The sequence below is a fragment of the Schistocerca serialis genome, chromosome 1 (genome assembly GCF_023864345.2).
Source record: "Schistocerca serialis cubense isolate TAMUIC-IGC-003099 chromosome 1, iqSchSeri2.2, whole genome shotgun sequence".
Taxonomy (NCBI): domain Eukaryota; kingdom Metazoa; phylum Arthropoda; class Insecta; order Orthoptera; family Acrididae; genus Schistocerca; species Schistocerca serialis.
The window spans coordinates 464,952,236-465,096,414 of NC_064638.1; the positions used below are offsets into that span (position 1 = coordinate 464,952,236).

The 144,179-nt window shown below is 42.3% G+C and overlaps 1 protein-coding gene across 1 annotated transcript; it reads left to right on the forward strand.

Moving 5' to 3' along the window:
• Positions 1 to 26,422: 26,422 nt before the first annotated feature.
• LOC126473361 (platelet glycoprotein V-like) lies at positions 26,423 to 88,421 on the forward strand. Its single transcript, XM_050100371.1, has 4 exons — positions 26,423 to 26,675; positions 61,023 to 61,394; positions 79,835 to 80,191; positions 87,453 to 88,421. Exons 1-4 carry the CDS (start codon positions 26,664 to 26,666, stop codon positions 87,765 to 87,767), a joined length of 1,056 nt encoding a protein of 351 aa, XP_049956328.1. The 5' UTR covers positions 26,423 to 26,663; the 3' UTR covers positions 87,768 to 88,421.
• The last annotated feature ends 55,758 nt before the right edge of the window (positions 88,422 to 144,179 follow it).

Below are 144,179 nucleotides of genomic sequence, written 5' to 3' on the forward strand. Positions count from 1 at the left end.
TCTACCTGTAAATGTCTTAGAGTCTAAAATCTACCTCCGGAATCTCTGTCGTTCCATTACACACTCAAACTGAGGTCACCCAGCACCTCCAGGTCTCTCCCACGTGTACAAACTACTTTCATGTTTCTTAAACCTGATGATAGCGATAATTAAATAATGCTCAGTCCAAAATTTTACCAGGTGATTTCCTCTTTTCCTTTCCCCCAGTCCATATTCACCTACAATTTTTGCTTCTCTTCCTTTCCTGCTGTCGAATTACATTCACCTATCACTATTAAATTTTCATCTCCCTTAACCATCTGAATAATTTCTCTTATCTGATCGTACGTTTCTTCAATCGTTTTATCATTTGTGGAGCTAGGTAGCATTTAAACTTGTTCAACTGTGGTGGGCGTAGGCTTCATGCCTATCTTGGCTGTGCCGGCCGGTGTGGCCGTGCGGTTAAAGGCGCGTCAGTCTGGAACCGCGTGACCGCTCCGGTCGCAGGTTCGAATCCTGCCTTGGGCATGGATGTGTGTGATGTCCTTAGGTTAGTTAGGTTTAATTAGTTCTAAGTTCTAGGCGACTGATGACCACAGCAGTTAAGTCGCATAGTGCTCAGAGCCATTTGAACCATTTGAACCTATCTTGGCTACAATAATGCGTTCACTATGATACGCATAGTAGCTTACTCTTTCCCCCTATCTACTTTTGTATTTATGGCTCTGTATTAACGTTATCGGAAGTCCGATCCTCCTGCCACCGAACTTCATTAATTCCCACTATATCTAAGAGTAACCTGTCTATGTCCATCTTAAAATTTTCTAACATAACTGTCAGATTATAAAACTTATCAGAGTCGTACATTTCCGCAATTTGTCATCACATTTTGTGACCCTTGAGAAGGAAAGCTAAATTCAGATTTTCACAGAATTTTTTTCAGTTGACGTTCTATCTTTAGGGATACATTTTCGTTAGTCTATGTTGGCTGATGGCTTGAGAAAGGCTAAAAAAATTCTATGCTGTTTTTCCTTGTTGTTTTTCCTCTTTACATCCAAGCTTTGTGATATTTAAAAATTTTGCGTTCTGATTACGGTTTTCCGTTTCTTCATAACTTCTGTGCTCAACTCCATTCATTTCAAGTGACAGGCGCGATTCTGACATTTCAAATTAACGCTGCGAAAGCTATGCTACCATTGTGTCAAAAGCCGATTTAAGATTAGAACTCTCATATACGACGAGACGATCAAAGGCATTGTAAAAGCTCCCAGTTGTGAAGGTTGCGGCAGGAATATGGTGTGTTCTGCTCAAAGGAACAAATCTGGTATTTATCTTACGTGACCCAGGGAGGTGAGGCGTAGCTTCATTCGCCGTCCTTCCGAATGTGTGTCCATGAATAATTTCTACGCCACCCCGCTCATATCATGTGCCGAAGCTCTTATTACATATAGAATTATATCACATTATGAATGTGGGCATGTAAGTGCGACAACTAACGCTGTCAGCTTTACAGCTGGTGGATCCAAATAGCTGAAAAGAATAATATAGAGAAGGATGGAAAAGCAAGTTGATGCTCTATTAGCTACCAATTATTTTATCTTCCGAAAGGTAGAGGCGCCACAGACGCAGCTTTGACGTTGCGCTTGGTGATCAAAGCAGGACTAAAGAAAAATCAAGACTCGTTTGTAGGATACTTCGGTCCTTAAAAAGATTTCGAGGATGTAAACTGGTGGAAGATGTTCGAAATTCTCAGAAAGAAACATATGATATACACAGAATGAAATACTCCAATTACATAGGGTACAGAACAAGAGTTTAGTCTTTAGTTTCTACCGTTCAATCAGTACATCGAGGAAGGAAAGATGAAAATAAAAGGAAGATTCAGGAGTGGAAGGATATCAGTGATAGGGTTCGCTGAAGACATCGCCATCCAAAGTTAATGTAAGGAAGAATTGCAGAACTTGTTCAATGGAATGGAAAATCTAATCAGTACAGTATATGACTTGAGAATGGCCTGAAGGAGGACAGAAGTAGAGTAGCAGAAATGAGATAGCGATAAACTAAATATAAAAATTTTGGACCAGGAAATAGACGATTTGAAGGATTTCTTCCTGGAATCAAAATAAGAGATGACAGACGAAGTAAGGACGACATAAAAAGCAGACCAGCACAGGCATGAGGGCATTCCTGGCCGTGAGAAGTATATTAGTACCAAGCATCGACATTAGTTTGACGAAGAAATTTCTCAGACTGTTCTTTAGGAGCACAACATTCTATGGAAGAGGACCATGGGCTGTGGTAAAAACGGAAAAGAAGAGAATCTAAGCGTTTGAGATGTTTTATTATCGAAGGAGATTGAAAACTGGGTGGGAGGATAAGAAGTTCTCCGCAGAATTGGCGATGGAAGTGAGATGTGTAAAATACTGTAAAGAAGAGGGGACAAGATGATAAGACGTGTGTTACGATATCAAGAAACACCCTCCATGGTACATGAAGGAGCTGTAGGTGGTAAAAGTTGTTGGGAAAGATAGGGACTGGAATGTATACAACAAACAAGTCATAACGTTTAACTGAAGTGCAACTCTGAGACGAAGAGGCTGACACAGAAAGGAGGTGGAGGATGGATGCCGGATAAAACCAGTCAGAATACCGATGGAAATAAAAAAAAGAAAAAAAAAAGAAATTGAAGAAAAGAATGGGGCTATTGTCATTCTCTGTTCTATTATCATCAGTCAGGAGCCTCCGTTGAATCAGGTCGTCATTGCTAAATGCTCTTCCCTCTCTCACCAGTACCACCGCTTAACCCGTTGTAAACGAATTTTCTACTTTAAGCAGTATTTTCTGATCCACTTGGCATAGAGATACACTGATTAAAGGAATAAGCAGCAGGTGTATGTGACCTACGTGGACAAAACAGTTGAGAAAATCGAAATGTAATCCAGGCAACTATGAAATAGTGAACGACTCGATAGCCACTTCGTGAACTGTGTAAGAGTTCAGTTAGCTTAGAGCCCGAACAATGTGCAGCGTTCGAGTCGTATGTTGTACATTTTGGATGAACGTACTGAAACCATGAATAAAGAAATTTTACGGAATTTTTATTGTTGACGCGCTGTTCAAATAACAAATAACAAAGCATATTAGAGAGTATAAATACTGTTTTATTACTGTATTACACGTCTGACACAGCGCTTAGAAGGTGCGCTGCATTCAAGAACGATTCCAGTTTACAAGTTCTGCAACTGTTTCACAATGTAGGCTGCATTAATTCAGACACTTCTCAGTCACCAGTTTGTAAACTAGGAGGTTCTTTATTCGTAGCAGAAGCAAACACAATACATGGTAATTAGCATTAAAACGGAAGAGAGGAGGAACTATTTACCTACATTTCTGTTTCCCAAAATCTTACAACATCAGTTGCGCTCGGAGTCGCGAGCAGATCATATTTTGTACAAGATTCAGGACATAGCTCACAGACCGGTAAGGTTTCCATAATGTGTTCTTCTCCGCAGTCATAGTTGGTGGTATCCACAGGGAAGTGCCATTTCTGGAGGTTACTCCTGGATCTTTCATCTACAAATAGAAAGCGATTTAGTGACTTCCACACGATCGAACCCCGCTCACGACGAGATGGGAGGGTTTCCGAAGGGGATGGTCAGGTCTACTTATCCTCAAGTAGTGAAATCCACAGAAGCCGCTGCTGTTAACAACAATTAAGTAGTCTTGGTGAAACTTCTTCTGTACCTCAACATTAGGGCCGCTGGAGTGTGCCCATATAATGGATGGTTTTCCTGATAAGTCTATCCACATTGGCAGTACTTCACGATGTATCTGGTGGCCCTATGTCTGCGAGTTGATAGTTTTACAAGTGGCGTAGGTTTCAGACACACTGTAATCATTTTATACATTTAGTTTCGTGCCTTGTCAACTTTATTTGCGTGGATAGATTAGTATCGCCCTGGGAACACACTCCGCAGCACTGTATATGTTGCTACTGCCTTCGTTCTGAGAGTTAGTGGTCGAGAGACCCGCATACTACCAGTGATGTGGAGGATATTATTTCTGACCTCCACCTTCATTCTCGTTTTCCCCCAGTGCTGCTTGCACGTCAGAGTACCACCAGGAAGATATTCAGGATTGGCTATATTTACTGATTATATTTCTTGCCACATAAATTTGCGACATGCTTGATTGTGCTTAAGATGGAACGTACACACTTGGGTTTTTGCTAGTTGTTAGAGTAATTTACACTCAACTCTCCCAAGGTGCACGTCAGGCTGGTGTTAACATCTTCAAAGGATTTATCTTCATTTGCTGATGAGGAGGTACTGAATCGAATTGGAGAAGAAGAAGTTTGTGGGGCAAACTGAAGTAAAGGAAGGTATCGCTAGACAGGGCACAACCTGTAGTATTAAAGCAAGTCAGTTTGGTGTTTGAGGTAAGTGTGTGTATGTGGTTTGGTTGGGATTTTAGAGGAAGCTCGGGACGCTGTGCAAGTTCAGAATCATTTAGGTTGCAAAGATGAAGAGGCTTACACAGTATAGAGTATCCTCAAGAAATGCATCAAACCAATCTTCGGACTCAGGACCGCAACAACTCCTTCTCTTGCTTGGAATAGATTCTACAACATGTGTGACAGCATTTACCCATAGCTTCAGGCAAAGTAGTGTTTCGTCTAGAAATGTGATGAGTTAAACTGTTTTTACAGATTGATTTTATATCTTCTTGGCTTTTCTGTGGAAGTATTTTCGTTTCTACATATCTACTATGCAAACTTTTTTAATAATACGTTTCGTACACCAGTAATCATTATTCCAGTTAGTAACGTTTTCCTAATGCTGCTCCATAAAACGCAGGTTTAAGGGAGTGTTGACGCACTAGCATATGTTGAAAATGCTCTTATTCGTCAATAGTGCTTCACTGTGCACCACTAGTGTAGTACGAGCTACATAGCCTGCAGCTAGATGGAAACGCTCTATATGTGGATTCGATGTATTCTTTGTACGATATGTAAACAGTAAACGGGTAACATAATACGTAGAGACAAAGATTAGAGTTCTGTAAACGGAGAGGTATTGTAAACAACAGACCAAAGATTGATTAGAAACGAGGGAACTGGATGACGCTGTCACGGAAGAACTACGATGTTCTGTGGCACATGTAGTCGACCGCATACCTGCTGACTATATTAAGTGTACATTTAGAGAGAATGTAAATAAACTCATACTTTTAGTATAATAGCTCTTCAGATTACAAGCCAAACCTGTTACAGAAGAGCTATGTTCAAGTGAAATATTAAAAAAGTCGCATACTTATAAATGATGGAGTGGTATAAATATCGATCCTCTCACAACATACCCTGTAGGATAAAGTATCATAAATTTTACCGCCTTTTAAATGTATCACTAAGATATGTAGCAAAATATCTGCATAGTGACGCCACATGTTGCACAGAATGTGTATGACGTTGTTTGTAACTGGTACATGTCCAGTTCCACAGAGTATTGATAATTTTGGTGTGGTTTATTTTGTGCCCTATTAAATAATATTTGTTTGTGGAAATTAGCGTGTTGATAATTTTGGTGTGGTTTATTTTGTGACCTATTAAATAATATTTGTTCGTGGAAATTAGGGTATGTACTCTTACATATATCAAAAGTTTCTCTATAACTTACGTTGCAAACCGCTATACTTATCTGTGATACTGTAGTTTAGAAATATTTTAAATTATCACGTCTCTGTGCAGCAATAGGTAAGTTTCAAAATGTTTATAAATCACGCCACCACTTTTGCTATATATTGTACTGTAATTTCTCAAATAATGTTTAGTATTCATATTTTAATAAACCATTTCTTCTAATAATTTATGTAACAACTGTACTACTGTATTTCCTGCCTGCTAAAGCTTTAGGAAACGGTAATGGCGCAATTATGCTTCGCCTGCTTGCATACAACACACACCACTCATAGAGTAGAGCTACTGAGCGCTACATCTTAAGCCACTTCCACCTTATTGAAACCGACAGCTGAAAAATGACCTCGTGCAAGCCTTGACTACAATACTGGTCTGAAAAACATTGCTTAGGCGTTAGTTGGTTCCAATGGCAGGGCTGCGACCGTAAAAAGTCCATTAGGTCTTCTCCAAAACTGGAGCCGCGCGGGGTAGACGTGCGGTCTCAGGCATCTTGCGACAGTTTACCCGGCTTCCCCCGTCGGAGGTTCCTTGGGCACGGGTATGTGTTTTGTCCTTAGCTTAAGTTAGTTTAAGTTAGATTAAGTAGTGTGTAAGTCTAGGGATCGATGACCTCAGCATTTGGGTCCCATAGAACTTACCTCCACCACCACCACCAAAACTAGAATCTGTACATTGGATCCACGCAGTTTTCCGGCACTCACACTAAATCCAAGACTTAATCAGAAGCTAGAAAAGGCATAGAAAATAATAAGTGGACAGCCAAATCAAGAACTCCCCATAAACTGAAGAATAATGGAAATGTAGCACTTCTGAATCTTTCAACTCCCACTATCCTAATGGGTAGCGGGAGAGTGTCAATAGGTCCTATCACATAACACTAATTCTGGGCAGGGCCCAACCAGCTAAGTTAAGATCTAAGGTTTTGACAGCACGATTGTAGTTTTCAGCCGCAGCAGCGACGTTCGAGCGAACCAACTTGAGCCGCACAGGGGAATTACTAACCCAGCGGCTGCTAGCGAGTTGATACAAACGACTGGTCAGCGCAGGTACAAGGCGGGAATTCCATGATCGTAAGGGAACAGCGGCAGACAGGATGCTTGGCTAGCGCTAAGAACTGAGACGTCTGTTACTTTTAAGATTGAAGAAGTCTCCAGACCCAGTACTAATTCAACCGCTCATCGTAGAGCTAATCTCAATACACCAAAATCATCAAGCAGTCACAATGCTTCTCTTGGCATACTGCTATGTGCGATATCTCTAATACTACAGAAGTTATCCTTTGAAAGCAAGCAAACCAGTTGAAAATTATGTAGGGTTAAATCATGAGACAGTGCTGTTCTCTAGCTCGGCAGACGTTGTTGCATCAGACGTAGCAACGCACTCTAGCTGTCTGTCATGAATGCTACACAGCGAGGAAAAATCTAGTATTAAGTTGTAAGATACACGGCGACAGTTATTGAACTATATGACATACAATCGTCATATCTTTTGAAAGGTTGGCTTTAGGACGTTCAAACTGCACGGTACTCTTCGGGGCATGATGAAAGTTAGTATGCGCATTGTGGTTTGGTTTAGCGACAAAGCCCGCTTTCATTTGGATGGGTTCGTCAGTAAGCAAAAATGGCTGTGGGACGGAAAATCCGCGTTTCGCAATCGAGAAGTCTCTTCACCCTCAGCAGGTGACTGAGTGGCGAGCAATGTCCATTCACGGAATAATCGGTGCGATATTCCTTGATGGCACGGTGACTACCGAACGCTACGTAACGGCTCTGGAAGATGACTTCATCCCCTGTATCCAAAGTGACCTTGATTACAACAATATGTGGTTCATGCAAGAAGGAGCTCGACCCGATCGAAACAGGAGAGCGTTTGATGTCCAGGAGTAGCACTCTGGGAGCGCATTCGGGCTCTGGGGTACCCAGAGGCCACTGACACGGGCCTCGATTGGCCGCCACATTCACTGGGTCTCAAGACATGCGATGGTGAGCTGAAAACACCCATTCAGGAGATCATCGGCAGCGTCGGTGTTCCGACACTTCAGCGGGTCATCCAGAATTTCGCTGCTCGTCTGCGCCACATATCATCGCCAATGATGACAGGCATATCGGACATGTCATAACCTATATCCGAATATCTGTTGTCGAGAAAGTGTGTGACCGCAGTAGTTTGTAACTAATTTAAATGGTTCAAATGGCTCTGAGCACTATGGGACTTAACATCTATGGTCATCAGTCCCCTAGAACTTAGAACTACTTAAACCTAACTAACCTATGGACGTCACACAACACCCAGCCATCACGAGGCAGAGAAAATCCCTGACCCCGCCGGGAATCGAACCCGGGAATCCGGGCGTGGGAAGCGAGAACGCTACCGCACGACCACGAGATGCGGGCTGTAACTAATTTACGTTAATGTTACTGATAATCCGCCTTGATTGCAGATTTTTTTTATTCATATGACCGGTTTCGGTTCATCCAGAACCATCTTCAGATCTGATATTTCAGTTAGAGGAGTAACCATCTGAAGATGGTTTTCGATGAACCGAAACCGGTGATATGAATAAAAAATTTTTGCATTCAAGACGGATTATAAGTAACATTATACAATCACTGATTGCTGCTATCCCATCAGACATTATGTCTGTTTTTGCATAATTTACGTTATTTTTCATATAGTTCAATGATTGTCACCTTGTAGATTCAGCGCATATCAGGCTCGAATTGTCATGTCCTCCACATGAACACAGTCAGTGAATCCTTCCTCACACTTTCGTCAGCAGTCATTCTTGAATTCTAGCTACTGATTATTTCTTTAATACCACTCTACGAGGAAGTACTTTATTAATTACTTACATGAAATTACGAATGTAATATTTTTTGTCTGGTACCGTTCGAACTAGTAGGAACAAAACTTTTATGTAATGTAAATACTCTCATTACAATAGTATAACACGAAGTACGGTAGAAAAATTGAAATTTGTATTTGTTCCTATGGGTCCAAACTGCTGAGGCCATCGGTCCCTAGGCTTACACCCTACTTAATATAACTTAAACTAAGATACGATAAGGACAGCACACGCACACACACACACACACACACACACACACACACACGCACGCCCGAGAGAGAACTCAAACCTCGGGCGGGGGGAGGGGAAGGGGAGCAGCACTAACCGTGCAAGGCGCCCCAGACCGCGTGGCTACCTCGCACGACCAAAGTGTGGTGGTTCATCTCATTAAGTCATCCCTTTTTATTAAGCGTTCCGTTTTATTGAGCTTTAAATTTCAAAACGACTGTAAGGTGAGAGAGGCAGACTATAGTTCATTTTCGGTCGTGTGTCTTATTGGAGCAGAGCAGTGCTGGTGGATTGTCAGGAGACCAGCGGCTAGCCAGCTGAAAATTTGAAACTCGGAGTACATTTCACGACAGCGAAGATCCACTTACATTTGGGGAGTCGTAAGAACAGTTTCAGGTGACGATTTAACTTGCACAAAATACATCAACAGCTGTTTGGACTCTGAAAATATTCGTGTGATGTGGGGATTCGTCAAAATTCGGCAGCTGAGAGCGTTGTTGATGTCCATGAACATTAGTACTGGGAAATCTGAAGTTGTTGTGTTGTTGTTGTGGTCTCCAGTCGGAAGACTAGTTCGATGCAGCTCTCCATGCTGCTCTGTCCTGTGCAAGCCTCTACATCTCCGACTAATATGGCTACTTAATCCTTTTGAAAATGCTTACCATATACATGTCTTGGTCTCCCTCTAACCTTTTTTACTCCCGACATTCCCCTCCAATACTAAGTTGGTGATCCATTGAGGTATCAGTACGTGTCGTATCAACCGATCTCTTCTTCCAGTCAGGCTCTGTCACAGATTTCTTTTGCCTCTAGTTCTATTCATTAACCCTTCATTAGTTAGGTAACCTAACCATCTAATCTTCAGCATTCTTCTGTATCACACATTTACAAAACTTCTGTTTTCTTCTTATCTAAACTATTTATAGTTCATGTTTCTCTCCATACATCGGTACAGTCCATACAAATACTTTGAGAAAATACTGCCTAACACCTAAATCTATATTGGATGTTAAAAATTTATCCTTTCCAGAAACATTTTTGTTGTCTTTGGCAGTCTACTTTTAATATCCTCTCCACTTCAGTCATCAACTGTTATTTCACTGCCAAAATAGGGAAACACATCTACTGCCTTAAGAGTCTCGTTTCCTAATCTAATTCCCTGGGATTCACTTGATTTAATTCGACCACATTCAATAATCCTTATTTTGCCTTTGTCGATGTTCATCCTCCATCCACCTATCAAGACACTATCCATTCCGTTCAGCTGCTGTTTTCAGTCTTTTGGTGTCTCTGACAGAAAAACAACGTCATTGGCCAACCTCAAGGATTTTATTTCTTGCCGTTGATCTTTAATTTCTTCTGCAAATTTGTCTTTTGTTTCCTTTACCGCTTATTCAATGTACTGTTCAAATAACATCATCGATAGGCTACAGCCTTGTGTCACTCCCATCTGAACGGCTGCTTCCCTTTCATTTCCCTCGACTGGTTTCTCTACACGTTGTAAACGGCCCTTCGCTCCCTGTACTTTACCCCTGCAGTCTTACAGTCTTAAATAGCGTCATTGTTGATTTTCTAAAAGGCTTTCTCTAACAATACAAATACTTTATACGTAGGTCTGCCTTTCCTTAACTTATCTCCTGTGGTAGGTACTCCCTAGAGTCAGTAATGATCCGTGTGTTCCTACATTTCTCTGGAAGCTTGCCCGGAGTCGGCTTGAACCAGTTTTTCCAGTCTTCTGACAGACAGAACGGTAATATTCAAACCTTTCAGCATCTGCTATTTTTAGAATTGGAATTATCGTATTCTTCTTGTGGCATGAGGGTCTTTCGGGTGTATCATATATCATACACACCAGAGGGAAGAGTTTTGTCATGACAGGCTCTCCCAAGGCTACCCGTAGATCTTCATGGAATGTCGTCTACCACTGGGGCCTTGCTTCGACTTGGTCTGTCAAATTCCTGTCGCAATATCTTGCCTCCTATTCCATCTGCATTTACGTCCTCTTCCATTTCTATAATTTCCTGCAGTTCATCTTCTTTGTATAGATCAACTACACTGAAGAGCCAAGGAAACTGGTATAGGTATGCGTATTCAAATACAGAGATATGTATACGGGCAGAATACGGCACTGCTACCGGCAACGCCTCTATAAGACAACGTGAGTCTGGCGCAGTTTTTATATTGGTTAATACTGCTACAATGGTAGGTTACCAAGATTTAAAGACTCTGAACGTGGTGTTATAGTGGGCGCAAGAGCGGTGGGACACAGCATCTCCGAGGTAGCGATGAAGTGGGGATTTTCCCATACGATCAGTTCACGATTCTACCCCGAATATCAGGAATCCGGTAAAGCATAAAATCTCCGACATCGTTGCGGTAGGAAAATGATCTTGCAAGAACGGGACCAAAGACGACTGAAGGAAACCGTTGAACATGACAGAAGTGCAACCCTTCCCCAAACTGCTGCAGATTTCAGTGGTTGGCCATCAACAAGAGTCAGCGTGCGAATCATTCAAAGAAACATCGTCGAAATGGGCTTTCGGGGACGGAGGCCCACTCGTGTACCCTGGATGACCGCACGAGACAAAGCTCTACTCCTCACCTGGGCCCACCAACACAAACATTGGACTGTGGATGACAGGAAACATGTTGCCCTGTCGAACGAGTCTCGTCTCAAATTTTATCGAGTGGATGATCATGTACAGGTATGGAGACAGCCTCTGCATGTCATCAGGGGACTGTTCAGGCTGGTAAATTTTCTGTGATTATGTAGAAGGTGTGCAGTTGGAGTGACATTGGACCTCTGTTAAGTCTAGATTAGACTCTGACAGACGACACATACGTAGCATCCTGTCTGATAACGTACATCCATTCATGTCCATTGTGTATTCTGACGGTCTTGGGCAGGACAATGCGACACCCCACACTTCCAAAACTGCTACAAAGTGGCTCAAGGAACACTGTTTTGAGTTTAAATACTTCCGCTGACCACCAAACTCCCCAGACGAACATTATTGAGCATATCTGAGATATCTTCCAAAGTTATGTTCAAAGAGATCTTCACTTTCTCGTACTCTTACGGATGTATGGACAGTCCTGCAGGATTCAAGGTGTCATTTCCCTCCAGCACTACTTCAGACATTAGTCGAATTCATGCCACGTCGTGTTGCGTGTATGCCACGTCGTGTTGCGTGTTTGCGGGGGCCCTATACGTTATTAGGCAGGTGTACGAGTTTCTTTGCCTCTTCAATGTATATACTCCTTCCACCTTTCAGCATTCCCTTCTTTGCTTAGGACTGATTTTCCATCTCAGCTTTTGATTTTCGTACTACTGTTTCTCTTTTTTTCCAAAAGCCTCTTTTATTTCGCTGTAGGCATTACATATCTTCTTCCTAGTGATACGTGCTTCTAAATCCTTAGATTTCTTCTCTAGCCATTGTTGCTTAGCCATTTTGTGCTGCCTGCCAGTCTCCGTTTTTAGACGTTTGCAGCCGCCTCCTTCATTCGCTGCTTTTTTATACTTTCTTCGTCATCAATTAATTTCATTATCCCCTGTATCTCTCAAGGATTTCTACTTGACCTTCTCGTTTTACCTATTTGGTTCTAAGTTGCCTTCATTACTTCTTCTCTCAAAGCTACACATTCGTCTCCCACTGTATTCCTTTCCCGTGCTCTAGTCAATAGTTACCTAATGATCTCTCTGAAACTCCCAAAAATCTCTGGTTCTTCCTATTTATCAAGGTTTCATCTCCTTAATTTCTTTTTCTTGTCATTTATTTAGCTTCAATCTGCAGCTCATAACCAAAAATTGTGCTCAGAGCATTTTCACCTACTATTATTCCTTTTCTTCCTTTTCCTGCTATCGAAATCCCGTTCCCCATCACAATTAAATTTTCGTCTCCGTTGACTACCTTATGAATTTCACTTATCTGATCATAAATTCCTCTAATCATCTACGAAGCTAGTTGGCATATGAACTAGAAATACTGTGTTTGGTGTGTGCTTTGTGTCTGTCTTCGCTGCGATAATGCATTCACTACGTTGTTCATAGTAGCTTACCCGAATTTCTATTTTCATACTCAACAATGAACATAGTCCTGCATTGTCCCAATATGTTCTTGTATTTGTAACTCTGTATCACCTGACCAAACGTCCTGTTCCTGCTGCCGCGAGTTTTTAGTAATTCTCACTCTATCTAACTTCAACCTATCTAATTCCCTTCTTAAATATTCTTATGTACCTATACATAGAATGTCAATTTTGTTTTTCCTGATGCCGATATTCTGCTGAGTAGTTCCCTCCCGGAGATCTGAATGACGAATTATTTTACCTCCCGAATGTTTTCCCCAAGAGGATTCCATAATCATTTAACCATGTAGTAGAGCTGCATTATGGCCGCAGTTTCCCTTTGCTTTCAGCCGTTTTCAGTATCACCACAGCAAGTCCGTTTTGGTTGGCGTTACAAGACCATATCAGTCAATGACGCAGCCTATTACCTTGCAACTACCGAAAAGGCTGCTGCACGTCTTCAGGAACCACACGGTCGTCTGACCTCTGAACAGATACGTCTCCAATGTGGGTTCACTTACGGTACGGCTACACACACCGCTGAGGCACACTAGGGACCCCACCAACGGCAACGTGAATGGTTGGCCAGGGGAGGGGGGCGGAGGGAGGAGTCTCGTACAGTTAGATATTACTGAACTACAGAGGGCTTCATTGTTTCAAAGAGTTACTGAATGAATAAACCAATAATTTCAGTGAAGGGTGCATAGGACTTCAAACGGGCCGACTTGCAGCAGGAGAGGCACCACAGGACATTTCAATTTCCACTGTCTGAACTTTTACAAATATATTCGTAAAACTTTGTCATCGTGACCAGGAAGGATTCAGGATCTACACTCACAGCTGAGGCAGTTCAAAACTATAATAAAATAAACTTTTTTTACATGTGAAATTTCATAATTTATTTCACTTACTATTGGCTGCATTTTTTCATAAGTAAGAGAGATTCATCGATGAATTTTGCACAGCACAGAAATCATATTTACTGGTGTATGAAACTCTAGAATGTTCCATATCTATTGAAAACTGTGGTAAAAACTGAGATAATTAACTATAAAATTTGAGTTTTTTCTAAACATGAAGTTTAAAATGAAACGTCTCATTCATTTTTTCATTAATTAAATCGTAGAGTTTTATACACGTGCAAGTATGGTTTGTATGCTGTGGAAAATTAATCGAAGAATCTCTCATACTTATGATGAACAGTATATCTATAGCAACAAATGTAGCCAATTATAAGTGAAAAAATGATGAAATTTCACACGTAAAAATTGTTTTTCTTGATTTTTGAACTTCCGCTGCAACGAGTGTGAATTCAGAATTCTTCGTGGCCATACCGACAAATTCTTATCAATTTATTCGTAAAAACATGGACAGGGGAAATTTAAATGTCCTGTGGTGCCTCTCCTGCTCCAAGTCGACCCGATTGACATCCAACCGCTCCCCCCCCCCCCCCCCTCCTAAAAAAAGTCCTCTTTATCTACTACATCATTTAGTTGTGACGTCATCTGAGATCACTTATTTTGTTTAAGGTAACCAGTTCCACTTTATATAATTTATTACTGGCACTGGGTTTCCTGTTTCTGCTAATTAGGGCTGTAATATCACCAGGGCTAGTTCCCCTTATTCTGCCTCAGTCACACTGTGTCGGCGTTTGGTGCGCAAACACCGTTTCCATGTACGCGTACACAGTAATTATCCTACCACCCAACATTTGGGGTTGCACTCTTCTTCTATGAGAATTTCCCAGGGGGGTCCACAGGGAGCCGAACAGCACAATAACCTTGCGTTCGGTGCGGGGCGGTGGTGGTGTGAGTGGACTGCTGTGGCCTGTTGTGGGGCTGTGAACCACTAAGGGCTACGGCAGGACGAACCATCTCCGTCATCCCTAGGTCCGCGGTTTAATACATAATTAAAAAATTTCACTAGCTATTGATGTATATTACGCTATCAAGCTACTGCAGGGAGTTAAAGATTATATGGGGGCTGGTTAAGCATCTACGACAGTTGGTAAAAAACAAACATCTAATCTGAATCACACATTGTCCAGTACAGATCTTCATCATGTTATTTCCCGGAAAGTCGCAGACCTGGAATAACCAAATGCGATCATAACCTACCTCATTCATTACTCTCTTTTTCACCGGTAGGTCGCAGGTAGTGTTTTTTCGTCCAATTTTGTCGGAATGATTTTGACTCAATATTCCGTCGTCAATAGTGTTTTCTCCGCTTGCAACGTCAAATAAGATTGACTTTGCAGTGATGGAGGTGTAGAAACCAGTACTTGATAGCCACTATTGCTTGGGCGCTAAGAGCAGAAGATTCACAACAACTTGAGTGCATATGAAGCGTGTCAGGAATTAGAAAGTGGAAAGAGAAGCAAGGGGGTTCTGGTATGCAAGAGTCGTCGGCAGCCAGCAGCGAGTACACAGGTACCAGCGCAGACATCGCCATCAGCTCCTGCATCTGAGTCAACAGCAGCAAGTTCAGCGCTTCTACCTACGGCTGCACCAGTCTCGCAACAACAAGTAGAATGACGGACAAGCTATGTACTGACGCCGATAGTGTTACGGTATGTCACTTTACACGGAGGACGTCAGAAGCACAGCGTACAGTGATTAAGCAATTAATCACGGATCGGAGAACACACGCGCATCAGGAAGTTCGAAATCTGACGATGAAAGTGTAATTGGGGAAAACACAACCTCTTCGTTGAAGTAAGCACTCATGCATTTAAACTCTAGCCTTTCAGTTATAAAATATATAATATGAATGCTAGTATTTCAAATTTTAGAACAGATACGAATGCTTGCATCAACAATGTCAACGAGGAGGTAGGGAAAGGACAGACTGAATTAAAAGACGAGCTAGCAGAAACTTATATCGGAGATCGAGAAGGGCAATACGAAAACATGGGGATGAAACGGGTGCCATATAAAGCAAAATGGAATCAATAGATAGTTCAGTAGACACGAGAAAAGGAAAATTGCGGATTGAATTATTCGGCAGTGTTGGGGACTACGTACTAGCGCAAAACAAAGTTGAGGTCCCGACTGGCAAAGCGTTCAACACTTTATCCTGGAATGTTAATGAATGTCGCTCCAGTGCCAGAGTACAGCAGTATGAACAACAGATTAAAGAGAAGTGTGGGAAACTGAATGCTGTGGCAACACGTCAAGTTGCAGTTATAGGAAATGTACTATGGGTGGAGTAACTGATGGTAAGTGTTTTAGTAACGATTGGAAACATCATTGGGTGAATTTTATTTCTGCATGCAGGTTTAGATTCGTGCTGGATATGTTGGATGATTCAAAGATGAAAACTGTGAAAAGGCTTTTAGAAGGGGAATCATACGAGTGGTACTTCCACTGATTATGAGGCATTTGGAAAGGTGTTCTTGAATGAATTTGGGTGTGAGGCCACACAAACCTGACAAATGAAGGAGCTCTTGAATGGACCGAGTTATCGAAGTGGAGGTTTATCCATACTGGAATTTTGCGTGCAGGAACTGGTAAAATTCGTTCACATAAGTAGGCGATTGGGTAGCTTAATGGAGATAACTACTCTTAACAAATGTTTATAAGAATACGATGTGGTACATAATCTGATACAATCAATTGATGAGTATTTAGATTTTGTTGAAAAACTGCACAAGGCATTAAATTACAAGCCGCAACCGAATTCCAATAACAGGCAGGTAGGTGCACACCAACAGGTCAGAGTGGTGATTTTCAGGGACAGAACGCGAATAATAATAATGATTTTAATAGATAAACTGGTAAAAATTTTAAAACGAGAAACCTCATACGTGGGAACATGTGAAATCACGAAAGACAGCGAAAATTTGAGGGGGGAAATCAGAGCGGACCGCTAATTCAGGAGACAAATAAGGAATAAATAAGGAATAATGAGGAATAAATAAGGAATGGAATAATGGCAAGCAACGCAGGAGGACGGGTTGGAAGTAACACGATGATTGACGTAGGTGACATGCGGCTAAATAAGGGGTAATTTTAAGTGAAATAATGTAGAAAAGCAGGGAGTGTGAAAAGCGGAGTCAGAGGTAAATTCATTCTTTCTTGGAAGTGAATTTGTAGAGAAGTAAAGAAGGACGGGTTAGAAGTAACAAGGTGGACGGAAATAGAGAATTTTAAGGTAAATGTTTGTATCTGTGAAGGTTACATTGCGATGACTGGTCAGCTGGAGATCGATGTGTTAGAGTGATGGAGGTTGATGTCTCCATCAGGTTGATGTCTCGGTTGTAAGTGGAAATGTTGATAGTCGTCTGAGACCTGTTTTCTTAATGGAAGGTTGATTAATGATAAATGATGAGGATGAGAATTTAATGAATGTCTTGGAGGCAAATGATGAAAACAGCATTGGGAAGCCATCAAGTGAGGATAAGGATATGGATACGGAATGGTGCATCAGAAGACGATTATTTAAACACGGGTGGACATATATCATAGTGACAAAAAACCTTGTTACCTCATATATGAAAGCAATAGAAACTCAGTTGGCGAGAGGAAAGAAAAGCAAAACACCAAGAGGAACACCATCTGATGTCGAGATGACCGATAGAGCTTACAGGTGGTTTCTCTTTGCGAAAGAATCTGAGAAAGAGAAATGTTGTTGTTGTTCTGGTCTTCAGACCGGAGACTCAGGTGGCGAGAGGAAAGAAAAGCAAAACACCAAGAGGAACACCATCCGATGTCGAGATGACCGATAGAGCTTACAGGTGGTTTCTCTTTGCGAAAGAATCTGAGAAAGAGAAATGTTGTTGTGGTTGTTGATGCTGTTCTGGTCTTCAGTCCTGAGACTGGTTTGATGCAGCTCTCCATGCTACTCTATCTTGTGCAAGCTCCTTCTTCTCCCAATACCTACCGCAACCTACATCCTTCTGAATCGGCTTAGTGTATTCATCTCTTGTTCTCCCTCTACGATTTTTACCCTCCACGATGCCCTCCAATGCTAAATTTGTGAACCCTTGATGCCTCAGAACATGTCCTACCAACCGATCCCTTCTTCTAGTCAAGTTGTGCCACAAACTTCCCTTCTCCCCAATCCTATTCAATACCTCCTCGTTAGTTACGTGATCTACCCACCTACTCTTCAACATTCTTCTGTAGCACCACATTTCGAAAGCTTCTGTTCTCTTTTAGTCCAAACTATTTATTGTCCATGTTTCACTTACATACATGGCTACACTCCATACAAATACTTTCAGAAACGAATTCCTAACACTTAAATCTATAGTCGATGTTAACAAATTTCTCTTCTTCAGAAACGCTTTCCTTGCCATTGCCAGTCTACATTTTATATCCTCTCTACTTCGACCATCATCAGTTATTTTACTCCCCAAATAGCAAAACTCCTTTACTACTTTAAGTGTCTCATTTCCTAATCTAATCCGCTCAGCATCACCCGACTTAATTCGGCTACATTCCATTACCCTCGTTTTGCTTTTGTTGATGTTCATCTTATATCCTCCTTTCAAAACACTGTCCATTCCCTTCAACTGCTCTTCCATGTCCTTTGCTGTCTCTGACAGAATTACAATGTCAGCGGCGAACCTCAAAGTTTTTATTTGTTCTCCCAGGATTTTAATACCAAATCCGAATTTTTCTTTTGTTTCCTTTACTGCTTGCTCAACATACAGATTGAATAACACCGGGGAGGGGCTACAACCCTGTCTCATTCCCTTCCCAACCACTGCTTCCCTTTCATGCCCCTCGACTCTTGTAACTGCCATCTGCTTTCTGTACAAATTGTAAATAGCCTTTCGCTCCCTGTGTTTTACCCCTGCCACCTTTAGAATTTGAAAGAGAGTATTCCAGCCAACATTATCAAAAGCCTTCTCTAAGTCTACAAACGCTAGAAACGTAGGTTTTCCTTTCCTTAATCTTTCTTCTAAGATAAGTCGTAAGGTCAGAATTGCCTCATGTGTTCCAACATTTCTACGGAATCCAAACAGGTCTTCCCCGAGGTCCGCTTCTACCAGTTTTTCCATTCGTCTGTCAATAATTCGCGTTAGTATTTTGCAGCTGTGACTTATTAAGCTGATAGTTCGGTAATTTTCACATCTGTCAACACCTGCTTTCTTTGGGATTGGAACTATGATATTCTTCTTAAAGTCTGAGGGTAATTCGCCTATCTCGTACATCTTGCTCACCAGATGGTAGTTTTGTCAGGACTGGCTCTCCCAAGGCAGTCAGTAGTTGTAATGGAATGTTGTCTACTCCCGGGGCCTTGTTTCGACTGAGGTCTTTCAGTGCTCTGTCAAACTCTTCACACAGTATCGTATCTCCCATTTCATCTTCATCTACATCCTCTTCCATTTCCATAATATTGTCCTCAAGTACATCGTCCTTGTATAGATTCTCTATATACTCCTTCCACCTTTCTGATTTCCCTTCTTTACTTAGAACTGGGTTTCCATCTGAGCTCTTGATATTCATACAAGTGGCTCTCTTTCCTCCAAAAGTCTCCTTAATTTTCCTGTAGGCAGTATTTCTCTTACCCCTAATGAGATAAGCCTCTACATCCTTAGATTTGTCCTCTAGCCGTCCCTGCTTAGCCATTTTGCACTTCCTCTCGATCTTATTTTTGAGACGTTTGTATTTCTTTTTGCCTGCTTCATTTACTGCATTTTTATATTTTCTCCTTTTATCAAATAAATTCAATATTTCTTCTGTTACCCAAGGATTTCTACTAGCCCTTGTCTTTTTACCTACTTGATCCTCTGCTGCCTTCACTACTTCATCTCTCAGAGCTACCCATTCTTCTTCTACTGTATTTCTTTCCCCCATTCCTGTCAATTGTTCCCTTATCCTCTCCTTGAAACTCTGTACAACCTCTGGTTTAGTCAGTTTATCCAGGTCCCATCACCTTAAATTCACACCTTTTTGCAATTTCTTCAGTTTTAATCCACAGTTCATAACCAATAGATTGTGGTCAGAGTCCACATCTGCCCCTGGAAATGTCTTACAATTTCAAATCTGGTTACTAAATCTCAGTCTTACCATTATATAATCTATCTGATACTTTTAGTGTCTCCAGGATTCTTCCATGTATACAACCTTCTTTTATGATTCTTGCACCAAGTGTTAGCTATGATTAAGATATACTCTGTGCAAAATTCTACCAGACGGCTTCCTCTTTCTATTTTTACCCCCAATCCAAATTCACCTACCATGTTTCCTTCTCTCCCTTTTCCTACTCTTGAATTCCAGTCACCTATGACTATTAAATTTTCGTCTCCCTTCACTACCTGATGTAGTCCTAACAAAACTAAAACTGACGGAACCAAAAGTGGCACCTTCAAACTGGTTCTGCAACATCTCAGAAGGTGGGTAGGAAGGAGAATTACATTCCTTAAATGTAGTGTATGTTTCCATACCCGGTGTGCGTAAGCGCGATGGAAAAAGAATATCATTGTGATAGCAGCAAATCTCTATGATCAACTAATGTTGGAACTGTTCAGTGTAAGTCCAAATGTTGCCTAATGTTTTACATAAAGAACATGTTAATGTCTTAAAAGCTAAAATAAATATTAGTCCGATCAAATTTCTGTATTTCTTGGTGTACTTGAGAAAGAAGTTATTAGTACAATTTATAATCCCAGTGGTAGAATTTAGGATACCTGATTGTAACATGTACCACTTTGCACCTCTCCAACTATAGTATCATAGCATTTAAACTGCAGAAAATTTATTTTCAAAACTTTCGGCATATATATCTGAGATAATGGGGTACACATTATTACTATTTATTCTAGACAGTATCTATTAGATTAAGGTAAAATCGTAAAGATGCAGAAAATGGTGCAATAAACCTGACATTACCCTACTAGTGTTCTGTCCGATCATAGTGCCACATCTCTCGTCACATTGTAATATATCCTATAACTATTATTCGGATTTATAGAGTCGACTTTGAGTGCTTTCTACTACTTCGACTTTGTACTGGTGACCGTCTGTATAATTCTAAATCATTGTTGGGTTATCGTCACTCTGATTTCTTCCTTTTCGTCGTGACAGATTAACACACAGATCAAATGGTTCAAATGGCTGTAAGCACTATGGGGCTTAGCATCTGGGGTCATCAGTCCCCTAGACTTAGAACTAATTAAACCTAACTTACCTGAGGACATGACACACATCCATGCCCGAGGCAGGATTCGAACCTGCGACCGTAGCAGCATCGCGGTCCCAGACTGAAGCGCCTATAACCGCTCGGCCACTGCGGCCGGCCACAGCTAGAACATTATTACTACTGACCTAGTGTCGATATAAGAAAAAACCGTCCAGGTGATTGCAGCGTCACCTGGTGAGGAATGACTGTTAGACAAACGCATAGTCCATGTAGTATCAGAGAGCGTCCTGTCCGTGTAGAGATTTTCACCGAGGGCCGATTGTGATGGGCTCGAGACTCGGCATGAGCGTTTCAAAAACTGCACTACTTGCCGGGTGCCCAGGGAGTGCTGTGGTGAGTTCCTCAACACGTAACGAGACCAAAGGGAGACCACGTCCTGACGACTTTAGGTCGGGCGGCCACCCCCTACTACAGATGTCGGAAGTCGTAGGCTGAGCAAACTGGTAAAACAGGATAGATGGCGAACTGTGGTGGAACTAACATCAGATTTTAATGCTGGGCAGAATACAACTGTGTCCGAATAGACAGTGCAACGAACACTCCTAGCGATGGGCTTCTGGAACCGACGACCCATGCATGTGCAAATGTTAACACCACAACAGCGGTAACTACAGCTGAAATGGCACGTGGCCATCGACAAACGTAGTTAGCGCGTGGCAGAGCGTAGTATGGTCTGATGAATTCTGAAACCTTCATCCTCATGCCGATGGGAGGGCTCGAATCTGTCGTCTTCCTTGAAACCCCTGCTGTAGGACGGGGACAAGCTGGCGGTGGTTCCATTATGCTCTGCGGAACATTCAAGTGAACGACCACTGGCCCAGTGTTAGATCGTGCAAGGCAGCAGAACGGCCAAGGAGCATCGTACACTAGCTGCACATGACGTACACCTCTTCTTGATGATCATGTTTCCCGACGGCATGGCATTTCTCAACAAGATAATTCGCCACAAAGCCACGAGTGTGATGGAGTCGTTCGAGGAACGCAGTGGCGAGTCCCAATTGATGTGCTGGTTTCCGAACTCACCAGATTTGAACCCAGTTCAACACGTTTGGAATGTGACTGAACGTGGCGTCAGAGCTTATCGCAACCCTCCCCGGAATTAGGTGACTTGAGTCTGCAGATGTGGTGCCAACTCTCTCCAGCGCCCTACCAAGGCCTTACTGTTTCCATGTCGCGGCGCGTCGCCGCTGTTATCTGTGCCAAATGTGGACACGTCAGCTATCAGGTAGGTGGTCATAATGTTCTGGCTGATCAGTATCAGTGAACATGTATGTATGTATGTGCGTATGTAACGACAGAGAGGTTTTGTCCCGCCGTAGCCCTCAGTGGTTCACGACCCCACAACAGGCCACAGCAGTCCAACCTCCCCACCGCTGCCCCACATCGAACCCAGGGTTATTGTGCGGTTCGGCACCCAGAATGTCTCATACCAGACGAGTGTAGCCCCAAATGTTTGCACAGTAGAATAATTATGGAGTACGCGTGAGTGGTAACGGTGTTTCGGAGCAAACACCGACACAGTGGGAACCAACACGCATACGCCGAGGTAGATGGAAAACTACCTTAAAAACCATCCACACCCTGCCTGGCACACCGGACCTCGGCACTAATCCACTGGGTAGGTTCGTACCGGTGACTGGCACACCTTCGCGCTCGGGAAGCAGCGCGTTAGACCGCGAGGGTAGCTGGGCGGTCTATGAGTAAACATGGTTCATAAAAGTTTGTGCTTGATAAAAGTACAGTTATCGTTTAATGAGAGATCGTTTATTCCAACAAGGAAGGTTGTATTAAACTCATGCCAAGTAACGATGCACTATGTGCCACGTTTATTATCTGAACTTTATATTTAACCACAATAAATAAATTCACTTTCTTCCACTCTACCGGCATCGTTCAGGTTTTATGCCTCTCTGTCGCCAATATGAGCCACAGAAAACATTGTGTACGAAGACTGTGCAGAGTACCGTCCATGCATTTCTAAACCCAGCCAGCGACGTCCTTCCCGCCACAATAAAAACTGCTCTGAACTTAAAAGTCATAAGAGCACGCTCTGGAGAGGTGTACCGCTTCTTCCATTGCTTTAGAGGTCGATATTCACTGGCCACGACTTGAAGGATTCAGTAGACGAATATAAAGCAATTACTTTTGTATTTTTGTATGTTTTATATGTTATGATCCGTACGACAAAATTTAGGAGAATGTCTCCACATTCAAAAAATGGTTCAAATGGCTCTGAGCACTATGGGACTCAATATCTTAGGTCATAAGTCCCTTAGAACTACTTAAACCTAACTAACCTAAGGACATCACACACACCCATGCCGGAGGCAGGATTCGAACCTGCGTCCGTAGCAGTCCCGCGGTTCCGGACTGCAGCGCCAGAACCGCACGGCCACCGCGGCCGGCGCCACATTCATAGAACGAGTCAGTACGTGAAGTTGTATTAGAAGAGTAATAACGGATAAAATTACACGTATGTGAATTCATGCAGACGACAAGCTGTAAGTCTGAATAAACATAGTCAAGAACGTAACACAGGAATTAGCTTAATTTTTTAATTTTTTGCAGAAGTTCCTCGACAGAACAGAAGTAGTAAGCGATGAGCAAAACCTTTCAGTTTGGACGTGAAATATGTATATAACATGAAGATTTTTGAATTCTTGTGGCAGCTTAATGAAAAGGGATCCAGCAGAATACTGCACGCCTTTCTGCACAAGAGGCAAGGATGTGCGTTCCAAATGCAGGTGGGATTTGTGCCTAGTACTAACTGAGTGAAAACTACTAAATGTTGGGAATATGTAGATACCGAACCGACATAAAAGAAAATATGTACTGAGAGGCCAGTGTCAGAATTCCCACACCGTTGAACAGCGGTCAACAAGAGATTCGGGAACTTGAATCACATATTGCTCGAACCGCCCGTTTCTGAGTCAAAAATATCCTTTTTGAATCAGGAGAGTTACCCCAAAAAAATAATACCATACGTTATAAGTGAGCCGTGACTTCCTGCGATGCTGTTGGAAGGATAGTTTCATCGTCAAAGTTACGCACATTGCGGCGTCCTGGTTGGCTAGCGCCATCTATTTGTACGGCCGCGGCTCGCGAGCTGAGACTCGGCCGGGGGCAGTGACAGAGACTCGCAGTGACGGAGACTCGGTCGGGTCAGAGACGGAGGCAAGACAGCGAACGGAGCATCGCGAGTAGTCAGTCAGCGCTTAGCGCCTGGGTCTGAGGCGAGCGGAACTTGAGTGCGGAAGCGGTCACCGGTCAACATAGGCTCTGTTTAAGAGTTGTCTCTATCTCGAATTCTGAGGACACCGCGGCAGTTTACCCTGACGTATATAACAGCAAACTCCCACTCTAACTTTCAATGATGAGCCACTTAGTGGTGGAACTTATGGATGTGATTGCTCCTGTAGCCACTTTGATTTTCGCTAGTCATTCCTTAAACCACTTGGGCGTGGGTCCGGGATATTTGGTTTCAAAATGGTTCAAATGTCTCTGAGCACTATGTGACTTAACATCTGGGGTCATCAGTCCCCTAGAACTTAGAACTACTTAAACATAACTAACCTAAGGACAGCAGACCCATCCATGCCCGAGGCAGGATTCGAACCTGCGACCGTACTGGACGCGTGGTTCCAGACTAAAGCGCCAGCCGGCCTTGGTTTTCGTATTTTAGTGAATTGTGTATTAATACTGGGTTTTTGTGTTCCAGAAACAGTTATTGGTATGGGCAGGCCCTCTTGCCTGTTGTTGTCACTCGAGCACTCATGCACGGAGTTCAGACGCGCGGCCGATGTGAACACTAAACGTCGAGAATGTGCTGATTGCTGTGTAGATCTTTCCGGCTATCATAATATCATATTGCCGAATGTTTTCCACAATAGTTAATTCACGTATGTGTGAGAACTTGCTGTTTGAGTATTTTTGAAACCTACTTGACAGCTTTTACAAATTGTTATGTTTCATGTTCACAGGTCCTGATAATTGACTTAATTTCACGACTAGTGAGCTCAGATCTGCGGTTATGTTAAAATTATATTTGTGTAGAGTAATATTTAATTAATTTAAAGTTGGGGCCATAAGGTTGTTTCCCTTTCAAAATTTCTGAATTATTCTCATTACTTTTAGACAATTGAATAATCGGTGTAGATCATTGCAATTTATCAGCGTGTTGTTACCACTGCTGTGTTTTAATTAACGTGATGCAAATAGATTTTGGCATCCTCAAATGGTGTCAGCATTCCGCTCCAGCAGCCCATGTTCCCTGCTTACCAATCCTAAACTTAACAAATAAGTCAACGAAAATATACGAAGTAGACTACTTTTCGTGTTGATCTACCACTTATTTCAGACTCTGGTCTAATCTTAAAGAAAGCATATCCTGATTATAGGGCCGACCGGATTGGCCTAGCGGTTCTAGGCGCTGCAGTCTGGAACCGCGCGACCGCTACGGCCGCAGGCTCGAGTCCTCCCTCGTGTGTAATGTGTGTAATGTCCTTAAGTTAGTTAGGTTTAAGTAGTTCTAAGTTCTAGGGGACTGATGACCTCAGAACGTAAGTGCCATTGTGCTCAGAGCCATTTGAACCATTTTGAACCTGATTATAGGCTTTCCACGACAGCTTACTATCTTATCCCCTGGGAATTTAAACTTTTCAGTCTCACTAATCATACGCAATTCTGTGTAATCGAAAGGTCAGTTTTTGTTGAACTGTGCGTTATAAACTGTACAAGCTGAGTCTTACTCTGATTTACCAGTAATTTTTTTTTTCCACAAGCTATGAGTATATGTCTTGGAATGCATTAGTGATACTGCGCAAATACTGCACACAACATTCTTCACTATCAAGCCCCTGGATCACCCTCCTGTTAAATGTGCCAACCGGTACTGTACGTCGTAGCCGTTTGCAGTACCGCGGAGAATAATCTTCTCTATATGTATGTAAACTATTTCCCAGGTGGGCATACCGAGCGAGGTGGCGCAGTGGTTAGACACTGGACTCGCATTCGGGAGGACGACGGTTCGATCCCGCGTCCGGCCATCCTGATTTAGGTTTTCCGCCGGGATGGTTCCTTTCAAAGGGCACGGCCGACTTCCTTCCCTGTCCTTCCCTAATCCGATGAGACCGATGACCTCGCTGTCTGGTCTCCTTCCCGAAACATCCAACCAATCATGTGGGCATACAGTTTCCTCAAAATGGTGTTTGGTTCAAACGATCGTGTCATGCCCTGGTATATTGTTCAGTACCTGGGCCACTTTTTTGGGTTATGAAATCATCTACAAAAGCTGTAACCACTCTGAAAAGCGGACAAACACGTAATCTGTCCATAATTCGGGACTCAAGGCGTCTGTTGCAAGACTCTGAACTGACCGCGCTGCTTCCTGCGCAGGAAGTTTCGTCCACACCAGGAAGCCGCAGCTTCCGCGAGCCCAGACAGCCACCGCCAGTGTTCGAGGAACACACAGTGTGTTGTGTACTGTGTACAGTGGACCTTCCTTGGTGACCGACCGCCTCACTGGGTGTACCAACACAGCGTACAGCAGAGCTGTAGCACTTTTGTCTTGCTTTTGCGTTAACGTACTACGCTTCGTATACCGTAATTACTTATTTAGTTACCGTGTCAATATTAAGAAATATAGGACGTGGAAAGTGTGTCACTGTCAATAGGAAACTAACAGCAGTTTCTACAATGAATTTACAAGTAAGTACCTAACTATTCTCTCTCATTTTTTAAAACCATTTGTGCCTTTTTGGGAGCTTGGATATCCGTTCTTTAGTCTGTACTCTACTGTGACACTGTCCAGCTTCACACGTTCCGCTACAGAGCCGCACACGATATCTCATGGCCATAAGGCACTAGACCAATTCATACTGAAGCCGGTTAAAATTAAAATTAAGACCAAAACAGGTTAGCGACCCGAGTAACACTGTTCAAGCAGAATCTAAATAGAGCAAAAATACGTGTCGTTCGTAACAGTGGGCGTCTCCAGAAGTCACGATAGCGTTCCGCGTACTTCGAGGTATACACACAATACACAATGTGAACCAGAAACCCATCGACAAAATTTCCTGGTTTCTGTTTAGTATTTTCTAAGAATTTCGGTTGAGGGTGCAGTGGACTGCGACGGCTAGTTACAGAGTAATAATGTGATTCTGATTTATTCAGGTTGTTACCCCTAAGGTTGGGATCCGAATAATATTACTTTTATGACAGTGTGTCTCCAACCGAGCTGGTGCTTAGACACAGCAATGGTTGTCATATTTGTTCTAAAGACGGCTTGCTGTTTTAGCCGAAACTACTTACGAATGATTATAAATAGTTCTGCGATCTTGACTAATATAGTTAATTCAAATGAACAGGAAAAGCAACATCCAAACGTTATACAGTATTATTAATGTGCCGCTTGACACATTGAGGTGCATTAAATACCTAGGCGTAACGTAGAAAAGCGATGGGAAATTAAACGAGCATGTAGCGTCTGTAGTAGACAAAGCTAATGGTCGACTTCGGTTTATTGGGAGACTTTTTGAAAAGTGTGGTTCATCTGTAAGTGATAACCGGTGTAGAACAATAGTGTGACACATTCTGTTAGTGTTTCGGATCCGCACCAGGTCGGATTAAAGAAACACAACGAAGCATTGCAGAGGCAGGCTAATAGATTTGTTACCGGTTGGTTCGATCAACACGTGAGTGCTACAGAGATGCTTCGGGGCTCAAATGCGAATCCCAGGAGGGAAAGCGTCGTTCTTTTCGAGGAAATCTACTGAGAAAATTTACAGAACCGGCATTTGCAGCAGACTGCAGAACGATTGTATTGCTGTCAACGTGTCTTTCGTGTATGAACCACGGGGATAAAAGGAATTATGCTACGTACGGAATCACATAGACGGTCGCTTTTCCTCCCTCTGTTTTAGAATGGAACAGGAAAGGTAAAAATTAATAGTGGTAGAGGGTACCCTCCGCCACGGACTATAAGGTGGCTTGCGGAGTATGTTGTTGTTGATGTGGTCTTCAGTCCTGAGACTGGTTTGATGCAGCTCTCCAGGCTACTTTATTCTGTGCAAGCTTCATCTCCCAGTACTTACTGCAACCTACATCCTACTGAAACTGCTTAGTGTATTCACCTATTGGTCTCCCTCTACGATTTTTACTCTCCACGCTGCCCTCCAATACTAAATTGGTGAGCCCTTGATGCCTCAGAACATGTCCTACCAACCGATCCCTTCTTCTAGTCAAGTTGTGCCACAAACTTCTCCCCAGTCCTATTCAATACCTCCTCATTAGTTATATGATGTCTGTATGTAGATGTATACCTTGATACCAACTAGGGGTAACGGAACGGATAGGAAAGCTGCAATGAAGATCCTTGAGATTCGTCGCGGATTTGTTTAATCAGCATGAGTGACCCTGGTTGCATTACACGTTCCCACCTCTCACCGTATGACGGTATGTCAAATCTGGACTAACATGATCGTTTTAGTGTTGGAGGTATAATGTTATGTGAGCGTACTGACCTCCAAATCTTTGAACACGTAACACTCACCGGTCAATGACCCTGTACCCTTCCGCATTTGCGTCTTTTGAGGGGTTGAATAGACCCTGATTTCATTTTTTGTGGATGACAATGCGCGACCGTATCGAGTAGCACAGGTGGAGGAGCTCTCGTGACGAGAGCATATTTTGGAAATGGACTAGCCTGGTCGCTTCCCCGACTCAAATCCTATCGGCAACGTGTAGGGTGCGCTGGGGAGACTTGCTGCAGGATGTCCGCTCGCACTATCGATCATCAAGCATTTGTCAGCCGCAGTGTTTTGTGGAGTAATGGAACAACATAACACAAGAACTTACCAACAGCGTGGCTAGCATGGGGACACTTTGCAGAATATGTATTACCGACCGTGGTGACCAAGCACTCTGGTAAGTAACAATCACCGCTTTTTGTGGCATCCACAGTACGTCATGAATCTCATTAACGTGAATGTAATAATTTATTTGAGGATAGGTGCCATTTCTGTTCACGTGATTGCACATTTCTTTTAGTTACTTTCTATATTATACTGTACCTTTCTGCGTATGGTCTAACTTTCATCGCGCTTTGTTACTTCGCAGCGACACGCCATGCGAAAATTACTTTAATCCTTACATTTTACTCATCCGAGTCTATTGACTGTAAATATCACTTTACACGTGTGTCGGCAATTTAATTTCGAACACCCACTCTAGTGTATCAAATACGATAAACGCCACTTTTAGGTTTCTACGTTCTACTCTTCCTTGTCATCCACTAACTTTCCTTAACTGCCTTAAATGCTAAGCCTCTATAGCTAGATCTTCCAGTTTTCTCAGTTTAGTACTATTTTGTTTTAGATTTATTCATTGACCGCTATTTTTGTCGCGTTATTATTAATGCTTGTTGTGCTACGTTGTACCATTAGTTTCTAAGGTTTATGTCCACTGGATAAAAGGAAAACTTACCAGCCAAGCGACAGTTGTCCCGTGAACGCGAATTACTTCTTCGTTTCCCCTGTTTCAGTGTCTGATAACAACCAGCAGGACTGCTGAGAATAGTGTCGCTGATGTGGGGTGACCTTTCCTGGTCCTCTATCGACTTTAAATTTCTCGCTGCCCTGATGAATTCTAATGGAATCAGTATATGATGATAATTTCATTAAATGTTAAAGGGCTGTTATTATAGATTTTAATGTAACATTTTAGATTCACACAAAGCAGGAGGACTTTTGTGAAGTTTGTATGATAGGAGATGAGGTATTGACGGAAATACAGTTTTGAGGATGGGTTCGTGAGTCGTTTTTGGGTAGCTCAGGCGGTCAGCACTGGCCCGCGAAATGCAAAGGTCCCAGGATCGAGTCCCTGTCCGAAAAACAGTTTTCATCCCTAAGGAAGTTTCACAGCAGTGCACACGGCACTGCAGATGGAAAAGTTCACTATGGTAAAAATATTTTCAACGTCTATGAAACCCAGACAAAACGATACTTTATCTTGACTACTCAGTTCTGTAATTATAGGCGTTGTCTTCTTCCACAGAAATTCCGCAAGCAATTGTGCAGCTTGCTTTTGTCTTATTTTGCCTCCGGCTTCAACCATTTGTATTGAATCAATTACGAATGCATCTTCTATCGTCTTTCTTTTGTGAACACCTCCTAAGGCTTCATACACATAATGTGCTATTAATACCGTTGTTTTTCAGTTTAATGTTACTACAAGAATTTCTTTCGCCTACGAGGTCTGGGCGGTTAGATGTCACGATACTGTTTACCAAATTTAATTTTTCAGATTTGATTCTAACTATAAGGTCGCTTCGGGTGTCTTTATGATTTTCTTTCCTGTGTATGATAATTCCCTAAGTTCTTCATTCTTAATTTAGGTAGCCTTCACATCGGTACCACAAAGAAGATGCGTCCCTGTGTTGCAGTACTTTAGACCGTACATTCAACTCGACCATTATGATGATATTTTTCTCTCCTGAATAAAAATAGATTCACAAACACGGTACCGAGCAAATAATATATGCTAGTGCGTATTAGATTTCAGTAAACTCTAACAGGTAGTCTACTGATAACTGAGATACGATTATACGGTACATATACGCCAATACGTAATTATCTCAGTGACATAGACTGTTACAGCCCAGAAGGTTGTACTGGCAGATGCGATATAGTTATGTAAATGGAAACTTCTGGGTTTGAGTTACATTTCTTGCGTATTACCTTTCATTTATCCACATTTTGAGATTTCTTCCATTCATAAACAGCAATGGGTTCAAATGGCTCTGAGCACTATGGGTCTAACCATCTGAGGCCATCAGTCCCCTATAACTCAGAATTACTTAAACCTAATTAACCTAGGGACATCACACACAGTCATGCCCGAGGCAGGATTCGAACCTGTGACCGTAGCGGTTTTCGCGGTTCCTGGTTGAAGCGTCTAGAACGGCTCGGCCACACCGGCCGGCTCCAAAATGCTCAGAAAAGTTCCTAAACATCCACCAATCTTTAGTCGAAGTGGTTCTGCTGTATGGCACATATATATAAATATTAGTTATTTATTCACCCTCTGTTCTCCCCGAGTGGTCAGCGCGGCGGTCTGTCTCACCGAGGTGCTCGGGTTCGATTCCCGGCTGGGTCGGAGATTTTCTCCGCTCAGGGACTGGGTGTTGTGTTGTCCTCATTATCATTTCATCATCACCAGTAGAAGGAGACGGTAAACCACCACTGGAATCACTTCCCTAGATGCTCATGCGGTGGACCACTCTGACGAGGCTTTCCCCATGACAAGACCTGCCGTAAAGCAGAGCACAAAGTTTGTTGTTGTATTTACCCTCTGGATTTTCCTCAGTCACAATTCGTTAGTGACATACCAGTGAACTCCCGACCCTGAATTGTTCAAAGAATTGAAATCCATGTATATAACAGCTTCAAAAGTGTGGTTACTTTACAGATGAAAAAGTTTGAATATTGATCGTGGGTCTGCTTTCCAGGTAGGACTTATAAAGGAAAGATACGAAGAAAAGCAGCACGTTCCTTCATAGTTTCACTTAGTATCCACAAAAGGGTCATGGAGGTGATCAGTCAGCACAAGTGAGAGACAGAGAGGAATTCCGCATTACTGAACGGTATACTGTTACAATTCCGAGAGCGTATGTTCCCTGAACAGTCAACCAGTGTAGTGCTTCAACCTACGTGTACCTCATGGAAAGACCGTAAAGATAAAATTGGAGAGATTCAAACCCACAGAGTGGCTTAGCAGCAATCGCTATTCCCGTGAACCATACGCGACTGGAACAGGAAAACGGGACGTGACAGTAGTACACAATGTAACCTCCACCAGACACCGTAATGTGGCTCATAGTGTAAATGTAGATGTGAATGAGTTATAAAATCAGAAAAGGGTGTAGAAAAGGTTTGAAAATAAGTTTAAAGTTCTTTCGAAGTCGCTGAGTGCTCTCGTTATCAAACACTGGAAGACTATAGCTTGGATAATTTCAGTTCAATTTTAATCGGGATTTTTTCGCGCATCTCAATGTTTGTTGTCGTTTCTCCTGTACTACAAGTCGCACAGAGACATAATTTTGCTGGCACTTACATTGGTACATTTGGATGCTGTCTTCGAAGTGTTTTGCGAATAGAGTTAGTAGTGAAGAAGCAATAAATTAAAACCCCATGCCTGATACCTCTGTTTTACTGCATTAACAGCGAAAATATAATCTTTTTTTTTTCATTTCATAATATTGCTGGAGGTATCAGTAAGAAAAAGTTTCGTAGAGGTTTGAAACTTGTGTAAAGTTTGTTGCAAGTTGCCAACTGCTCATGTTCGCAGATACTGCCTGATAGTAACTAGGGTAATTTACATGCTGTGTTTTATGCTGCCTAAAGATATATTTGCACATTCCACCTATATTACTTGACTTCTTGTGTTAAACATTTAATATAGGATACAGCTCTTAATGAGTTGATTATAACAGCATTTTAAATTTCTAAATTAGGACAATATCTGCATGAAATACTGGGAACGAAATTTTTGGTTCCCCTGAAAATCGTTAGGCAACCGGCAACTGGGACAATGCCCTGACTTAACCTTTCACACCACCATGAAACACCACACACAAGATTTTCATATTCTCTCGCATCCAATGTACAGACTACTACCCCTACAGAAAAAGACCCGTAAGATATTTCTGTAGGAAATGTAATGGAACGATATTTTGTAGTGGGATAGGTCTCCGCTGGAAGCGACGATTTTTGAGTTATTCAGAAAAAACGTGTTAGAAAGTCAGTTTCGAACTTTTTTTAAGTACTTCTAAAAGTGCAATCTCTAGCAATAAAGCTTTCCAGTACAAAATTTAACTGTACTAAATTACCTAAAAAAGACCATGTCAGCTTTTTCTGTATTTCTAATAGTTTGCAAGTGGCGAGCTAGAGACGGTGAAAATCCTGTGTGTGGTATTTAAGCATCTTGCTGGTTGCGTGAAACCCAGGGCTAGGGGCAGCTGAATCACCCTGTATTGATACTGCTGTACCTTACGCAATAACAAGTCTCTGGCGCTATCAAACTATCAGGTAAAAAATTACCTACAAAAGTTACAATGTGTTTAAAACGCAAGTCTACGTAGTCGCTATAGCTAAAAGGAATACTGGATGTACTAATCCATGAAAACTGGTGTGTGGAGTGAGTTTGGCGGCTGTACTTCAGTGTAACGGTAATTAACTAGCAGCGCATCGCCGTCAAAGCTTATTAAATTTCGCCCGTGGCTACAATAGTGGCGAGAGAGAAACGCGAGCTTGCCGCAGCAGCAGCAGCAGCAGCAGCAGCAGCGGCAGCAGCGGCGCCGCTCGGCTACCCTGTGGTGCAGCGCCGCGGCCCGCCCGTTTCCCCAGCCGCTCGCCAACGCGCGCGCCGCCCGTGTGTACCCAACTGCGCTCGTCATTAACGGCCGCATTGTTACTGGCGGTGGTTACCGAACGCAAAGCCATCACACAGAGTTATTGAGTTAATAAGCAGCCACCTCTAGATTATTAACACGGTCTAATGTATACCGCGCCACCGGAGTTGCGCGGGATGCCTCGTGTTCCATTAGTGCTTGCGATTCCCGGATGGCTATTTTCGGTTTATTTGAAATAATCGGTGAGATTCCCTTCCAGGGATGTGAGCTAGATCAGATCTGAAGAGCTGGGTGAGTAGCAATCTGCAACTGCATTAATGGAGCTTAGCTTGACACAGCCACTATTTCGCCAGCAATATTTGGACATACAGGGTGGTCCATTGATAGTAAGCATCAAACGAAGAAACTACAAAGAACGAAACTTGAAGGGGGAAACCAGATGGCGCTATAGTTGGCCCGCTATATGGCGCTGCCATAGGTCAAACGGATATCAACTGCATTTTTTAAAATAGGAACCCACGTTTTTATTACATATTCGTGTAGTAAGTAAAGAAATATGAATGATTTAGTTTGTGATAGATGGCGCTGTAATAGTCACAAACGTATAAGTACGTGGTATCTCGTAACATTCTGCCAGTGCGGACGGTATTTGCTTCGTGATATATTACCCCTGTTAAAATGGACCGTTTACCAATTGCGTAAAAGGTCGATATCGTGTTTATGTATGGATATTGTGATCAAAATGCACAACGGTCGTGTGCCATGTATACTGCTCGGTATCCTGGACGGCATTATCCAAGTGTCCTGACCGTCCGCCGGATAGTTCCGTTATTTAAGGAAACAGGAAGTGTTTAGCCACATGTGAAACGTCAACCACTACCTGCAACAAATGATGCCCACATCAGTAGCAGACAAACTTGGCAAGAATCTGGAATCTCAAAAACGTCGGTGTAGAGAATGCTACATCAACATAGATTGCACCCGTTCTCTATTTCTATGCACCAGGAATTGCATGGCGACGAATTTGAACGTCGTGTACAGTTCTGCCACTGGGAATAAGAAAAATTACGGGACGATGATAGATTTTTTGCACGCGTTCTATTTAGCGACGAAGCGTCATTCACCAAGAGTGGTAACGTAAATCGGCATAATATACACTATTGGGCAACGGAAAATCCACGATGGCTGCGACAAGTGGAACATCAGCGAATTTGGCGGGTTAATGTATGGTGCGGCAATATGGGAGGAAGGATAATTGGCCCCCATTTTATCTAAGGCAATCTAAATGGTGCAATGTATGCTGATTACCTACGTAGGAGAACCAAGCATCCAGGGTGCAGGATTTGCCGTAAAAACGAAAATAGTGAAAGATCTTCGACTTACACCTGTCTCAATTAATGAAAGATTAATGAAAGACTGATGACTCTTAGAGTACCCATTGGTTCAGACAGATTCGTCACCTTCGTCTCTGCATATGCTCCTGCTTTAGACAGTGATGAAGACACAAGGAATCAGTTCTACCACCAACTGAACAGTACTCTCTCTAAAATACCCATTCAAGATAAATTAATTTTACTTGGTGATTTCAATGCCAGAGTGGGAAGGGACAACCGTTTTTGGAGAGACGTCTTGAGTAAACAAGGGGTGGGAAATTGCAATGCAAATGGGTTGTTACTTCTTGGTCTATGTGCTGAGCACGAGCTTTTCATCTCCAAAACCCAATTCCGTTTGCGTAACCGCTATAAGACCACAGGGATGCACCCACGCTCCAAACATTGGCATCTTATAGACTACGTTATTGCGCGACAGCATCTCATCACAAAAGCAGCACTAAACATTGATGAGTGCTGGACTGACCATAGACTTTTAGTCAGCCGTTTGAGAGTACCAAAGTATCGCAAGCCACGATCCCACTTTTCAAACCCATCACGCAGAAAATTCAACATAAGCAATCTGAACAACAAAAACCCACCACGCAGAAAATTCAACATAAGCAACCTGAACAACAAAAACGTTCGCTCACACTTCCAAGACATACTGTGAAACAACTTAACAAAGCTCCAGGAACCACAGATGACGTCGAACAAGAATGGACCACATTAAAGAACATCGTCAAAGAAACTGCTGAGAATGTTGTTGGTTTTAGTCCACGGAAAAGAAGTGACTGGTTTGATAACAACCATGGAGAAATCCAAGCCATCATCAATGCAAAGCGGGATGCTTACCTATCCCTTGATCAAGATCCGTCCTGCGCAGAAAAGAAAGCACACTTTCAAGAACTCGAGCAGAAATGTCAAAGTGAAATACGGGTAATCAAGAACAAATGGTGGCAACAGAGTGCCACAGAACTCCAAAATCTTTCCGATGCAAGGAACCTGCGTGGCTTCTACGCTGGTATTAAAGAGCTGTATGGACCTATCCGCTCCTCATCAGGAACACTGAAAGCTGCTGACAACTTCACCATTCTTACTGAAAGTCAGAACATCTTAAATCGTTGGAAAGAGCACTTCAGCTCACTGTTAAACCGCCCTTCTACTGCCGCTGGAGATTTTCTCAAAAATGTCCCACAGCACCCTCCAAAGCCCTGGACGGCTGATCCTCCAACTTTTCAAGAATTTTGCAAAGCACTCAAGAGTGTGAAACCTGGGAAGGCTCCTGGACCTGACAGCATCCCGATGGAGCTTATTGAGGGTGGCGGCTTGCCTCTAAAAACTAGACTCTTCTCACTCATTCTACTAATGTGGGAAACCCGCAAGGTACCAGCTGACTTGAACAACTCCACAATTGTCACCATCTTCAAGAAGGGCGGCAGAAGCGTCTGTGGTAACTACGGGGAATATCTCTACTCTCTGTCACTGGCAAAATTTTTGCAAGAATCCTTTTAAATCGCCTCCAGACACTTTTAGAGACTATACTACCTGAGTCTCAATACGGGTTTCGACCTTCAAGAGGGACAATTGACATGATTTTCTGTGCACGACAACTACAGCAGAAGTGCAGAGAACAGCAAAAGCCTTTACTACTTGTTTTCTACGATCTAGAAAAGGTCTTTGATACAGTTCCCAGAGAAGCCATGTGGATGGTCTTAAAACGCTTCGGCTGCCCTGAACATTTTGTTGACCTGTTTGAAGCTCTCCACGATGATATGACTGGACAGGTCCCGTACCAGAATGAAACGACTGATGAATTACCAATAACAAGTGGGCTTAGACAAGGATGCGTTCTTGCACCAACATTATTTGCATTGTATCTGGCAGCTATGCTTTACGAGACAACCTTAAACAATGCAGGAATAGAACTAAAGTACAGGTTTGATGGAAGATTATTCAACCAGTCAAGACTCCATTCAAATAGGTTCACCAGTACCACTCGTGTGACAGAGCTGCAGTATGCTGATGACAATGCTTCTCCAGCTCATTCACCTGCAGAGTTGCAGCTGTCAGTTGATTCCTTCAGCAGGGCGTACGAACGATTTGGTCTATCCATCAATAATCCAAAGACAAATGTGATGGCGCAGCCAACTCCTGGCTCCTTCGTTCCTGACTTCAGCATATCCATTTATGATACACCCTTGGAACAAGTGGACCATTTCCTCTACCTGGGAAGCAAACTGTCATCTAACTGCTCATCTGGAAAAGATGTGGAGAATAGATTACGTGCTGCCCGTGTAGCATTTTGACGTCTTACAAAGCGTGTCTTCCTGAATAAAGACCTAACACTGTACACCAAACTGATGGTGTACAAAGCTGTAGTCATTTCCACCCTGCTATGTGGTTGCGAAACCTGGACGTTATATCGCTGCGATCTGAAGAAACTAGAACGCTTCAACCAACAGAAGCTAAGATATATCATGAACCTGAAATGGAATGACTTCATATCCAACACGGCTGTTCCTGAGAAAGCAAACATGCATATCATGGAAGCTCTTATCATTGGGCATCAACTCAGATGGGTCGTACATGTGCAGTGGATGAAAAATAACACACGCCAAATGCTGTACAGCGAAGTGAGCACAGGTAAAACGCCACGATGTGCCCCTCTCAAACGTTATAAGGATCAGTACAAGTAAAATCTGAAAAACTTGAACACCGATCCGAGTAACTGGTCCACAATAGCAGATGACCGAAGTCGCTGGCGCTCAGTTACTCAAATGCTCTTCAAAACTTTGAGCTGGAACGCCGAAGAATGGAGACGTAAACTCCTCCAGGCTCAGCCACGTCCTCCACCTTCCATCAGCTGTAATGTCTGTGGCCGCCTGTTCCACGCTAGGATTGGATTGCTAAACCATCAACGACACTTCCACGCCTGAACTGTGACAAAGGAAATCTCAGGAGAGAAATGAAAACTCGGATACGAGTATCAGCCGACGACCTACTTAATTCTCTACCGATGTTACTACAAGATGTTTCACTGCATGACAAAATGGCTATGTACTTCCAACATGATGGATGTCCGGCACATAGCTCGCGTGCGGTTGAAGCGTTGTTGACAAGTATATTTCATGACAGGTGGATTGGCCAGCACATTCACCGGATCTGACGTCCCCGGATTTCTTTCCGGGGGGGGGGGGAAGTTGAAGGATGTTTGCTATCGTGATGCACCGACAACATCTGACAAAATGCGTCAGCGCATTGTCAATGTATGTGCGAACAGCACGGAAGGCGAACTACTCGCAGCTGAGAGGAATGTCGTTACACATATTGTCAAATGCATTGAGGTTGGCGGACATCATTTTGAACATTTATTGCGTTAATGTGGTATTTACAGGTAATCACGCTGTAACAGCATGCGTTCTCAGAAATGATAAGTTCACAAAGTTACATGTTTCACATTGTAACAACCGAAATAAAATGTTCAAACGTACCTATGTTCTGTATTTTAATTTAAAAAACCTACCTGTTACCAACTGTTCGTTTAAATTGTGAGCCATATGTTTGTGACTATTACAGCGGCATCTTTCAAAAAGCCAAAAATGTGGTACAATTAAAACGTTTATATTTCTTTACGTACCACACGAATATGTAATAAAAATGGGGTTCCTATTTAAAACAACGCAGTTGATAACCGTTTTACCTATGGCAGCGCCATCTAGCGAACCAACCATAGCGCCATCTGGTTTTCCCTTTCATGCTGTACAAGTTTCGTTCATTGTAGTTTTTTCATTTTACGCTTATTTCGTGAGATATTTGGCCCGTTCACGATCAATGGACCACCCTTTATATCTGGGAACATTAATATGGGGTGTGTCAACACATCGCATTCATCACGGCTTGAATTCTTTTCTGTAATCTTTGAATGAGATATCTGAACGCCTGTGGAGGAATGGCAGCCGAATCTTCAAGAGCCGAAACCGGAGAAAAGGTTCAAATGGCTCTGAGCACTATGGGACTCAACTGCTGTGGTCATCAGTCCTCTAGAACTTAGAACTACTTAAACCTAACTAACCTAAGGACATCACACACACCCATGCCCGAGGCAGGATTTGAACCTGCGACCGTATCAGCAGCGCGGCTCCGGACTGGAGCGCCTAGAACCGCACGGACACCGCGGCCAGCAAACCGGAGAATGTAGTCATATTGAACGCTGGGGTCTGGAAGGCAGTCGCCTTTTTAACTCATCCTACATGTATGTAGTTATGCAATTGAAGCGATGAATGAAAATTTGTATCAAGGCTGGTGTTGTGGCATGATGGCAATTTGTACTGAGGAGGAAGGCGCGCTAAGCTATTCCGTGCAGTTTTGCAAACCCGCTGCGCCAGGGTGGTGTAATGCCTACTGAGCAGGAGACCTGGGTTCGAATCAATGCCTTTGTAGAAATTTTCGTTTGACGGTTTAGTCCGCATATATACTTCATTGACGTTTCAGACTTGGAATGGTCTCTTGTACTATACTGTTTCATTTGGTTACAACACCTATGCCCGTGTTTCATCAAGTATCCGCTGTTGTACTTGATGCTGGGGTGCTGTTCCAGTGCTGTTCGAGGTTAGGGGGAATGACCGGTAGGCTGAAGAAGGAATAGGAATTTTGACTGAGGAGGGATGCATGCTGGGGTAGTCCGCGCAGTTGTGCAAAACCAATGTGCCCGCGTGTCGTAGTTGTTTGGGCATAACCTAGGCGAGCAGGAAACCTGGGTTCAATTCCCAGCATAAAGTTTTGAGATTCGGAAAGGTCTCTGATAGCATATAATTTCAACGCAAAATATATTCCATTTGGTACAATAAGGGAGTGTGGCGAGGCCAGTCCGTTTCGGGAATGTTACTGTTCACATACAATTGCCCCAAATATGGTGCTTTGAGACAGAGTAAGTTGTTACGCAGATATTATCACCGTCTTCAAACTGTTCCTCCAAAGTACGCGTTTCACAATGCCGTAAAATGTGTTCATATGCTTCTGCACTTAGCATTTTCTGAAGCGCGATAAGTGTACCGCAGACTAAGCACGAAACACACCCTCAAATCGTAGCACCACCTCCTCTTTGCAAGTACTTGACTGTTGGCGTTACACATGACGACAGGTAACGACCCTCCAGGCGTTCGACGAACGGAAACCCTTTAGACAGATTGGCACCCCATAACGTGCCTTCTCTCCAAATCACACGTTTCCAGACATCCACTGAGTACTGGCGTCGCTTGTTACACCACCGCCGGCCGAAGTGGCCGTGTGGTTAAAGGCGCTGCAGTCTGGAACCGCAAGACCGCTACGGTCGCAGGTTCGAATCCTGCCTCGGGCATGAATGTTTGTGATGTCTTTAGGTTAGATAGGTTTAACTAGTTCTAAGTTCTAGGGGACTAATGACCTCAGCAGTTGAGTCCCATAGTGCTCAGAGCCATTTGAACCATTTTTGTTACACCACCTCAAGCGTCACTTATTATTGACTACAAGGAAAGATCTCTGGCTTATGAGGCGCTGCTAGATCGTTATACTACATTCCTTATAACACTCAACACAAAGTTATTGTGCTAGCTGTACTATCGGTAGCACTTTGGAAATGACGGGTGATTCTTTCCGTAAATTTCATACGATTTCTTACAATAACCATTCACAATGTCCGACGGTCCCTGATGTCCTTTAAATGAGGTCTACTTGGTCTTTAAGTACTGTTGTTCCTTCGCGCTTGCACTTCACAATCGCATCATCAACAGTCGAGTTGGACAGCTTTGGAGGGGGCATCTTTAGAGGAGTTGAAATTTTCCTGATGCGCTTGGTACCCAGGTGCCATGGAATAATTATTCTGTGTTCGAGGTCACTGAGGAGCTCTGACCTGGAGGTTCCGCCATTACCGTGTCTCTACTGACAACGCAATGAATTTATACTGGCGCGTCGGCCTCTCGTGATACCTAGTGTTAGTTCAGCGTTAAGCAGGCGCGTCTGATTACAGTACTGGCCATTAAAATTGCGGCACCAACAAGAAATGCAGATGATAAATAGGTATTCATTGGACAAATATATTATACTAGAACTGACGTGTGATTACATTTTCACGCAATTTGGGTGCACACATCCTGAGAAATCAGTACCCAAAACAACCTCCTCTGGCAGTAATAACGGCCTTCATACGCCTGGGCATTGAGTCAAACAGAGCTTGGATGGCGTGTACAGGTCCAGTTTCCCATACAACACGATACCACAGTTCATCAAGAGTAGTGACTGGCGTATTGTGACGAGCCAGATGCTCGGCCACCATTGACCAGACATATTCAGTTGGTGAGAGATCTGAAGAAAGTGCTGGCCAGGGCAGCACTCGAACATTTTCTGTATCCAGAAAGGCCCGTACAGGACCTACAACCTGTGGTCATGCATTATCCTGCTGAAATGTAGGGTTTCGCAGGGATCGAATGAAGGGTAGAGCCACGGGTCATAACACATCTGAAATGTAACGTCCACTGATTAAAGTGCAGTCAATGAGAACAGGAGGTGACAAACGAGTAACCAATGGCACCCCATACCATCACGCCGGGTGATACGCCAGTATGGCAATGGCGAATACACGCTTCCAATTTGTGTTCACCGCGATGTCGCCGAACACGGATGCGACCATTATGATGCTGTAAACAGAACCTGGATACATCCGAAAAAATTACGTTTTGCCATTCGTGCAACTAGGTTTGTTGTTGAGTACACCATCGCAGGCGCTCCTGTGTGTGATGCAGCGTCAAGGGTAACCGCAACCATGGTCTCCGAGCTGACAGTCCATGCTGCTGCAAACGTCGTCGAACTGTTCGTGCAGATGTTTGTTGTCTAGCAAACGACCCCATCTGTTGACTCGGGGATCGAGACGTGGCTGCACGATCCGTTACAGCCATGGGGATAAGATGCCTGTCATCTCGACTGCTAGTGATACGAGGCCGTTGGGATCCAGCACAGCGTTCCGTATTACCCTCCTGAACCCACCAATTCCATAGTCTGCTAACAGTCATTGGATCTCGACCAACACGAGCAGCAATGTCACGATACGTTAAACCGCAATCGCGATAGGCTACAATCCGACCTTTATCGAAGTCGGGAACGGGATGGTATGCATTTCTCCTCCTTACACGAGGCATCACAACAACGTTTCACCAGGCAAAGCCGGTCAACTGCTGTTCGTGTATGAGTAATCGTTTGGAAACTTTCCTCATGTCAGCACGTTGTAGGTGTCGCCACCGGCGCCAACCTTGTGTGAATTCTCTGAAAAGCTAATAATTTGCATATCACAGCATCTTCTTCCTGTCGTTTAAATTTCGCGTCAGTAGCACCTCATCTTCGTAGTGTAGCAATTTAAATGGCCAGTAGTGTACTTTTGATCAGGTTGTGTATCTATGCGTAATGTCGCAAAGCGAATAGAATGGGACCAGCACGTAAGGTCCGTTGTACGGAAGGCGAATGGTTGAATTCGGTTAATCCACATAACTTCTGTGTTCTGCTCCCACAAATTTTGATTTAAAGAGGACATCAAAGTAATTTAAAGCGTGCTGCTAGAGTCGTTACCTGTAGGTTCGACCAAGACGCCAGTATTACGAAAATTTTCTATGAACTCTAATGTGATTCCATAGGTGGAAGAAGATGTTCTTTTGAGGAAACTTTTCCCAATAACTTTGGAGAACCGGTATTTATGGCAGCCTTCAGAACAATGCTACTTCCATCAACGTACAACTAGCGTAACGTCCGCGAAGAAATCACGGCCAGTATCGACGCATGTAGACAGTTACATTTCCCTCACTGGATTTGCGAGTAGTGGTAGAACGGAGTACACTATGGCATGAATCATACGGGGGCCTCTGAGCTAAATAGAATTTGTCCAAGTGACTGTGAAGCATGTTTCAGAACGGTTCGTGTTGCAGGACCCTGAAAGGTTTGAGAGTAGCAGAGATGCCGTAGTAGGCTGTTCAGTAAACTCGCTGTTACTGAAGTGATATTCATATTCTCACTCACTGGGGTGGGCCTCTGCAACTGACTTCATTCCCAATGAACGCAAAACCGAATATGGGCCTCTCTGTGGTTGACACGACAGAATCTTCTTAGTGAGTGTATTCGATATATGAAACGAGTAATTCGCTCCTGATACTACCGAACGCGTCCCTCCAAGAACGCAATATAGCGAATAAATTTCAAAACGGCGTAAATAGCCCACGTATGTTACTAAAAGGAACGGAAACTTTAAGAATTTTCCTCTTTCCCTATGGTTGATCTTGGAGATGTATTTCAGATGTTTCTTCCTTGCTCAATCCACTTGATCTTACGGTACTGACCTGAGAGGAAATTGTTTTAAACCTCATTAATGCTGTTTTTCGAAATGTTCACTAGCTTTAAACATTTTGATGTTCCACAATTGCCGGCCGGTGTGGCCGAGCGGCTCTAGGCGCTTCAGTCTGGCACCGCGCGACCGCTACGTTCGCAGGTTCGAATCCTGCCTCGGGCATGGATGTGTGTGATGCCCTTAGTTTAGTTAGGTTTAAGTAGTTCTAAGTTCTAGTAGAAGAAGAATGGGTAGCTTTGAGGGATGAAATAGTGAAGGCAGCAGAGGATCAAGTAGGTAAAAAGACGAGGGCTAGTAGAAATCCTTGGGTAACAGAAGAAATATTGAATTTAATTGATGAAAGGAGAAAATATAAAAATGCAGTAAGTGAAACAGGCAAAAAGGAATACAAACGTCTCAAAAATGAGATCGACAGGAAATGCAAAATGGCTAAGCAGGGATGGCTAGAGGACAAATGTAAGGATGTAGAGGCCTATCTCACTAGGGGTAAGATAGATACCGCCTACAAGAAAATTAAAGAGTCCTTTGGAGATAAGAGAACGACTTGTATGAATATCAAGAGCTCAGATGGAAACCCAGTTCTAAGCAAAGAAGGGAAAGCAGAAAGGTGGAAGGAGTATATAGAGGGTCTAGACAAGGGCGATGTACTTGAGGACAATATTATGGAAATGGAAGAGGATGTAGATGAAGATGAAATGGGAGATATGATACTGCGTGAAGAGTTTGACAGAGCACTGAAAGACCTGAGTCGAAACAAGGCCCCCGGAGTAGACAATATTCCATTGGAACTACTGACGGCCGTGGGAGAGCCAGTCCTGACAAAACTCTACCATCTGGTGAGCAAGATGTATGAAACAGGCGAAATACCCTCAGACTTCAAGAAGAATATAATAATTCCAATCCCAAAGAAAGCAGGTGTTGACAGATGTGAAAATTACCGAACTATCAGCTTAATAAGTCACAGCTGCAAAATACTAACACGAATTCTTTACAGACGAATGGAAAAACTAGTAGAAGCCAACCCCGGGGAAGATCAGTTTGGATTCCGTAAAAACACTGGAACACGTGAGGCAATACTGACCTTACGACTTATCTTAGAAGAAAGATTAAGGAAAGGCAAACCTACGTTTCTAGCATTTGTAGACTTAGAGAAAGCTTTTGACAATGTTGACTGGAATACTCTCTTTCAAATTCTAAAGGTGGCAGGGGTAAAATACAGGGAGCGAAAGGCTATTTACAATTTGTACAGAAACCAGATGGCAGTTATAAGAGTTGAGGGACATGAAAGGGAAGCAGTGGTTGGGAAGGGAGTAAGACAGGGTTGTAGCCTCTCCCCGATGTTGTTCAATCTGTATATTGAGCAAGCAGTAAAGGAAACAAAAGAAAAATTCGGAGTAGGTATTAAAATTCATGGAGAAGAAATAAAAACTTTGAGGTTCGCCGATGACATTGTAATTCTGTCAGAGACAGCAAAGGAGTTGGAAGAGCAGTTGAATGGAATGGACAGTGTCTTGAAAGGAGGATATAAGATGAACATCAACAAAAGCAAAACAAGGATAATGGAATGTAGTCTAATTAAGTCGGGTGATGCTGAGGGAATTAGATTAGGAAAGTAGTAAAGGAGTTTTGCTATTTGGGGAGCAAAATAACTGATGATGGTCGAAGTAGAGAGGATATAAAATGTAGGCTGGCAATGGCAAGGAAAGCGTTTCTGAAGAAGAGAAATTTGTTAACATCCAGTATTGATTTAAGTGTCAGGAAGTCATTTCTGAAAGTATTCGTATGGAGTGTAGCCATGTATGGAAGTGAAACATGGACGATAAATAGTTTGGACAAGAAGAGGATAGAAGCTTTCGAAATGTGGTGCTACAGAAGAATGCTGAAGATTAGATGGGTAGATCACATAACTAATGAGGAAGTATTGAATAGGATTGGGGAGAAGAGAAGTTTGTGGCACAACTTTACCAGAAGAAGGGATCGGTTGGTGGGACATGTTCTGAGGCATCAAGGGATCACCAATTTATTATTGGAGGGCAGCGTGGAGGGTAAGAATCGTAGAGGGAGACCAAGAGATGAATACACTAAGCAGATTCAGAAAGATGTAGGTTGCAGTAGGTACTGGGAGATGAAAAAGCTTGCACAGGATAGAGTAGCATGGAGAGCTGCATCAAACCAGTCTCAGGACTGAAGACCACAACAACAACAAGTTCTAGGGGACTGATGACCTCAGATGTTAAGTCCCATAGTGCTCAGAGCCATTTTGTTTCACAATTTTGCAGAGCTGCATTCGTGGCAATAGACTTCTTCTAGCAGATTTCAATTCCAACAGTGGCAATATCAAAGCGACATGATGATGATATCAGTCCCTAGTAAATTTTTTCCAAATGTTGTGAGGTTATTAAGATGTGTTCCCCTTACTCCTCCCCTTTGCCCACCATGTCTCTCAACGAATTCCTCTTCTATATTCATCAGCTGCTTATCACATTTCCGAAATGAAGCTGACTTCACCGTACGGTAGTGACAGTATATGTTCTCCTCACCGCGGAATGTTTGGCGGGACTGCTTTATCACAGTGTTCTCCAAATATGTTAATTGGATCTGCTCGAGGCACTGCCTAATGTTACGATATAGCTTTAAGTATTAGGACCGAACACTATATTTGAGGTCTGTACATGTTCGTGGAGTGATGGGTTTCATATTATAGTGAGTTCGTCACGTTTATCTCCATCGATTTATTGTTGATTCACGTATTTTCATTTATATTAGACCATAGGTGAGAGGTCTACCTAAAAACCGCGCACTTTACTTGGATCCTCTCTGATCATTTAAAATCGAATGACTTCGTGCAGCATCTGAAAGGTTACGCTCGTTCCTAACCTTAGCTAACGTAACAGCTCTGTGCGATGTTCCAGCAAGCAGCCATTGTGAGCGCAGTACTGAGTCGTCTGCGGCCTTACGCCTAGTGATTTTACAAAAGTGAGCGAAGAGGCTGTACCTGGTCCTTCTACAGACACGTTAAAATATTACACCTTCGCAGTTAAGTTGGCTGGCGTTGTAGAGGGAAGCAGGGCTTGCTGTAGCAGGTACTAGCCAGTTGCGAGTTTACGCTCCCAGCGTCCTCTGCATAGCTGCCAACTTGAAGTGTGTTATTAGTAAACTTCGTTGGTTTTTTTTTATTAAAGGCGAGCCCTCATCACAACATTCTCAGATCCACAACTCCCGAGGATATACTTGTGGTAACTAGTTTGTTTAAGATTGTAGGTCCACGTCTTAACTCTATATTCACAAGCAACAAACAGAAACTTAGCGCAGTGTTTGTTTTTTATCGTTCCTTAAAACATAATCATGTTAGTCCACTTTCACCTGGCATAGTCGGTGTTACTACTACGTATTTTATAGAACCGAATCATCAAAATCGTTCTGCAACTTAAATGGTCTTCTACATCTACATTTACATGATTAATCTACAATTCACAATAATGAACTTGGCAGAGGGTTATTCGAACTACCTTTATACTATTTCTCAATCGTTCCATTCTCTAAAAGTACATGGGAAAAATGAACACTTCTTTCTGTACGAGTTTCAGTTTATCTTATTTCTTTACGTTGATGTTTTCCCCCTAAGTATGCTAGAAATTGCACTAGAAGATCTCGCCACAAAGGAAATCGCCTTTGCTTCAATGATTGTCTTCCTAACTCGCTTATTACATGCACGACGCTCTCCCCTTTCGCCATGATACAAAACGAGCTGTCCTCCTTTGGACTTTTTCTGACAATGCCTGCGTTTAGCTCGGAGAGTTTCTCTTATTATGGTGCCACTCCCAGCCGCCTCCCATCATTCCTGAGGCATTACACTCTCTACGTCAAGATTAATATCTCATGAACCAATGAATATTTCTGCTGCTGCCGATGGCGCTGAGGATAAATTTTCCTATGATTTATTGGATCAAACGAGTGTTGAGACTCTTAGATTTCCCTTTTGTTTGCAGTCAGACGATGTTTGTAGTATGTTGATTGAAATGTGTTGACGTTGGCATACAACACGTAAAAACATACAAAATCGAAATTCACTACAAAAATGTCGAAGATAAAACTACACAGAATTTTTTAAATTTATTGTACAAAATAATGCATTTTAATCAGATAAGATATCTATACTTGGATTGTCCCAGGACGAAGTATTCGTAAGGTATCGCTGCATTTATGAGTGTCTCAATTAATTGATTTTAATTACGACGTTGTCATTTGGATGAAACAAATTACCTGTAACGAAGTAATTCCACAACGACTGTGATACTTCAGTTACGTGTTAATATATACATATACGTGGGCCGTTCAGAAAGTAACCTCCGGTTGATTTAAAAAAATACACCAAGTTAAATAAAAATATTTTAATATATACATCTTACAACTACATCTTTGCACTATTTTTCTACATAGTCCCCATAGCGATTGAGGCACTTATCGTATCTCTTCACAAGCTTTGAAATTCCTTCTGCACAAAAATCACCCGCTTGTGCCTGGAGCCAGCCTGTGACCGCATCTTTGAGCTCTTCGTCGTCATCAAACCGCTGTGACCCGAGCCATTTCTTCAAATGCATGAAGAGGTGATAATCACTTGGCGCCAGGTCTGGGCTGTAAGGTGGATGGTTGATAACGTCCCACTTGAAGGACTCAAGAAGGGCCGTTGTTCTGTGAGCAGAGTGAGGACGGGCGTTATCGTGCAAAAAAACGATACCAAAAGTCAGCATACCACGGCGTTTGTTCTGTATAGCCCGTCGTAACTTTTTTATTGTTTCACAGTACACGTCTTGATTAATGGTCGTACCACATTCCATGAATTCAACCAACAACACCCCTTTGGCATCCCAAAACATCGTTGCCATCAGTTTTCTGGCAGAAAAATCTTGCGAGGCTTTTCTTGGTTTGGTAGGCGAATTGGAATGTGCCCACATCTTTGATTGTTCTTTTGTCTCAGGGTTCACGTACTTAATCCAGGTTTCGTCATCGATCACTATTCTGTTTAACAATGGTTCTCCTTCGTCCTCATAACGTGACAGAAAGTCCAATGCAGAGGCCATTCTTTGAGTTTTGTGGTGGTCGGTAAGAATTTTGGGCACCCATCGTGCACAGAACTTATGGTAACCCAATCTTGCTGTCACTATCTCGTACAAGAGAGTCTTAGAAATCTGTGGAAAACCAGTAGACAACTCCGACATTGAGAAACGTCGATTTTCACGAACTTTTGCATCATCAACTGTCTGAACGAGTTCGTCAGTCACCAATGATGGTCTACCACTCCTCTCTTCATCATGAACGTTTTCTCGTCCACTTTTAAATAAACGTACCCATTCACAGACAACTCCTTCACTCATAACTCTTGTTCCGTACACGGCACAAAGCTCACGATGAATAGCTGCTGCAGAATATCCTTTGGCTGTAAAAAACCTTATGACAGCACGCACTTCACATTTGGCGGGGTTTTCTATTGCAGCACACATTTCAAACTGCCACAAAAACTAAACTAGAGCAGGTACGACGTTCACTCGACCACGGCTTGATGCCGACTGACCTGTTGAGTGCGTGAACGCACAGATGGCGTCGCTACTCCCCCCACAACCCGCACTGTGACCAATCGGAGGTTACTTTCTGAACCGCCCTCGTATAAAAAAAACTGAATAATTAGTTGAGCAGTTCTCTCAAATGAGGCCTTGTATGGTTAATTCATGGAAGATATACCCCAAAAAATCTATTACCTCATAGTGGATAAGAGTTGTTCTCATTTGCAATACGTTCTGGTACAGCTATGGATCATTTCTGAAAGATAAACCAGCTGTAAGACTTCAATAACCCTTATAAAACAAGTACAGGTAACAAGACCAACACGGAGTGAGACGTCTCTAAAGAGTGTAATCACAGAATTGGGGAAAACTGAGATAAATGCAGGGAAAATAACTGCAAAGAAACCTTTGCTAACAGAAGAAATACTTAAATTAATAGACAAAATAAGGAACTAAAAAAATGCACAGGGAAAGAAAGGAATACAGCAATATAACTCACTTGGGAATGAAAGCAACCGTAAATGCAGGGAAGCTAAGGCCAAATAGCAGTGGGAGAAAATTAAAATAACAGAAAGAAACGATCGTCTGAAAGAACTAATTCAGCATTTTATTAAGTAAAAAGATCCTTCGAAAAATCAAAAGCAAGAAGATCAACGTTAATAGTGCAAGAGGAATTGTGTTACTAAACGCAGAGGAGAGATGGGATACGTGAATACGTCTATGAGGGAGAGCTCTTACGTGCCGACGTGATGAAAGAAGAAGTTGCAGTCAATATGGCAGACCTAGAGACTACAGTATCAAAGTTAAACCGACCTTTAAAAACTTGTGATCAAATAAGGCGGAAAGCATAGAAGTCGATTACATTCCTTCGCAATTTCAGAAACCATGCGGGAAGTGTGAACCAAATGACAATTCAAGTTGGTTTGTAGTATAAATGAGGGTGGAGACGTACTACCCGACTCTCAGAAAAATAATCCCGAAGAAAATAACGGCAGATAAATGCGAAAACTACCGGACAGTCAGCACAACAACAGAAGCATCATAGTTAATGACAAGAGTAATGTATAGAAGCATGGAACAGAAAATTGAGGTTCGAAGCCATTTCTCGACGTAGACAAAGCGTTTGACAATGTAAAATGATTCAAGGTATTCGAAAGTCAGAGAAAAATATGAGAAACCTATACGGAAAGACTGGTAGTATGCAGCATGTAAAAGAAATAAGGAGGCACAGCAAGCGCTCCGACTAGAAAACGTACCAGCAGGACTGCATTCTTTATCCCCTAGTCATCAGTCTGTACCTCGAGGAAGCAATGACGAAAATAAAAGATTGGTCGTGTAGGGAGATTAAAATTCAGGGTGCAAGAATGCCAACGCTAAGATTCGCTGTTAATATTACTACCTTCATCGAGAAAGAATTACATGACGTACTGAACGTGGACAACGGTCTACTGACTACAGAATATGCTGTGACAATAAACATAACAACGACAAAACTAATAAGGAGTAGCAGAAACAAGTTTAGCGATAAAATTAACATCAAAACTAGGAATCTGATGTAGACCTTCGAAAGGAAATAATGTACGACGGACGAAGCAAGCAGGGCATAAAAGCAGACTAACACGGACAGACAGTAACCCTGGCCTTAATTTCAGGAACATTTCTTTGAGGATGTAACTCTGTAGTACAGCACTGTATGGCATTGAATCAGGGAATGTGGGGGGACTCTGAGGAGAATCGAAGCGTTTGAAATGCGACATCAAGGAATATTTTCTATTGGATCGGGGGAGCTGTGAAGGGAAGACCGAGATTGGAATACGCCCAAAAAGTAATCGAAGACGTTGGGTCTAAGGGCTACTCTCAGATGAACAGTTTGGGACTGGAGTGGAATAGGCAGGTCCATCAAACCAGGCAGAGGAATGATGGTGGTCCAGAAGGAAAAGTGATTGAGAAATATAGCTTCAAGCAATAACATTAGTCACCATCAGTCACTGTTATGTCACTCCAGAACCAAACTTCGTTACACGGAAATATAGGTTATGTTGAACAAAAATAGGCCCTTCGTCTGAAGCATTCGATTAGGAATAGATGTATAAATTGAGATTCGATTTTGGAAAAGAGCAGAGAATTCTGAAGAATTTAGAGGTTGGTGATAAAATGTCTGAGTAATTTGTAAAGGTGTTGCAGGATAAGGTGCGCTGAGAAGTAATTTTGAAGGAAAAAGATTCGATAAGTTGCGCCATTTCAGATTAAATTAGCATTGATGGTAGCCGATCAGATCGTTGCACGTGCGAATTCAGTCACTTGAACGCGCTAACATGTGGTAATGCACAGACGTCTGTGGTTTCGTGAGTTACCTCCTGTAGGACCGCTCCTGGGCTCGTGACCATATCGGCTGGACCCGTGACGCTTGGGAAACCGTGACCTGGTCAGGTAAGTCCCGATTTCAGTTGGTAACAGCTGGTGGTAATGTTCGACTGTGGCGCATACGTCACAGTCATGGACCAAAGTTGTAAATTAAGGCACTGTTCAAGTTGATGGTGGATCCAACTGTGTGGACTATGTACGCATGGAATGCACTGGGTCCTTTGATCCAACTGAACAAATCATTATGTCGAAATAGTTAAATTCGGCTACTCGGAGACATAAGCAGCGATTCACGGATTTCATGTTCCCAAAATACAATGGAATTTTTTTGGATGACAATGCACCGGTCCCCCGTCACAATTGTTCCCGGTTTTGTTTGAGGAACATTCTGGACAATTCGGGCGATATATCTGACCACAGACCTCCCGACATGAATCCAATCGATCATTTATGAGACGTAATCGAGAGAGCAGCTCATTCACAGAATCCTACACCGGCAACACTGTCACAGCTATGGATGGCCACAGGGACAACATGGCTCAATATTTTTGCAGGGGACTTCGAACGACTTGTTGAGGCTATACTAAGTCGAGTTTCTGCACTACGCCGGGGGAAAGGAGTGTTAACGCCGTATTGCGAGGTATCTCAATACTTTTGTCACCTCATTCTATATCCCAAGTGATAGGGCGGCAGGTTTTCTGGCCATAAAGGTTCTGGAATAGTTAGTGAGAAGTCAGTGTAAGTCACCCTCTTCACTGTCCAGTCTCCTTTGCGTCCCTCGATCCTCGCCCCTCCCCACCCCCGTCCATTTCCTCTCCTGTCACACCACATTCTCCACAGGAGAAAGAAATACGTAGCTAGTGCTCTCATTTTAAGAAATACTGATGGACTGATCATTATGTTGTGAACCTGCACCTAGTAGATCCCGTGACAAATCCCAGGTAGCAACAATTTTCAAGAAATTTTGTGTTCCATCTGCTGTGTGCCATTTGGGTATTAGTCACAACTCGCAATACACTTGGTTCCTAGGTGGTGCACACCAATCTTTCGTTTCGCTGTCGAAGAGACAGCATTTTTCTTCTTTCATGTTAGCGACAATGGTGTGCTTCCGGGTGTTCAGCAGAGCTGTTGTTTGCATTTTATGCACAATATTTCTCCAACCTACCCAGTCGTCATCTACAAGTGCCACAAGTACTGGACTCCGAGTGGAGTATGAAGTTTCCCATCTCTGGTGGATGTGGTGGCTGGCAAGAACGTAATACGTTAACTGAATGCCGGACCCAAGCCCCGTTTAAAGTGAAACCTTATCTCTTAAATCCACTCTCACGGTTGATCTGATATTCTTCACGCTAGTATTTTGTTCGTTAGGTTGCTGTGTGGAACTGTGTTGAAAGTCTTCCGGCGTTAAAGAACACGGTATCTACCTAGGTGTTGCAAATGCGTCTAGTGGACGAACAGAGCGATTGTGGTTTCAACGATCGTTGTTTTCGGTGGATCCAGAGGAAATTTTCGGACTACAGGAAAGTCACAATAAGCGAGCTTACAACATATTCCATAATTCTACAACAGACCTGTCAGATACAGAGGCCTACAGCTGTGTGCGACTATTCGACGTCCCTTCTTCAAAACGGGAAAGAAGTGTGGTTTTTAGCAATCCTTAGGAGCGTATCACTCCTCTGGAGACCTACGGTACATTGCCACTAGAAAAGGGGCAAGTTATTCCGTGTACTCTGTATAGAATCGAGCGGGTATCTCGTCATATCCAGTGGCCTTTACATTATTTGAATGATTACAGTTGCTTCTCTATCCTTTTGTCGCGTATTTCGTATCTGAGCTTTCGTCATTGGTGAGACGATTTAAAAGGGGCACTTCAGTGCGGTCTTCCTCTGCGAAACAGCTTTTCTATGCCATTCTTTGTTTTAATGCCATTACGCCCATAGAGTACCTGGACAAATGGCTCATATCCGTTCTCTGATTGAGCTTGAGACCAGAACTTGTAATGTTTTTTTTGTCGAGTAGGTCGATAAAGTTTTACTTTCACATTCACTGAACGGTTCACGCATAGCCCTTCTCACGACAATTTTGACTTCTATAAGTATTCGTTTGCCTGTGAGTCGGTAGAAATTGTCATTAATTAAAAGTCTTCGGTCAGGTAGCACATCAGTTTCAGCATCGATTATAAGTGTCTATGGTGCCTTGGCGAACCAGCAGCAAGAACATAACTGTTGAACAGGAGCGAGGTGGGAGCTGTGTGTGAACGACGCTCACCGTTTACGCACAAATCGTGTTAGCGATAGGCGTATGTTGGACGATACCCGTTTCTTTATGATGCTGCTTGGAGGAAATCACTTCGTAGAAATGATACTGGGATGGGGATTTACAGCTGCGGGCTGAGAGAAAGGTTTCTACTCATAATTAGGAGATAGGGAACACAACGTGTAGAAGAACTTGCTTACCTCTCCCAAGTTAAATCTTAGTTCTGTTTCTTTCTTCTTTCCTTTTAGTATCTACTCTGTGCCTGCTCCTTCAGTGCGAGCTGCTGTTCGAGGTGCAATATCATTTTGTGAACTGACAGTTGGACTGCAGCTATCATCAGGAACTATGACTTTCCTTCCATGATACCCCTCGGGCTGGGATACAGTGTCTCTAGAAATGAGGAAGTTGCAGCTGTGTAACTGCCTGACCCAGTGTTGCCGAACAATGGAACAGATTATATCCTTATCTCACATCCGTTTCCCGAGTATAAATCACACAGTGTCCAATATGTCATCTCGGAAAATAAAATGCTGCATATAACGATGTGCTCCGTGAGACTACATTTATGATGTTTCTCCATCGCAGTGTTACAATGCAGGAATTATTTGCCTGGCGTACGTAATTTTATATTTTGCGATATTATTTACAATCCGTCAACGAAAGATTTAGAAAATTGTAGATACAGTCACCCACTAAGAATTTTCTAAATGACAACATGGTTTCACAGCTTGCTCAACTTGTATCATTTTTTGTGTTACTGCAGTTTCAGTTCTCCGGTCTGTTTTAAACATTTAAACTCGAACAAACTACGTCAAAACACATTTTTATATACATTACACGGCATAGAAAGTTTAAGAAAACTGTGTAGCCGTTTTAGCGACCATGACCAATATGAATAATATACAGTTCATTTTTCTAAGTAGTCACAATTCCAGAAACTGATTTGATATAAGTTGTTCATTTTTAACATGAAAGATTTCTGTAAATTTATTTTGGTTAAAAGCCTGTACAAATTTCTGGAAACTGTGTTAACTGTTGATGATCCTTTACTCTAAGATTACACAGTACCGTTTTACGATACTGTAGTCGCAGTTTTAGATGAAAAAATATATCTAATTCAACATTAGACCCCCGTACTGTCTCAGTGATCTAAACGAGCTACATTTTTTCACAGAGTTTGAAAATACAGCTGCAGTTGTAAAGTTCCTTATATTTAAAATAAGACCGATTTCGAGCTCTTATCTGACCATCATCAGGTGTTATATCTCTGTGCTGTGACCAAAAGCGCCGCATGGGACCAGTACAGGACTCGGAGTTCGTGCTTTGCTCTCGCTGGTGAGGCGCCGCATCTTGTAGAGTTGCACTGCGGCGCTTTCGGTAGCAGCACAAAGCTATTACATTTGATGATCGACATGTAAGAGACCGAAACCGACCATGTTTCAAATGAAAAAGAACCTTATAACTGAAGCGGTAACTCCGATATAATGCTCAGTTGCGGAAGTCCCTCCGAGACATTTGTTTCTATATTTTTTCACTAGAAGATACAAGTGCAGTACCACGAAAACTCGTCCTACATGATCATGAAATAAAGTATTATCAACAGCTAAAGCGGCTTGCAGAAGCTTTTTTAGAAGATTTAAAAAAATAATATTTATAGGTATCTTTAAAATGTATCAGTTAAGATGTGGCTGCACACACCGTAAAATCACGTTTTTATTTTTGGCCCCAAAGAACTTCGGTGAGCACCATGCGTCGTGTCATATGTGCTTTTGAAGTTACCTCCAGCCTTGACAGCAGCCTGCCGTTACGATGCTGTAGTTCTCTCAGAACGATCCAGTACCATAATACACTACTGGCCATTAAAATTACTACACCAAGAACAAATGCAGATGACAAACGGGTATTCATTGGACAAATATATTATACTAGAATTGACATGTGATTACATTTTCACGCAATTTGGGTGCATAGATCCTGAGATCTCAGTACCTAGAACAACCACCTCTGGCCGTAATAACGGCCTTGATAGGCCTGTGCATTGAGTCAAACAGACCTTGGATGGAGTGTACAGGTACAGCTGCCCATGCAACTTCAACACGATACCATAGTTCATCAGGAGTAGTGACTGGCGTATTGTGACGAGCCAGTTGCTCGGCCACCATTGACCAGACGTTTTCAGTTGGTGAGAGATCTGGACAATGTTCTGGCCACGGCAGCAGTCGAACAGTTTCTGTATCCAGAAAGACCCGTACAGGACCTGCAGGTCGTGCATTATGCTGCTGAAATGTAAGGTTTCGCAGGGATCGAATGAAGAGTAGAGCCACGGGTCGTAACACATCTGAAATGTAACGTCCACTGTTCAAAGTGCTGTCACTGCGAACAAGAGGTGACCGAGACGTGTAACGAATGGCACCCCATACCTGCTCGCCGGGTGATACGTCAGTATGGCGATGACGAAATATGCTTCCAATGGGCGTTCACCGCGATGTCGCCAAAGACGGATGCGACCATCATGATGCTGTAAACAGAACGTGGCTTCATCCGAAAAATGACTTTTTGCCAGTCATGCTCCCAGGTTCGTCGTTGAGTACACCATCGCAGGCGCTCCTGTCTGTGGTGCAGCTTCAAGGGTAACCGCAGTCATGATCTCCGAGCTGATAGTCCATGCTGCTGCAACTGTTCGTGCAGATGGTTGTTGTCTTGCAACGTCCCCATCGGTTGACTCAGGGATCTAGACGTGGCTGAACGATCCGTTACAGCCATGCCGATAAGATGCCTGTCATCTCGACTGCTAGTGATACCAGGCCGTTGGGATCCAGCACGTCGTTCCGTATTACCTTCCTGAACCCTCCGATTCTGCTAACAGTCATTGGATTTCTACCAACGCGAGCAACAATGTCGCTATACGATAAACCACAATCGCGATAGGCTACAATCCGACCTTTATCAAAGTCGGAACCGTGAAGGTACGCAGTTCTCCTCCTTACACGAGGCATCACAACAACGTTTCACCAGGCAACGCCGGTCAACTGCTGTTTGTGTATGAGAAATCGTTTGGAAACTTTCCTCATGACAGCACGCTGTACTTGTCGCCACCGGCGCCAACCCTGTGTGAATGCTCTGAAAAGCTAATCATTTGAATATCACAGCATCTTCTTCCTGTCGGTGAAATTTCGCGTCTGTAGCACGTCATCTTCGTGGTGTAGCAGTTTTAATGGCCAGTAGTGTACATGCGCGGTAGTAATAATTGCAAATTCTAATTAAAAATTAAAGTGTAGTGATTGTGAAAAGGGAAGTCATAGAGACCATTTTTTTTCTACATCTTCATGATAAGTATACTGTAACACGTCCGTCTCGTCTTCCAAGTTGGTAACAACCAAATACGTTCCTGATTTCACAATCACTCGGTCACTCCATAGCAGATCGACTGGCCTGCTAAATCATCCGATCCTTTGAATGTTTCTGCGGTCATGTGGAACAGCGGATGAGTCGTGGAACTCAACACGTTTCGCTTAACGGAACAAGATCGATAGATGTGTAGGTAATTTCCAGTGTACCCCAAAGAAGTGTGATAGGACCATTACTGTTTTCAGTGTGTATGAATGATCTAGTAGAAAGCGTCGGATGCTCTTTCACCCTTTGCTTACCAGAAAATACGAGGGCTGTTCGGAAAGTAAGGAACGATAGATCGCAAAATGGAAACCACAGTGAAAATCAAATGGTTTAAATGGCTTTGAGCACTATGGGACTTAACAGCTATGGTCATCAGTCCCCTTGACCTTAGGACTACTTCAACCTACCTAACCTAAGGACATCACAGTGAAAATCAAAACTGTTTTATTAGCAACGGTGAGCTACGCCTTCCAACTACTTCTCTATACAGTCACCACTCAGACTTAGACGTACGTCGTACCGTTGTGCTAACTTTTCAATTCCGTCGTTATAAGAGACAGCCACCAGTGCTTGTTGAAAACTTTCTACTCTGGACTACAGCTCGTTGTCTGTGTCAAAATATTGCCTTCATAGCCAGCAGTTCATTTGAGCAGAGATGAATCTCAGGGGTACCCAATTACAGGTTGTGTTGTGGGTGATCAGACACTTCCCATCGGAAACGCTGCAGGTGCATCTTCATTTCCCCTTCAGAGTTCGGCCGAGAATTGTCGCATAAAACGAACTGCATGACAGTTATGTTATGTGGATTGCATAGCTTCAGGCGAAATCTTTCGCCAGGCCCTCATACTTGGCGGGAGACGCAAATTTATAGCCATCTTTACGTGCTCACTGTGATCTCAGAACTGAAAAGAGCGACATGATGCGATCGACATGCATACTAGACACAGTGCCCAACGCATCTGTGCAATGCTTCATCAAACTTTCACTGTATTTTCCATTTACAGACCGATCGTTCGTTACTTTCCGAATAACCCTCGTATGTACAGCGTGGACTACAAGTCGGGACTCCCAGGCCCGTTACGTTTACATTGACGTTAATTGCCTCTTTTTTGACTACTTATGGCGCAAACGATTTTAAAGGTGGAAATACTTGTACAATAATTTTATTTGTTTGAAGTTTACACTGTAAAATACTTTGCCAATCTGTGCTGGATCTACAACAATAGCAGACTGTACTTAGTGTACAGGTTTCGTGCAGTTACAGCACGTAATATGACTTTTTCTAACTTTCTTCTCTATACAATATGCATATGCTCTCCTTCTCTTAGATAGTGATTTCATTGTCCTCTCTGGATTCGGTGCCACTAGTGAAATCATTGATTCATTCACACCTCCTAGCTGCTTTCCCAAACTAATGATGAAAGCCTGACGCCTCATTTACTTATTGGTTGCCAGCATCCAACAAATTACGTATGCATTCATTACAATTGCATCGATCATGTTGAAGAAAATCAACAATGGGCACCGCCTTGATTTTATCGTCACACTGTAGCGTCGCGTCGTCCGGTCCATGGTGTCATTGCCGCCCTTTGCTGGATCGTAAGTTCTTTATTTGTACTGATGACACCATTGGTTAATCATGAAAAGAGCTAAGGACGGTAACAACTATGTTTTTCTTAGGAACATAAGAGGTTATCACCAAAAATAGCTGAAAATCAAATAACGAAGAGCATACGTCATACCCTTGTAGTATAAAAATAAGCATTTCACCCTTATTGCCCGGATATTGCCTTCTAGTATAAGATCTTTTGAAAACAAACAACGAGCTTAAACGAGACATGGAAAAAGAAATGAATTACAGGAGATATTAAATCCCGACTTTTCTGGTTCAGTCGCCAGGGTTTTCCCATCATTCTCTCCAAGTCGCACGGTTCTGGTTTCTTCTGCAGTCCCCAAATACACTTCTCATCTTTCAGCCATAGCCTGTTGCACTGCCGCAAACTGCACAGCTTTATTCCGTATCTACCGTTTTGATGGGCTGTATTGTCGAAATGGACAGCGACCTCAAAATGTGATCAACGTTCATCCACAGTCATGCACCGCCCTAGAATATAGTCATGCCTAAGAGCAATATCCCACATCTGAAACTCTTCTACGATTGGTTTTAATCTGTCACTTGACCTGTGTTCATGTCGGGCTGCTGCGCTGTCAATCGCAGCACTCTCAGAATAGCATGGAAACGATTCCGAGACATAATTTCAGTGAACAGTGGTCGGCCATTCCTATCACTCCAAAGCTGACCAATATCTTCATTTCTTCACTTGTAAACCCCTTCAGGATGACAACACTAAGAAACATTTTTATTTCTTGCATATGTATATGCACCCAGTCCTCGTAAACGATCGACCTTCCTTGATGGTCCACATATTCATTTGGTCAATGAGGGATACACTACCGAACAATGTAAAACAAGGTTCTTCATTATTACCGTTCCTTATCTAATAATTTGAAGGTCTCTGCTCTTCTTTCAATACATCATTTTTGCTCAGCCTACCAGAAATTATAGCTTCAGGACGTCTAGCCCGTATTTCATTCCCATCACGAGGAAACAATAAGCCCCAGTCAACGGAATTTGCACTAGCTACTATTCTACACCTTCGTAAAGTAATTGTTCATGATCATCATCTTCCCGTAGTTCTGAGTTTTCAGCGACATCTATCTCATTATCATCACTGGAAGATTCACATTCACTATGTGGGTTTTCGGAATCAAAAGACTGCTGCAACAATTCCCCTATCTCCTCTTCTGATAGTTCTCTTCTCAGTAACATTTTCAGCTTTCAGTACAGACAACTCTTATGAAATAATGCACCAAAATAAACTTTTGCTATCACAAGGAAAACTGTTGAACGCTGAAAGAATAACTGCGCAAGTCTCAACGGCAAAGACGAACACACACTCCGTACATAGACATTTAGTTGTTGAAAAATTGCTTTTAATCGGTTGGGACTGCGAGGCTCACACAAGCACTTTAATACAAATGCATAAGTAAATTCTTATAATTTTGTTTTCGAAATTATGACTAACGTGACATTTTAAGGGAAGTCATACGATTTCATTAAAACGAAATGTAGTTACTAACACAGAAAATATTAAACATCACGGACAGGCCCCTGAGGCCTAATGGTGGGTAAAGGGTTAAACTGCTCGCAGATGATTCGGTAGTAGCAATGAGACAAGACAGTATCGGTTAGCAGAATGATCTACTGCGGACTGATCAATGGCCCGGGCTTTGGCAGTTGGTCCTGAACGTAAATAAATGTAACTTATTGTGCGCACACAGGAAAAGAAAGCCATTATCGTACAGTTACACTACTGATAAGAAACTGCTGGAATCTGCACCTACTGTAAAATATCTAGGAGTAACTATCTTCAGCGACCTTAAGCAGAACGACCACATAAAAAACATTAGGGAAAGCAGACCTCAGACTGAGATTCAAAGGAAGAATTTGAAGGAAATGTAAGTCCTCCACGAAAGACATCTACTGCATTTCTACAGTGAAAAGACCTGGTTTCCACAACGATATGTAGGCCTATAGATGTTGGAGGATTTTAAAATCTGACATGTGCTGAAGAAAAATCTTGTGCAGCACCACTTGAAAATTGCACAAAGGCCGAAAATTGCAATAGTGATACAAATAGTTCTTACAGTAACGGCGAACATGATGTCGCTTAAGAACGATTCTTGAGTAGTGCCCGCCAATATCGGATTCTTAATAGGTAATACTATAGAAGAGACAGAAGATTTATCGAAGAGCCGCGCGTTTCATTACTGCATCGTTTAGTCGGCGCGACAGCGTTATCAAGTTACTTCACAAACTGCATTAGCAGACGTTATAAGACAGGTGCTGTGCATCACTGAGAGGTTTACTATTGGAATTTTCCGGGAAGAGTCGGAAACGATACTACTTCCTCCCACATGCGTCTCACGTAACAACCACGACGAGAAAATTCCAGAAATTACAGCAAATACACAAGCTTAGCGACAATCATTTTTCCCACGCTCCATGCGGAGTATGATGTAGATGTATGTGAGTCAACATCCCCGCGATCTGATATCTCCACGGGATCTAATCAAAAGTTGGTGCTTTAAGATATATACGTCATACTTTTAGGAACTTTGGTCTTCCTTCCCAAACTGAAGCCATTATCAAGGACAGGAGTGTAGTTACACGACACGTCCGGTGACAGATTTTTTGTCCATTCCGCCTACGTTGACCTGTCATGATCATTTTGCGCATTCTGTACAATAAATTTTCATGTTATTTGTTGGTTGCAGAAGGCGCTCGTCTGCCTAGTGCTGATGATGACGACAGCTATGTCAGCAACACTGACGTGCCCGTGCAAGTTAAGTGCGGTCGATGATCGGACCATTGCAGACTGTGCCAACTGGGACCTATTGGAAGTTCCATCGTGCGTGCCGAATGATACGACAATCTTGGAATTTTCCGGTAACAACCTACCCGAACTGGATACCAACCTCGTGGTGCACATGCCGCAGTTGCGGCACCTGGATGCCGACCGCAGCCACATCACCAGCGTTTCGGTCACTGCTTTCACTGCGACGCCGGAGCTGCGTAAGGTTCAACTCTCCCACAACAACATACGTCAAATACCAGCCGGCCTCTTCGATGCAACACCACTCCTCGAGGTTAGTTGGTAACTCTCCTATCTCATTAACGAAATATCTTCGTTGAACAATTAGGGAATTATGAACAAGACTGTGAAACTCCATGGTCAGGCAACAATTGCTTCTCATTGCCACACATAGTAATCACCTTTGGAAAGCCATCTAACTCAATACGAGTGTTGCAGAGTTAAATGTATCTTTGATATTATGATTAAATTATTTAAATACGATGGGGAGACACACCAAAATACGTTCGAAATAAGCAGTCAATGAATGCAGGCGTAACGCACAGAAATAGGTTACAGGTATGGTAGTTACAAGCTGAAAATATCATGAAGTTTTAATATTAACATATCACTTAATGTTAAAACTTCATGTCATTTTCAGATATGTTAGCTTACAAGATATTGTCGGGAAAGCGAAGAATGTGATTAACTGACAGAACACTTAGAAGATGGAACGGATCTATTAAAAATACGCCCTACAATATGCTTGTCCGTCCTCTTCTGAAGTGCTGCTGCGCGTTTTACATCGAGAGTTCAAAGAAGAGCCACACGTTTTGTATTATTGAGAAATGGGTGAGGGAGTGGCACGGACATGGTATAGAATTTTGGGTGGACATTTCTCGTTTCTCGTTTCGGCAGGCTCTTCTCACGAAATTTCACCCACCAACTTCCTCCTCCGGATGCGAAAATTTTTTGCTGAACCCGAACTACATAGGTAGAAACGATCAAATCAGAGCTTGCACGGAAAGATATAGGTATATTAAAAAACTAAAAACCCGCCTCGATTGCCAAAAAAGCACCTAGTGTTAAGTGTTAACCCAGGTTTCGGCGTAGATAACTACACCCTCTTCAGAACAACAAGTGCCTAAGAAGACCTTTGTCAATGATTAAAAAACACCATAGCTATAAATTTATGGATTTTATTGTTGTTCTGAAGAAGGTGTAGCTATCTACGCCGAAACCTGGGTTAACACTTAACACTAGGTGCTTTTTTCGCAATCGAGGCGGGTTTTTAGTTTTTTAATATATTAACCAACGATTGCTGACGCGCTGCGATGTTAAAGGTTCTTAAAGATATAGGTATTTGACGGGGGAATAATAGGAAATTATCGTGAAGGTGTTCCGATGAACCCTCTGCCAGGCACTTAAGCATGAACTGCGGAGTGTCCATGTAGATCTAGATGTAGTTGTAGAATATGGTGAGTGAAAGACATGTCTACGAGTTCATAACAAATTTCGTGGCATCCATATTGTAGCAAAAAAGAAAACCAAAGGCGCATTCTGCTCACATTTTCATTAGTAAACTGACTTTTAAAATTCATTGAATCCTACGTACAATGTGGTTCCTTTTATGGACCTGTCAAATTCCGCCTAAAATGTTCCACATTCAAAACTGTTTAATTGTAATGTATTCTACTGTGACTGCCCTTTTAGGTATATTCAGTACTAGATTTTATCGTTTCCTAGCATATACATTCTTACTACAGAGCACAACTTTTGCCTGAGCCCCGTTGTGTTACGATGTTGGCCTTTAAATTTAAACACAAAGAAGGACAGCAATTAATTTTACTTACTATGCATAAATAGCGCAGCAGTAAATATACATAATTATATTTGTAGTTGCTTTGGGAGTACACAGCGCACAAAATGTACTAGGCAGATTTGTCTCCTCTGGCAGCAAGCAAGGCTCTAACCCGTCTGGGCGTCGAGGGGACCTGAGTTTGGACAACAGATCAGGGTAGGCGATTCCATGCTCTTCCAGCTCGGTACCGAAGTTCAACAGGCATAATGGCTACTGAATGGTGGCATGCCAGTCTCTTGGCAACACTTGAGTAGTGACCAACAGTTTTTAATGGATATCTCGAGAACATGCTATCTTGTCATTAGTTTTCTGACTGGTGTAATACGGCCCGTCTCCCGTGCTATAATCTCTTCGTCTCAGAGTAGCACTTACAAACCTACGTCCTCAATCATCTGCTTGATGTATTCCAATCTCTGTCTTCCTTTAAAGATTTTAAGCTCTAGAGCTCCCTCTGGTACATGGAAGTTATTCCCTGATAGCTTAACAGGTCTCCTATCATCCTGTCCCATCTCATTGTCAGTATTTTCCAAACGTTTCTTTTCTCACATATTCCGTGCAGAACCTCCTTATTCCTTACCTTCTCAGTCCACCTACTTTTTAACATTCGTCTGTAGTGCCACATCTCGAATGCTTCGACTCTCTTCTGTTACGGTTTTCCCACAGTCCATGTTTCACTAACATACATTTCTGCGCTCCAAACGTACATTGACAGAAATTTCTTCCTCAGAGTTAAGCTAAAGTTTGGTACCAGTGGGCTTCTCTCGGCAAGGAATGCTCTCTTTGCCAGTACTAGCCTACTTTTGATGTCCTCCTTGCTCCGTCCATCATGGATTATTTGGCTTCCATGATAACAGAATTCCTTAATTTCGTCCACTTTGTAACCACCAAATTTGATGTGAATTTTTTCGCTGTTCACATTTCTGCGACTGCTCATTACCTTTCTGCTTTTCCGAGTTAGAATCATTTGATATTCTGCACTCCTTGCTGTGTTCGTTTCATTCAACACATCCTGTAATACTTCTACACTTTCACCGAGGATAGCTGTGTCATCAGAAAATCTCAGTACTGACGTTCTCTTATCTTGAATTTTAATCGTATAGACTGAACAGTAGGAGCTAAAGGCAACATCTGTCTTAAACTTGTTTTATTCGGAGCAATTCGTTCTTGTGCTCCAGCATTATTTTGCCCTCTTCGGTGTTGTGCATGTTGTATGTCAGAATGAAAAATTCTCCCGACATACGACAAGAAAGGCGAATATGACCTGCACAGAGTTAGCGATGTAAAAGAAAAGAACTAGCTTCTAGACATCTGGTAACTTCAAAGACAGTTAAATTAGAACAATTTTTCATCTTCGTGCTATTTTACGTGTTGGGATGTAATATAATGCTTCGCGCTGAGTAACATGGTACACAATATCATGTTGTATAACATCACACATCCATAATCTCATCCAACATGACACTTCCTATGTTGTGCAATATGACACAAAAGCATGCATCCCTATCCTTGGATACTTATTATACAGGGTGGTCCATTGATCGTGACCGGGAAAAATAGCTCACGGAATAAGCGTCAAACGAAAAAACTACATACAACGAAACTTGTCTAGCTTGAAGGGGGAAACTAGATGGCGCTATGGTTGGCCCGCTAGATGGCGCTGCCATAAGTCAAACGGATATGAACTGCATTTTTAAAATAGGAACCCCCAATTTTTATTACATATTCGTGTAGTACGTAAACGAATATGAATGTTTTAGTTTGACCACTTTTACTGCTTTGTGATAGATGGCGCTGTAATAGTCACAAACATATGGCTAACAATTGTAGACGAACAGTTGGAAACAGGTAGGTTTTTTAAGTTAAAATACAGAAGTAGGTACGTTTGAACATTTTATTTCGGTTGTTCCAATGCGATACATGTACCTTTGTAAACGTATCATTTCTGAGAACGCATGCTGTTACAGCGTGATTACCTGTAAATAATACACTAATGCAATAAATGCCCAAGATGATGTCCGTCAACCTCGATGCATTTGGCAATACGTCTATCGACATTCCTTTCAACAGGGAGTAGTTCGCCTTCCGTAATGTTCCCACATGCATTGACAATGCGCTGACGCATGTTGTCAGGCGTTGTCGGTGGATCACGATAGCAAATATCCTTCAACTTTCACCACAGAAAGAAATCCGGGGACGTCAGATCCGGTGACGTGTTGGCCATGATATGGTGCTTCGTCGACCAATCCACCTGTCATGAAAAATGCACTTCAATACCGCTTCAACTGCACGCGAGCTATGTGCCGGATATCCAGCATGTTGGAAGTACATCGCCATTCTGTCATGCAGTGAAACATCTTGTAGTAACATCGGTAAAACATTACATAGGCCGAGAGGTTCTAGGCGCTTCAATCCGGAACCGTGCTGCTGCTGCGGTCGTTCGAATCCTGCCTCGGGCATGGATGTGTGTGATGTCCTTAGGTTAGCTAGGTTTAGATAGTTCTAAGTCTAGGGGACTGATGACCTCAGATGTTAAGTCCCATACTGCTTAGAGCCATTTGAACCATTACGTAGGCAATCAACACACATTGCAGAATTTAGATTGCCATCTATAAAATGGGGGCCAATTATCCTTCCTCCCATGATGCGGCACCATACATTTATCGGCCAAGGTCGCTGATGTTCCACTTGTCGCAGCCTTCGTGGATTTTCCGTTGCCCAATAGTGCATATTATGCCCGTTTACGTTAGCGCTGTTGGCGAATGACGCTTCGTCGCTGAATAGAACGCGTGCAAAATTGTGTCATCGTCCCGTATTTTCTCTTGTGCCCGCTGGCAGAACAGTACACGACGTTCAAAGTCGTCGCCATGCAATGCCTGGTGCACAGAAATATGGTACGGGTGCAATCTATGTTGATGTAGCATTCTCAACACCGACGTTGTGGCTAAGCACTTCCTGTTTCCTTAAATAACGTAACTATCCGGCGAACGGGGGGACACTTGAATGATTTCGTCCAGGATACAGAGCAGCATACATAGCACACGCCCGTTGGACATTTTGATCACAATAGCACCACATCAACACGATATCGACCTTTCCCGCAATTGGTAAACGGTCCACATTAACACGGGAATGTATCACGAAGCAAATACCGTCCGCACTGGCGGAATGTTACGTGATATCACGTACTTATACGTTTGTGACTATTACAGCGCCATCTACCACAAAGCAAAAAAGTTATCCAGCTAAAACATTCATATTTCTTTACGTACTGCAAGAATATGTAACAAATATGAGGGTTCCTATTTAAAGAAACGCAGACGATATCCGTTTGACCTATGGCAGCACCATCTAGCTAGCCAACCATAGCGCCACCTGGTTTTCCCCTTCAAGCTAGACGAGTTTCGTTCTTTGTAGTTTTTTTGTTTGGCTCTTATTTCGAGACATTTTGGCCCGGTCACTATCAATGGACCACCCTGTATATGCACAACCACTCTCGGGCACTTACTGTTATAGTAACATCCCACTTTCTATAAGCGCTTAGATTTGCTTGTTTATTCTTACATTCCCCACAACACATGAAACAGTGTAGGTTTGGGGAAGTAAATGTACTCCCCCCCCCCTCCCCCCCAAGTACCAAACAATAAAAAAGAGTTTTATCATCCTCCCAGGAACAAATCACCCCCTGAACTTTTATATTCCCCGAAAAACGATTTTTTGCTATTAGATGTATTTTCTTCAGGCATACGTTATTGTATGTCGTCCATTATGTCTGGTGAATATTCTGGAGTTTGGCCACAGGATCAGGGACTTAAGTCCATGAATTACAACACGCAGGACTGCCTACTTTCCGCGTGGGAAGTAGGGTTAAACCGTAAAACATCGCGAATATGTCAAGATGTTTTGATTTAAATGTCTTCAAAGCTGCCAGATAGTTCACCCTTTCACGTGCCTAACTCTGCCCAGGACATATTCGTCTCTTTCTGTTATGAGAGGAGTTTTCTTATTGTCTGTCGAAACAATGAATAAAGTTTTTACAAAACAGGACGACCGTTAATTACATGTTTTTGTGTAACTTCTTTCACAATTTCAACCGATTGGTACTAGTTTGAAACGGAAATTATGCGCGTAAGAAAACTGGAAGAAAACGCATTTTTTGCAAGTAACACCTTAACGAACCCAGATTTTATGAGAGCGAGTTTTCAATTATGTTGCAAGAATGCATTTCTTACTTTTTTTTTACTTTATTGTTATTTTAACACCTGAACAATCAGGTAGGCTGGCAGCGGCATGCTACGCCGCTCTTCAGCCATAGAGTTGACAAACACAGTACAATAATGGAGAATTAAAATGAACATAGTGACGGGCAAAAAATAGTGGTCACAGACACACAAAAAACACGGAGCCGTTCACATTCGACGAGAAAGACACAGAAAACACGTTGACACGGCGCACATAACACTGATGAATCCGATGGCACAAGTGAACGGAGAAGCGTGACGGTGGACACTAAAAACACAAAACGACGTCACACACACGATACACAGATGGCGATGATCTCTGGCGCGCGAAAGTCCACGTAGCGTGTGCGAGTCTGGGGACCTGCCAAAAGGGAAGAAGGGTGAGGGCGGGTGGAGAGGGAGAACAGAGGTGCCAATGGCTGAGGAGAGGGGAGAAGGAGTAGAAGGACAGGAGTGGGGTGGCCCGGGGGAGGAGTGGGGAGAAGGGGGGGAGGGATGGAGGGTGCCCAAAGGAACAGATACAGGAAGAGGGAGGGACGATCAAAGTTGGTAGGAGGGGTAGATGATGGGGAGGAGGACATCATCAGGGAGAGGGAGCTGGCGGAAGCCACCTTGGGAGAGGGTAAGGAGGGTGGAGAGATGGAGACTGGGTGGGACGTGCGAATACAGGCACGGCAGCGGGCAGGAGTGGGAGAGGATCGGGGAGACGAGCAGGTGAGGAGGATCGAGTTTACGGGAGGTGTACAGGATCCGTATCCTTTCAAGGAAAAGGAGGAGGTGGGGGAAGGGGATGAGATCGTACAGGATCCGCATAGAGGAGGGGAAACGGATTTGATAGGCGAGGCGGAGAGCATGGCGTTCAAGGATTTGGAGGGATTTATAAAAGGTAGGGGGGCGGAGATCCAAGCCGGATGGGCATAACAAAGGATAGGGCAGATGAGGAATTGATAGGTGTGGAGGATGGTGGAGGGCTCCAGACCCCACGTACGGCTGGAGAGGAGCTTGAGGAGACTGAGTCGGGAGCGTGCCTTGGCTTGGATTGTCCGGAGGTGGGGAGTCCAGGAGAGGCGACGGTGGAGGGTGACGCCAAGGTACTTAAGGGTGGGAGTGAGGGCGATAGGACGGCCATAGATGGTGAGATAGAAATCAAGGAGGCGGAAGGAAGGGCTGGTTTTGCCTACAATGATCGCCTGGGTTTTGGAGGGATTGACCTTCAGCAACCACTGGTTGCACCAAGCGGTGAACTGGTCAAGATGGGATTGGAGAAGGTGTTGGGAGCGCTGTAGGGTGGGGGCAAGGGCAAGGAAGGCGGTGTCATCGGCAAACTGGAGAAGGTGGACGGGGGCTGACGGCGGCGGCATGTCCGCCGTGTACAAAAGGTACAGAAGGGGGGAGAGGACGGAGCCTTGGGGCACACCAGCAGAGGGGAAAAAGGTGTAGGAATCTGTGTTATGGGTGGTGACAGAGGAAGGACGGCGGGAGAGAAAGGAGCCGATCAGACGGTCGTAGTTAATGGGAAGGGCGAAGGTTTGGTGCTTGAAGAGGAGACCGGAATGCCATACGCGGTCATAAGCACGTTCAAGGTCCAGGGAGAGGAAGATTGCGGAGCGACGGGAATTAAGCTGTTCGGAAAGGAGATGAGTGAGGTGAAGGAGAAGGTCGTTGGAAGAGAAGGACGGCCGAAAGCCACACTGGGTAACGGGAAGGAGGCGGTGCTGGCGGAGATGCTGGTAGATGCGTCGGTTGAGGATAGATTCCAGGACCTTGCTGAAGACCAAGGTAAGGCTGTTGGGATGGTAGGAGGAGACGGCGGATGGTGGTTTGCCAGGTTTAAGGAACATGAGGATACGGGAGGTTTTCCACAGGTCGGGGTTGTAACTGGTGGACAGGACTACATTGTAGAGCCTGGCCAGGGTGGAGAGGAAAGAGACAGGAGCTTCACGAATGTGACGGTAGGTGACATGATCGTGACCAGGAGAGGTGTTGCGTTTTGTGCGGCGTGTATCAATGAAATCCTGTGTAGTGATAGGGGCATTGAGATCCGTGTGTGCAATGTTGTCCAAGTACTGGAAACCAGAAGCGAGGGTAGGGACAGAGGTGTCAGTTCGATCGCGGATATCCGGGAAGAGTGCGTAATCGAACTGGGGATCATCGGGGATGGAAAATACATCGGAGAGGTAGGAGGCAAAGTGATTGTCCTTACTAAGGGCGTCAGGGAAAGGGCGATCATCATGGAGAAGAGGATAATAGGGGGAGGGTGTAGTTCCGGTAAGGCGACAGAAGGCCGACCAAAACTTGGACGAGTTGATTGGTAGGGTAGCATTGAAACGGGTGCATGTCTGTCGCCAGTCCCGGCGTTTCTTAGCCGCGAGCAAAATACGAATGTGTCGCTGGAGTTGCCGGTGGCGTCGTAGTGTGTCCGGGTCACGCGTGCGGAGGAAGGCACGGTAGAGACGACGGGATTCACGGAGGAGGAGGATGGCCTGTGGGGGTAAGGTAGGATGGTGGGGGTGGACGGCGACAGTAGGGACGTGGGCCTCCACAGCCTCAGACAAGGTCTGCTGGAGAAAGGAGGCGGCCTGGGTGACATCGTCAGGGTGGTGGTAGGTGAAGGGGTGGCTATCGACATGGGTGGAAAGGGTATCCCGGTAGGCATTCCAGTCGGCATGGGAGTAGTCATGGACGTACTTAGGGGGAGGGTCATTACGAGGGTCGGGGTGGGGGCGACGACCGTCTGAAACGGTGAGGAGGACAGGGAGATGGTCGCTACCAATAGGCTCCAGGACATCCAGCGTTACGTGGCCAAGGAAGTTGGGGGAGGAGAGGATAACATCAGGAGTGGAGTTGGATTCAGGACGGGTGTACTGGGGGATGGGGATGAGGTCGCCTTGAAGGGAGGAGAGGAACCGATGCCACCGCCGTAACTGGGCAGCGGAACGACTATGGATGTTGAGGTCGGCGGCGATCACGTAGGAGGAGAAGGTACGGTCGATGTGGGAGAGGAATTCGAAAGGAATAGGGGCGTTGGGGCGGACATAGATGGTGGCTCAGGTAATGGTAAGGCCAGGGAAGAAGAGACTAAGGATCAGGTGTTCAGTGTGGTCGGAAAGGGGATTATCGGAGCGGTGGAGGACATAGGGTGAGGTGTGGATGGAGTGGTGGGGTTGGAGGAAGGTTTCATTGAGGAGGAAGGCATCCACGTGGTGGGTGGAAAGGGTGTGCAGGAAGAGGTTCTTGTTGGCGGGAAGGGAGCGGATATTGTTGAAAAGGATACGTTGCTGTCGCGCCTGCATTTCTTACTGAGCTCATCCAGTTTAAACTGTTTCTGTTCATTAAGTTCAAGTAAGAACGAATTTTAAGTGCTGCATTTACCCGGAATTTAGACATTGTACATCGGCAACGGATAAAGATTTACGAATGAAAAAAATTCTGTTTTACTTTATGCTTTTATCTACCTTCGCGCTAAGTTTGAATCGATTCATATGAGTTTAAGGCATAGACGTGAGGCGCTTCATAAACCTCCGAGAAAAATGTGTTTTGTTCTCGGAAAATCCAGACGATGCAAGATTTTTTCAAACGGTTGAAATTGTTCTTAGCGCAAGGTCAGATACATCCGTGGACCAATATTAAACCATCAGTATCGCTCCAGTTCTGAGTTATTTAGGGTTGGTTCTTTTTGCACGTAAAATCGGAACAGTGCACGTACAATTGAAGTCATAAGATGAGTATTAATTTCAGCCCAATTAAAATCTTTCGCAAAAGGAACAAATCGAACAGCACAGTTTGCCAGGGCCCAAGTTTTCTTTCAAACCCTCCTTAAAATACAGTTACATAGCTATAGTAAGAGTAAGACAAATGTTCGAATGGCTATACAAATGGCTGCTGGTCCAAGCTAAACCAAAACCTTTTTACCCGTTGTTCTTAGCTCAAGTAGGAAACGAGCACCAAGAACCCCCATGGCCATGTCATTTCTCCCCACCACCCCTCCCCCTCCTGCCCCGCCAACGAACAGTGTTTTTATGCGTGTCCTTTTCATGCTTCCGTGCTATGAGGATTACCCGTCTTTTCCTATAGCTTACTACTACTTTTCTCAGAATTTCAAATATATAGAAAATTTTACTTTGAGAACGCTTTTCCTACGTCAGAAAATCCTGTCAAAGTGTCCCGATTTCTCTAGTATTCCCTCCAGTATCAACCGCGACGTCATAATTGTCTCTCTGGCACCCTTACCTTCCCTAAATGTAATCCCTTGCCTAACAGGTTCTCGGTTTTTCTTCCATTTCTGTTTGTTATTCTTGTCAGCAACTTGGATAAATGAGTTTTTAACCTGGCAATGCGACATTTCTCGTACTTGCACGTATCGCGACTCGAGACTCGTCTGTACACGGGCCAACGTGCCGTCTTGAGTCACCTCGTTGAAAGAGTCATCGGTGTCTCAAAGACAGGCGGTATCGACCATTTTAACACTTCAAAATTGTGTGTACGAGCGGGAGGTAATCGTGTTGTGTGTCAAATGGTACCTTACCGCGGCACCAGGTCCTCGGTCTGAATGAGGATGGAGGTTGCAGTCTGGAACATTCGTTCGCCTCGGAGCTTCCACACACTATTATGGACGTCCAATGTGGTGCTGTACGATGAATCGGGACAAATCTGATGAAGAAATCTTGGTATTACTCGTGCGTCCACTTTCGCACTCTTGTCGGCGCACTTGTTTTGCCTACCACGTCAAAAAACACCAGCAACAACTGTTGCTGAGTTGAGTGACCGGGTCTTAAAGAAGTCATCGCACTGTCCTTGTCGATAACTGGCTTGTTGATAATAAACCCCACTCCTGACTGAAGGAAGGCGACGTGGCTGAACGAATAACATCTGTGCTCTCGGGGCCAGTGTCGTTGAGTATGGCATTCCATAATCGAATTACAGTCGCTCCATCTCGACCAACACGAGCAGCAATATCTCTAAACGTTATACTGCTGTCTCCATATCCTATCGCTGTGTAATTCCGACATGTGCTGGTAGACGTTCCCTCAACCCGCAACCGATGAATAACGCATGACCCTTATTGGCAACCGTCCACGTTTATTAAGAATTTTAAAAATGCACCAACACTGAGATGCCATTGCGTAATGTTGCCTTACAAGTAGAATACAGATAATGTTAACTTATACATACACTGAATAACAGAATCAAAGGATCACTATTTCGAAACCGCTCAATTGTCACCCATTCCAACGCACTCGGGCTCGATGACGCTTCAAGTAGCGAGGTGTCCAGGAAACAGAACAGAGCTCAGAACGTGTTACGTGTAAAATATGCTAGTGATGTCACATTGGCACAAAATGTCTCCACAAGTCCACCCAACGCCACCGTGGACGCGTCAAACTTTAGGAAGGTCGCCACAACCCGTCTTACACAAGTTTCACCCCTTCTTTTGGCGCCTCTGCCGTGGAGCTCAGAACCACGACGCCGAGCGTTGAAATAACACGGTTTTCTCATGAGTTACCTCGGCAATAATCTACAGAGTCTAAAGGACTCATGGTGGGATTAAGGGTGTCAGTGAAACCACCATTTACATTGGGACGTTGATTTCCACACATTTCGCTATCGAAAACAACAGTTCGCAGTGCGATGAGCAAAGGAACGACGTACTGGGCGATTCAACCCTTCTCGATGCCCGTCTTGGGACTACAACCTCATTGAATGTGAACTTAGCTCTTTGGATCTCAGTTGAATCGCAGTTTTTGCTCTGGTATAGTTGGACCCGCTAGGGACAGCTCAAAACCATGCAACGAAATTTGAACCTGATGTGAAGCAGCAAAAGGTACTTATGAATTTTCGGTGCCCCAGTTTCTTGCCCTCCTGCGATGTGATCACACAGCGGTGAATAAAACGGCAAAGTGTCCACCTGTGAACGCCCCCCCCTCTCTTTCACCACTATTTCGGCAAGACCCTCACTGGCACCCGCCCACGTTTATTAAGACTTTTAAAAGTGCACCTTTACAGAGGAAACCTGAAAAATACTTCTAGGTGACTGCAAGCGGGCTATTAGCATCAGAGGTGTGTCAAGTGGTTGTCTACCTGCTGGCATCTTGAGCTACTTCCCAGGTTTTCTCTTGAAGGCACATTTTTAAAATACCCAATAAATGTGGATGTGTGGCACCAGAGGTTTTCCGAACTACATAGTCTCAGACTCTTTGCCACTTTATTCACATATGTGTCAATATTGCACCCTCTGCGATCACACCACAGGAGGTCATGTAACAGACGCAGTGAAGCAGCATAAGGAATGTTTTTCGTCGGTCCCTAGTGGTTCCGCCCTATACACCAGCTCAATAATTGCGATTGCACTGCACACCAAAGCGGAGAGATCACGTCCAATGGGGATGCTGCCCCGTAATGTCCGTTGACGAAGCTTGAATCTCCGAAGAGGTGTCAACAGTTCTAAAGGTTATGAAGAGCGTTGCCCTTTTGCTCATAGAATTGCGAAATGTCGTCTTCGATCGTGAAACGTGTGCTAATCAACGTTCCGTTCGCTCCTGGTAGCTGAATGCGCGACGGGATGTGGTACCTAAGGGCCCGGATTCCATTCCCGGCTGGGTCGGAGACTTTTCCGCTCAGGGCCTGGGTGTTGTGTTGTCCTTATTGTCATCCTTTCATCCTCATAGAAACGTAAGTCGCAGAAGTGGCGTCAACTCGAAAGGCTTGTACCAGGCGAACGGTCTACCCGACGGGAGGCCCTAGCCACACGGCATTTTATCAACGTTTCAAGGAACTGGGTGGTTTCGTTGATGCCCTGTATGACACTCCCTGAAGCCATTTCATTCTGGTTCTGAGCGGCGGTGTGCTTGAAATGTTTACATCAGCCACTCATAGGAAACCGGCGTGATTTCAGCGCTGGGCGTCGCGGTTACGACTTCCATCGCAGATGCATCAAAGGAAGGTGTGAAATATGGGTAAGATGGGCTGTTCCTGTCATGTGACACATTCACGGTGGCGTTGGGAACTGTTGTGGTGAAATAGGATGCCAATTTGAAATCCTTAACCTGCTTTTACGTCACATGAAGTTCTGAGTTCTGGCCTTTCTACCGCATGTGCCGACACCGAGCTGTTAGAAGCACTGTCGAGCCCGAGGGTGGCCTTTGAGGCCAATTTCAGTCTTATGTTTCGGAGTGGGAGAAAATTTCGGGGTTCCCAAAAAGTCATCGTCATTAAAAATCAGTTTAATGAAACAGTTCTGCATCAATATCATCTACAATGCAACTTGATGAAAAGGTGAAAAACAGGAGTACAACTATTACATTTACTTTAGGCAGGTGGTATAGACAAGTAAATATATTACATGACGGATAAAGTATTGAATTTTAGTTTATAATTAGATGAACAAAAAATTTACAATTCGAAAAGAATTGTAGGTCTACAAATATTATTACTGTTGGAAGGATATAAACAGAGATTTGTAATTTGATTTTTTTAATATCTCAGTACATGTATTTTTTTTAGTTATATGAAGTGAATGATAGTAATCAATCAATAATAACTGATAAATCAAATTTTGTATCAGTAAGACACAGTTAAAACTGTTCCAGTAGATGTAAACTTAATCATATTTATGAAATGATTTAGTTTTTATAAATATAAATTGACTGTTACTGGGTCGTTCACGATTATCACATATACTGTTTGAAGTATAAAAGGTACTGATACAAATAATCTCCAAACAGTAACAACGAAAAAATTTAAGGTCTTTGTTCAATTTGAAAAAGTTAAATAGTTTTGGAAAGAAGTTATTAATGAATTACATAAACTGATATGAAAAAATATTAAACCAAGAAACATTGGTTCTTTTGGAACTAATAATTTATGGTAACCTGATTTAGTTTAAGTGGATTCTGGTAATTTCAAAAGAGTATCGAAAATAAAAATTGATATAAATGTATATTTAATGTTATCTACAATTTTCTAAGTTTGCTTGGGCTATTCTAGTTAAAAGGTAAAGCATGTATGAAACGGACGATTTTTTGAAAACATATTTCATTTGAAAAAAACAGAAATTTAAAAATAAAAAATGGTACTCCTTTAAATTCGTTTGGCTTCCTGAGCAGGATATCCTGCTGCATAATACATTACATACATCTCTGCAACGTACTATAACGAGTATTTTTTTATCTTAGACAGTCAGTCGTGAACAGTAATCGGTGTTAATCCCCAACCTCCAGACAAGAGAGGAGATTATTTATGGTTTTCCAGGTTTGGTCTCACAAACGTCAATGTGGTAAGCAGTCGTTTGTTACCAGCCATTAGCAGTCGACAGACACTTTTCACTCGAAAATTGCTCGTTCAGTACCTCACACCCAGCGAAATGTCGGTTTCCGGTCATTGGTGCCCGATCTGAGAATATTTTGTTAAGCATCCTCAGCGGCTCACAAAAATTGTTGTGTATTTATTTAAATTTAGGGCTAGTATCAACAAATAAAGCTACTGGAGATCACGAAGTACAGGCATATAACTTCATAGCATGGCGTAAATTTTTGGTACAAATGGTTCAAATGGCTCTGAGCACTATGCGACTTAACTTCTGAGGTCATCAGTCTCCTAGAACTTAGAACTACTTAAACCTATCTAACCCAAGGACATCACACACATCCATGCCCGAGGCAGGATTCGAACCTGCGAAAGTAGCGGTCACTCGGTTCCAGACTGTAGCGCCAAGAACCACACGGCCACTGCGGCCGGCAATTTTTTGTAGACATTGTACTAACTGTAGCTCAGCAAAGTCCCAGAATACACTATTTAACAACACAAATGACAAACTGCCAGTTTATTAGTAATGAAATAGTGATAGTGAAAACAGGAAATTACTAAAGTGTAATTATTCTCTCTCAAAGAAAGCCTTATTGGAAACATGGACAGCTTCTAAGTATCGCTTTATTTGCTTATGATTGTAGAGCAGAAACAGATTTTCACAGACAGAGAAACCTTCAGTTTAACACTCACTATGTGCAAATGGTCCTTACCTGTGACGTGACGATTATATGCCGAATTAGTTAAAGAACACCTCTGCTTAAAAAGACTTTATGATCGGTAATAAAGTTCGCAAATTTTTGAGAAAACATTCACTGTAATTAATTCACCACAGAATATCATACCCAGCCCGAGATCGTTTACACATAGGGGTGCGTAGGTGACGTTTTCTGTACCTGAGTGTGAACGTGTGATCCTTTGCTCTAAATTTTCTAACAGTAAATGTTGAACCAGAGTGAATATAGCTCGTTCGAGGCAACTGTTTGTACTATAGATAACTAACAACGAGCTGCATGTGTAGTGTAGTAGAAAAAGTAGTTTACTTTTGTTATCAGGTTTAGATATATGTCATCAGTAACATGAGTGATGTCAAAGATTAATATAACCTTTTTTATGTAAGCTATTAGGCTTTTTACAAAGCTGTAAATTACCATCCACGTAATATATGTTATCACATAATATACAGGTGGCTTTTAAACTTATTTGTTTGACACCATTTCTATAAAACTGAGATTAATTATCCATGAAACACGGCATTCACTAACAGATAGCTATTCATTTTGATGAAACATAAGCTACTGAACAAACCTTTATCTATTTAAGTGGTTATCATGACTATGAAGTTCACATTTAATCTTGCACTGTTAATTCCTTTAATGTTCGTATAGCATTCTTCAGTTATCAGCGATATTAGTTCCTATAACATGCTACAAGGATATTATATTACAGTATGTTTAATGAAAGTACATGTAGCTCTACTGCACTGATCTATTTATACTGATATAGAGATCATAGCACTTGAAGCTGACTGGAAATCATTGTGCAACATTTAATATAATAGTCGTGTAAGCATTATACTAATTACCAATACTGATGTTCCATGCATTGTTTATTTTCACACTTGGTCTAAATGCATGTTTACACCAAAATATGTCACATCCATCAATATATACTACGAGCAAGTCGAAGTAATTATCAATAACACACGATTTCTGGAATTTCTCATGATATATTGTTTGTAAACGACTGAAGGGAGTCTACTGGGGTCCTTTTACCATCTTCATTTGAGACAGATTGTTCTGTCTCTCTCTCTCTCTCTCTCTCTCTCTCTCTCTCTCTCTCTCTCTCTCTGAAACACGCGAAGTATCCTCAATGTCGTGTAATGTCACATTATAATATCTCTGGCTGAAGAAACCTCTCTACGACGATGTCTTCTTGAAGCTTTTCGATGAGGTATGTTGGGCACTAGCAGAGCTTGTAGTTGTCATCGGCAGACCGTAGAATTGCACTTAAGCAAGTAGTGATGGTACCTCGAAGTGGCTAATATATGCTGGAATACTTAGCAACGTGGCGAGTGTGAGAAAGAGAGATTTTTACCTACCATTTCAAGGGCTTGTAGATTACTTTGATGAATATCCAGGAAGTAAACTAAATCCTCGTGATCGTGACCTACATTCTACCTGCCCTCGTTTCAGCTCTCCTGTACCGAAAAAGACAGACATACTCTCTATGTTGCTTGGAATAAAGACATAATGGTGGTAAATTATAAGGTCCACTGTATTAAACTGTAAAGTTCACAATTAAATCTTTAGTTTCACTTGCACACGTATTTTTGTAAATCATGTCAACCTGTAATTCGCTGATCGGTACTAGGCACCGTTCAGAGCCTAAATCGACTTAACATTTAAGTTTACGTAAATTACTGTTTCGAAAATAAACATGTAAGTAACGTTTGTTGCTCGCCTTTAGGTGGTAAATTTGTATACTCTGTTCGCCGCGCTCATTTCTGACACGGCAGGCAGCACACAAATTATATTAGACTCAACCGAAAGGGGCTATTCAAATATTGCAGTTCACGCTGAAGTTCACTTTTGCCAGTTCTATAAACGAGCTATCTTAGTTTTTTGAGACTTCTGTTGGTTTCATAGGGCTTCTATATTTTTTTCTGTCATAAATATATGTTAGAATAACATATCATCTTATTTTACATACGTTTCTCGATAATGATGATCGCTATGATTTTTTTCCATGGAACCCTGATTAGGATTTAACCTCCGAAGTACCCCCGGTGCTATTCATGTATTTTTGAAAATTCGATTAACACTGTAATTTGGTACATCGTAATAAATTATTATGTTGGATACAGTGCATTATTTTCTCCCTTCTCTTATGTCTAGATACATGATAGTCTACCGCGTTTTACTAGCTTTTAGGTCAACATTTACATTTATTGTAAAATGTGGAGAAGTATTAAAGAAAATTCCACCAAACACTCTACATTAAAAAATTATGTCACAGTATGTACCTGCATGTCCTCCAAATTTAGTCTTCTTGACTTTTTTCCCTGCCACCTCTAAAAATTACGAAAGACATCGATGTTTGTGGAAAGTGCTTATTCATTTTATCTCCAGCTTCATATTTCTTAAATATTCATTATTCTACACAGTTCTATGGACGAATAATTATAACAATATTTAAATTCGGTTCTTTAGCCGTGTATTGGCACTCAAGGCATCGCTAAACTATACAGGTGGCCAGAAACAATTTGAAAAGCTTGTAAGGGTGTTGCAAGCTTTGTTGAGGTGAGACGCAATTGTTAAGAAAAAACTCGATAGTTGACCATTTTCCGAGTTAATTAGCACTGAATTTAGCCAATCAGGCCGTTGTTTTCATAAAGTACATGGTAGCGCACGAGACGGCTCAGCGTCTGGCTCGCGTTCGATTCTTACGGTCCGTCTCATGTCCAATTTTTGTATCGCTCCCATGTTCGGTTCTAGAAAATCAAACGAAGAACACTTTTGGAAACACCGTCTTCAGTGAGCATCTTGAATTTGCGCTCGCAAAGACCTATGTTCAATGCTAATTAACTCGAAAAAGGCGAAATATATCGAATTTTTTGCTGAACTATTATTTCTCAGCAAAAAGTACCCTGCAACAACATTATAAGCTTTCCAGACTGTTTCTGCTCACCCTGTACGTATTTGCAATGCCTTGTCTGCCGGTAAACGGCTAAGAAGCTCTCAATATGACGTTGAGACAGGGTGAGCAAAGTAGGGGAACTCGCTACATTTCTCTGCCTCTAGCTCGCCACTGTTACTATACAGCCACAAATTTCCCACAGAGAGAGAAAATTTGGCTACGAAACTGGACTCATTCATTAGGTCCGAACTCTCCACTGTAACTAAACATTAGGAATAAAATTTTAAGTTGTCATTTTGTTTTGCGGGAAAAGTGTTTCAGAGAGGTTTGTCTGTGTCGTGACACTATTGAATCATGTCCTTAATGAAAGGTATTGACCGTCACTCCGTTCTCAAAGTCTGTAGTTATTTCCGTAATTAGAATTACCGTAATTGGAAGGTAACTTTTCTGGTGATTACATTGCTGTTGAAGTTGTGTAAATTTCTGTCCGATTGGATCGGTGTTTCGTGCATGTAGCTCGATCGTGTGCTACGTGCAACAGAAAAAATTCCCCGTATTGTGTAGCTAAAGGTATTCTTCACTAGTCGCTAATCCCATATTCACCTATACCCAAGCGAGTTTCTCATGTTTAACTTGTAGCAGTATTAACACTAAGTCAATACAGAGAATTACATTGAATTTTCATTGCCTTCTCAGGTAGTGGTCCTATCAGGAAACATGCTGTACAGTTTGCCGCGCGGCCTGTTCAAGAAAGTTCCGCATCTGAGAAGACTGGAGCTCAACTCCAACTACCTGTCCACTCTGCCCGACGACCTACTGGCCGGCTGCGGGCAACAAGCCGTCCTGCGCGTCGATACGAACCATCTCACCACACTGCCGGCTCCTCTGATCAGTTCCTGCTCCTCAATGGTGGAACTGGACGCCTCTTCTAATGAGATGAGGGTTCTCCCAGTGGACGTGGTGGCGGCCATCGGCCAACTATCTCATCTCGACACTTTGCGGCTACACGACAACCCTTGGCAGTGTGACTGCACTCTATCTCCATTGGCAGAGGTGGGCCAACAACTTTACCTCTCTTTCTAGACTCGCTCTATGTGTTTCATGACGTCCTTTGACAGCGTATACTCATTATCTTAAATCGGATGTTTTCTTCTAATACCTGATGCAATAAAACACGTGATTTAAAAAAAAAATTCTAAGCATTTGGAATTGGGTACTTGAGTGACAGTGAACAACAATTGCATGATCTACTGAACGGAGTGAACAGTCTAATGAGTATAGAGTAGGGATTGAGAGTAAATCGAAAAAAAACGAAGGGAATGAGAAATTGTAGAAATGAGAACAGCGAGAAACTTAACATCAGGATTGATGTTCACGAAGTAGATGAAGTTAAGAAATCCGGCTACCTAGGCAGTAAAATAACCAATGACGGACGGAGCAAAGAGGACGTCGAAAGCAGACTAGCAATGACAAAAACTGGGTTCCTGGCGAAGAAAAGTCTACTAATATCAAGTATCAGCCTTAATTTAAGGAAGAAATTTTTGAGAACGTACGTCCGGAGTACCTCATTGTATGGTAGTGAAACATGGACTGTGGGGAAACCGGAACAGAACAGAATCGAAGCGTTTGAGATGTGGTGCTACAGACGAATGTTGAAAATTAGGTGGGTGATAAGGTACGGAATGAGGAGGTTCTGCGCAGATTCGGAGAGGAAAAGAACGTGTGGAAAACACTTATATGGGGAAGGGACAGGATGATAGGACACATGTTAAGACATGAGGGAATGATTTCCATGGTGCTAGAGGGAGCTGTAGAGTGCAAAAACTGTAGAGGAAGGCAGTGATTGGAATAGATCCAGCAAATAATTGAGGACGGCCGTGGGCCGCATCAAACCTGTCAGAAGATTTAACATTTTACGTTATGTTAAGAATTCTTTGCTAAAGTCAAAGATTTCCGAGAAAATTAATTCTTGACGAAATTAGACCAAAGGTAGTTTTTGTTGAAACTTGTTATATTTGTTTCTTTACGAAAAAATTAAGAAAAATTTTTCAATCTTACAAGTTACAAAAACTTTTAGAACAAGAATGGCTCTCGGCATGGATGTGGGCCTCAAGCGTGGGCTCGACATGAACCAATTTCAACAGATTCAAAGCGTTGTCCAAGGTGCAGCTCAACTTAATCCAGCACTAAACAAGACAAAGCTGATTAAAATTAGATAGCATGGCACAATAATAATACTAACCCTCACAGAAAGCAACTTGCAACGGACGCAACTTGTGTGACTTGCACATTAATGACTTATCAAGTAAAACCACTTCAGTTCATAAGTTACTAAATAAAATATACATTAACTCTGCCAAAACTACCCCGAGAGCTCTCCTTTATTTGACAAATATCCCACTCGCTCATAGTCAATCAGTGCCACCTAATAACATGCTCATATTACATTTCGTTCATGGGATGCACGCATTTGTTAAATTCAGATGAGGTACTAGCAGTTAAATTCAAAGATAAAAAACAATATATCACTCTCACAGCCCAGTGTATATTCCAAAGTTGGTGATGAAGTAAACTTCCAAACGAATATAGCAAGGTAGACCGATACAATAAAAATATAGTATCAGTCAACATCCGTTATTTCGACATAAACTTTTCCGCGAAATGACTGGGCGATCAATCAACTCCAGGATCAAAGAATATAAGCGACATTGCAGATTGTGGCAGGTGGAGAAATCGTCCATGGCATAGCACGCACTGTGTGAAGCCGACGACGTAATAAAATACGCCGACACGGAAGCTCTGGCTGTAGAGAAGCAATATCACACGCGCTCGTTCAGAGAAGCTGTAGAAATACAAAAACACGCGAACAGCATCAATAAGAGAAAGGAAAGCATTAAGGTAAAGGGATCCTGGCTTCCCGTACTGCAGCGAACGGCCGTCGCAGGTAGCAAGAGGAGAACCGCACTGGAAATGACCGCGGAGACGCCCACGGACGTTGGCGCGCCAGGTACATATAGTCTGCGGCCGCGAGCTCGGCTCCAGGTCACCACCAGTAATGGAGGGTGAAGCTTTGACAATGCCAGCCACTCGTGCTAACGAAAGGTCAGTAAAATCATTAGATGAACGTCGGCCGAAGAACCCGAGACAGAGGCCAATAGGCAGTTTGTCAACAAGTGGCCACGAAAGCCTTAACAATTCTGTAAGACTGAATCTGTTTGTTTAATGCTTATGTTTGGGTTTTTCTTCCCAGTCTGTCCCCCCAAACCTCGTCCTATCTTTTCCTCTTTGTTGAATGAGTGTAATAGATCAGTCGGCTCAGCAAGCTGAAATGTCACAATGATTTCGTTCCATGTCAAAAATATGTTAAAGGAGCTTTTCCTCTCGCTCTTGATTGAATTTGCCTCTGAAGTTCGCAAGAATTTTCTTGTCATCTGTAGCGTCTCTCTTTTTTTTTTCTTTTCCTACAGAGCCACATTATTGTTGCACTGATTTCCTTAAGCATTTGAAGGCACCTTGGCTTACATCCGTAATAACAGGACATGGCTTTTCAACAATTTGTTAATACAATGATGTCTTGGCTTGTGTATTTTATGAAATGCTCTTGCCTTTTTGGGACTTAATTTGTGTTCAAACTATGCAATAAAATACAATCAGGAAACTGGCCACTATGCCCGACTGGGCTCCATTATGCTAAATGTTGTCTGAATAAGAAATTGAAATAACCTAGACAACTCGTAAATACTAGGTTTCGAAGGCTACAACGTAACGTTTTGTCGGAACTTCAGCAATTAACTGACATAATGCATATGTTTCTAATATACATGCAAATAAATTTCTCACTGGCATTACATCAGACGTAGAAAAAACCCTAAAACTTTCACTGTAGAGGAGCGCGCGCAACTACAGTCGTGAAGTTCACTGACAAAACCTAAAAATAGTCTCAAATGTTCACCAGTAGGATGTAGCAGTATCCAGGACAATAACACTAAATGGCCATGTTACCCACCTTAGACATTATAAACGTGCTTACTTAATATTACCCTGAAGTGACATGACTGATCAAAGAAATAGATGGCAAGTGCTTTACTATAACTGAAGATGTATTCTGTTGACATAATACGTCGACTTGTGTTACTGGGGATTACAATACACTGACTTCAGACCAAGCTCAGTTAGCGTAGATCTACGGCAACTTAATGAAAACATAACTGGTGCCACATCCGTAAGCAGTAAGCTAGCAGTAACATTACGCAGTGATCCTGACATACATCCTCTACAATGGGTCGAAAAAAGGAAACGGCCGCGTACGTGGCCGATTCATGACTAATTTTTCTTTGGCCAATTTCCAGCAAAATGCTGCAGCGATCACTCAACCTTGGATAACACCTGACGCTAAATTTCAGACAGTTAGCGCTCTTGGACCGTTCGGGTGCACGGCAGTGCCGTTACTTGGCCCCAAATTTTGGTGGCCGTTCGCGGTCAACCCGTGGCATTCTAAAATTATTCCTTCTTGGCTCTTGTACATACCTGGTGATCAAAAAGTCAGTATAAATTTGAAAACTTAATAAACCACGGAGTAATGTAGATAGAGAGGTAAAAATTGACACACACGCTTGGAATGACATGAAATTTTTATAGAACAAAAAAAAAGAAGTTCACAAAATGTCCGACAGATGGCAATGGACAGCAAAACGTCAGTGACTGCGCATGACAATCTTGTATAAAAGGAGCTGTAATGAGACAGAGAATCAGATGCGCCAGCAGTCGCAGCATGTTGACGTTTACTTGAAAAGACGCGTTTAGTGAAGCTGTATTATCAGAATGGGGAATGTGCTAGTTGAGCGTTAAGATCCTATCGCCATAGGAAGGGGATTCGAACGGGTAAAGGTCTTTTGACAAATGCAGCTGTGGCGAGAATTATTTCAAAGTTCGAAGCCACGGGTTCTTTAGACGATAGACCCCGTAGTGGCCGACCGAGCACAAGGCGTAATGCTGCTGAGACAGTTCAGGAAGAGGGCTCTGAGCACTATGGGACTCAACTGCTGTGGTCATCGGTCCCCTAGAACTTAGAACTACTTAAACCTAACTAACCTAAGGACACCACACACAGCCATGCCCGAGGCAGGATTCGAACCTGCGACCGGAGCAGTCGCACGGTTCCGGACTGCGCGCCTAGAACCGCGAGACCACCGCGGCCGGCCAGTTCAGGAAGAAATGGAGACTCGTCTATGCACGGGGAAGTCAGCGCTCGTGCAGTCGCACGTCGCACCGGCATTCCATACACTACTGTTTGGTTGGGACTGAGGCGATTTAGTGAAGCGGAGGGCAATAGCGGTGTGGGCGTTTCAAAAGATGGCGGAAGATGACGATTGGTTGAGTAACGTGTTGTGGACCGAGGAAGCTCATTTCACGCTCCGAGGGTCTGTCAACGCCCACAACTGCAGAATTTGGGCTACCGAAAATCCTAGAACTGTCGTGGAAACTCCATTGCACGACGAGATAGTCACGGTATGGGTTGGATTTTCCACATCTACCGTTATCGGGCCTTTTTTTCTGAGAGGAAATGCTCGATTCTAGTTTTGTAACTGCTACCGTGATGGTTGAGAGGTACGCCGATATGTTACAGTGTCGCATCATCTCCAGCCTGGCTGATAAACACCTGCTGGAACGTACGATGTTTATGCAGGATGGCGCTCCACTCCATATTGCTAGACGCGTGAAAGATCTCTTGCGCTCGTCGTTTGGTGAGGATCGTGTGCTCAGCCACCACTTTCGTCATGCTAGGCCTGCCAGTTCCCCAGACCTCAGTCCGTGCGATTATTGGCTTTGCGGTTACCTGAAGTCGCAAGTGTATCGTGATCGACCGACATCTGTAGGGATGCTGAAAGACAACATCCGACGCCGATGCCACACCATAACTCCGGACATTCTTTAGAGTGCTGTTCACAACATTATTCCTCAACTACAGCTATTGTTGAGGAATGATGGTGGGCATATTGAGCATTTCCTGGACAGAACTTCGTCTTTGCTTTGTCTTACTTTGTTATGCTAATTATTGTTATTCTGATCAGATGAAGCACCATCTGTCGGACATTTTTTGAACTTTTGTATTTTTTTTTTGTTATAATAAAACCCCACGTCATTCCAAGCATGTGTGTCAATTTGTACCTCTCTATCTACATTATTCCGTGATTTATTCGGTTTTCAAATTTATACTGACTTTTTGATCCCCCTGTAATCTTTATTATTCGTTTATCCCTACAGTTTACCCCTATTGTCCTCAAGATTTCGAGCGTCTTGCACCATTTTACAATGTCCAACGCTTTTTCCAGGTCGACAAACCCTGTGAATGTGACATGATTTTTCTTCAGTCTTGCTTCCGTTATCAGTCTAAACATCAGAACAACACCTCTGATGATTTTACCTGTCCTAAAACTAAGCTGCTCGACGTCTAACATCCAACACATCTTCAATTTCCTTTTTCATTCTTCTGTACATCATTCTTATCAAAACTTGGATGCATGAGCAGTTAAGCTGACTGTGCGACAGTTCTCGCACTTGTCGGCTCTTGAAATCATCGGAAAATGTGTGGATGATGTTTCTCCACCAGTCACATACATTCTACGCAGCAAAGTGAATAATCCTCTTGTTACCACTACCCCCAGTGATTTTTTAATTTCTAATGTAATGGTTCCTATTCCAACTGCCTTATTTCATTTTCAGTCTTCCAAAGCTCTATTATATTCTGATTCTAATACTGTATCCCCTGTCTCTTTCCTAGGGACTCCCGTTTCTTATTCTATCACATCATCAGGCAAATCCCCCCCCCCCTTTCATAAAGGGCCTCAGTGTACTATCTGCTCTCTGCTTTGAATTTAACTGTGGAATTCCCATTGAGTTACTAATGTTACCACCTTCCCTTTTAATTTTACCGAAGATTGTTTTGACTTTTATATACGCTTCGGTCAGTCATTACTTTTTTTAATTTTTCACGTTTTTCATGTAACCATTTCACCTTAGCTTCTTGCACTTTCTATCTATTTCATTCCTGAGTGACTTGTATTTCTGTGTTCCTGAATTTCCATGGAAATTTTTGTACTTCATTTTTTCACTGATTAATTGAAGTATTCCTTCTGTTACACGTAACTACTTCTGTGATTGCCCTTTTAAGATAAGACCATTCCTACTTTGGGGTTACGTGCAATGAAACTGGCAGTTAGTGAACCTGTATTAATATTTAATGACGTAAACATGGCGGTGTAGAGTTCTAGAAGAACTTAACATAACCCCCGGCTATAATACTGTAAAGTGGTTGAAGTTATTAGAAAAGTCAAGATTTGAATGCGCGTAGCGTGCAGTCGAATAAAGGACGAAAGAAGCAAGTTGACCCAAAGGAAGAATATTTTACACATGGTGGATGACAAAGATGATGATGCTAACCATGATGCAGGGTGCCTTTGAGCCTGTATTTAAGTATATGAGTGGATATTTATCACTTTAAACTTTAAACTTGATTTTCGCAAGCATGTTTTTTATATTTTATGTACCTCCATATCGAAAACTACTTTCGACAGCTACGTAAAACATTGTGACCTGTTTTACTATCACATACTCTACCTACTAAAGCACAATCATTGTGTTGACTTGAATAAGTGTGAACTCAGTGGGTTGGATGAAGAAATATTCAGTATAAAAATGGCAAAATTTAAAATACATATGGTTCTTTTGTATCTTCTTTGTTAATTCTGCTTCAGTCGACAGAAATAGAAAGGTTAACTTTCCTGAAAAAATTTCAAATTGCTATCTTGGTTGGTCCAGAGATGGAGATAAAGATTTGACCGCATAGGCCCTTCAAACTCGCCTTATTCACGTTGATATACACAGCGAACATTCGAATGTATACAGAATGAAATTTTCTTTCTGCAGTGGAGTGTGCGCTGGTAAGAAACTACCTGGCAGATCAGAACTATGTACCGAACCGAGACTCGATCTTGGGACCTTCGCTTTTCGCGGGCAAGTGTTCTACCACTTGCCAGTGAAAGGTTAAGGTTCCGAGGTAGAGTTCGAGTCTCGGTCAGGCACACCGTTCTGATCTGTCAGGAAGTTTCATTCGCTTGTATAATTACGTGCGGCAGTATCACTTATCTTCAACTTCATCCGAGATATGCCCCCCCCCCCCCCCCCCGCCGGATCGATGACACTGTATGAGAGTGGTCACCACGTGTAACAGATACGTTCCTTCTGTCTTCTAGCAGTCGCTCAGTGTGTGTCGTACAACCAGATATTTAGCTAACAGTTTGCTGGTACCTTGCAGCTACTGCAGACGCACGACTCCCTGGACCAGCAGCTGACTTGCGATGGCCCGCGAGCTGTGCGGGAGCGGCATGTGGTGCACGTGGTCTCGGGGCTGGACTGCGCGCCCCAAAACAGTACCATGCCACCTGCAGTCCGCGCGCCACACCGCGGCCACCCTCCAGCTACAACCGGCACAAACGTAGGCACCATCGTCGTGGTGGCCTTGGTGGTCACCTGCTGCACCATAGCTGCCGTTGGCGCCTTCTTCACCGTGCGCCGTCACCGGAGGAAGGCTGTCGATAAGTCTGGCCTTCTGGTCACTGAGGACGCTTGAAAAACCACCACAACAGCCATCACTGTTACACTAAAGTGATTTGCAATCCAGGAGTCTGAGGACAACTCCCTACACTCTTATCCCAGAGGCAAAAAGTGACAGAGAAGGAGCGCACAAGACCACGTGGTGCTGCATAATGATCAGCAATAGAGAGATGGAGTATATCAGACGCAAAGTAAGGTGATTAACTGTGACGGATGATGGTTAGGTATCAAGTACTGCCTCAGCAGACTAGGCCGGTAGATGAAACTGTCAACTTACAAAATTTTCCAGAATGTTTGATACCATTGTTTATTAGTATATAACTTTGTCCTGCTGTGATAAATCCCATTTGTGTTTGGGAAACAGACCCTAGCTACTTGCATTACCATCACAAAACTACAATTTTAACCGAGAAAGAATGCTATGTATTTTATTTGCTGCTCCCTATTTCAAAATTTGTTCTTTTTATGAGACTAATAAGAGTATAAAGTTTCAAATTTGCTGTCATTTCTAAATTCGTCTTAGTATTGTACACATTTAATTTTATGTAAAAAGTATTTAACTTCAGATAGAGGGTACTATATGCCAAATTTAATAGGATTTCTGTTAACCCACATTGTTTTCTGTGGTAATGAAATTGATGAGTTAGTAGCTGTGTAGACAATAATCAGAAAACAGATTATATTATTTAAAGAATTCAAGCCAGTTGTTTTCTTTGCAGTTAGAATGACTTCAGTTTTTAATAATGCCTAGTCCTTAAGAAAAATAGAGCTACAGATTGTTTAAATCGCCACATTAAACTCAATGGGTAAGCTGTTCGTCATATCTGAGAAAGCACGTTCCTAACTCCTCTGATAACATATTCATTACGAAATTGTTGCGTGGTCGATATTATTTTTATTCTACAGTTGATAAACAGAACCGTTTTCAAAGGAGCATACGTTGTTTTCTTCTCAAACTTTTTGATGCATACGTCCATCGTAGGGGATGATTTTATTTTCAGTCGATACACATATTCTAAAAGCCTTGTAAGTCACTGGGCATGGCGTATTTAATTCTGGAGGGTCTCTTCAATTCAGCATCTGTTGACCCATCTTTCAACTTTCACAAGATGCACAAACTGTCAACAGTGCAAAGTTTCTGGCTAAGTGTAACTACTTAGCTTCCAGGATTGTATACATTTTATTTCAAGTGTTCAGTGAACTTAAGGTACCACAGTCATACGTTAGTGGAATTACAGTTGTCACAGAAAAAAAAGTCATTGACATAGGACAAAGTTTCTATAACCACCCTCACCTTTGGTTTCCTACGACAGTTCACGATTTGTTTTTGTGCTAGTTCTAAGTGTTGGCTATCATTTTTAAAATACTTTGGTGTTACTAATTACTTGGAACCACTTCAGCCGTTACCGGAAACTGTAAAGAAAAGCAAAGTTCGGAAGAGATTTTAGAAATTCAGGAAAATAGTAAGAACTGGAAAGTGCCGACATTTTTCCTCACTGACTGCCAGCAAAGAGCCTGATTTTGATATACTGAGGCAGGTGGCTCTGAGCACTATGCGACTTACCTTCAGAGGTCATCAGTCGCCTAGAACTTAGAACTAATTCAACCTAACTAACCTAGGGACATCACACACACATACATGCCCGAGGCGAACCTGCGACCGTAGCGGTCGCTCGGTTACAGACTGTAGCGCCTAGAACCGCACGGCCACTCCGGCTGGCATACTGACGCAGGTATAAAGAAAAATGAACCACAAGGATTTATGCGGGTTATCAGCAATGATGATGTTGTAATCCTCACAAATTGGTTTGACAACAGGTCTCTGACTGCCGGCTGAAACTTCAAAAGTGTTGGAAGCAAGGATACCTTAAGATGTTGGGATAAGAACAACAAATTGTACTTTAATGTTCTGAAAGCTAGTTTGTGAAACAGTACAACAAGGGCATAGGGGATGCTGACAAGTATAACTTTTGATTTTAATTTACTGATTATTTATTCATTTATGAAAGTGGGCACAGCGCATCTATACTCGGGCAGTTCATGTGGCTGTAACTGTAACCAAGTCGTGACTTGAGTATGTGCATGAGGCAAAAGTCTTTTCCTTCTCGAAAACAGGATATTGCAGAATCGTGGATTATGACACGAAAACGGATTATAGAGAAGAGGAGCAGTCCTTCAAAATAAGATTCCTCAGTGTATGTACCTGCAAAGCGTAGAATGAAACAGGCAGAGGACATTTGATATGATTCTCTGAACTATTTGTCATTCTTTGATCAGCAAGAAATACCCTGTAGATTTAAAAATCCCGAGGGAAAGCTAAAACGTACATGCAGTGTGCCAAATTTCTGCTCCATCTTTGTACAACATTAGGTCGCAACTGCACTTCTTTTGTTAAACTTCCTAATAAATTTTGATAACTACATTACAGGAGCATTATTTAAATTTTCCATCCATTTAAAATCAGACGTCATAAGTATACCGTTTAAAAGACACAAAAAAATTCTCGATATGACAATCTATATCTTTGTCACATTCACCTTTGTAGTTTAAGATTCATAACCTGGATCTGGGTAGTCCAGTTTGGCGCACGAAAAACTTTCTAAAAGTAAGTTCTGCTTCGATACTAAATCACATATCTTTCATACCAGAAATGAAAAAGAATGACTTAAACGATTAATGTGTGTTATTGTGCTGAAGCCGTCAACTGTTAAACAACTTCCGTTGCTCGTACACAGTGATATGAATCCTAATCAATCAGAACAGTAGGTATTCCGCCTAGACGATTGAGTCTCGTAAGAAAGGTACTCAAAGTGTATTGAAGGCGAATATAATTTTTAGCATAGTTATGAAAACCTCAAAACAATAAATAGCAACATGATAAAAAAAGTTTCCTCGAATCGAATTCGCCAGAATTGATTACCGTGGCTGAATGGTACCAGTTTTCCACAGATGACCAGATGCAGATTCCTGTGTTAACGAGAGGCATTACGAAATCAATCTTTCTTCGCAATACATCAGCAGTTTGGGGATAGCATATCCCATTAGGAATCAAAACGTTCTTAGTCCTGGGTTCGAGACCCGCCACCGCTTAAATTTTGATTAAAAATCAACATTGGCTTCCAAAGGCTTCCGCCATAGGGGGTCACCTGCATTCTGGCAACGGCCTTGTCATAAGGGCGGAGGAGCGGACAGAGTTTCAGGGCACTCCTTGTCCTTGGGATGGGAAACTGCCCTACAGACAAACTACCATCACAAAGCTACACGTTGAAAAAAAAATTACCTTACTTGACTGTTTCACAAAGTTTCATCCATATCTATTATAAGAAAATCTCATTTCTCTTACTGTTTGCTCTCAGATAGGAGATCAGAATATTCCCTGATACATGGAAACGAATAACTCCTATTGCTTGCACAATGAATTGGATATATAGCAGATCTCTTTTCCCGTAAGGAATACGTTTCACGTGATATGCTGTAGACGGAAACTCATTTCTCTGATTCACTTAAGTGTACTGAACACAGTAAGTAACTGCTGAGGAACACATATTGGTACATTTGTGTTTTGCAGATAATCCATTCTAACAGATTTGTTGTAGTGGGGAAGTGTGATAAATGTTTTAATATACACAACATTTATTTTCTTTACAAAAAAGCATTACTATTCTTATTGAGAACTCAAATGTTAGTAATTACTTGTTGTATCGAAAGTTGTTACATATTTTTTCTACACATGCGTATGCCTTTAAGTGAATTTGATTGACGTCAGTACAGTGGTAGACACTTCGTGTAACAGATTTGTCTTCCAAACACATACACGAACACACACAAACTGATAAACAAACACACACGTACGTACGCACGCACTGTGTGTGTGTATATATATATATATATATATATATATATATATAGAGAGAGAGAGAGAGAGAGAGAGAGAGAGAGAGAGAGGGGGGGGGGGGGAGGGGGATCACAATTGTGCACACTGTAAGTAATAGTAAACAGAGAAGTAAATAGCACTTCTTGCAAAATTTAAACAGTTGATTGAGACATGGATAAATTAACTGTAATTCTAGTAAGCAATTTGTTGTTGTGTGTAACATTGTCAAAGTAATATATTCTGAAATTTTAATTATCACATAAAGCATTTGTTGCATTGTTTCCATGCTCCAGATACTATGTCAGAAAAAGCTTGAAGAACTGTGACTAATTTGAACTTGGAATGTTATAGTGTTGATTTGGATTCAGTGAATATGTGTGAGAATGATATAAGCCTGTATTGTGAAAAAAAGCTGCTTGTGCGGTATCTTGTAGTTGATAGTATGTGTTGTCACCTAATGCACCTGTATCTTAAATGTTTACATAGCCTTACCCACAATAGCTAGTTTGTTTAATAGCAGTTATGCTGTCTTGTTAAAATGTTTTTAGTGATAGTATGCATCTCTTTCTATTGAAGCAATGCGCTTGTTTTCATAATTTTTTTAATGAATGTCTTTTGAAGTCCAGGTTTAATTGAAACAAATCAGAATTTTTCCTGTTAAGAATGGTCTGTTTGATCATGATACATAGCTGCTTACAGTATATGACATAGATCCATACAGTAATGCAAAATAATGTGTTCAACGATCGAATTAACAATTGCACGTTTTAGGGAACCCTTGAAACAGATAGATGGGATGAGGTCCAAGAGAACTCACTGCTGATTTAAATTTAACTTACGTATTTAATGATATATTCGTGAGTGTATTTGAAAACAGTTTCCCTAAGACAGAAGTGAAACCTAAGTGTAACAAATTATCTGAATAGCACTGGATTACTAAAGATATAAAGATACCTTTTAAACAGAGAAGGTAAATGTTTCTTACAGCTAGGAGGAGCAATGATCGAGAAACTTTTAAACACCACAAAAACTATCTCACTGTTGTTGTTGTGGTCTCCAGTCCTGAGACTGGTTTGGTGCAGCTCTCCATGCTACTCTATCCTGTGCAAGCTTCATCTCCCAGTACCTACTGCAACCTACATCCTTCTGAATCTGTTTAGTGTATTCATCTCTTGGTCTCCCTCTACGATTTTTACCCTCTACGCTTCCCTCCAATACTAAATTGGTGATCCCTTGATGCCTCAGAACATGCTCTACCAACCGATCCCATCTTCTATCCAAGTTGTGCCACAAACTTCTCTTCTCCCCGTCCTATTCAATACCTACTCATTAGTTATATGATCTACCAATCTAATCTTCAGCATTCTTCTGTAGCACCACATTTCTAAAGCTTCTATTCTCTTCTTGTCCAAACTAGTTACGTCCATGTTTCACTTCCATACGTGGCTACGCTCCATACAAATACTTTCAGAAACGACTTCCTGACACATCTATACTCGATGTTAACAAATTTGTCTCCTTCAGAACGCTTTCCTTGCCATTGCCAGTCTACATTTTATGTCCTCTCCACTTCGACCATCATCAGTTATTTTGCTCCCCAAATAGCAAAACTCCTTTAAGTGTCTCATTTCCTAATCAATTCCCTCAACATCACCCGACTTAATTCGACCACATTCCATTATCATCGTTTTGCTTTTGTTGATGTTCATCTTATATCCGGCTTTCAAGACACTATCCATTCCGTTCAACTGCGCTTCTAAGTCCTTCGCTGTCTGACAGAATTGCAATGTCATCGGCGAACCTCAAAGCTTTTATTTCTTATCCATGGATTTTAATACCTACTCCGAATTTTTCTTTTGTTTCCTTTGTTGCTTGCTCGATATACAGATTGAATAACATCGTGGAGGGGCTACAAACCTGTCTCACTCCCTTCGCAACCACTGCTTCCCTTTCATGTCCCTCGACTCTTATAACTGCCATCTGGTTTCTGTACAAATTGTATATAGCCTTTCGCCCCCTGTATTTTACCCCTGCCACCTTCAGAATTTGAAAGAGAGTATTCCAGTCAACATTGTCAAAAGCTTTTTCTAAGTCCACAAATGCTAGAAACGTAGGTTTGCCTTTCCTTAATGTAGCTTCTAAGATAAGTCGTAGGGTCAGTATTGCCTCACGTGTTCCAATATTTCTACGGAATCCAAACTGATCTTCCCCTAGGTCAGTTTCTACCAGTTTTTCCATTCGTCTGTAAAGAACTCGTGTTAGTATTTTGCAACTGTGACTTATCAATCTTATAGTTCGATAATTTTCACATCTGTCAACACCTGATATCTTTGGGATTTGAATTATTATATTCCTCTTGAAGTCTGAGGGTATTTCGCCTGTCTCATACATATTGCTCACCAGATGGTTGAGTTTTGCCAGGATGTGCTCTCCCAAGCGTGTCAGTAGTTCTAATGGAATGTTGCCTACTCCCGGGGCCTTGTTTCGACTCAGGTCTGTCAGTGCTCTGTCAAACTCTTCACGCAGTATCGTATCTCGCTTTTCATCTGGATCCACATCCTCTTCCTTTTCCATAATATTGTCCTCATGTACATCGCCCTTGTTTAGACCCTCTATATACTCCTTGCATCTTTCTGCTCTCCCTTCTTTGCTTAGAACTGGGTTTCCATCTGAGCTCTTGATATTCATACAAGTGGTTCTCTTTTCTCCAAAGGTGTCTTTAATTTTCCTGTAGGCAGTATCTATCTTACCCCTAGTGAGATAAGCCTCTACATCCTCACATTTGTCCTCTAGCAATCCCTGCTTAGCCATTTTGCACTTTCTGTCGATCTCATTTTTGAGACGTTTGTATTCAATTTTTCCTGCTTTTTTTACCGCATTTTTTATATTTTCTCCTTTCATCAATTAAATTTAATATTTCTTCTGTTAGCCAAGGATTTCTACTAGCCCTTGTCTTTGTACCTACTTGATCTTCTGCTGCCTTCACCACTTCATCCCTCAAATCTACCGATTCTTGTTCTACTGCATTTCTTTCCCCCATTCTTGTTAATTGTTCCCTTATGCTCTCCCTGAAATTCTGTACTACCTCCGGTTTAGTCAGTTTATCCAGGTCCCATCTCCTTAAATTCCCACCTTTTTGCAGTTTCTTCAGTTTTAATCTACAGTTCATAACCAATAGATTGTTGTCAGAGTCCACATCTGCCCCTGGAAATGTCTTACAATTTAAAACCTGGTTCCTAAATCCTTGTTACCATCGCATTATATTAAGAGAAAATATTTAAGTATCCAGCAGAATGTCCATTATGTCTGAGATTTGCATCTCATAGTAAAATTGAAAGAATTGGGAAAATTGTTAAAAGGAAAACACAGCAACCAAGAACACAGAGATACTATACTTATGTCGAACTCAGTGCAAAATTCTTCAACGAAAATTCATAAGTAGAAATGAGTAATAGTCATTTTTAAGTCTTGTAGGGAACGTAGGATCCAGCTACGCATTAGAAAAGGCAAGGCTGTAATGGATGGGATAATATCTACGAAATTTGATAAAATTGAAATTCGTCACACCTCTCCTACTGAAATCAGGAAAATAATAAGTTCATTCAAAAGTAGAAGCTCGCATGGAGTTGGTGGCATTTCCAACAGAGTATTAAAATATTGTCTGTAACATTTAAGTAGGGTTCTCAGGCACATGGGTAGTATCTCACTGAAACACAGAATTTATCCAGGTTGACTGAAATACGCTGTAGTTAAACCATTGCATAATAAAGTGATATATCCGATGCTAACAACTACCACCAAATCTCACTTCTGACGGCTTTATCCAAAATTGTTGAAAAAGTAATAAATTCCTGAGTAGCTACGCATATTCATAAAAACGAAGTACTAGCAAAATGCAACTCTTTTTTTCAGAAAGCCTTTTAAGAGAACTAGTTATATATGTTTTCCCTGATCAAATATCAAATGCTGTGAATAATCATACATCACTCATTGGTATATTTTGTGATCTCTCAAAGGCTTGTGACTATGTGAATCATGAGATTCTTCTATATTAGCTTAAGTATTGTGGTATGAGTGGGACAGTGCACAAATAGTTTAATTCTTATTCAACAGGAAGGACGCATAAGTTTTATGTTTACAGTACAGATAGTCTGAAAAAAATCAGCAGTGTCCTCTAGCTAGGGAGGTATCAACAATGGTATGCTACAGGATTCATTCCTAGGCCTCTTATTGTTCTTAATATATATAAACGGCTTGCCACTATACATTATTTAAGTTGCGAGGCTAGTCCTTTATGCTGATGATGCAAGTACAGTAATCACACCCAACAAAGAAGAATTTGATCAGTAAATTATAAATAATGTCTTTCACAAAATCATTGAACCATTCTCTGCAAATCGATGCGCACAGAATTTTGAGAGTTTATACAGTTCTGTACAGTAAATGGAATTACTTCACTGATAGATAAAGACTTTGAAGATAAGTCTATTGTTGGGGCAGAATATTCAAAATTTCCCGGTGTGTGCATTGATGAGAAATGGAATTGAAAGAAACACAGTGATGATATGCTGAATTGATTATGTTCAGCTCCTTATGCTATTAGGTTTATTGCAAATTTTGGTGATAAACATATCAGTAAATTAGCCTAATGCGACTATTTTCATACACTGCAGTCATTTGGCAACATATTTTGGGGTAATTCATCATTAAGAGGAAGAGTTTTCATTGCACAAAAGCGTATGATCAGAATAGCAGCTGGAGCCCACCGAAGGTAACTTTCCACATGTTTATTTAAGGGACTCTGGATATTCACACTACTTTCTCATTACATATGTTCACTTATGAAATTTGTTCTTAATAACCAATCCCAGTTCAAAAATAACAGCAAAGTGCACAGCAATAACGTTAGAAGAAAGAATGAACTTCACTATTCTGAGATAAATCTGACTTCGACACAGAAAGGTGTAAATTATTTAGTGACAGAAGTCTTTGCGCATTTTCCAAATAGCATTAAAAGTATGAGAGATAGCCTACCAACCTTTTTGTCTTTAGTAGTTGGCTAAAGCAAGAAAATAACAGGTATTAAATATTGTCGGTACGAAATGTTTTGTTATCAGGCATAATAATTTTTAGTTTTTCGTGTAACTGAAGCACCACTTCAGTTTTTCAAGGAATTATTTTGGCTTATAATTCCTTAATCTGTCACGCTGTCCACTAATTTCATGGTGTCTGAAGAGACACTCACTCCAGAGTGGAAATCAAAGTTATCGAAGTGGGAACTCGTTACTAACGGAACAGTCTGACAGTTGCTTAATGATGCATCACAGTGAATCGTGTTTAAACTTCTCCAAACCGACTGATTCAGCAAACCACATACCAACTCCTCTCTTCTATGTCTTTCAAAATAGATTCCACTTCATATTAAGTCTTCAAATTCCCGAACAACCGGAATAGTTTGTCAAATTAGACCACCCCCGTTTCATTCCTGCGCCGACACGGCAGCACGGCTACCAACAGTCTCTTGTTTTAGAATAGTAATCTCCAGTTAGAAATATTAAGCAAATGTTTGTTTTAATCTGCCCAAATGGATATTCCATTATATTTAATACAGAGTAGATCTCATTCATCCTTCGTTGCATAGAAACATAACAGAGATTTACACAATTGCGGACAATATACAGAATACAGGTTGTTGACAATTTTATATCAACATAGAAAATATTTAATACAACAACATAAGAAAATACAACAACAAGATGCTCATAGAAACAGCATGTCAGACACAAATATACAAAATATCGTCCATTATAGGGGCATTCCCAGTTCGCCAGGAAAAGGTCTTACGATCGGCTCTTCATTTCTTAAACCGAATCGATGTCATCGTGCGAAGTATAACGCCAGCTAGCAATTATCTTCTTCTGGAGATGTGGCCATTAAAGTGTAGTGACGGCTGAGTTGTCAGTACATCACTTCAAATCTTGTTGGAAAAGAAATTTTTATCATCATCACACTGCCAGGAGGAGTGTATAGAGTTGGGAGAGGGAGCCTAACAACGCTCTTTCGCGAGCTGTATGTTTCGTCCGATTACAAATCAGCCTGTCTGTGACTGAGTGAGTGCAATGTGTCTGGTATGTAAATGGGACAAAATTAGTCCTGTCTGGTTCTTAGTTGTGGATGGTCCGATGTATATAGAAACAATTGGTGGCGGTTGCAACTTTGGGTTGTACGCGAAAACTAACAACGAGATTTGCTTCCTGTATTTTATGGATGAGCTAAGAGTTATAAGGTAACACCTTGGAAGGCGCAGTTTGGCGTGTTATTTCGGGTGCTTATAGTTAAAATGCAGATACTCACAGAGGTCCGATTTCAGCTGTAGTTATCGTATCTACCCCAACGTGGTACATATTTTAATGCATTAGTGGGGGAACGAATTTAATCACGCTCCTTGCCGTTGTTAAACTGACAGCATTCGTTGAAGACTACTGTCTGATTCTTACTTGCTCATGCACTTTATAAATTAAACGATAGTGGGAATTTTATCATGACGGGTAGCAGTCAGCAAATCCATTCATTCAATAAGTGTTTCTTGCACAGTGGGTGCCCATCTACTCAGAAAAAAACCGCTATCATTATTTTCGTATGGTTCTTCCCGATTTCAGAAGGCAAATTTGCTACAAGATCTTCAACGCAGGAAACAATTTCATTGTGTGTTTCAGTGTTTATTCCGTTACTCAACATCTTCAGTCTTTATGTGGATAATTAATTAAGCTACAATTCTGAGCCAAGCTCATGGGTTATGCTTCATGTGTAAGATAGAGACTCGATCCATTTCATGCGTCAACTGGTCATTTCACTGGCAAGAACAAGGGTCATTATTCATTTAAGCCCATTGATTAACAGTTGCGCTTAGTACGAGATCCCTGTGCTAATTTCTTCTTGAATGAATTCAGATAGTTTAAAATAAAACTTCCATTAGTCACTGTTCACGCTTTGTAAGCGTGCATTTTTGATCAGGCTAATTTTCTGTAGACATGTCTACACGTACTCACAGTTTCATAACAGCCAAGTCACTTACGCCATTGATGTCATTCGAGAGATGTAGGTTAATCGCACCATCAGATTTTACCATTTCCCTTCACTGTTAACCCAAAATCTCTACTAAATTATAGCAGCAATCGTCACAGACACCGACGCTCAAGAAGTACACTAAAGGCTCCGTGCTAACTATGCGAAGTAACTTTGCTGCTCTGAGCGACATGGAATTCTTTCCACTTTGAAAAATGAACGCACCCAACGCAGGTTAAAAAATAATCACATCATAGGACGGAAACGAGTTGTGTGGGCATTCTCTTTAGTCGATTTGTTGGATCTTCTTAGAGTCCTGCCAAGAAAACACAGTGTTTGGTTCACCTTAACCACAATGTTATTTGTGTGATGGTTCCAATTTAAGATATTCGTAACTGTAATTTCTAGATACTTAGTTTAATTGAAGGACTTAAAAGGTGTGCAGTTTCTCGTCTAACCGAAATTTAACGGATTCCTTTTAGTAGTGAAGTAGATGACGTCACTTTTTTTATTATTTTGATACAATGGTCAGTTTTTCCATGATACAGACACCTTTATAAACTCATTTTGCAATTGGTTTTGATCTTGTGATGTCACTACTAGATGGCAAATGACCGCATCATCTGCAGACAATCCTGAGATTGGCCCCTAAATCATTTATGTAGATTAGGAACAGCAGAGCGACCGTACCTCTTCCTTGAGGAAAGTGAAACCTCCCTTCTGTCTTACTCGGTGACTTTCCGTAAACTGCTATGAACTGTGACCTTTCTAACAAGTCACGATTCTAGTAGCACCCCTGAGACATATTCCAAAGGCATGCATTTAGATTAGAAGTCTTTTGTGACGAATAGGATCAAAAGCCTCATGAAATCAAGAAATATGTAACCAATTTGAGATCCCCCCTTGCCAATAACATTACTTCATGAGAATGAAGAGCTAGTTGTTTAGCACACGTGTGATGTACCGTTGTTGACTATGTGTTTAGATCAGGATGTTTCTTCGAGCGAGCAGTTGAATAAAATAGCTAGGTATGGAGCTATTATACGAACATACTCTAAAAGGAACCTAACTGATAAACAATCTGAACTTGAAGACTTACTTTCATTAAGTGATTTCTGTTCCTTCGATACTCCAACCATAAGTTTCTACGTTACTCGGTAGCTGTAGTCCGTTAGGTTTTTGAAATATCTACTAAGTCTTCTTTGGTGACAACGTATTTAATAACTGCGGTATCGATCGCTTCTACCCGCCACGGACCACACAAAGCTAGGAGAAAGATCTCACTTCTTAATGTTTCAGTAACACACCAATATCGGTGTTGGTCTCTAATGGGGTGCGCAAAGCATGCACGTCACCAGAGGACGCTAAATTGAAGTCACCTCATTGACCCGACTGTGACAGGCTAGTGTACCGTCTTAAGCAGTTGCACTCACAGCTTCACCCCCGGGTTGATTGCACCTACAGACCTATCAATATTTTTGTGACAGATTACATTGAGAATATTACATCAACGTAGCGTGATACTAATCATCATTATTGAGAGACTATCAGTGTGTAACAGTGCTCAAGTTTATTCTCTTCGTATATAACTCAGTGCCACAGTAGAACCTATACCCTTCAAATACGGGAGTAGCTCAGTTTACATAGTGTAAATGAACTTATGTGTCACCCTTTTGTAAGTGTCTAACTCTACACCATCGGCATTGGAGTAACTCCACTTTTATGCCACTGTCGTCGGAAACTTTGCCGTTGATATCGAGCAGTGTGTGTATTTCTGATGGTGAACTTTGCTTACGATTATAATCTCTTCTGATTCTGACAGATTTCGAGACGGTGTGTGACGGCGGTCATAAGATTTGTAAGTTCGAGAGGCGTTCAGCAAGAAATCAACAATTCTCTTTCTTTGCAAAAATAGACATAATGTCTGATGGGACACGGGAATCATTGGCTATACAATGTTACTTATAATCCGTCTTGATAGCAAAAATGCTTATTCACATGACCGGTTTCGGTTCCTCTAGAACCATCTTCAGATCTGCAGCATGTGACGCCGCGTGTGAAGGTTGCTGTTGTGTGGAGGGGTTACTCCTATAACCGAAATTGCAGATCTGAAGGTGGTTCTAGAGGAACCGAAACCCGTCATGTGAATAAACATTTTTGCTATCAAGACGGATTATAAGTAACATATTTTTTTCTGAAAGCAGGTTGGTTTTACTCAGGACTCCAATACACCATACTTTGGCTGCAAAACCCCTTTTTTCCCATCATAATCTCCGTTAATGTGCAACGGCTTTACGCCACGTTTATGGAACGTTCTGTATGCCCGCACGGTACCACACCTATTGGTCGACACTGGAGCCTAGGTCTTGCTGCATTAGTAGCCTCCCAATCATCCAAGTACAGCTTCCTACGGAGTGCACCACTACTCATAGGGCCAAACAGACGAAAGCCGGAAGGTGAGGGAACCGGACTGGACGGTGGATGACGAAGAACAGTCCAATAAAGTTTTCTGAGCTCCTCTCAAGTGCACAGACTTGTGTATGTAAGGGGGGGGGGGCTGCTTTGTTATGGAGAAGGAGACGTTCGTTTGCGTTTTTATGGCGACGCAAGAGCTGAAGTCGTTTCTTCAGTTTCCTGAGGAGAGCACAATAGACTTTAGTGTTGACCGTTGCACAATGAGAGATCACATCAAGCAGATTAACCCTTTCAGAGTCCCAGGAGACCGTCGCCATTACTTTACTTGCTGAGGTTCCGACTTAATCAGCCTCGTAACACACAAACAGTTTCATACAGTTGGTCCTTCGTTACTCTTGTTTTCTGCTGTAAGGCGTTGAAGTACCACTCATTCACAGCTTTTGAGTACCCCCAACTGTTGGACGAGTGTGCAGCGCTACCAAACAGAGCCGTGCGTTTGTGCAGCGAGGTGTTTGTTAGCTTTCTGTCGACTACCTCGAATGAAAGTGTCCGAACACTGCAACATTACAGGAATAACAGATGTATGCGGCGGGCAGGCGCGCGGGAGATAGGACGGGTATACGCGACAGTGTTGTGATATTACGGACGCCTCTCCAAACAAGTCTCCGTAATTTGTTCACTGGAAGGTCGCCAAAGACATTCTGCAAGTGCCCATGAATAGCTGCGATGCTCTGGTTTTCCCCCAGGAGAAACTCAGCTGTCTCTTTGGAACACAGGAGCGACTTTGAAGGCTGCGTACAGGCCGCCAACTACACTACTGGCCATTAAAATTGCTACACCACGAAAAATTCAGATGACAAAATGGTATTCATTGGAGAAATATATTAAACTAGAACTGACATGTGATTACATTTTCACGCAATTTAGGTGCATAGATCATGAGAAATAAGTACCCAGAACAACCACCTCTGGCCGTAATAACGGCCTGGGCATTGAGTCAAACAGAGCTTGCATGGCGTGTACAGGTACAGCTGCCCATGCAGCTTCAACACGACACCACAATTCATCAAGAGTAGAGATTGGCGTATTGTGGCGAGCCAGTTGCTCGGCAACCATTGACCAAACGTTTTCAAATGGTGAGAAACCTGGAGAATGTGCTGGCCAGGGCAGCAGTCAAACATTTTCTGTATCCAGAGAGGCCCGTTCAGGACCTGCAACATGCGGTCGTGCATTATACTGCTGAAATGTATAGTTTCACAGGTATCGAATTAATGGTAGAGCCACGGGTCGTAACACATCTGAAATGTAACGTCGACTGTTCAGAGTGCCGTCAATGCGAGGTGACCGAGACGTGTAGCCGATGGCACAGCATATCATCACGCCGGGTGATACGCCATTATAGCGATGACGAATACACGCTTCCGATGTCCTTCTCCGCGATATCGCCAAACACGGATGCGACCATCATGATGCTGCAAACAGAACCCGGATTCATCAAAAAAAAATACGTTTTGCCATTCGCGCACCCAGGTATGTCGTTGAGTACACCATCGCAGGCGCTCGTGTCTGTGATGCAGCGTCAAGAGTAACTGCAGTCATGGTCTCCGAGGTGATAGTCCATGCTGCCGCAAGCGTCGTCGAACTGTTCGTGCAGATGATTGTTGTCTTGCAAACGTCCCCATCTGTGGACTCAGCGATCGAGACGTGGCTGCACGATCCGTTACAGCCATGCGGATAAGACGCCTGTAATCTCGACTGCTAGTGATAAGAGCCCGTTGAGATACAGCATAGCGTTCCGTGTTACCCTCCTGAACCCACCGATTGCCTATTCTGCTAACAGTCATTGGATCTCGACCAACGCGAGCAGCAATGACGCGATACGATAAACCGCAATCGCGATAGGCTACAGTCCGACCTCTATCAGAGTCGGAAACGTGATGGTACACATTTGTCCTTACACGAGGCATCACAACAACGTTTCACCATGCAACGCCGGTCAACTGCTGTTTGTGTATGAGAAATCGGTTGGAAACTTTCCTCATGTCAGCACGCTATAGGTGTCGCCACCGGCGCCAACCTTGTGTGAATGCTCTGAAAAGCTAATCATTTGCATATCACAGCATGTTCTTCCTGTCGGTTAAATTTCGCGTCTGTAGCACGTCATCTTCATGGTGTAGCAATTTTAATGGCCGGTAGTGTACATGAAGTTTATTAAACTATAAGGGCTGAAGCGGAAATGTTCCACAATGTCCCGTAACATATTCAGCATTTTTTCAACCGAAAGTGGCTGAGGAAAGAACGTGTTACATTAGTTACTGAACGCCCCTCGTGTATTTGAGATCTTCAAATCGAACAAAAAATACATACATGTTGATGTTACGCCCAGTGAGGACACACCGATTTACTAAAGCAGGTAGGAAGTGCGCCCCAGACTCGGTACTTGGAGGAGCCGTTGTGAGGGACGCCTCCTTTTCCTGGCACGGCAGATTCCTGGGGACGGCAGGACAAGTGGCTTTCGGCGCGCCACGGAGCAGCGGCGCTGCCGGCCGGCTCCCTGGGGAAATAACGCGAGACAAGGCGGCGCCGTGTTTACACGCCGGCCAGGCAGGCAGGCGGGCTCAGCCGCCTCGAGTACGTAGAACGGCCCACAGCGTGCCAGGCGCGCCGCCAGCCGGCAGCGTCGGCAAAGTGGCGCGCCCGCTCGTTCATTAGCACCGCGAGCGCCGTTTCACCGCCTCTGTCCGGAATTGAATAACCCGCACCTGCCCGGTCGCAGGCGGCCGGCGAACTTGTAAAAGCGGGCGGAAGTTGTGAGAGAGTCGACCCCGAAAGGAAGAGGAACGCCCGTGGCGAAAGACACGGCACTGTTATCGATAGAACAACATTTATGTCAGAGCGTTGTTTACAGATCTACAGGGAGCGCAATTGTATACTTCATCAGGAAAAGAGGAATTGTGGTTGACCTGAATTAACTCGTCGCCATTTTTTTTCATTTTATTATGTTGTGGTCCATTTGAAGGCTTCAAGCCTATCATCAGATGTAGGGGTGAGTGGGGTAATACGGTGCAATGGGATAATGAGGTGCACTGCTGTTTCTATTATGCTAACGCACAGCTTAACTCGCAGATTTTGAGCTTGAATCCTAGCGCATGCTGACGTTATTACTTGTGAGCAGAGAAAGTTCGACGTGGTAGGGAGTGAGGGAAATGCGCTCACACCATTCAGTCGCGACAACATGGGAGAGATGCCGACTGTGAAACACGGGAGAGCCAGTTTTGACAGCGCTGTCATCCAACAGCAGCAACGGAGAGTCAGTCGTGTGTAACACCGACAATTACCTCGCATCTCAACTCTGCCTGGGAGGAACATTATCTTTCAATAGAAAACGATGGATGCGCAAAATGGCAGCAGGAAAACTGAAATGAAGCACATCATCAAAAATTATCGTCCGTGCAAGGTGTTGCAGTTAAAAAGCACACTAAACGTTATTCACCTGCCTTATACCCCTTGAGAAATAATTTGAGCAACGTTTCCAAGATATAACGGCATTACAAAATGATTTTGGTCTATTCTCCTCTCCATATTTAGAGAATACTGAACAGGTTCATTCTGAACTGAAACTGGAAGCTATTGACCTGCAGCGTCGCAAAGAATAGAAAGACAAAATAATGTAAGTACAATAAAAACATCTTGGAATACTATGGACACTTGTCTGAGGACAGACTTCCATGTTTCCACCAAATAGGAAGCTACAATAACATTAATGTTCGGTAACACGGATGGTTCTGAACAATCGTTCTTTGCAGTGAAATGTAATCAGAGAAATCACCTGACTGTTAGTAATCTAGACTGCACACAGCGTCTACAACACCCAAGAACAATTACTCTGAACAGAGAAGGGATGTATGACCTACCTTCCATTAGAAATGTGGAATGCACTGAGTGACTTTGATATTACTTTCTAAACGATGAGAACACCAATCAGGAGTCCATTCCTTTCAGGCTTTATTAAAGCAAATGTAGACTTCGGCTAGTAAGTAGTCTTGAGCAGCCACCAACGGCCTTGCCATAGTGGTAACTCCGGTTCCCGTCAGATGACCGAAGTTAAGCTCTGGCGGGGAGTGGGGAAGAGGGGAGGGGGGCTAACACATGGATCATTAACCATCCGGTCTGCAGAGCGTTGTTGGCAAGCGAGGTGCACTCAGCCCTTGTGAGGCAAACTAAGGAGCTACTTGAGAGAGAAGTAGCAGTTCTGGTCTGGTAAACTGACAAGACAGACGGGAGAGCGGTGTGCTGACCACATGCCACTCCATATCCGCATCCAGTGACGCCTGTGGCCAGTCTGTATCGTTGGGCCTTGATTACCCATGCACAGCACAGAAATGGCGTACTGGGGCATGTATTAAATCTCTGAATCCTGCATTGATAACAGCTAGTTACCAGACGAAATCTCCATTTGCTTCAATAAATCCAGAAAAAAAGGACAAGTGATTGCTATTCTCCATCATTATGAAAGAGAGAGAAGAGATTGTTAAGGGGAAAAAAGATGTCGCGACAGCAACTGTCCTATTCTCCATCCTCCACTTGACTCTCCATTCGGCTCCCCCTTCTCCGCCCTGTGCCGGTAGTGTGGCTACGGTGCTCGCGCACCGCCGCTCACAGCTATTCACCTTAGTTGTGCAGCCGGTGTATGGAGAGCCGCATACTGCTGCGACACAGCGGAAGGAACATCTCAAATCCAGAACTGTTGTCAGCTTCGAGCGGCACGATGTTGTTCCTAGTACCTCATTTTTTTATTTCAGCTGCTTTTGCTATAAAGTTAGTGATCTGAAATGTAGAAGTAAGTGAATAAGTTAACAGTAACAATATGCTAAACAACTCTGTTTAATTACACCCTTCCTGGAACTCGTTTTCAAGATCAAGCATTAGCAATTAAACATCGTGGCTGTTAGTTTACGATTATAAATTTAGTCATGTCTTCAAAGGCCAGTGCCGTGCAAGGTGAACCAATTCCTCCAGGGTGATCGCTATTTCCGATACCGTAATTTCGTTTAGCGATTGCGGTGAATAGCATTTCTGAAAATGTTTGAAAACTTAATAGTTCATTTTTCTCAGATGCTGAGAAAAAGTATCATAACGACAGAGAAAAAGGGTGGACGGAACATGAAATGAATTGTGAATTCCATGACACAACAAAACGGAAAGCTAAAGAGTAAGCTGCAACAATGTGCGGAAGATTTTTTTTCTACTTTAAGAGATAGGTTAAATGAAAGAGACTGTTCTAAAGTCATCTTAGGCAGGAAGCCTTCATTTTCTAATGAACAGGATGAAGGCGTAGCTAAACATGAGTTATTATTAGCAAAGATATTTTACAGAATATCGGTTTGTGCGTATGATGAGAAAAATGATATTTAGCGTAATTTTAGCAAATCATCCAGGATGGCTGGGTTTTCATACCAATATACAGGGGATGGGCAAAATAATGTGAATACCTGTACTTACTTGGGAACGGTTTATTACTAAACGGCAGGACCCTCATTTGCCGGTAATACAGCTGCGATCCTCTTTGGAATTCTGGCATATAAGCATTGTATAGTCTCCAGTGGAATGTTATGCGCTCTTCAGTTAGAACATCTTCTAACTCCTGTACTGAAGAGAGGGGCGGAAATCTGCTCCGAGTCTGCGCTCCAATATCGCGCACAAGGCTTTGATAATATTCAGTTCCGGGAACCGTGCTGGCCAGGGAAGGCGCTGCAGTTCAGTTGCATGCTCCTCATACCGCAATTGTACTTTCCCGGCTGTTTTAATGGGTGGTTTATCGTTCCAAAATATGGAGTCCTTGTTGGGGAACAACATTTGAATCATTTAGTGCATCTGGTCACCTAAAATGTTCACGTAATCGTTGGTTGTACCTCGGCCTTTGGGAGTAATGATGGTACCAGCAGAATACTATGATATGGTTGCCCATACCATCACACTTCCACCTCCATGTTTAACGGTTGGAATCAAGCAATCACGACTGTATGTTTCTTTTGGTGTTCTCCAGACTTAAACCGTGAAAATCGTCGTTTCGCTCTCACGGAACCTTCACAAAACTTTCCGCAAATTGCACGGAGCTTGATGCATGAAACTGTGGCGGAGAAGCTTGGTACAACTAATTTTGTGCTAAGAATACTCCGAAAATCATAACGGAAGACCACAAAAAACAGAGACTGCTTCAGCAATGACCTTCGTCGAAGATAACGAGAAAAATAGTAACGAAATAATCGATTGTATTTTAACTGGAGACGAGACCTACATGAAGGATGCCAATTGTGAAACAAAATGGTAGTAGATAGAATGCAGACACACACATCCTCCCAAGAAACCAAAGAAGTATTTGCAAAAGATATCAGCAAGAAAATTCAGAGCTACTGATGTTTGGGACTCTAACAGTGTAATTGTCATTGATTTCCTTGAAAGTCGGACAGCGCTTAACTCAGGGAGGTATTGCCAAACGCTGACACAGTTAATCCTAGCGACACAAAACAAGCATTGGGGAAAACTTTGGGCAAATGTTTTGCAGCCGGCCGGTGTGGTCGAGCGGTTCTAGGCACTTCAGTCTGGAACCGCGCGACCGCTACGGTCGCAGGTTCGAATCCTGCCTCGGGCATGGTTGTGTGTGATGTCCTTAGGTTAGTTAGGTTTACGTAGTTCTAAGTTCTAGGGGACTGATGACCTCAGATGTTAAGTCCCATAGTGCTCAGAGCCATTTTTTTTGTTTTGCATCTTCATGACAACACATGTCCACTCATGGCCAATCGTAGCACAGATCCAGATCGGAGTTTTCGATGGGAGGTGTTTGATCGTCCATAATACAATTCGAAACTGGCTCCGACTGACTATCACCACTTCCTGGAAGTGAAGACATGGCCCGCTACACAACGCTTTGATGCTGACACCCAACTGCGTGGCGGTATAAACCAATGGTTGCAACGTCAGGCAGAAGATTTTTACAGAGACGGTACTGAATAACCTGTGCCACAATATGATAAGTGTCTCAACTTGAGTGACGATTATGTAGGAAATTAGTTAAAGTGTGTATCCTTAAAACTTTACTTCCATCATATTAAGAAACTGGATACTTCACGGTATTGAAACCGTTAGTGCCCCACAGGAATTCCTGTTTGTTAACTGTTTTTCCGTAGCTGACGCTATAACTCTGTGTTGGGACTGTATTCAGTACGAGTGCAGTACCTGTAACAAATTGATTTAAGAAACATGTGAGCACAGGATAATATGTCACTTAGAAAAACGTAGCAGATCTCTGTTAGTTTTAGTCCCTGCTTGCAACAAACTATAAATTTTCTCACAGTAGAGCAACACATTCAATTGCAACTTGTGTTCAGGTCATTTAGCATAAGACAGTAGTGCCGTTTGCCCCGTCACGGATATCTCACTAGACGTAGCGACCTACAATCTCCGTGGCTTTATATACCGCACAGTTTTTTTTTTTTTTTTGTCGCCAGTCTTCTGACTGGTTTGATGGGGCCCGCTACGAATTCATTTCTTACGCCAACCCCTCCATTACAGAGTAGCACTTGCCACCTACGTCCTCAATAATTTGCTGGTTGTATTCCAATCTCTGTGTTCCTCTGTAGTTTTTGCCTTCTACAGCTACCTCGAGTACCATGGAAGTCGTTCCTTGATGTCTTAACAGATGCCCTATCATCCTGTCTCTCCACTTTGTCAGTGCTTTCCACGTATTCTTTTGCTCTCCAATTCTGCGCCGAACCTCCTAATTCCTTACCTTATCAGTCCATAGAATTTTCAACATTCGCATGTAGAGCCACATCTCAAATGCTTCAGTTCTCTTCCGTTCCGGTTTTCCCACCGTCCATGTTTCACTACCATACAATGCTTTGCCTCAGATTCTGCCCTGCGCCCGCGTTTAATTTCGCGTGATTCCCGTGGACTTCCTCTCGCCGCAAGAGCGCATATAGCGTTACTGTCGCCGATAGCGGGCAGGTTGGAAGAGATGGTAGTTAAGGGCTGTGGCGACCCGGAGAAAGGGAGAATCTGACACGGGCGGGGAGTAGCGCAAGTCAGGCGGCGCGTTGTTGTGGAAAAGCGTTCGTTGCTCAGTGCGGATTTGGCCGGGGCCGAGTGTTGGTCGCCGCCGTGAACATTGCTCGCTAAAAGCTACTTCGGCAGGACGCACAGTATTTGGCGTGTCCTCTGCTACTGAAGTTGCAAGCAGTTTGTGTCTATTGTGGCGCCGGGTTGGAGTCCGGTCTGACCTTCGCAAGTACTGGATGCGGTGGCGTCAGCTGGTCGATACCTGTGTGTTTCCGACTACGGATAATCTTCGTTACATCCTTCTCTCGGAGCTCTCTAACCAACCGATAGTCAATGGGGGTTAGTGTGAACGTCACTTAAGGTTGCGTGGTGGTTATTTTGACTCCGTATCCTGGTTGCCCGTTGTTATATAAATACGTATGTAAATATGTACGTGAATATGTATTTATATAAATGCGTTATTTGTGAAGGTTTTCCCTGGTATTACTGGAGTTCAGTTCTGTCAGAGTGTGTTGGCTAGTGGCTGTCATTATTAAAAACTGATTATAGAGTCTAAGGGTATAGAATGCACAAGTAATTCTTCTGATTTACGAATTGTACATTATAATCAGTCAAAATTGTTTAATCTATCTACCTTACTTCTGAGGCATGTCTATAGCTGCCTTTTGCTAGTATCACAAGCTCGAGCTGTTAACTAAACTGATTGTATCTTTTAAAAAAATAGAGGAAAATTTTATGCCTCAGCAGTCAGTTCAGAGTTTCCTGCGTAACGTGTGTACATTTCTACATTTTTAGTATGTTTAATTTTTACTGAATAATTTACGAATTGTATCTTTGTTACCTGTGGTCAGTTAAATATGCTGTGTAACATGATTGAAAATGATTGAACTATTTAACTGAGGTTTCTAGTACTGTGGTAGAGACAACTGCCGTCCTATGTTAGTAGAGAAGGAGGAATTATTGCTACTGGCGTTGCCTATGCCATCGCCTCTAACATCATAAACTTGAACTAAATTTGTCAGTCATTTTGGCTACTGCGAAGAAAATGGAGTATTGATAATTACTGGCAATAGACGATGATTGATATTTGATCATTTGATATTCATTTGATCATATGTTTTGCTATCTGGAAAGCAAATGTATTTTTGCTTCATTTAATATTGTTTACTAAAAGGAAGTGATTTTGTACTGTTTCCGTTTTGAGGTGTTTGCAACAGTTGTGTTATTGAAATTAAGGCTTTTCAGTTCTGGAGGCTAATTGTTAATTTTATTATTGAATTTTGCCTTTTAATAATAAATTTAGTTTCATTAGAAACGTTAATAAATTCGTTATATCTCAGTACCTTTCCACTCAACACCAGGTTCGTACCGAATTTCACAGACGTATAGTCTTAGGAATTTCATGCTCAAATTAAGACATATGTTAGATACTAGTAGATTCAGTTTGTCAGAAATGCCCTTTTTGCCAGGGCTAGTCTCCTTTTGATGTCCTCCTCGTTCCGACCTTCATTGGTCCTTTTGTTGCCCAGGCAGGAGAATTCCTAACCTCACAATCAGTCCTAATGTTTAGTTTGTCTCTGTTCTCATTCCTGCTACTTCTTATTACTTTCACCTTTCTTCGATTTACTCTCAATCAATATCCTTTTCCCAGTAGATTGCTCATTCCATTCAACATATCACGTAATTCTCTTCACCTCCTCTCAGAATAGCAGTGTCATCAGCAAATCGCATCACTGATATCCTTCTACTTTAAATTTTAATTCAGCTTCTGAAGCTTTCCTTCATTTACATTATTGCTTCCTTGATGCCTTGATGTACAGATTGAACGGTAGAGGCGGAAGATTACATCCCTGTCTTACACCGTTTTTATTCCTAGCACTTCGTCCATGGTAGTCCACTCTTATTATTCCTTCATGGCTCTTGTACATATTGTATATTACTGGTTTCTCCCTATAGCTTATCCCTAGTTTACTCAGAATTTTGAACATCTTGAATTATTTTACAAGTACATTATCGAACGCTTTTTCCGGGTCGACATATCCTATGAATGTGTCTTGATTTTTCTTTAGTCTTGCTTCCATTATCATCGGCCGTTGTGACCGAGTGGTTCTAGGCGCTTCATTCTGGAACCGCGCGACCGCTGCGGTCGCAGGTTAGAATCCTGCCTCCGCCATAGATGTGTGTGAAGTTCTTATATTAGTTAGGTTTAAGTATTTCCAAGTTCTAGGGGACCGATGACCTCAGATGTTACGTCCCATAGTGCTCAGAGCCATTTGAACCGTTTTTGAGCTTCCATTATCAACCTCAACGTCGGAATTGCCTCGCTGGTGTCTTTACCTTTCCTAAAGTCAACCTGATCGTCATCTAGCGCATCTTCAGTTTTATTTTCGTTGTCAGCAACTTGGATGCATGAGCTGTTAAGCTGATTAAGCCATCATTCTAGCACTTGTCAACTCTTTTCGAAATTGTGTTAATGATATCTTTTCAAAAGTCAGATGGTATTTCCCCAGATCCAAACATTGCGCGCACCAACGTGAATAGTCGTTTTGTTGCCACTTCTCCCAATGATTTTAACACTTCTGATGGAATGTTATCTATCCCTTCTTCCAGAGCTTGCTTAAATTGTGGTTCTTATACTGTATCCCCTATCTCTTCTAAATCGAATCCTATTTCTTCTTCTATCACATCTGACAAATCCTCTGCCTCATAGACGGCTTTTCCCGTTGTTCTCCTAATGTTACCACCCTTGCATTTAATTTCACGGAAGGTTGTTTTGACTTTCCTATGTGCTGAACTAATCCTTCCGACTATCATTTCTTTTTCCATTTCTTCACACTTTTAATGGAGCCATTTCCTCTTTGCTTTTTAGCACTTCCTGTTTGCTTCATTGCTCACCGACTTGTATTTCCGTATCCCTGAACTTCTGTTCAACTTTTTCTACTTCCTTCTTTCATAGATCAACTGAAGTATTTCTTTTGCTACGCATGGATTCTCCGCGGTTAATTCTTTGTACCAACACTTTTCCCTACAAAATCTGTGATTGCACTTTTCAGAGATGTCCATTCTCCTACAACTATACTAGCAACGGAGTTATTCTTCATTGCTGTATCTATAATCTTAGAAAACTTCAAGCGTGTCTCGTCATCCCTAAGTACTTCTGTATCCCATTTCTTTGCATACCGACACTTCCCAACTAATCTCTTGAATTCAGCCTACTCGTCATCACTACCGCAGCTACTACAGTGTAATCTGAATCTATATCTGCTCCTGTGTACCCGTTACTGTCCAGTACCTTATTTCGGAATCTCTGTCTGTCCACGATGTAATCTAGCTGAAATCTTCACGTATCACCCGATATTTTCCAAGTACCCCTCCTCCTCTTGTGATTCTTGGACAGGGTATTCGCAATTAATAGCTGAAATTTATTATAGAAATCAATTAGTCTTTCTCCTCTCTCATCACTTCTTCCTAACCCATAATCTCACGTAAACTTTTTTTCTACTCCTTCCCCTACAACTACATTCCAATCCACCATGACTATTACATTTTAATCCCCCTTTAAGTACTGTATTACCTTTTCAATATCCTCATATACTTTCTCTGTCTCTTCATATTCACCTTTCGTCGTCAGCAAGTATACGTGAACTTTTGTTGTCGGTGTTGGTTTGCTGTCAACTTTGACAAGAATAAACCTATCACTGAACTGTTCACTGTAACGTGCTCTCTACCCTATGTTCCTATTCATAACGTGTCCCACACCCGTTCCAACATTTTCTGCTGCTGTTGATTTTACTCTATACTCTTCTGACCAGAAATACTTGTCATATTTCCATTCATCTTCACTGATCCCTAATATGTTTAGACTGAGCCTTTGAATTTCTACCTTCAGATTTTCTAGTGTCCCTACCATATTTAAGCTTCCGAAACTCTACGCCGGCCGGAGTAGCCGAGCGGTTGTAGGCGCTACAGTCTGGAACCGCGCGACAGCTACGGTCGGAGGTTCGAATCCTGCCTCGGGCGTTGATGTGTATGATGTCCTTAGGTTAGTTAGGTTTAAGTGGTTCTAACTTCTAGGGGACTGATGACCACAGCAGTTAAGTACCATAGTGTTCAGAGCCATTTGAACCATTTAAGTCATTTTGAAATTCTACGCCTTGACCCGTAGAACGCTATTCTTTCGTTGGTTATTGACTCCTTTTCTCGTGGTAACCTCCCCCTTGGCATTCCCCTCCCGGAGATGCGAATGGAGGACTATTCAGGAATCTTTTGCCATTAGAGAGATCATCATGATTTTCAATTACAGGTCACATATCCTGTGAATACACGTTATGTGTCTTTAATGCAATGGTTTCCATTTACTTCTGCATCCTCATAACGTTGGTCATTGCTGATTCTTCCGTCTTTAGGGGCAGTTTCCTACCCCAATGATAACAGAGTGCCATTAACCTCTGACCGCTCCTCAGTTCTATTTGACAAGGCCGTTGGAAAAATAAGGGTGACATCTTACGCCGAAAGTCTGCGGCCTCTTAATGCTGGTTGTTAATCTAAATTTAAGTGGTGGAGGATTTCGAACCCAGGATGGAGGTCGTTTTGATTACTAATAAAAGACGCTACCTTTAGAGCGTGTGTTATACTACTTGCTGTAGAGGGCTGTCCGCAGTTCAGAACGGAAGGCAGTGGGGCGGTTATTTGTAGAAGTCTCGCATATTTTAATAACGACTTCATAAGTCAGTCACAAATGACTCTTCGGTCTCCCTCGTGTAAAGGAAGGACCATTTTACTCTTAAATACGTAACTTAGAAAATATCACTCTATAGATATGGTATGTCATTATTACAACATGTGTTATATATGTAGTATGTACACTCTTCGTATTAGTGTATGGGCTGGTAATATATTTATGGCATTTGTTCCATATATAACACACTGTAATACGTATCGCGACTCCGCCGTAGCCGATTCAACACCAGTTGAGAAAAAAAAAAAAAAAATCTTCGTTCCTTAAAAGTCCTTGGTTCACCTGCACTGGTGATAGTCCTTTATTCAAAATGAAAGTCACAATTGCATTATTTATTTTGCCGCCAACCGGTTTCAACCCGCGATGGGGTAATCTTCAGGGTAATTTACACCATTTGGTCGCTCGCTGGAGTCGCCACTCTGCCTGTGCACGGTTGGTAACTATAGTGCGATTGTGATTGTCATTTTGAATAATTGACTATAAGTAAATTAATTGGAGTTTATCTCCATACAACTATGTTGTCTAAAAGTACAAAAAACTAGTGATAGCAAACTGTGAGTGTTCCTTTCAGAGATTAAAGTGAAGACTGCAACAATCGACGAGGAAACGTGGGACCAAGTGCTTCCGCCAACGCCATAAAGACCGGAAACAGCAACTCTTACCACAGGGGTCTAATTAACAGAGAAGGGCACTTTGGATGTATACGTGGTTGCCGATAAAAAGCCCGAGTGGAACACGCTCGTGAACTGTAGTGAAGGCAACCACCATAAAAGAAGGAGCCCCAAAATCAAATCCTGTTCCACCAGCAGGGTGTTGTTCGGAGTGACGATATCTCCCTAACGTAAATCTAATTTCCCTCAGACGCTTAACAGTATACAGCTAAATGGGTGTAAAGGAAATCGATCTGGGTATGTTGAAATCAGTAGACCTGGACCTGGGATGAAATACATTTTAAAGGGTGACACATGGAATGTGGAGGACATAAATACGAAAGAACAAGTGTTAGGAGAACTGAACAAGTAATATATAAATATAGCTGCCACAACTGAAACAAAAGGGAAGTTGAAAGGAAAGAGAGATCTGACCAATACTCAGTGACATATAGAAAGAAAGACTTCGGTGCAGATTAACCATGTTAATACATCAAAACGGCAAGAAGAAATTAGAAAGTACTACCTACGTAAATTAAACAATGGGAACAGCAAATATTAAAATGGAGAGATGACATACGACGATGATAACGATATACGCTGTAGGGGAAGGGGAAAAGACGAAACAAAACAGGTTTATAAAATACTACAATATGTAATAGACAAATGTAACAAAATTGTCCAAACTATTGTTAGTGGAGATTTAGATGCTCGAGAAGGCGAAATACGTATTCCACATGTTATGGGGACATTCTAAGGAGCGACAGTAAATGAAATGGCCCAGAACTTAGCCAATTTGCAGCTTTCAACCTATTGAAATTAACGAATACAATTAATCGATTAGGTAATAGTCAATAATAAGTTTAGTTCCATACTACAGGTGTTACAGTAAACAGAGGCAGTGAGAATTCATCAGGCCACTACATTCTAATATGAAAAAATAGGATAATCGAAAAGGGAGGAAAAGAAACCCAAAATTTAAACAAGAAAATGAAGAAGTGTATATGGTGTGCGTCCTGTAAGATGAATAAGAACCTTTAATGAAAGTAGAATTACAATGTATCTAATGGAAATAAACACTGATGAAGGTGTAAACAAAAATGGGATAATATAATACAAGCGATGAAACTATAAATGAAGTTTAATAAAATGAATGAAGATAGGAAATGAAAAGAGTTTGAGAATATGGAAAGCAGAAGTAAACCAAGCAATTGACGAAAAATGGAAAGCATGCGAAAAATATTTAAAAAATAAAATACCATACAAACTGTATAACGAGAAAAGAACAGGTGCCAAGAATATAACCAGATGGGGTCACGAAAAAGCATGGAATAACTTAATAAGTGAAGCACATGGGAGGCCGCTATTTGGATATAAGTGGCAGCTCCTTCGATATGAATTAAGTCATGAGTAATATACTTCAAGATTAAACTTAACAAGGGAAAGACAATGGATAAAACATTACAAAAACAGTGACATGACGACTAAGTGAGTAAAACAGAAATTAATAGCTCCCATGGAAATAAAGTTCTGGTAGTCCCTGCGACCGCATAGGACTTAGATATAGTATTATGTGCTTCAAAAATGGGGAGGCACCTGGACTACATTGATGCAATGTGAAACATATCAAATAAAGTTGTAAGTAGGCTGTTTAGGTTTTTTTAGTAAGTAGGCTGTTTAGGTTTTTTTAGTAAGTAGGCTGTTTAGGTTTTTTATTGGTAACGCCACCTCTGTATGAAAATCACTGGCTGTGCTGTGTGCAGTCTGTGGCTGCTTTGCATTGTTGTAATACTCGCCATTGTAGTGTTAGGCAGCTGGCTGTGAACAGCGCGTAGCGTTGCGCAGTTGGAGGTGAGCCGCCAGTAGTGGTGAATGTGGGGAGAGAGATGGCGGAGTTTTGTAATTTGTCATGAACTGCTATATTTATATATGATGATATCAAGGTAAATACATTGTTTGTTCTCTATTAATATCTTTCCTTTGCTAACTATCCCTATCAGTAGTTAGTGCCTTCCATAGTTTGAATCTTTTATTTAGCTGGCAGTAGTGGCGCTCGCTGTATTGCAGTAGCTTGAGCAGCGAAGATTTTTGTGAGGTAAGTGATTTGTGAAAGGTATAGTTTAATGTTAGTCAGGGCCATTCTTTTGTAGGGAATTTTGAAAGTCAGATTGCGTTGCGCTAACAAAATATTGTGTGTCAGTTTAAGCACAGTCGTGTATAATTGTTCAAAGGGGATGTTTCATATGTCGACCCTTAGCCTAGGATACCTCACTGGAATCTTCTGATTTTTCTTGTAGTTTGTGTAATTAGTGTAGATTTTGTTTACTGCTAGCGCGTAACTGTAGAGAGAATCTCCTTTGTAGTTCCAGTCTTTCATTGTTGTACAGTAAAACAGGTGTGGCACGCATGTGGATTTGCACCAAGTATTTCGCAGCTGCAATTAACTAGGTATTATTTTCAGTGCTATGTTAATGTGATCCCCTATTTTTGCTCTTCAAATTGTGTTTTTCTGTGTTGTCGTGTGAAATACTGTGACATTAATGGCGTGTGAAAAACGTAATACTAGGCTCCAATGTAAACTGAGAAATGACAGTGAAAACGAAAGCAGTGTGTTAGCGCCACCGAGTAATGAATTAACTGATGTGCAAAGTAGTAATTTGGTAACTGTGCATAGGGAAATGGAGCGGGCGGCAAATAATGGTGTAGACAGTGAAACAGGTAGTGAACAGGGAAGCATTATCGATCGATCGGTCGGCAACAGCTCGCCTCAGGAATCCGAAATGACAGGACACAATTTTACAAATACTGTAGATTCAGGTTTTGCGTCCTCACCGTTTTCTCAAACAAGTCAAGACACATTTTCAGCTTGTCAAAATGTGAATGTTGCCGGTGCAAATTCACTGCCGAAAAGAGTAGAGGAACAGATTCCAGACACTAATGCATTGTCATTACAACTAATGCAACAAATGGAACAAAATCAGAGACAAACACAGCAAAAGCTGCAAAAGTTAGACACATTGGAACAAAATCAGAGACAAACACAGCAAAAGCTGCTAAAGTTAGACACAATGGAACAAAATCTTCGGAAGTTAGACACCACACTTGAACAAACACGTGAAGATTTAACTACTGAGTTACATAACATTGAATCGAAATGTCAAAAAGTCTGTAATGACGTAAAAACACAAATTTGTGAGCATTTCCAACCTATTTCTTTGCGGCATGAAAATGCATTACAGAATCACGAAGCAGCCATAAAAGAACTGCAAACTATTGTTCATGAAAATCATGAGACCTTGCAAGCTAAAATGGACTCAGTTGCATCTACCGATTCGGTTACGCAACTTGCAAAAACTCAGGAAAACTTAAAGGACACAGTAGATACTCTGAAAATTGGTTCAGAAAGACACATGGAGGAAATTAGTTCATTATCAGAGAAAGTAGTTGAACTTTCGGATCAGCTAAATAATTTATCTGCGAAGGTAGATGATAATCTGAATGACACAAAACCAGTAGTCTTTAATGACACAGAAGAGTGCGAACAAATTAGGAAACTGAAGCAAAATCTGAATCAAATTAATACGCAACACCAAAGAGAATTCCGGGAAGTACAAGATCAGCTGACACAAGTAATACAAGAATTACATATTTTAGAGGACACTCGCGCTCCAATACGGGAAGAGGGACATAGAAATACGGAACAGACACAAAATAACAACACAGGGCACTTCGGAAATTGTGAAAGAAGTTGGCAAGGTACGCCGAATTTTGAGATGGAACCGCCGAAACGACGTAACAATGACCGACATGCGACTTGCCGAAATGATGATTTTGACTATAGGCTGTTCATTACTACACGCAAATTCAAAACATTTAAGAATTCTGGCAACGACATTCATCCACAAGCGTGGCTCCATCAATTCTCTCATTGTTTCCCTCCCAACTGGTCATTGGAACACAGGTTAGAATTTATGTGTGGCTATTTAGAGAATGAACCAGGTGTAAGAATGCGATCGGTCATTCACGATTGTCACAGTGAAGGAGATTTTTATCATGCCTTCCTCTCAGCATACTGGTCTCAAGCTACACAAGACCGAGTAAAACATAGCATCATAATGATGAAACGTTTCGAACAATCTGAATTTTCCAGTCTTATGAAATATTTTGAAGACATGTTGCATAAGAATCAGTATCTTTCAAACCCATACAGCCCCTCAGAACTCATCCGCATTTGCTTAATCAAACTGCCTGAACATTTACGACATATTATTTTGGCAGGACGTTGCAAAGACGACACTGAAGCATTTCAGGGACTCTTACAAGAACTGGATATTGACACTGACAATCGGGGAACGCGGGAACAGGAGCACAACAATTACAGGTCACATCTGTCACAATTCCGCAATGACAAAAATAATACACGACAAGGCTATTCTTATAACGTAAATCGTGACCAAAACAGACACCACCTATATGACAACCACTGGCAGAGTAATAGTTACAGGGAAAGATCACCTTTCCGCAGTAATGACTATCACAGAGACAATCAGAGAAACAGACAATATGGGAACCAAAACAATTATTATCAAGGGAGACAGAATAACTTTAGACGCAATGGTCCAGCGCGCAGTTACGACTCAGGGAGAAATTCTCAACCACGTGACCGACAAGAAAGAAACTGTGGAAACTACCCTCAAAACGACAGACGTGAATTTCTTCAGAACCGGCGGGATTCTAACAGAGCTGGGCCCTCTCGGCAAGGCGAATTTGTAGAAGTTAGGTCTCCTAATCCCAATAACAACGCGCGCCAACTAAGAGACAGACAATGACTCGCGCCGCAGGCACCCACGTGCGCCGGCTGGCTCAGAGAAAAATAACATTGACGCTAACCTTGTGAAAAATTACCGACGTATACTGCATGATAATTGCGTTCAAGCTGAAATTCTGAGTACTTTGAAGAGTAAAAGATTGTACCACATTTCACATGTAAAACCGTTTATTGAAAGATAATCTGCCTTTTAACTTTGTCTTTCCCACAAAATTTTTCGCTTCACATTACTAATATGATTTGTCAGACTTAGAATCTGTTAGCGGTGTTTCTGTTTCATATCTGCACAGTTTTTCTGTATTATTCTGCGAAGTAAAACATGTTTTAGTAGTAACTTTTGTGGTATAGCTACAATGAGACAGCCTCTTTCGTAGCACAACAATACGTTACAGCACAGTGCGTTCTTCACCACAACAATAAGCGTAATAACTAAGATATCTATACGCAAAGCATTTCACTTTCGTTTAACATGAGGTAAGTACATTGTCTTCTGCAGAACTTAGCTTTCGGAGGACGATAACTACGACACTTCCACAGAGATTATCTTACAGCAAGACGCATATTTAGCGCTACAGGACACGTATTTGAGTGATTAATTTTGTACTTAAAACATTTATTTTTAAAGATTTTTGAATTACAAAGAAAGTTTTCCGTGATACATTTCATTCCATTGCTGTAATCTGTAACACCTGAGGGTATAATTACATTAATCCTCAGGGGGGTACACGCTTACTTTGTGTACCATGTGTGTGGCAACCACAAGGAACCCTAGCTAATATGGTATTTGCTTATACAACTATACACATTGGTACCATATTTCTCTAACACACAAATTACACAGCTATCTGATCATTTAACTGAGAGATAAACATTTTTTTATTACATCAGTGACAGATGTTTACGCAATTACACAGTTGGATAACTTCACACTTATGAAATTGTATTTTGTCTGTACTGTGTGAACTGTTCATATTTTTTCGGACCCATTATGATACTATGAGAGCTTTGAATGATGTATTTGGTATGGGATCATGATTTTTAAAGTACGTTTGAGGCAGATGACACTTTTGACATGAGCAGAGAATTTTTTTAGGTTTTGACATTATTGCAGAAAGCTACGACGTTTTTGAGATTTGACTGAGGTGTTATGATGTTATTATTACGACGACGATGTGTACTATGCTGTTGAGATATGTTTATGATCAATAAGATGATGCTACCGTATATGAGGAATAAGAAGTATGTTGGAAACCAAGACTAGTACTTTAAGAGTTATGAAATGTGGGTAAATATGTGACTGTATCACAATGCTGATGAATATTTTATTTGGACACTTATATTTATAGGATTATCTTTCTACAGATTTGCAACGCTAATTCTTGACCTGTGAAAAATTTTTATGTGAGACTGTCACTGTAGCGGAAGCTGCTGTCGTAAATATTTCTGTAAGAAAGTTAAGTGACCACCTGCACGTAATGCGTCGTGGGCACCCACCTGGGCGACAGCCGCCCGAAAAAAAAAAAGCCATTAGCCTTTCAGCGGCACAGGTAGAAAAAAAAATGGGGAGGCCATTGTCCGCGCTACTGACATTTCCTTGTTGAAAGCATACTGTGGAGCTCGTAATTTATGATATTTACTGAAATGCCTAATAAAATGACAAGAAATATTTTTACATCTGCACACCTGATTATGACAAGCGTCTTTCTATGAGAGTTGAAAGAATTTCTACTAACTTATGAAATGTCACATGACTACTCAATGATATTTTTATGCTTTGCTTTTCATAGTTGCTTATTTCATTTGATATCTGGTTTCCAGGTGTGTTGCAGCATTGCTTTTATAAAATGAAATGCATATGCTAATGTGAACACTTTCTGTCAACAGATCTATTAAATAATTATTTTATGATCCACATTCTTTAAAAAAGGAGCACTTGGAAAGGAAAGAACAATAAGAAGGAACTAGTAACAGTAACACATAATTTTCTGTTCAAGTACATGGTAATATTTCCTTTTACAATCAGTTGTTGTGGTGCACCACTTTAATTACATAGACATTAAGATGTGAATATACATTTCCCTTATCTGCATTGTTGTTTTTACTGTAATATTTTTTCTGCTTGAGCTATGTCATGTTTAGGTATACGGGTAAGTTACTGCTGTTTGCCAGGCATAGTGTTACTGAACTTTAATTTGTGTTACTCTGGTAAGCCGGATTTATTTTTTTGTTTGCTGCGCATTGCCTCATATTAGTTGTAATTTATGCTGCTTGCTTCGCCATTTGTATTTTTGATCATTGCTGTTTGTGTTAATTGTTTTGTGCTGCTGCATTGCCTCGTCCCTTAGTTTAGCCTCTGAGCTCAGTAGATTTAAGTTAGCTTAAGAGGGGGTAGCCTCTAAGAGAGTGAGTTGCGATGAATTGGAAGAAATGCATTGAGAAGTTATACGAAAAAAAGTACAGAAAACAGGTTTAGGTAGGATTTTCTTGGAAATAAATGTTGAGGTAAGAAATGTGTGAACATATAAATACAGAAAGCATGCTTAGATAGAATTTTTTTTTGTGGAAACAAAGGATGAAATAAGACGAAAGATATATGAAGTTTTGGGTTGGACTGCAGTACCACATGTTACACTGAAAACGAACACTGTCCTTTCCTATTGGTGTTATCCCACTACATGTTTGTGTACCCTTGTGTATTTGTTTTCTTCCTGTCTCTGTGTAGTTTCATAGGATTTTTTCTCTTCTAATACTAAGCTACATTCACTATGATGAGGAATATTGTTATCCTCCAATATAATTGGCATTAATAATATGTTATTTACCTTGTAAATATGCTTAGACATTATTTATTCTGTTTTGTTTTAATGCTCATGTGTAAAGTTGATGTTCCAAAAGTTATTCTGATCTTTTATGTATCTACTTATCTCATAATTCCTGTAACATTGATGTATACGTTATTTCGATTGTTTTGTAAAGCTTATATTACTACAAATGTTATTTGTACTATTATGTTCTTTAATTATGTATTTTGTACCTTTGTAATTGTATTTTCATGTTATAAAAATTGTAATTGTCACCAGTTCATGATATTATTAACTTGTTAGTTACATTTCACTGCACACGTTTCTGTTGGTCATAGTATATGGACAATATGTGAGAAGTAGGGACTGTTAGTGTTTGCACGTGTGTTAATAATTCAGCAAGGGACTGGATAACAGCATTGCTGGTTCTAAGGACAATTCCAAAAACTTTGTGAGTGCACAAGTGGTGGTTATGGACTTGCTATATTATCCGCAAGACTCTTCAATGGTGATTGTGCACCTGCACAGTCACAACAGATGGCTGATGGCTATCTCTACAAGGACTACAGTGGGTCTACACCTTTGCTGACTCACCAATACTACAACCTCTACCAGGACTGCAGTGGGTCTGCACCTCAGATGGCCCACCAATACCGTAATCTCTACCAGGACTACAGTGGTCTGCTCTGTGATGACCTACCTACCAATAATCTTCAAAGCTTCGACTGACTCTGCTGTGGGTTTGCTCTGCTGTCTTTCCGTTGGAAGGACGACACTACTTCTTCAAGACTGCATGGAAATCCACTACTTCCGTGTGCATTGTCTTTTACTGCTCAGACTTTGAGAAAAGAAACGGCAGTTTTACTGTGATGAATGATTAGGACTGTCTTTATGGACTGTGAGAAAATTTTAGCTTTTGACCAACATTGTATCAATAAGTGTGTGCATTTGATTTCTTTGTTATTGTAATTATGAAAAATTTTTTTCAAATCTGTATTGGCCACTGCCCAATCCAATTTGTAAAATTTTTTGTGGGGAGCATGGGGGCTATGTAAGTAGGCTGTTTAGGTTTTTTTAGTAAGTAGGCTGTCTAGGTTTTTTATTGGTAACGCCACCTCTGTATGAAAATCACTGGCTGTGCTGTGTGCAGTCTGTGGCTGCTTTGCATTGTTGTAATACTCGCCATTGTAGTGTTAGGCAGCTGGCTGTGAACAGCGCGTAGCGTTGCGCAGTTGGAGGTGAGCCGCCAGCAGTGGTGAATGTGGGGAGAGAGATGGCGGAGTTTTGTAATTTGTCATGAACTGCTATATTTATATATGATGATATCAAGGTAAATACATTGTTTGTTCTCTATTAATATCTTTCATTTGCTAACTATCCCTATCAGTAGTTAGTGCCTTCCATAGTTTGAATCTTTTATTTAGCTGGCAGTAGTGGCGCTCGCTGTATTGCAGTAGCTTGAGCAGCGAAGATTTTTGTGAGGTAAGTGATTTGTGAAAGGTATAGTTTAATGTTAGTCAGGGCCATTCTTTTGTAGGGAATTTTGAAAGTCAGATTGCGTTGCTCTAACAAAATATTGTGTGTCAGTTTAAGCACAGTCGTGTATAATTGTTCAAAGGGGATGTTTCAAAGTGGAATAATATGCATATTAAGTATTGTACGTCTCTTCAACAAATGCTTGGATAATTGCCAAACATCTTTCTGTTAGTAAACAGCAGTAGTTAAAAATCTGTACAAAAGAACAGAGCACAGAAATTGTGAAAATTATAGAATAAAGGATATAAAATCTATTCCCAAATAATAAATAACATTGAAGACTCTTGAAGATTGTATGCTGGGAGAAAAGAAAAGTGGATTCCTAAAAGGAAGAACGTGCAACTTCAGACAGTTAATAGAACGAAGAACTGAGAAGAGGGTAAATTGAATGAAACTGTGGTAAACTGTACAAAATGGCGTCACTACAAAAGTTTGGTAACAAGGATTCTGTATAGAAATATTAATTTCATCTTGCATTGTTTTGCTATTTAGTTTGAAGACTGGTTTGATGCAACTCTCCACGCAATTCAGTCCTGGGAAAGCCTAGTTCTCCCTACGCGATTTTCACGCCACCCTCCCCACCCACTTCGCACACACACACACACACACACACACACACACACACACACACACACACAGGCGCGCGCGCGCGCGCGCGCACACTTGCCTCTAATAGTAAACTGGCGATGCCTTGATGTCACAGAACGTATGCTATCAACCAATCCCTTCTTTTTATCAAGTAGTGCCACAAATGTCCGGTCTCCTCAATTCTGTTTACTACCTCCTCATTATTTACGTGATCCACCCATTTAATCCTCAATATTCTTCTGTTGCACCACATTTAGAAAACTTCTGTTATCTTCTTGTCTTGTATTTCACTTCCACGCATGGCTACACTTCATATACATCATCTCTGTTTCAGCTATCATTAGTTACTTTGTTGCTGAAATAGCTAAACCATCTAACAAGTGTCTCGTTTCTTAATGTAATTCCCTTAGTATCACTTGATTTAATTTGCCTACATTTCATTATCATTGTTTTGCATTCGTTAATATTCATATTATATCCTCGTTTCAAGATACTGTCCAATCTGTTCAACTGACTTCCCAAGACCTTTGCTGTCTCTGACAAAATTTCAATGTCGTCGGCAAACGTCAAAGTTTCTGTTTCTTCTCCTTGGACTTTAATTTCTACTTCAAATTATTCTTTTGTTTTATTGACTGCTTGTTCAGTACATTGATTGAATGACGTTGGAGACAGTCCAGAGCACTGCCTCACTTCATTCTCAACCACCGCTTCCCTTTCATGCCCTTCAATTCTTACAACTGACAATTTGTTTCTGTTCAAATTGTAAATAGACTTTCGCTCCCTGTACTTTTTCCCTGCTATCTTCAGAAATTCAAAGAAAATATTCTAGACAAGATTTTCGAAAGTTTTCCCTAACTCTAGAACTGCTACTAACGTAGATTTGCTTTTCCTTAACTTATCTTCTACGAGAAGTCGTAGAGTCAGTATTGCCTCACATGTTCCTATGCATTTCCGGAATCCAAATTGATCCTCCTTGAGGTCGGCTTCTACCAGTTTTTCCATTATCCTGTTATGAATTCGTGTTTTGCAACCATGACTTATTAAACTGATAGATCGGTAATATCCAGACCTGTCAGCATCTGTTCTCTTTGTAACTGGAATTATGAAATTATTCTTGAAGTTTAAGGTTACCTCATCTGTCTCATACATCTTGCACAGCAAATGAGTTTTGTCATGGCCAGTTCTCCCAAGGCTTTCAGTAGTTGTGACGGAATATGACCTACTTCTGGGCCTCGTTTAGACTTGGGTATTTCAATGGTCTGTCAAATTCTTCTCACAGTATCATCTCACTTTTGTTTATGTACTCTTCTGCCTCCATAACATTGCCTACCAGTTCATGCTCGACGTATGGACACTCTGTATACCCTATCAAAATTCTAGTTTTCCATTCTTTGGTTAGGGGTGGTTTTCCGTCTGCGCTCCTGATGGTCATACAGCCGCTTATCTTTTCTCAAATCATTTCTTTAATTTTACTGTAGGTGGTATTTATCTTTCCCCTAGTGTAACATGCTTCTAAATCCTTACATTTGTCCTCTTACCATTCCTGCCATCTTGTCATTCCTGCTTGAAGTGTCTTTCACGTGCTTCATTTACTGCACTTTTATATTTTCCCCATTAATCAATTAAATGAAATATCCCCTGTGTTACCCAAGGATTTCTACATGGGCTTCTCTTTTAGCCTATTTCATCGTCTGCTGCCCTCACTACTTCACCTCTAAAAGCTACCCAATCACCTATTATATTCCTTTCCACTGATCTTGCCAAACGTTGCCTAATGCTCCCTCTGAAACTCTCAACAACCTCTAGTTCCTTCAACTTACCCAGCTGCTATCTCCTTAATTTCGTACCTCTTTGCCCTTTCATCAGTTTTGGCCAGCAGACCAAAATCAATATATTGTGATTAGAGTCTACATCTGCCCTTGGAAACAATGAATAATCTAGTTCCTAAATCTCTGTCCTACCATTATACAATCAATATGAAACCTTTAAGTGTCTCCAGATCTCTTCCACGAACAGAAGCTTTTTTCCAGATTCTTAAACCAAGTGTTAAAGATGATTAATATATGCTGTGTGCAAAATTCTACCACGTCGCTTTCTCTTTCATTACACCAGTTCCTGCATTACCCCATTTGATTTTCAACCCTGTATTCAGCTGACCGGAAGTCCTTTGATACCTGTCATCGAACTTCACTAATTCCCAGAATAAGTAACTGTGGCCTCTCCATTTACCCTTTTAAATTTCCTAGCCTATCTCCTGGATTAAAGGATCTAATATTCCATGCTCCGATCTGTAGAACGTCAGTTTTGTTTCTCGTGACGACTACATCCTCCTGAGTAGTCCTTGTTCGGATATCCGAATGGGGTAATATTTTACCTCCGGAATACTTTACTCAAGAGGATGTCACCATTATTTACCCATACAGTAGAGGAGCATGCCCTCGGGAAAAATTACAGCTAAAGTTTCCTCTTGTTTTCAGCCTGTCGCCGTACCAGCACAGCAAGGCCCTTTTGGATAATGTTACAAGGCAAGATCAATCAATAATCCAGACTGTTGCCCATGCAACTGCTGAAAAGTCTGCTGCCCCCCTTCAGGAGCCATACGCTTGTCTGGCCTCTCAAAAGACACTCTTCCATTGTGGTTGCATGTATGGTGCGCCCGTCCGTATCAGTGAGGCACGCAAGCCTCCTCAACAGCGGCAAGGTCCATGGTTCACAGACACGGGAATTAAGGAATGTGAACGAATTCTAGCAAATACAAGACTTAGACAAGAGTGTGTCTTATTATCCAGCCTTTATCATATGCATACGATGATATTTTAAAGAAATGAAAATATCTCGTGGATCCAAGAATTATACAGAGGTGTCCACTGTTTAGAAGTCCATGACTTGCAAACTAATTGACGGAGTTGTCTCATTTTTGGTGAAAGTGTAGATTAGAGTCCAGCTTAAAGATATCACTGTAGGTCACCATTAACATCCATACACAAACGATGTCGCTGAACTGCAGCACGAACTACTGACTCCAACGTGTTCAGTTGGATATTTGAACATGAATGTACGATGGATTCTCGGCGTTCATCCAATTTGCGTGGCTTTTGTCGATAAGCGACGTCTTTTGGGGTCCCTACAGGTAAAAGTCCAGACGAGTTAGGTCTGGGGAACGTGGTGGATACTCCACAGCACCTCTACGGCCTATTCACCTTCCTGGTAGATTTTCGTCGAGATACACCCTAACACGATTTTGGTAGTGGGCTGGGGGACCATCTTGTTTCTAGTAAACTCTTCCGTCTCCATACAAGTCTCAGATGGCAGGTAAAATGGATGTCTGAAGCTTGTGAAGGTACACCTCAGTGGTAACTGTGCCGTCAAAGAAGAATAGCCCAATAAAGCCCCGGTAAGACAACTCACACCACATATTTACTGCTGGCAAATCCACGGCTTTGTCTACATGGACGTTCGGATTTTCGGCGGCCCAGTAGATGCAATTTTGGGGATTTACTGTACCATTGAGTTTGAACTGTGCCTCTTCAGACCACACAATCGTCTCTGCAAACTCTTCATCGTTGCGCACCATGTTAGTAAACAACTCGCAGTACTCCATTTTACGATCTGGGTTGCCCTCATTCATTGCGTGTAGCAATCGTGGGATGTAGCACTTCCACTTTGCTGTATTCAAAATTCGCCGAACACTTGGGCGACTCACTCCAGTTTCACGGGCACACTGTCTCACTGACTTCTGTGGTGAGCGGGTGAATTGTTGTAACACAAGACGGGAGTTAGCTGGACTTATTACTGTTACAGGTCGTCCAGATAGTTGTTTGTGTACATCGTTAACACAGCCTTCGGCTTCAAATTTGTCTCGAATGCGACAAGTCGAAAAACATGTCGGTGGCTCTGTTTGATACTCACTTCGCCATTGCCATTGAACCTCATTAATGTTTTCGTACTTAAAATACCACTTCAAAACTGACTCCCTTTCATCGAATGTAAGCCATACGCCAGCCATGTTTACTCGAGTAACTAAGTGCTACTAAGAACAAAACACTGACTATCTGGCGACTGTCATCTGACAAAACAAAACATTGCAATACAACGCTTGTGTGGCGATGCCGGAACTACAAACTATTACATTACCAAAGATGAGACAACTCCGTCAATTAGTTTGGCAGTTAGGGACTTTTACACTGTGGATATATTTTTTTGGACCCCTCTGTATTATAAAGCAATGTCCGCTGAAATACTCTCATCTTTTCAGACAACTATATAACAATTGAAGTAAATGAAACACAGTTACAGAAATCGAAATACACTCCTGGAAATGGAAAAAAGAACACATTGACACCGGTGTGTCAGACCCACCATACTTGCTCCGGACACTGCGAGAGGGCTGTACAAGCAATGATCACACGCACGGCACAGCGGACACACCAGGAACCGCGGTGTTGGCCGTCGAATGGCGCTAGCTGCGCAGCATTTGTGCACCGCCGCCGTCAGTGTCAGCCAGTTTGCCGTGGCATACGGAGCTCCATCGCAGTCTTTAACACTGGTAGCATGCCGCGACAGCGTGGACGTGAACCGTATGTGCAGTTGACGGACTTTGAGCGAGGGCGTATAGTGGGCATGCGGGAGGCCGGGTGGACGTACCGCCGAATTGCTCAACACGTGGGGCGTGAGGTCTCCACAGTACATCGATGTTGTCGCCAGTGGTCGGCGGAAGGTGCACGTGCCCGTCGACCTGGGACCGGACCGCAGCGACGCACGGATGCACGCCAAGACCGTAGGATCCTACGCAGTGCCGTAGGGGACCGCACCGCCACTTCCCAGCAAATTAGGGACACTGTTGCTCCTGGGGTATCGGCGAGGACCATTCGCAACCGTCTCCATGAAGCTGGGCTACGGTCCCGCACACCGTTAGGCCGTCTTCCGCTCACGCCCCAACATCGTGCAGCCCGCCTCCAGCGGTGTCGCGACAGGCGTGAATGGAGGGACGAATGGAGACGTGTCGTCATCAGCGATGAGAGTCGCTTCTGCCTTGGTGCCAATGATGGTCGTATGCGTGTTTGGCGCCGTGCAGGTGAGCGCCACAATCAGGACTGCATACGACCGAGGCACACAGGGCCAACACCCGGCATCATGGTGTGGGGAGCGATCTCCTACACTGGCCGTACACCACTGGTGATCGTCGAGGGGGCACTTAATAGTGCACGGTACATCCAAACCGTCATCGAACCCATCGTTCTACCATTCCTAGACCGGCAAGGGAACTTGCTGTTCCAACAATGCACGTCCGCGTGTATCCCGTGCCACCCAACGTGCTCTAGAAGGTGTAAGTTAACTACCCTGGCCAGCAAGATCTCCGGATCTGTCCCCCATTGAGCATGTTTGGGACTGGATGGAGCGTCGTCTCACGCGGTCTGCACGTCCAGCACGAACGCTGGTCCAACTGAGGCGCCAGGTGGAAATGGCATGGCAAGCCGTTCCACAGGACTACATCCAGCATCTCTACGATCGTCTCCATGGGAGAATAGCAGCCTGCATTGCTGCGAAAGGTGGATATACACTGTACTAGTGCCGACATTGTGCATGCTCTGTTGCCTGTGTCTATGTGCCTGTGGTTCTGTCAGTGTGATCATGTGATGTATCTGACCCCAGGAATGTGTCAATAAAGTTTCCCCTTCCTGGGACAATGAATTCACGGTGTTCTTATTTCAATTTCCAGGAGTGTAGTTTGCAGAATTAATGTGAATCTTATTATTGTTGAAATCTCCAGCTGTTAGAGGAATGGATCCAGTCAGGTAGACTGTCATAGGACACATCATTTTAGAGTAAGTATAGAATTGTAAATATCTTTCCTGTGACAAAGTTTCTATAGAAACAAGGACATTCTAAAGAAATTAGGCAAATATAAAGCTTTATGTGGGAGCATCAAGGTCCTTTTAAAAATAAAGTTAGCAAGGAAACGAAAATAAGTTTTTGTAAACTAATAGCTTTATTTATGTTTCTCATTGCCGGCGATGCCCTGATGCCCACTCAAAAGCATATGAGTAAAATAGGCAGAAATGTGATTTTTAAGAAGTATTACAGAATGCGACAGGGTGGATTGGATACTGAAGGAAGATATTGGTGGAAAACTAAACGTAGAATTGGTTCAAATTAAAATATTAAATAACAGAATTGGACCGACCTCTCACGAAGCCTGGAAAATATCAGATTTCCAAGGCAGAACTGGATTACATGCCGAAAGGATTAAGTGATCGAGGGCGACCCAGGACACATTGAAGACGACTGTGAAGCAGGCAAGACTGTCTAATCAACTAAATGGAGAAGACTACATAATGCACTGGTGTATCGTATATTTTTACTGCGGAAAGGTGCACCTCTTCATGGCTCTAGAAGCCTCGAAATCGATGATTGTATAATAAAATGAACATATTTGTGCAATCTGAAGTATTCTTTCTTTTTCGCCAAACAACATTTGTATTTTATTTCCTCTACGTTAACGCGACATTCGATCTCTTGATGATGGCAGCACATCCCTGGCGCTATTTCATTAAGTAATGACTTTTTCTTAACCCTGCTGTTCAGTTGTGATCTAAATGATCCAAAATGGTTGTAAATTTCGTTTCTCGTTATTTAAATACCCAGGTAACTTTACGAATGTAGGTATTTTGTCTGCAAGTGCATGAGCGATACAGGCAAACAGATACTTTAAAATATTTTAAGCACTTTTGTCAACAACCTTAATTGCGACATGTATAAAATTGGGATGCTAATGACCTAGCATAAATTTCATTACTCTGCTGTGACATATCTTTTAGTTTTCTGTTGTACTTTATGGTAATAATTATTTTTATCGCTCCACCTTAGTTTGAACCATCAACCAAACCTCTGTGTTTGCCAAAATTACCTACTCACTCGATTTTTTTCTAGAAATTTTTCAGCATTTCTCAGTAGGTTCAATCTGTACAGTTTCTTCTCAGTTTCAATTGTGATACTATGGCAGTTAGACCACTGACTGATGTTGAGTTGCGAGAATTAACAATCACCTCAACAGATGAAGAAAAATTTTCATTAATGTATCTAGCAAGTGGTCTGATCACAGCAACGACAGCTCGCAGTCTCTTAAAAATAACGTACAGCCTTCTCTTTCTAAAAATGGGAATACTGAATGGCAGACGAACCCAATAGCCTAGCATGGCCACCCGTCAGCTTCTATTGCCATCACGAGTACACCAGGAGTTACCAGGTTTTCAGCCAGCAGCATAAGTGACGTAAGAAGTTAATCGGATGTGGTATTTTACACTGTGTTTGAAAATGAAATAACAGAGATACAAGATATTGAAGAGCAGTTCATCGTCAATAATGGACAAAAATTGATGTTTCTGTCCTTCATTCTTCCTTAGATTGCTTATTTCTAGCGAGCTTATATCGATCACATGGGAAATCTAAAAGCTGTTTGTGACATAAGGCTAGTGTCTAGAACGTATTTTGAGCAATCATGTAAGATAGTCATGTAAGACACTATGCAACTTGAGATTTGATAAAAACTCCATTAGAGATGAAGGACGACATACTTGTTGCATTTCATAGTATTTGGTAGCTGGTGGAAGTCCTTAACTGTTACTGTCTAGAAATAAGCAGAGATTAGAGGCTGCTATATATTCAGTCAGCGTATCACAAGTGAAACAACAAGAAACAGTATCATAAAATTTTTGCACCACCAAAACTTGATACACACTGAAAGCCCAAATTTATGTAGTAAGGAAAGCGGAGCAGCAACAGAAAAAAATCAGGGAATGAAGTTAGTTGATGATCTTATTTCTGAGTTGCGAGGTCAGACTATCACATCTGACCTTATATATATATATATATATATATATATATATATATATATATATATATATATATATATATTACAGACTGTGGAAAATAATGGATAAGCAAGTGTAGACCACGCCTCTTCTGCAGAGAAGCTCACATATATTTGAAAATATTGTCCTATTGGACCAAACTACTGAGGTTATCGCTCCCCAGGCTTACACACTACTTAATCTGACTTAAACTAACTTATTCTAAGGACAACACACACATCCATGCCCGAGGGAGGACTCGAACCTCCGACGGGGGCAGCCCCGCGAACTGTATCAAGCCCCCTGAAAAATGGCTCTGAGCACTATGGGACTTAACATCTGTGGTCATCAGTCCCCTAGAACTTAGAACTAATTAAACCTAACTAACCTAAGGACATCACACACATCCATGCCCGAGGCAGGATTCGAACCTGCGACCGTAGCAGTCGCGCGGTTCCGGACTGAGCGCCTAGAACCGCGAGACCACCGCGGCCGGCTCAAGCCCCCTGAGACCACGCGGCATCCCTTCCCAGTGTGACTGTCAGCTTCCATCGTAATCTGAAACAGAACTGCATGCTAGTTCAAAATATTGAAATAATTGAAAGTTTTGGAGGAACACTGCCAGATGTAAGTGCAGAGCCAAACGCCAGAACAGTCAGGAACCCTGCTGAGCTCTTCTTAGACGGGAGGCGGCAGTTCCCACAGACGTGCTCTGCATGCATCTTTGTGATTCCCCAGGGCACTGCCATGCAGATGGACAACAGTTAGAGCATCCTGTAGCGACCTCTGGGAGAAAAATTTCTTGAGGGTGGAGAGAGGATGAATTTTTAGCAAAAGGCACTACTGTCGGTTGAAGGCAGAACGTCGGCTTTTCTGATGGATATTGGAGGTCGCTATCTTTCACCCGTGGAATGAGAACCCCAAGACAGGCGTCTGAAAACCGAGCGAAACTGCCGGAGACTTACCTTTTCAAAAAAAAAAAAAAAAAGAAAAAAAAGAGCTTTTGAAAGACGTAAGACACATTGGCTTTCCTTCATCTGAACTGTTTCCAGAGACACAGAGAAGTATTAACAGTGACGAAGGAGTGCTGCCACATTCGACGAGTATAGTGAAGTCGAGAAATAGTGAAGAATAGCTTTATCAGAAATGAATCATACAATATAAATCATTCGTTAACCAAGTAAAACATAGTCATTATCTTCAATGACCATTTTGTCTGGTTGGAGCTTCGAAGATGATGGAGTAATCATACCGGCACAAACACACATTACCACTATTAAACGTTTATTATGAAGTTGCCACAGGCTGCCTTTACTGTGTATGAAGCACTAATTGTCAGAAGAATATCAATTTACCTTGATAATTAATTTTCTGACTTTTGGTACGGAAATAAATCCAGAGAATTAGATACGTGTATCACTTTCTATCGACTCCTTCTAACCAAGATGCATTACAATAACAAAATTAACATCTACATCGAAGATCCCACAAAAACTGGTAGAAGGAAGAAAGTATGAACCTGAAAATGGACTATCATATAAATGCTGTGATGTATGAAAACGATCTTATTGTATTATAAAATACACAGGTACACTTACAACACTCTGCGTATAACTTATATGAGTTGGGAATAAAACACTACAGTCTAAAAATACCTGCTACTAAACCAAAGTTACGGCCCTCAATGAAAAATTCCTATTCGATCTAAGACTGTTATCGAAAAAGTCGGTCTTCGAAAACAACACACTTGAGCAAGTCTCCAGTAAAAGTTATTTAAACAGCGACTTAAGTTTGGACGTAGACAAAGACGTAGACAAAACCATTAAATTTCAACATTTGGAACTAAAATCAAAATCTTGAGAAATGAAATTAGCAAAGCACAATATTAAAACTGTATAAAACAAAGGCGGTGCCTCTGCTAATTTATAGCAGCGAATCGTGTACTGTGAGAAAAAGAAACAAAAATGATATGCAGTCAGAAGGAATGCAATTTTTTAGAACACCTGTTCAGCGCTCATAGGCAGCACACCGCGCCTTGTGAACGTGGCGCTTGGGGACCACAGCACTGTTACGACACCTGATTATGGCTTAAAAAAGTCCGGTCACGTCAAAATACAGGAATTTACAACTGAAGCGGTATTTTCAACCTCTTCTTAGTTTGGAACGACACATGAAGTCTCCTCGTAAAAATGCAACAAACGGACGTTTGTCTTTATGCAGTCTATTTTCTAAGCTATGTTATTAATATGCTTATGATTTAGAATGGTTCAGCATACTCCAATAATTATGAGAACTGGTACTTAGGAATAATTATTTTCGTTTCGATCAATTTGCTCTCGCAAGTTTGAAATTCCAAGTGATCATATGTATTATTTATTGAGTCGACATCTCATTTTCTTTTTCAACACATTGCAATCGCACAGGGATGAACGAGGTATCGTTAGAAACGTTTTTTAACCAGATTCTGACAGGGAATACCGATTTTGCGCTAAAGCTTACTCGTAATCGAATATTTTAGCAAAAAGGAAGATAAGCTGTCAGTCATGATTAAGAGACTCCTTTATCACATTATCTTATTACAAACACCATTTCATTAACTTATTAACTATATTATTTGTATACAGAATTGTCACAGATAGTAACCTTGCCCACTGCTGTAATCCATTATCTCTGACCCTCGTGTTAGTAGACTTTTCTAAACGAATGTCCTCCCGGAACGACAACATGTTCGTCATTGTCACCAGTATTTCTGATTTACCTATTTCTATTATGCCATAACATGCTTACTGTAGTTAAAATGTTGTCGATTTAGATTTATAAGTAATGTGGCCCCCTGCCCGTGGTACAAGCCAGGGCAAACATACCGAATGCAAAACACATTTTTAGGCACATGGAAACACATACGCAAGGATATATCAAAAATCCATGATAAATATTTCACGTCGTTCGGTTCTTTCTAAAGATGTGTTCTCTTCAGTCGCACACATATACTTATCACAACGATTACATTTATCAAAGAAACTATGCAGTTCAAGAGACCTCTTCAAGTCTCAGACACAAGTGTAAACTGAAACGACATTTGACAATCTGTAATAAGACCAAGATTCGGATCCGTGTCTCCTGCTTACTGAGCAGGAGCGAGCATCAGTAAGACACCCTGGCACAGCGGCTTTGCACAACTGCACGGACTAGCACAGACTTCCCATCTCAATCCATATTTCCATTCACGCCTCAGCCTATTTCGTGTTCTCTCTAGACTCGAACAGCACTGTAGAGGCTCTCCAACTACACTACTGGCCATTAAAATTGCTACACCAAGAAGAAATGCAGATAATAAACAGGTATTCATTGGAAAAATATTTTATTCTAGAACTGACATGTGATTACATTTTCACACAATTTGGATGCACAGATCCTGAGAAATCAGTACCCAGAACAACCACCTTTGGATTTAATAACGTCCTTGATACGCCAGGGAATTGTGTCAAACAGAGCTTGGATGGCATGTACAGGTACAGCTGCCCATGCAGCTTCAACACGATACCACAGTTCATCAAGAGTAGTGACTGGCGTGTTGTGACGAGCCAGTTGCTCGGCCGCCATTGACTAGACGTTTTCAATTGGTGGGTGATCTGGAGACTGTGCTGGCCAGGGCAGCATTCAAATATTTTCCGTATCCAGAAAGGCCCGTACAGGACCTGCAACATGCAGTCGTGCAGTATCCTGCTGAAATGTAGTGACTCGCAGGGATCGAATGAAGGGTAGAGCTGCGGGTCGTAATACATCTGTAATGTAACGTCCACTGCTCAAAGTGCCGTCAATGCGAACAAGAGGTGACCGAGACGTGTAACCAATGGCACCCCATACCATCAAGCCGGGTGATACGCCAGTATGGCGATGACGAATACACGCTTCCAATGTGCGTTCACCGCGATGTAGGCAAACACGGATGCGACCATCATGATGCTATAAACAGAACCTGGAATCATCCGAAAAAATGACGTTTTGCCATTCGTGCACCCAGGTCCGTCGTTGGGTACACCACCGCAAGCACTCCTGTTTGTGATGCAGCGTCAAGGATAACCGCAGCCATGGTCTCCGAACCTATAGTCCGTGCTGCTGCAAACGTCGTCGTCCTCATGTCAGCACGTTGTAGATGTCACCACCGGCACCAATCTTGTTCACAAATGGCTCTGAGAACTATGCGACTTAACTTCTGAGGTCATCAGTCGCCCAGAACATAGAACTAATTAAATCTAACTAACCTAAGGACATCACACACATCCATGCCCGAGGCAGGATTCCAGGATTCGAACCTGCGAGCATAGCGGTCGCTCCGTTCCAGACTGTAGCGCCTAGAACCGCACGGCCTCTCCGGCCGGCGCCAACCTTGTGTGAATGCTCTGAAAAGCTAATCATTTGCATATCATGGCATGTTCTTCCTGTCGGTTAAATTTCGCGTCTGTACCACGTCATCTTTGTGGTGTAGCAATTTTAATGGCCAGTAGTGTATATTGGAACAGCAAGTTAGCATTGTTCGAAACGAGGGATCCTCCCTAAAGCCAGTCATAGACGCTGTAATTAATGAAACTAGATGGTCCCAGAGCCCTTTTCTGGTCCCAATACTTATGATGTATACATGCCGACTGAAGCGACTATACTTTTTCCACATACTGTCATTGTTCAACACTGTAAAAGTGTGAAACATTCGGACGGGTACCCTGGCGATTAGTACTGCATTTTGCCAAAACAGTCGCTGGAGCTACTCTTTACAGTGAGCTGGTATTCTGCAGATACTTCGATGCGATTAGCTAATCTTCAGCAAATAAAAGGACTTTACAGGGAACAACTGAGATACCAAACCACTTAACAAATACTGTTTGATGCTTCGAAGAAAAACATGAGGACTCAAAGTATTACTTTGACATACCTCTGATGACTACATCTACTTGGGCATTTATTATTTATTTATTTATTTATTTTTTGATTGCATGCAATTAACTTACGTAGGGGCACGGACAGGCTGTTGGGAAAGGGAAGTTTTACAAAGCCAGATCAACGAAAGAGTACACAGAAGGGCGTTTGCAAACGAGTGCGGAGGATGTTTGTGCTCTGGGGCCGGGAGTCCCCAGAGCAAACAGCGGGATTAGCGGGCTGTTTGCTCCGCAGTAGCCCGCCGCTGAGCCACGCGCCACCTGCCACTCCGCTCTTGCGACAACCACTGTACTTCCAAACGCTGCCTACAAAACAGCGCGCAGGTTGTCCCTGGCTAAAGTGCCCCTAACTGTACTACAACGCTTCCAAATGGCGTACCACGTCGTCAGCGCTCTTCAGCAACATCAGCCAGCTAAACGAGTCACAATATACTACTAAGTAAACCAGTTGATGGAGGAGGGAGGGGGAACTCATTCCCACCACTGCAAGTGTTATTTACCGTTCCCAACTCCCAAAGTCACAATTTATTTACGTATTTTTGAGTCATCATCCTACTGCGAATTTAATTTAATGCGGCCAGACACCACAGAATTCTCTCCATGTCAACTACTTCCATCTCAGAAAATCACTCATACCTAACGTCCTCAATTGTCTGACGGATGTGTTTCCGTCTCGTTCTTCCTCTGCAATTTCTGCCCTCTACAGCTCTCTCCAGTACGGCGGAAGCTATCCTCGACGATTAACACGTGACAATGAAAAGCAGGATACTGCATATGTTCTACAGGATAAGTTTATTTAGCTAATACTTTCTATGCTTTCAAGGCATCAGAATGTAACCGAATATTGTCGTCAAAGAAGTTACAATATTTGTAATGCAAAATTTTCCTCGTCTAGACTGAGGTTTTCTAATATACAGGGTGAAGAAAAACTGCAGCACGAAATTTTAACACTGGATAGCTGATACCAGTAGGAACCAAAATTAGTAATGCTGTGTTAGTCCACAACGCACCATTTTCAATGTACGGAAACTTGGCGTCAGTCACTCCTGTTAGCCGTGGGCTTGTCCTCTTGCCGTTCGTCGGTTGACAGCCACCGCTATGGTTGTCGATTCACACAAGCCGCCAGTCACATCTGGGCAACGCCAGGAATCTTTGAAAGAGTTCGGCAAAACACCGTTCGACGTTACCAGGCTATTGTCGCGTCAGAGAGTAGCCAGTTCGAATACCTGCTTTAAGTAAGCAATGTGCTAGCCACAAAAAAGGACCTTCTCAGGGCCGATATAATTTGCAAAAGAGTTTCTGTATGTGAAATAACAGCTGTTGGTGGGTTTGTTCCTGGTACGTCTTATCGTGAAACTACAATGGATGCGTCGGGAACGTGGCGGATTCGCCCCCAGGACCCCAGCTTGGAAGGCTGGCGCGCTACCTCCGAGCGTGCGGGCCGCCTTGGATACGTCGCGATCTCCGGCGGGCAAAACATTTGCGGCTATGCGTTGTCCAGAACAGCCGGCAATGTGGCAATCCCGTGGCCAATGGGAGCGCGTGGCGCCAAGTTTCCGCAGCTTAAAAATTGTGATTTTTCGATCTATATAAGATTAATAATTTTGGTTCCTACTGGCATCAGCTATCCAGGGTTAAAATTTCGTGACACAATTTTTCTCCACCCTGTATAAGAAAACTATTTCTCGTTTATCCTATTCTTTGATGTTATCTTTAAATTATTGGAAATATCAACGGTAATCTCCTAGAATTCAGGTAATGTTCGTTTAGTTATCAGATTGCTTACTAAGCGGCCCTTCCTCTCTCAAACTCTGCGAAATTACTCTTCTGCTATCCGACGTAACGCTGTGAAGTTCGTCGCGGACGCCAAAACTAATTACATTTCCTGTAAGAGAAAATTCGGAACTTGTCTATGCAATCGCAAGACACGAGATTGGAATTTGGTAGTATTATCCGTTATCTGTGCGAGGTAAACCTCAAAAAGTAAGAAAACAATTTTGTGGTGAGAAAAATTATCCCCTGCACAGTACTACCAAAGTCCATCCGTCAGAACTTCTATTGCGTTGTGCAATACAGGGGAATCATACACATAGAATCACTTAAAAAATCGTAATGTTTTCATATTTAACAAGGCTGCATTTTTCCAAGCTCTTCTCAAGCAGTATTAATTAACAGTAATTAGAATTCGTATTTAACTTATATCGACTTCCTCCTTTCATTGTCTTTTAGAATTTCTAAATTTCGCAAACTGATTGACTTTCAACAATAAATTCCAATATTTGCAAAGTCCAGAGAGAATCGCTGCGCGACACAGAGCGCATAGCTATTCTCTCACAGTGACAGATCAGAGATTGGCAGTCATATAATATTTAGTGAAATCTCTGACAGTGCAGTGGAAATGCAATTTAAAGGTAGACAGTTGAACAACAAGTAAAGGGAGTAAACCAGGAATAAACATTAACACTAAACTCGAGAAGCATTCCCTGTATAAAAACTGAAACTAAGGAAACAGTCCTAATACAATAAAATTAGTACTTGAAGAGACGACTAAAGAATAGGTTTAAGAGGTGTTGCTTATGTAAAATGATACAAAAAACGAGATAAGAGATAGAACTGAGAGTTGTAACAACATGATATTTGGCGTACATAGGCAATCACAACGAAATAAAAATAATAGATACTGACATTGGCAGTTCCTTTGTGTCGTTCCATTTTATTGTACACTGACTTCGGTTTGTGCAATTTCAGCTACATAAAAGAATCTACATCTACATCTACATCTACATGACTACTCTGCAATTCACATTTAAGTGCTTGGCAGAGGATTCATCGAACCACAATCATACTATCTCTCTACCATTCCACTCCCGAACAGCGCGCGGGAAAGACGAACACCTGTTCGAGCTCTGATTTCTCTTATTTTATTTTGATGATCATTCCTACCTATGTAGGTTGGGCTCAACAAAATATTTTCGCATTCGGAAGAGAAAGTTGGTGACTGAAATTTCGTAAATAGATCTCGCCGCGACGGAAAACGTCTTTGCTTTAATGACTTCCATCCCAACTCGCGTATCATATCAGCCACACTCTCTCTCCTATTACGTGATAATACAAAACGAGCTGCTCTTTATTGCACCCTTTCGATGTCCTCCGTCAATCCCGCCTGGTAAGGATCCCACACCGCGCAGCAATATTCTAACAGAGGACGAACGAGTGTAGTTTAAGCTGTCTCTTTAGTGGACTTGTTGCATCTCCTAAGTATCCTGCCAATGAAACGCAACCTTTGGCTCGCCTTCCCCACAATATTATCTATATGGGCTTTCCAACTGAAGTTGTTCGTAATTTTAACACCCAGGTACTTACCTGAATTTACAGCCTTGAGAATTGTACTATTCATCAAGTAATCGAATTCCAACGGATTTTTTTTTGGAACTGGTGTGGATCACCTCACACTTTTCGTTATTTAGCGTCAACTGCCACCTGCCACACCATACAGCAATCTTCTCTAAATCGCTTTGCAACTGATACTGGTCTTCGGTTGACCTTACTAGCCGGTAAACTACAGCATCATCTGCGAACAACCTAAGAGAACTGCTCAGATTGTCACCCATGTCATTTATCATTTATATAGATCAGGAACAGCTGAGGTCCCAGGACGCTTCCCTGGGAAACACCTGATATCACTTCAGTTTTACTCGATCATTTGCCGTCGATTACTACGAACTGCGACCTTCCCGACAGGAAATCACGAATCCAGTCGCACAATTGAGACGATGACCCATAGGCCCGCAGCTCGATTAGAAGTCGCTTGTGAGGAGCGGTGTCAAAAGATATCCGGAAATCCTGAAATACGGAATCAACCTGAGATCCCCTGTCGATAGCGGCCATTACTTCGTGCGAATAAAGAGCTAGCTGCGCCGCACAAGAACGATGTTTTCTGAAATCATGCTGATTACGTATCAAAAGATCGTTCCCTTCGAGGTGATTCATAATGTCTGAATACAGTATATGCTCCAAAACCCTACTGCAAACCGTCGTCAATGTTATAGGTCTGTAGTTCAATGGATTACTCCTACTACCCTTCTTAAACACTGGTGTGACCTGCCCAATTTTCCAATCTGTAGATACAGATCTATCGGTGAGCGAGCGGTTGTATATAATTGCTAAGTAGGGAGCTATTGTATCAGCGTAATCTGAAAGGAACCTAATCGGTATACAATCTGGACCTGAAGACTTGCCCGTATCAAGCGATTTGAGTTGCTTCAAAAAAATTGGTTCAAATGGCTCTGAGCACAATGGGACTTAACTGCAACGGTCATCAGTCCCCTAGAACTTAGAACTACTTAAACCTAACTAACCTAAGGACAGCACACAACACCCAGCCATCACGAGGCAGAGAAAATCCCTGGCCCCGCCTGGAATCGAACCCGGGAACCCGGGCGTGGGAAGCGAGAACGCTACCGCACGACCACGGGATGCGGGCTGAGTTGCTTCGCAACCCCTAAGGTATCTACTTCTAAGAAACTCATGCTAGCAGCTGTTCGTGGTTTAAATTCTGGAATACTCCATTCGTCTTCCCTGGTGAAGGAATTTCGGAAAATTGCGTTCAATAACTCCGCTTTAGCGGCACAGTTGTCGGTAACAGTACCACCGGCACTGCGCTGCGAAGGTATTGACTGCGTCTTGCCGCTTGTGTACTTTACATACGACCAGAATTTCTTCGGATTTTCTGTCAAATTTCGAGACAATGTTTCGTTGTGGAACCTATTAAAGGCATCTCGCATTGAACTCCGTGCCAAATTTCGCGCGTCTGCAAATTCTAGCCAATGTTCGGGATTACGCGTTCTTCTGAACTTCGCATGCTTTTTCTGTTGCCTCTGCAACAGCGTTCTGACCTGATTTGTGTACCATGGGGGATCAGTTCCATCTCTTACCAATTTATGAGGTATGACTCTCTCAATTGCTGTTGCTACTATATCTTTGAATTTGTGTCACATCTCGTCTACATTTGCATAGTCAGTTCGGAAGGAATGGAGATTGTCTCTTAGGAAGGCTTCCAGTGACACTTTATCCGCTTTTTTAAATAAAATTATTTTGCGTTTGTTTTTGGTGGATTTGGAAGAAACGGTATTGAGCCTAGGTACAACGACCCTGTGATCACTAATCCCTGTATCAGTCATGATGCTCTCTATTAGCTCTGGATTGTTTGTGGCAAAGAGGTCAAGTGTGTTTTCGCAACCATTTACAATTCGCGTGGGTTCGTGGACTAACTGCTCGAAATAATTTTCGGAGAGAACATTTAGGACAATGTCGGAAGATGTTTTCTGCCTACCACCGGTTTTGAACAAGTATTTTTGCCAACATATAGGGGGAAGGTTGAAGTCCCTACCAACTATAACCGTATGAGTGGGGTATTTATTTGTTACGAGACTCAAATTTTCTCTGAACTGTTCAGCAACTATAGGGTCGGTAGAAGGAGCCAATTATTAACTTAGTTAGGCTGTTAAGTATAACCTCCACCCATACCAATTCGCACGGAGTATCTACTTCGACTTCACAACAAGATAAACCGCTGCTGACAGACACAAACACTCTACCACCAATTCTGCCTAATCTATCTTTCTTTAACACCGTCTGAGACTTCGTAATAATTTCTGCAGAACTTGTTTCAGGCTTTAGCCAGCTTTCTGTACCTATAAAGATTTCAGCTTCTGTGCTTTCTATTAGCGCTTGTAGCACAGGGGCTTTCCCAGCACAACTACAACAATTTACAACTACAATTCCGACTGTTCCTTTATCCAAGCACGTCCTGAATGTTCCATGCACCCTTTGAGATTGCAGCCCACCCCGTAATTTCCCGAGGCCTTCTAACCTAAAAATCCACCCAGTCCACGCCACACAGCCTCCGCTACCCGTGTAGCCACCAGCTGAGTGTAGTGAACTCCTGACCTATTCAGCGGAACCCGAAACCCCACCACCCTATGGCGCAAGTCAAGGAATCTACAGCCAACACGGTCGCAAAACCGTCTGAGCCTCTGATTCAGACTCTCCATCCGGCTCTGCACCAAAGGTCCGCAGTCGGTTCTGTCAACGATGCTGCAGATGGTGAGCTCTGCCTTCATCTCGTAAGCAAGACCGGCAGCCTTCACCAAATCAGATAGCCGCTGGAATCCAGAGAGAATTTCCTCAGATCAAAAGCGACACACGTCATTAGTGCCGACATGTGCCACCACCTGCAGCTGGCTGCACCCTGAGCTCTGCATGGCATCCAGAAAGACCCTTTCCACATCAGGAATGACTCCACCCGGAATGCACACGGATTGCACACTGGATTTCTTCCCCTCCTTAGCCGCCATATCCCTAAGGGGCCCCATTACGCGCCTAACATTGGAGCTCCCAACTACCAATAAGCCCAACCTCTGCGATTGCCCGGAACTTGAAGGCTGAGAATCATCCTCTGAAACAGGGCAGGCAGCTGCATCTGGCTCAGCCAAAGACAGTGCCTGAAACCTGTTTGTCAGACACACCGGGGAGGTTTTCTGATCAGCCTCCGGGGACGTCTTTCGCTGCCTGCCACGCCTTGGAACGAGCTCCCAATCAACCACAGGTGAGGGCTCAGCCCCACTGCGGGCAGCAACCGGGGCAACCACAGCGGCAGACCGATCTGGGGACAGACGGGACGAGGTTGACATCCCCGTGATACCCAAGTCCGGCTCCCCATAGAGGTGCCCATTGGCAACAGCCTCAAGCTGCCCGACCGAAGTCAGCGCCGCTTGCAGCTGTGAGCGAAGGGATGCCAACTCAGCCCACATCCGAACACAGCAATCGCAGTCCCTGTCCATCCTAATCGATGTTGAACAACAGTTACTGAAAGACGAGTCCGTGCCTAGATAACGCAAGGGAAACATGCAAAGAATGTATGAACTAACATGTTCAAATGCCTAACGACTGCGCTACAATCTGCCTGAATTTACGATTACAGTAACTAAAACTCTAAATTACACCTCCTATACGAAACTCACACGCAATTTAAGTAAGAATCTACGAAGTAAACACTAAAGCGCGGTGCTACAACTCTCAAATACTATAAT

Coding starts and splice junctions, on each gene's coding strand:
- LOC126473361 (XM_050100371.1), top strand. Junction 61,395..79,834: donor ATGCAACACCACTCCTCGAG/GTTAGTTGGTAA, acceptor TTGCCTTCTCAG/GTAGTGGTCCTATCAGGAAA. Junction 80,192..87,452: donor CTCTATCTCCATTGGCAGAG/GTGGGCCAACAA, acceptor GGTACCTTGCAG/CTACTGCAGACGCACGACTC.